This window comes from Pleurodeles waltl, chromosome 5 (genome assembly GCF_031143425.1).
Source record: "Pleurodeles waltl isolate 20211129_DDA chromosome 5, aPleWal1.hap1.20221129, whole genome shotgun sequence".
Lineage (NCBI taxonomy): Eukaryota > Metazoa > Chordata > Amphibia > Caudata > Salamandridae > Pleurodeles > Pleurodeles waltl.
The window spans coordinates 454349976-454494154 of NC_090444.1; the positions used below are offsets into that span (position 1 = coordinate 454349976).

Genomic DNA, 144179 nt, shown 5'->3' on the forward strand with positions numbered 1-144179 from the left:
CCTTCACTCCCACATTGCCTGTTGGATCATCGAAATAGGGGCCTCTACTCACTCCCAGACCCTTGCTGGGTGGTCAAATATCAAGGTTTTCCCCTCAAAAACAGTGGTCAAATATCATAGATAGCTTTTACTTTGACTGCATACAGTAGCATTTATTTAACTTCCATTGCAGAGAGGTTTTGCTTGAATGCTCCAAGGATTTTCTCTGCTTCTTTACTTGCCTAATGTAGTCCAGGAAGATTAGAATCCTGTGAGAGTTCCATTTACCTTCTCCAGTGTCACATGCAAAACAGTGGATGTAAGTGGGGCACCAGGTGGGGGCTTCTGGGGGAGAGGGTGGTGCACCCATTCAATCAAGAGACAAGAAGAAATCGAATCACCTGGAAGGATGAAATGAGGCTAAGTTTTTAGAAAAGTCTCCATTTGAGTCCCTTCATATCCCTCTGGGAAGCCAAGAAAGCACAAATTGTTTCACCAAGCACAGCATTCTGCATCTTCAATCCTAGTACAATTTCGTCCAAGTAGTACTGCCATTTTAGGGATGTGATTGAATCTTCCAGAGTGGTGCTACAGCTTTCTGGTTTTAACACTGGGCCAGTCATGTTGTGCAGATCTTGCCAGAGAAGTGCCACATCTGCAGTCAAGTGCAGAGCCCAGGGACCATATCGCCTTGAGAATTACATCTGTATTTGAGCAGAGACTCTCACTGGCAATGGTTCCACCCAGTGCTATCACTGCTCCTACTTGTTGCGAGTCACCTCCCTATGGAATAGGTTTGGTGAATTTGCCCAACTTCCCTTGTTTAGGGAGACCTTTATCCTTTGTCATGCTGGTGTGGAAGACTGCACAGGTGAGCCCTCTACCAAGACATGCATTATCTCTTTCAATGTGGTGAGCAGGGTGACCTGCCAGATGCTGCACAAGCAGGTGACACAGGCAGTCTGCAAAGATGACAGACCCACCGCCAATGGACCCCATATCCAGCACCTACCAGTCAGCACATGGCACAGAAAGCAGCTATTTATCGCTGGGCCAATCATCATGCCTGTTACTCCAACTAGTATGTGGCACAATCTTACAGAGCGAATTGCTAATAAAGTGGCCTCACTTCAATCTCCAGGAAGGTGAATTTGATTGCACATAGACGCTCCTGCTGCTGCTCCGAATCTCATTATTAGTGAGGATGGTTTTTGCCCATCTTGTACCCCTGGTTGAGTTGGATCAATACACTAACTAGCAGCTGCAGGCCTTAGCTTTCCATCGGGATCTGCCCATGCTGCAGCCACCAAGGGGAGGGAGAGTGCTGAAGGCCAAAGGAGCCGCCCCTTTGCTGCACTTCTTCAACCCAGGGAGCCAGCAACGGAGGGCACCAGTCAAGGTGCCATCAGGCATGACCAAGTCTTTCTAAAAAAAAGTGCACTATTGACCCTAAAAACAAAGAGATTTACATACTTCTATGTCTATCATCAGTCTCTGTATCACAAACTGAATTATGCTCTAAAAACATACATTAATGTATGTAGTAAATAATCACATTGTTGTCAACAACTTTTTATTGTTATTAATGGTGAATTCCAGTATTTCTACTGCATTGTAACGTTCTAACAGAAGGGAAAGATAGACTTTGTGCAGCTTGTTAAGATGGACTTCCAATCCCATGGTTAATAATTAGCATTAAATTACAGTGAAGTGTTGGAGTAACTTCATATATGCAAATGGGTTTTCAGTGCATGATCTCTGTGAATGAAATTAATGAAATCGCAGGATCCATTCTGCACTTTGCATAAAACCTTCATATTACACTGATTATTTGACAGTAGTACCACTCAAGTGGTCAACATCTTACTGACTCAGAAGTAATAGGCACCAGATGGCAACAGTCTGCAGTCTGTATACAATTAACCATATGTTACGGATCCATATTAGTATCCATTTCAAAGTCTTTTACCCATTCTTTTTGGATAAGCCATTACTGTCTCTGCAAAATAGTTATCAGTATGATTAAGGAACATATAACTTGTAGAAATGATTATCAGATACGTGCCCTTGTTAACCAAGAGATGTAAGGAATGCTATTTTTCCTGTTTGTAAAATAATTCTGATACATCTGAGGGCCATAAGGAATGTTGACTTGAATTACCCAGTCACAGGACATTATAGAGAGCACTATGAGAGTAATTCTGCGATGTTAATTTTTTGGGATTGATACAGTGATGAAAACTGAGCTAATAGCTTAAACTGCAGGTAACACATACCCCAAAGCACCACTAGTTGAGTCAGTTGTTAGAAGGCACTATACACTCAGGGCCGTATTTATACTTTTTGGCGCACAACTGCGCCAACGCAGTTGTGCATCAAAAAATTTAACGCCGGCTAACGCCATTCCAAAGCGCCATGCGGGCGCCGTATTTATGGAATGACGTTAGCCGGCGGAGCTGACTGGTGTGCGTAAAAAAAATGACCCACACCAGGCAGCGCCAGCGTAGGGGAAAATGGAGCTTGGGCGTCAAAGAATGGGGCAAGTCGGTCTGAGGCAAAAAATCTGCCTCAACCCGATTAGCGCCATTTTTTTTTACTCCCACCCTCCATTGACATGACTCCTGTCTTAGCAACGACAGGAGTCATGCCCCCTTGCCCAATGGCCATGCCCAGGGGACTTCTGTCCCCTGGGCATGGTCATTGGGCATAGTGGCATGTAGGGGGGCACAAATCAGGCCCCCCTATGCCACAAAAAAATAAAAATAAATACTTACCTGAACTTACCTTAAGTTCCCTGGGATGGGTCCCTCCATCCTTGGGGGTCCTCCTGGGGTGGGCAAGGGTGGCAGGGGGTGTCCCTGGGGGCATGGGAGGGCACCTCTGGGCTCCTTCCGAGCCCACAGGTCCCTTAACGCCTGCCCTGACCAGGCGTTAAGAAATGACGCAAAAGTGGCTGGACGTCATTTTTTTTGACCTGCCCACTCCCGGGCGTCATTTTTGCCCGGGAGTATAAATACGGCGCACATGCCTCTGAGTCATTTTTTAGAAGGGAACGCCTACCTTGCATGTCATTAACGCAAGGAAGGTGTCCACGCTAAAAAATGACGCAAACTCCAAGATCTTTGGCGCTAGACGGGTCTAACGGCAAAGTATAAATATGGAGTTAGTTTTGCGTCGGATTTGCGTTAAAAAAAACGACGCAAATCCGGCGCAAACAGAGTATAAATATGCCCCTCACTTTTTACTTTCAGTTCTCCAGTGAGTCTTGTACAATTCTCAACTACCTTCCCGATTTCCAGTGTACTTAGTCCTTTGGCATGCAAAGTACACCCAAATAATGAAATATGAGTTATATGTTTTCCAAATTAAAGCATTTAAAAAGAGTAAATACATTTTCCAATATGCATTTTATGTCATTTATTTCAGTTGGCAAAAGCTGTTTATATATTGCAATAATGATCTACTATTTCAGAATGCAAAAGCTGATCACTTATTTTCTTTCAACATTTGACATTTTGTACTGTGCCCTGATTAGGTCAAATACCTTCACCCTTTTGTACTTTCGTGGAGGAATTTCTTCCTTCCTTTTTTATGAAGGAAATGGATGCTGTCACTTTTCTGTGCAATTACATTTGTTTGTTTACTTTGTGTGGTGGTGTGACTCTCTTAAGTATCTTTCTCATACTTTTATGCAGAGGAATGTGTCCTGCAATAGGAAGCACTAAGGCTGACTCCAAGCTAGAACACCCACAACATGAGCACAATGAAATGTGAGATCCTTCTGAAGCAAACAACAGGAACAGACAAAGGACAGGTCTGGCCTAGAAACTCCCTCTCCCTGAAAAAGAGAAGCCGCTGTCCCACCCTGTACCCTGCCATTCACCAAATTTTAAGAAGACTAATCTGTATCTCCTTGTAAAACAAAAAAGCCCCTTGGTTTTTCTAACGGTAGCCTGGTCTCAGCCTCTTCACTGGGTTCTCCTCCCTCTAGCTACAGCAATGCAGTCAAATACACTTCCACTAACTGAGAAGCTATGCTCACCCCCCTTCTGTGCCATGCTAAACCAAAGGAGTCCACTTTGCTTTGGTAATTAATAATGTGACACAAACATTATGGGTAAACGTCAGAAGACATCTGCTCCAGCATTTGGAAAATCGAATTTTAAATGATTGCATACCTCACCCTAAATATTTTATGACATTGCCCTTAGCGTGAGGTTACTGCTTCATTCAAGTGCAGCCTAAAGCTCTTAATATTTCCCTTTGTTTGTGACCAGCCGTTGCTCTGTTCTTCCAACCCCTGAGCTGATTAATTGCTTAGGTAGCCATAAAAGAATTGTTACATTTTCAGGTATTGTGCACCTGAGTAATGTGAAAGTAAAATTAGTTTGATAGACATCTTTGTAGTGCAGGTTGCTGATGGATAGTAGCAAAAAGGAGTCTAGACCAGATTTTTTTGGTTAAGTCTGCTGTCAATAATTCTTTAGCACTGTGTTTCCAGCATCAGAATGACTACTCTACCCTTCAGAATGTGTTTCCAAATGAAATATTCCATCATCTGCATATCAACGTCCTAACACCACTTCCTTATAAATGTTCTAATCCTTGTCAGAGCTCTGCGCTATATAAAAGTGATAAATACATTTTAAAAATCCTGAATTCCCTACTGCAATCATCTCAAGATGTAAATGCATGTTTTTTTATTTATTCCTGCTATATTGCTTTTATTAGTTTTAAAATGTGTTTTACAAGTCTTTGTTGGGGACTGGGGTATGTAGAATTTCTGTGGGTAGAATATGTATATTATTGCCTTTTTAGTATGAGGGAAAATAGCATTTTTACATTTACTATATTTTTTTAATGTGACTAGATATGTATATTTTACCTTGGTTATTTTTAGTTTTGGGTTTGTTTTTTCCGAGAGGGTATGGTATAATTCATTGTTTATAAATGACCCAAGATTGTCATATTCCCAAACATTTGTGCTTTTCAATAAAGCATTCTGTGCATTTGTCTACTTTGTTTTAACATTCTGGGGTGCAGACTTTAGAAAGTTATTGCTTTTTGCATAATTCCTGGAAGCTTTATTCTTTTCAAATTATTTCAATAAAGTAATACATATTTTGCAATCGTTTCTGAGAAATAATTATGAGAGCCACCCGTGGAATTATTGTTTTTGCTTCTCTGTTTATTGTGCTTATGTAACAGTTCCACAAGGCTATTTGGAACTTGAATGTTCGCTTGTTCCCTCGGCACTGCATGTGACCCACCCAGATGTTTCCTCAAATAGTTTAACAATTGTATAAATGTGTCATCATTGTTTTTGTGGGTGGTTCAATCCATTAAAAGGTCGCAGTGGTTAATTACACCTTGAGTTGGCCAAAGCCCGATGCTAGAAGATTTTTATTTCAAACTGGCGTTTACTATTACTTGAGTTGCCTAGCACTAGAGATATATTTTACATTTCTTCGCACCGTTCCTGATTGAAATTGAAGCATCAACATTTTATTTGTAGGAGTGGGTATAACTTTTTTAAAGTGTTTAGCACAGGTAGCTCAAAAAACATTATATGGATCATTATGACCCTGGAGGTTGGAAATAAAGTGGCGGTAGTACCGCCAACAGGCTGGCGGTACTAACCGCCACATTATGACATTGCCGGGTTGGCTGAAGCCAACCCGCCCATGTACCACTTCGACCGCCATGGCGGTAGCAGCTGCCGGGCTGGAGATAACAATCTTCAGCCCAGCGGCCCCTATTGTACTGCCTGTTGTATCATGACTCTGCCTACTGCCATGGTTTCCACGGCGTTCATAACGCCATGAAAACCATGGCAGTAGGCCCTATTAGTGACAGGGAATTCCATCCCTGTCACTGATAGGAGGTCCCCTCACCCAACACTCCCCAGACACCCTCCACCCCCCCTTCATCAACGCTCCCCCTCCCTTTCAACCTCCCCCCATAAACACACACAGACACACACTCATTCACACAGACATACATTCATACACACACACATGCACACAAACTACACTACACACACACTCGCATTCACGCACACTCTCAAACACTTATGCACACACACCCCCACACTCACAACACCCCACACCCTGCCCCCCTGTCGGAAACCCAACTTACCTGAATCCAGGGGGTCTTCCGGCAGGGGACGGAACGGGAGCTGCTACCGCCAGTAGCGCCCACCAGCAGAACACCACCAGGTCATATTATTTTTCATAATACAGCTGGCTGCAGTCTACTGGTGTGGTGCTGCTGGTGGTAGCAGCACCACCATACCACCATCTGCCAGTATGGCCATAGCCGGATTTCCACACTTCTTGTGGCGGAAATCCAGCTGTGGGCATAATTTGGCGAATGGATGTTAGCCATGGCGACGGTCTTTTGGTGGCCGTCGCCACAGCAGTAGGTGTTTTTACCACCAAAGACATAATGAGGGCCTATATTTGGATGTTTGTTTATTTTGTTATGTTTAGATGTGATTGGCTTTGTGTATGTAGATGTCTGTGTATTTACTGGAAGTGTGTGCATTAGTACAATGCTGCTTTCAAGGATCTGTCCATGGATTGAATACTTTGTGTGTGTGAAAGGGTGGCTTGGTTTGAATGTTCATTCCTTCATCCAGATAGGAGAATTTTGGAGTATTGGACAGTGGGATTCCATGCTACCAAATGTCTGTTCTTTTTCACTGTGTTCATTGCCGTAGATGATAAATAATTACTTATTGTGTGACTGTGAGATGGATTTTTGTGCAGTTTTCTTTAATGGTCGATGGTTCATTCTAAATATGGGGAGTGTAGGCATTCGTCCAGCCAGTTGTATTGGCATGGTTACATAACAATCATTGGGTATTGTTCTGTCACTACCAGTGATATAGTGGCTATGGCTTTTATGTCCCTAATTGCATTGCATGCTTCAGTTTCTGAGATGAATGGAAGGTGGTTGTACTGTTTGTTTTTTTCAACACTTTGCGCAAAGCCTGTTACTCTCCTGTAACATTTATGGTAATGCTATTTGACATTTTTCGGGTGTTGTTTTGAGTGATTTATTTTGAATATGTGTATCTGGTGTTGATGGGTAATGGCTTTCCCTTTTGTGGCATTTTCATGAAGGAAGTATTTAGATGACTTTCTTCATGGATGAACGCAATAGGGATAAATAAAAATGTGTATTAATTGAAAAAACAGTTAAAAACTTAGGTATGGTTATGGTTCAAACACGAAAATCATTTAAGTTTGACAGTTGTGGTTACCTATGCACACAACACACACCATAACTCAGGCAGTCAGACATCTTATTTTATAGGAACTCTTTTCTATATTTCTGTACCACTGTTGAATTGTTTTTTGAGCGCGTAGATATTGTGTGCAGGGAGGTTGGCTGTAGGGCTTGCTGGCCGAACCCCACATGGGCAGTCAAACCCCACTTTTGAATGAATGGATCCTAGTTTGGGACTGTCAATCCCAGTGCAACCACTGTGTCCATCTTCTGTAAACCCAGGGTAAGCTTCACCAATTCCTGCTGCCGTGTTAGAGGTCATTGGCTCCAAATCCATATCAGTGTATACTCGATGGGTGATGCTTGGGCAGCTTAAGCTTGCCCTGAATTAGAGTACCTGAGCATGAAATTAATTCTAGATCCACAGTATATTTTCTTTATTTGAAGATCCCCAGCACCTAAAGTGGATCTTTTGGATCCAGAGTACCAACTCTGGAACCACAGATCCGAAAAGGACAGCAGGAGAAAAGGCTTCCTTGTCCAATCGGATTCCTTTATTTCTTTTGAATACCTGGTTTTGCAAGGAATCCCAACCCCAAATGGCACAGATATAAAAAAGTTTTAACCCTTCGAAGCTTACTCTGCATCTTTTTTAGATACTTATATCTCAAAACATGACTGCCCAGATTTACATCAAAACAGCAAAAGCTTTTTAAGTAAAGTTATACTTTCATGCCAAATTTGAGTGTACATCTGTTCGGTGGTTTGAGCTGTAGACCAGAGCAAAATTTTGTGTGAGGGATAAAATGGGAAAACATACCTTTTTTACCCTCCCCCTTTAACTATTTCCCTGTGCAAAGATTTCCACAACTTTGGATGCCAGCCCATAACTGGCTGTGCTTAAATTCGGTTGGAAATCTGTCTATGAAGTCAAATATTATGGGTAAATCAAAAAATCCTTATCAGTGGAAAGTGCATGCAACTGCAACATTGATAAGTTAACAAAGGTTTAAATTATTCCTTCAAATCTTTTAAAACTTTTTGGATTATATTTTGTATTGATTAGTAGGGGCGAGCAGAATGTGCTTTCCTTTACAACCTATGCATGTTATCCAATATTTATGAAAGTTGGTAGATGTTTCTGAGGTAGCTAGAGAACGATAAAAAGTGTTCTTAGTTGCTATTTTCTGTAATTATTCACAAATTGTTCTATTTATATATTTAGTTGTGTTTATGTTCTTAATTATTTTAAGTAGATTTTTTGGTTTCCGATATTTTGGTGTCTGATTAAAGAAGCACAATATCTTAGGAGTTAATATTTTGGTCGTGCTATCATTGTTGGGATGATAGTTTTGTTGATGCTCTTTGGTTTTCCATATTATGATGCTAACTAAATGAGATAAAGAGATGCAATATTTCGTACGTGGTGTTTTGGATACAATATAATTGCATTATATTATTGTATACGTTATTGTATCAAACAAGCATTTCCACATAGGTAATTTTATCTTTTGAAACATATTCATTAGGAATTGGCGAGCATACATAGAGGACTTGCTTTGGTTATGTATTCTACGCATTCATTAGTTGTTTATCTGTCACTGGCCATTTAACACCGTATTTCATTGAGTTTGTTAACGTTGAATTCCCGCAGTATGACTGTAATCTTCGATCTGTGAATGACAAAGGCACAAACAGAAGAGCAACACAAGGATTTAGACATTATCATTTAATTCGGAATCAAAACATGAGTCTGTCAAACACATCTAAAAAATATATCACTTTGTTAACATAACCAAAAGAGGAGTGCCTTTTCACACTTGCACACTTACTTCTTGATTATTGAGTAGAGCACCCACAATATTGCTCTGAGGGCTTTCTACAACAATCACTGTCGAAAAAACATGTCCTGATACTTATAATAGTTATTGTGATCCATTCAGACACTGTTGGGTGCCCAATGAAAACATTTTGACATCTGAGTATATTTTCTATAACTTGCAATCCACACTGATACCTTTCGTACTTTATGATGTGCACTGTGAAGGTATTCCTCATGGGGGGAGAGTGCACCGGACATTGTACAGATAAAAGCTCATATCCTTGAGTCCAAAGGTAATGTAGTTCCTGTTTTCAGTGGCATCGCTAGAGGAAGGCCAGATGGGATTTGTGCTTCAGGTCCATTTGTCCTGCCCCTCCACGCTCAACTCCCACAGCTGCTCAATTTGCTCGAGGCGACACAGAATGAACAGACACTGCTCTTTGCCACACAACATTTGTCCAACTATCTTTTAATACATGGCAGCAGTTATTAGAAGGTTTGAGGTATTATTTACACTCACATTTGCTTAAAATGTTTACATCTGACTTTGTATGTACCTATATATCTCTATACAGTTGTATACATGTGTATACAAAGTAAGATGTAAACACTTTAAGCAAAAATATATATATACATACTCCGGCCAGCTTGTCTCACTCTGCCTGGGTGCGGGCCATTGAATGTTCGATTGGATTTTCATACCACTGACAGGTAGAGGAGGAGGAACTGAACAGACCTTTCTGCGTATGGGTATTTGTTACATAGCACCCTGATCTAGGAAACCCCTGACAGAAGAATATCAAGGGAGCTATTGGTACATTTAATGACCCCATTAAGTTAAGTTAGGTGGACAACGGTGTCCTAAAGGTACCCCCTTAAATGAGTTGGGGTACTGGGTTACAACATGTGACACATGATATGGGTGTAGCCGAGGGTGTAGGCTTTCCCCATAGGATTGATATTGTAGTGGAGAACCAGTGGTGATCTCATAGTGTGTCATATATATTGTATTTTTATTCTTCTTCTTGCCTTTTATTGTGAGTTGTGTGCACACTTCATCATCTGCACTATCACTAATTCATACTTTTGCTGATATACAATGACCTATGTATGAGAATGTATCAAGGATAAAGATTGATAAATGTCAAGATTGTGTTCAGCGTCTTACATTAATATGGGAGATTCGTTAAACATGTTGTCAAATGAATTGAGTAGGAGTTACTGAAAATTACAAACAGAGGCTCGCACACCCCTGTGGGTGCCAGTGCGGAATTAATGAGTCCCACGTGACAACTGTTTTTCATATGGTTATATATTTACCCCTGTCCCGTGGGCATATTGGGTTGTTATTTTTTATATTTATGTGTTTCTTAAAGAACAATCTCAACGGTTGTGATAAACAGGCAATGTTGTAAATTAATTTTATGTCAAGACCGGAGGCTCCTATTATGCTATACTTTTCATGCTTTAATTTAACAACAATAAAACTACAAATCCCAGATGGCAAAAGAAAAGAGCCAATGGGAAGAGAAATGTAGTCCTTAAGATATAGCCAATCAGCAATGTATGCACCGTATAATGACCTCACTTGACTACTAACAGCCCTCTTTTCTTGCTGCTTACAGTCAAGGTAAGTACTTCACCTTGTATTTATGTAATATTTACTGGCATTAATGTTTGTTTATTGCATTGTTGGCATTTGGCAATATCTTACCCGTGGCACGCTACATGACGTCCTTTTATTGACTTTTTCTTTTATATAGACACCACATTACCGCATTGCCCTGAGTGCGCTTTCCCTCGTTCTCAATCGTTTGGTCCGTTTTAAGTTTGTTTCTCACATAGCGGTCGCCAATTTATGCCGCTTCTCAGGAACGACTATCATTTACTCACTGCGCTCATTAGGTTTTCACTTTCCTCCATCAGACACCTAATTAAACAGGTTTTTCTTTCATTCTTCTCGCCAAGCCTCCTGCTTTGATCTCGGCAGTGAGAGCTTGCTTGACACGCCTTTTCAACTTCCCCTTTTTTCTTTATACACCCCATAGGCAGAGCTTAGGTTTTCAAGTAAACTCCCTTGGGTTTCAACCATTTACTTACTAAATTTTTTATATATTTCAGCAACGTTTGGTTCTGTCATGGAAATTGATAGCTCTCCTCTGATTCAGGAGGCTCTAGAAGAGGAAAATAATATTAAAGAGAAATTTGATAATTTTATTTAAACCTCTGTACAATAGGCAGTTTCTGCCTCAATGAGTAAAATATCAAAAAATTTGAAAATTCTGTTTTCAACCTGATGTCAAAACCTATTTTGGTCCAATCTGTGGGGGATGGCAGAAAGCGCCCTTCAGTTAATTTACAATCTAAAAAACATAATATCTTGGCGCTATTGGTTGGTGAGGTTTCCTCATGGAAGGCAGAGGACATGGCTCCTCACAGGCCTCCTTCTAAAGAGGGACATTTTCATGAAAAACTGAAAATATGATCCAAAAGTACAACAAAATCAAAACACATTTCATCACCCATTTTAGTCTTCTCTATTCTGGATAAGGATGACAATTTGGCTGATGTGTATTCAGATGATGACTTATCAGATATTGATAATGGAGGATTGTTATCTCCACCTCCAGCAAAATAAACTAAAATATTGCATCAGGATGTTTCCAAACTTAAGGTTGTAATGGACTCTGATGGGGACCCTATGTTTGATCCCACTCATATCCACCATCTGAATTTAACAGAGTGGGTTACTGCCGATCAAGTTGGTGAATATGTATCTTCAGACTACGTTCTCCCAAACAAACCAGATCAAAGTTAAGTCTGAATGCTCCCGTCCTTTTCTCCCTCAGAAAATTTCCGTTACCCCTACCATTGACCCAGCTCTTTTAACTTTTTTTATTAAATTTGGCAATGGCATTCGCAAGGGTGTAGATAAAGCATGGTCCTCTTGTCAGGACAAACCTTTGGATGTGGTTGGTACACATACTCAAATTTTTGACCTGGCAGAGGCTGCTAGGTTGGAGAACATTGCCATCGATCCTGAAGAGCTTTCACTTTGTGTCCAACATGCTTTTTGTCTACTGGGCACTGTTAATTCTGCCCTAACACATGAATGCAGTAAGGGAGTCCTGCTCCAATTGGATCCCACATTGGTTAACCTTCTAACTGTGGATCCTGGTATCAAGGCGGGAGGGCTTTTTTTCAGCAACTCTTTTGTCAAAGAGTTGTGTAAATACGTTTCTACCATCGCTTCACTAGATAAAGCACCATAATCCCTGAATGAAATGTTTTCTCAACGGGGGTTTGCCAGGGCTGGTAGAGGAAAGAATTGCTTTGCCGGCTGTGGTTACAACAACCAAGGTTCCAGAGTATCTTACAATACCTTCTACCAGGTATACAAGCCTCACTTCTACCCACGAAGAGGCAGGGGTTTCCGTGGCTGACGCTCTAGAGGTTCCAGATACTCTAACCAAACAGATGAGAGTTCATTCTGGTCTTCATCCTTTAGGGGGTCGTCTTTGTTTTTTTTTCCTTCCAAAATGGATGTCAATCACAGCAGACCCTTGGGTCTTAACACGGTTCACGGTTATGCTATCAACCTCTTCTCAGAACCTTTTCAGTCTTCCCCTCCTCTTCTGCCAAAGTTTTCAACAGAAATGTTCGGTCTCATTTCTTTAGAAGTACAGTCCCTTTTCCAAAAACAAGCTTTTGCCCGTTGTCCACCTGACTTGTCAGGTTTTACCAGCTCCATCATCTTAGTTCAAAAGAAAAACAAAAAGATGTGGTTGGTAATCAACCTCAAATACTTCAACCAATTTGTAGTTTACCGCCATTACAAAATGGAAATGGTTCTTCACCTCAGGGACACCCTTCTTCAAAATGACTGGATGGTTTGTTTGGATTTGCAAGATGTATATCTCACTGTCCCTGTTCATACGAATTACAGAAAATGTCTTCAATTTTAGTGGTAAAATTAATACTTCCATTTTGCATCCCTTCCATTCACTCTTTCTTCACCTCCTTGGTGTTTTACCAAGTTAATGACGCCGGTGGTAGCTCTTCTCAGAGCTCAGGAAGTCAGACTCAAAACGTATCTGGATGAACTACTCATAGTGAACCAGCGTATTCTATCCCTTCAATCCCACATCTCCCTTATCTGCTCTGTTTTAGAGGATCTAGGCTTCATTCTCTACAAAGAAAAATCTTTTCTGTCTTAACCCAATGGATAGAATTTTTTTGTTCCGAAATAAATTTGGTTTCTGCCACTCTACATCTCCCTTTAGCAAAGGTAAAATCTATAAAATCAGAAATTCTTCAGATTCTACGCAGTTCTTTTACTTCTCACAGATCTCTCGCTCAAATAGTAGGTCTCCTCTCCTCCTCTTTCCAAGCTATCTTTCCAGCTCCTCTACATCACCAGACTCTTCAGAGATGAAAAATCCAACATTTAAGAAAGGGCCTCACGTATTCAGACTCCAGTTCACCGGATCAAGACTCTCGTGTGGAACTTCAATGGTGGATTCTCCATTTAGATGTCTGGAATGGCAGAACAATATTTGCATCAGCCCCAGATCTTGTATTAGAATCAGATGCAAGCCTCTCGGGTTGGGGGACACATTGTGGTCCAATATCGACTGGAGGTACGAGGTCACTAGAGGAGTCCAGATTGCATATAAATTGTTCAGAGATGCTTGCTGGCTCCTTTGCAATCAGAAGCCTTGCAAAGAACAGAGGGCCTGATTTATACTTTTTTTAGCGTCCCATGTGCAGCATTTTTTTACACAAAAGCGGCGCAACCTTACAAAATTCAATTATATTTTGTACCTTTGCGCCGATTTTACGTAAAAAATGAACGCAAATATTGCGCAAAAAAGTATATATCAGGCCCAGAGTTCACTGTGCTATCCTTCTGAGGATAGACAGCATTTCAGCAGTAAGGTATATAAACCATTTAGGGGGTATAAAATTCAAACCTATAGCGGAGCTAGCCAAAGCCTTCTGGGAATATTGCCCTTCAAACCAAGTTTCGGTTCGTGCAGAATATCCATTCAAGTGACTGGAAACTCTATTTCTCAATTTTCCATTCTATTCAGGACATATGTGGTCCGCTGATAATAGATCTTTTTCCCTCTCGTCTCAACTCCCAACTTCCTCAATTTGACAGTTGGCACCCAAATCCATTAGCGTTAGCCTCAGATGCCTTCTTACAGGATTGGTCTCTCTCCCTAATTTATGCCTTCCCTCCTTTTCTCATGATCAGCAAATTACTTGGACAGGTCAGGAGTCAAAAGGCAACAGTAGTGGTCATAGCTCCCTTTTGGCAGTGCCAGGCATGGTTTCCAACCCTCCTAGAGTTGTCCATAGATTTCCCGTTTCTCCTTCCTTCCCCCATCCCCTTATGGACCCCCTGAATTGACCTCACAACCTAATTTTAGACAATCTTCTTACCCTTTCAGCGTGGAAGATTTCCGGAGTACCCAACCTCTCCCTCTCATTTCATCAGAAGCTTCAAAATTGATCACACAGTCCTCGGCTCAAGGAACTACAAAAGCATACACGTCAACTTGGTCTTTATGGCACAGCTTGTGTCTTGGGAAAAGACATCAATCCCCTTTCAGCGGATGTAATCTTTTCGCACTATAAATCTGTAGAGGTCAGCAATTCCTTCAAATCATCCGTATATCAATGGAAAACCAGTGGGAAAACATCTTCTTTGCTGACTTGTGAAGGGAGTAAAATTCTCTAATCCCCCTCTTCCCAAATACAGTCAATTATGGGATGTCAATATTGTTTTGAATTTGTTTTTGTCATGGCCTGATAATTCTCTTCTTTCCCTAAAAATGCTTTCTGCAAAATTAACAATGTTGTTATGTCTCATTTTGATTAAAAGATTGTCTGATGTTAAAGCTTTAGACATGTCTTATCGTCAATTTACTCCAACAGGTGTGTTATTCACTGTGACTCGACGTACTAAAAAAAACCTCACATCAGTTTTTAACCCCTATCTTCTTAATCTTCCCAAACTGTGTGTTGGGCAATATTTAAAAATTTACGAACAAAAAGCTGTTGATCTAAGAACATCCTCTGTTTCTCAGGAAACCTTACAAACCAGTGTCTTCTCCTACTCTGGCTCGTTAGGTCAGATGGATCATGATCTATTGATACTAACACTTTTGGGGCCCATTCCGCCAGGGGAGCCATGGCCTCCAAGCCCTTCTGGGCTGGTTCCCATTCTTAGATCAGCTGATTGGTCTAATGACAATGTGTTTAGAGTATTTTATTGTAAATCTATTGACAATGCTTCTTCAACTGTTATTAATGTGCTTCAAAAAGCATAATAGGAGCCTCCGGTCTTAGCATAAAATGTAGATTTTCCTAGTCATTTATGAAGGAAAGTCTTCATTTTAGTAAAGACCCGGAGGCGAGTATTATCCCTCCACAATTTTTCAACTTTATTGCTTTTTCCCACCCTCACAGTGACTCCGACTTCATCTCAAACGGCCTCATAACGCTGATGATACTCTGGTTTATTATTCTTATGGAGCTGCCTCCTCTTCAAGTTGCCGTGTGAGTCCTGTTTGTTCCGTCCCTCTTGACATTTACCGTTTCCAGGATTGATGAGCTTTTGTGAGGAACTACTGTCTCTCATCGTAGCTCTAATGATTTTATTATCTAATTTAACTTTATATCATTCTTATTAACTTCTCGAGCAAGAAAAGAGGGCTGTTCGCAGTCAAGTGAGGTCATTATACGGTGCATACATTGCTGATTGGCTATATTTTAAGGACTACGTTTCTCTTCCCATTGGATTTTTTCTTTTGCCATCTGGGATTTGTAGTTTTATTGTTGTTGACTGCTGCTGTTAAATTAAAGCAAGAAGAGTATAGCATAATACTCGCCTATGTGACTTTAATAAAATTAAGGCTTTCCTTCATAAATTACTAGGAACATCTACATTTTGAACAATATTGAGGTAAATCAAAAAAGGAATGCACTTGGTCCTAATTTTCTGGTGGTGGTGACTCAGTTATGCTATTAGCCAAGTCTAACTCAGGGTTTCTCTATTCTGCTAACATCATATGTTCTGAATAAGTGCCAGATTTTACCCTTAGTTTACACTTTTCCTTTCAGAGTTGAAATTTCTGTGACCTGTTCAAGAACAATTTGAAAATCTCATCATACTCTCTCTTCTCAACTAGATACCAGTTTGTCTCCTTGGAAGAAAATAACTCTTGGTATATCTTCCAAAAGTTCTGTCCTAACCCTCTAGAAGCATGCGACTGTGGATGCAAGACCAAAAGGCATCCGGATAAACCTATATGCTCAGAGAGGTGTGGCAAAGGATGTCAAATGCCTGGATTCAACATTGAGGGGACTCTGATGGAAAGCTAAATACAAGATCATCACGCTAAACAGATTTTCATTTCCACTATACTGTAAGAGTTTCTGAAATATTGGGAAGTGGTTGCCTAACTACCTAAATCTGCCCATTAAGATCACGTAGGTAAACATACATCTTAATCTTGTTTCCTCATTCCTTCGGTGGTAAAAACAGTTGGGCAAGACAAGCTTATGACACATTTTCTTCCTTCAGGGATTGAGATCCAAATCTATTAAAAGGAGCACTTTTTCAGCATCATTAGGATTCAGGGTTATGCTATGTCACTTTGGTGATGCCACCCCAGTAGGTTGTCCCTTCCCTTGGAAACATTCATCTTGCCCAGGGTCCCTCTGTCACAGAATTGAATTTTCATTCCTATGTACCCAAGCACACCTATTTTGACAGAACAAACATCTCACTGGGTTGTTCTCAGGGGGCAAAGGAAAACCGATCACCTTCAAAGCAATTTCCCCAATTCTTATCCACAATCATGGTGAAGGGTGAGATCAAATCAGTCAACACCTTCACCTACTTCCCACACATGGTTCAATATCAACTCTAATACTAAATTGTTTTTGTTCATTTTCAGTGGAGGTTGCATATTGTACTTTAACACTTCTGCATACTCTTGCATAATGGCCCTTCCTGCCACATTTTATACATAACCTAGGCTGCAGCACTCGTTGATCTCATATCAATTGACAGTAGTACTACTAACGCTTTACTATAGTTTCAGATGCTGGTTAGCCATGCATAATGGTGTGACTAGAGAAAGGTACTAACAGTAAAGTTACTAGATCTCAAACTTTGACAAATAATACCAAGATTGACCCAAATATTCATTGAATACCTTCTATCATAACATCTATAAGATTACAGCAAAAATATATAATTCAAAAATTGTTTACTACACATTAAATCAAAGCAAAACTTGCAGCGAAATAACAACATATACATTTAATATTGTCTTTGGAAGTCTATATTTCAACATTAACTTACTGATGGTCCTGTCAGTGGAGGAAATACTGACAAGTTAAGTTATTATCTATCAGAGGTAAATATTGAATATGAAAGGTTTGTTGGGGTAGGGAGCTTTGACTATTAGAAAAATTACCCTCACTACCATGTTTTTTATTGCATGAAACAGTCTGTTTAAACTTTTACCTTGGATGTCTCCACTTTAAATCCTGTCTTCCGGAGGTGCTCAGACAAGTCCCATGACAACATTTATGCAAATTAAAACAGCTATTCTGCACATATACACTTTACAAACTATTTTGGTCCTTTTTGGACCAACTGAAAAAGGTGTGACTTCTAGGCGAGGCTACCTGCCAGGGAACATAAACTAATCTCAATTTTGGCACCATGGAACCCTCCAACAAAGTTGTGTGCACAAACCAAGGACAGCTGTGTGTTGTTTTCTAACATCATGAAGCAGTTTCTTAGGACTTTTTCATCCCATATATTTACACTCTAAACTAGGCTCTCAGAAGGCCTCTAGACAAATGTACTTTTTTATTACTGTTTTACTTATGAATCTTAGGGGGTCATTACAGGTTTGGCGGTCTGACCGCTAGACTGCCATGATGGCAGCCAGCAAAAGACCACCATGTTGGTGGTCTTACAGACCATAGTATTACGAGTTGAGCAGCCAGGACTGCGAAAACACAGGCAAATAAATGACACCGCCAACCTGTCAACTAACCACTGAACCTATTACGATTTACAAATCAGAATGGTGGTTCTTCCATGAAGACATCCAATGGCGGAGCGAACTGTGGTGGTCACTGCAGTAAAACACAACACCACAATGAATAGATTAAAAATCCACACAGCAAACACACATCCAACCAACACACCTACAAACTGCATGATAAAACACACCCCTTCACACACCCCAATCCTTTGTATCAACAACGCCACACATAGAAGCCAGAGCCCAAAATCATAAACAGTACCATAGATTATACTGCCCTCCAACTTTCATATAGCAACTACCCCACACCCATACAACACACCCACCACACAATTGCACCTCTACACATCATTTACAAACCGTCACCCCCTCACCACACAGCACATACATCCCATCATCCTTTTACAGTGTTGACCAGCACCACAATGTTACCACAAAAACATCCCCATTTCAAAGACGACGAGTTGTGAGTCATGGTGGATGAAAGTATGAGAGTAGAGCCACACTCCAGCAGACCACAATTGCGAGGAAAATGGAAATGTAGCAAAGAATAGTTGACAGGGTGAGTTCCCTAGGAAGCTACCCAAGTACAAGGGAGAATATCAGGAAGAGGTGGAACGACCTTAAGGGGAATGTGCATTCCATGTCAGCAAGGAAACAGCTGGCGATACTCAAGACTGGCGGTGGTCCCCCACCTCCACCCCTACAGTTCACATCATGGGAGGAGAAGGTCTTGGCCATTCGGCATCCTGAGGTCTTGGCAGGAATACCTGGGGAAGTGGAGTTGGGTAAGTCACTACACCAATAAAGCCACCAAAATATATTGTCATGCATGCTCACTGATCACCTTTTGCCACCTGAACAGTCAACCCACTTCCCACCCATGTGTCTAACTGTCCGAATGCCCCTGTCTGGCATCTCACATGTGAAGTTAACTCACCTGGGGGCACACTATCTGTGTATAATGCGGGTAGTACAGGGACTGATGACACTACAACTCCCAGCAGGCACTGTTGTACCATTAAGAAAACCAGAACAGTATGTCATGTTAAAAATAGCTTTGCATGTAAACTGTGCAATGGAGAATACTCACCTGAATGCTCCACAATTGTACAGTCTGTGGGAATGACGGCAATGTTATGGACATCTGCTAGTATAATAACACTAACACACAGCTACAACTGTGTCCTCTACTAAACTGACCCTTATACCTCCCATCACCTAGAGAACTGTTCTTACCTACGGGGGATAACAATAGTATAGTCTGTTGCCATAGGACAGCTATTGACAGGAAGGCCAAGGATAGCTGCCACTGACATACCCCACACACAGCAACAACTGTGTTCTCTGCTACTCTGTCCCTTCTACCTCCCATCACCTATTGGTCTCTCCTCATCTGGGGGTATCTCACATATATGCAGTGTGCTGTACTCTGTTTAACCCACCACATACGGCCAGATAGAATGGTTACTTTAAATCTGATGGACAGGTCAGTGTCCACATGACATTGTGCAGCTGCCTGTTAACTCAACAATGAAGTATAGCTAACTGGGAGGTCCCATGAAACATATAATTCTACACTGCTGCCAAGATATGAGTCTATGAACAGACACCCAAGTGCCAAGATACTCTGACATTCTGTAGCAAGATGACTTAAAAATGAATTGTCTATACCCTGTTTTGCTTTCACTTATCTTATGACCGAGCTGACAAAACTTCTCTGGAATGCACTTCTTAGTTTAAAGAAGACATTTATTATTATTACTTCACCACGAGGTTCCTGAGAGACGAGATTAGTAGGTTGGAAGCACATGTTTAAAAGTAGTCACAGCAATGAAAGGAAAATATATCAAAGTACTTCTCAATTGCAATGTACACAGCAAATACATGTGATTTTATTATAGCAAAGCTTCAAAGCAAAGAATAAAAGTCAAAATTAATCACCATAGGGCCTATCACTGCTCGTCATCTTTCTCATGCCTGCAAGTTGATGACTCCTGTTCAACTGCGAGAAAGAGATTTTCCACTCAAACGGGAGGTCAGGCAGCTGACGTCTGCTTCTGACTGAAGTCTTGGAAAATTAACCCTCGCTGCTGCCCAGGGACACCCCTTACAATGAAAAAGCCTGCTAACAGGCCCTTTCCCCTAATAGTCAAAACATGGTGGCTACTGTATCACAGTGGGAAAAGAACAAGCGTTGGAGAATGGCCAAGTCTCCAAGCTCGCTCCTTCCTAAGGCTGGGTAGAGAGGAAAACACAAAATATACGCTCTCTTATCACGCTAGGGTTTGGTGTAAACAAAATTTGAAAAACACAGCTTGGTCTACCATGTGGAAAAACACAGCTCATCTGCAATGTCTCAACTGCATAGTCTGACGCCACGATAAAGCCAATAGGCAGCTAACCTAAATACACAATGTAATGTCTAATGCCACGTTAAAGCCAATAGGCAGCTAAACTGAATACAACATGTACTGTGCTACTGGTGAACATTAAACAACTAATATGTGCAGTGGTGAAACACAAAGTCAGTGGTCAAACACAATTAATGGCATAATATATCCACCCTATGACCAATTACATTTGTTTACATTTCTCTTATTTCAAACAAACAAAAAAAACAAAAACATTATAAGCAAATCAGGTTTGAATGATAAAAGCAATCACTGTAAAGCAATGCAAGTGGATTAACATATTGATCTAATAACCTTTCAAATCAGATACATCTACAATGAAAAGACTGAAGCTTATATACTCTGATTGGGATAATAACTGATTGAATAGTGTCTCTAAAATAGCAAGTTGATATAGCATGAGTTCTACTCATGTAAAGGAACACGGTCCACCTGAAATGTTTGCTGGAATGTAAGTGAAAGTCAGGTTTCCACACGAAAAAACAGACAGTTAACTGGCAATGTTGCTTAGTTCCAGTGGAAAAATGTAATCAAACAAGTTGACAAACTTTATATTGATCCCATGTAGAACTTGAACAGAAGGCACCAGTTGCGCAAAATGGATCCATGGGGTTTGTACTTTAATAAATCAGGTTCAGGTTGGGGGTGCGGTCCCTCCCCCGACCCCACATGCAAACACCCGAAGGGAGACCACACAGCACACTCATGGTCAGTGGCGAGTCGTAGTAGGATGTGCAAAAGAAAAAAGTATGACTTTTCTTGCAAATAACATTTGTCATCTGAAATGTGCCTCCTTTCTTTTTTCCTTGTTTTATAATCAGCAGGACATCATTGGGGCCCTTTGTTATAATTTCTGCATGCTCTGGAGGGCCATTTGGGGATTCAACCCACACCTTAGCACTGAGATTTTTATCTGCTGTACCACAGCTTCCCTTTTCTTGCACTGTCAGAAGGGCTGGGGCAGACTCCTTCCTTACCAAACCTCCATTCACTCCAATTATGACAAGTTGGGCAATTCTATCTCCAATCTGTATGAATAAATCAGATTCTCTTCTAGTTATCAGAATAACTTTGATTTCGACTTGGTAATCTGCAGCAATCACTCCCCCTGAAACCTGAACAATTTGCCATATCTGTCCTGGTAACTTTCTTCTCTCCAACTGATCTTTGACTGTTTGTGGGACAGATCTCTGTTGTGTGTGTTGACAAATAGACATTGCAAAACCACAGTTTTTATCAAATCTAAGGGAATGTGTATCTCTCTAATCTCTGCCCACCTGTAAGTGGCTTTTTCTCCCAGATGTCCACATTTCTGGTGCACCCACTTAGCCATCGCCACCAAGTCAGAATTCTGGTTGACACTTCTGCCTTTGAACTTTTCTCTTTAACATCAGCAAGGGAATTGAACCAACGTTCTAATGAGTCAATGGGACAATTAGTATCCATGACTGTGCTCTGTTTTAACATCCACAACTCTTTGCTCCTCACCTCCTTTGAATAAATAAACCAGTTATGTACAAGCCATGTGGAAAACCAAATGGCTAATCCAACTGGCAGTGAACCAAGAATCAGTGTAAAAATGACACGTCTCAAGCACCTCTTGCTTTAAAGTCTGACATACATTGTACAGCTCTGCATATTGGTTACTTTTTCCTTCTCCTGTGGTAGACAACAACTTTTCAGTAACTGGATTGTATAACACTGCTTTCCATTGTCTTTTAGTATCCATGCATTTCAATGAATCATTAGTCAAACAAACACGCTTTCTATCCTCAGGGGACAAGAATTCAAATGGTGCACTCAATTTCACTGGTAACTCTTTTACCTGTGGTACTCCCTGCACCCTCTCCTCATCCTGTAAAGGGGCTTGTGACACATGTTCATGTAGGGCTGCAGTGACTCGAGCCCTGTTTTGTATGTACCAGATCCAGTGTATGATACTAGCCTCTTGTGCCTGTCCTATACTGTGAGATTTAGGTGAACTCATCTCCCACTGCATGATTGGTAGTTTAGGTTTCGGAATTACTTTATCATTTAATGTAATTTGCTTGGTATTCACTAGAGCCCAAAAACCAGTCAAAAGCTGTTTTTCAAAAGGAGTACAGCGCTCCACAAAGTCAGATAGTTTTCTAGTCCAAAGCCCCAGGGGCACTCTTGTCCTCCCCTGTCTTTGCCACATATTTAAGTTGGTATAGGGTCCCTGATTTACATCTGAATCAGTATTTCCCTCTTGCACTGCGCATAAATCTAAAGTCTGTTGAATTATTTCCTTTGCCAAAACAAAAGCACGCAGCTGCTTCTCACTCCCTTCAAACTCATGTTGTTTCCTAGTTACTTTGTACCAAAGTGTTAAGACTTTACTCAGATGAGGGCTATACTGTTTCCGAAAATCAAACAAGCTCATGAAACTCGGTGTGTCTTGCTTAGTGCAAATAGTGAGAAACTCGAAAATCTTTTGTTTTACCTGTGACAACATCTGTCTATTTTCTGGATTCCACTGAATTCCCAGAAACTGCACATTTTGCGAAAGTACCCCTGTCTTGTCTGAATTAATTTTACACATCATCCTTTGCAAAAGCGGTCTGAATATAACAACGTCAACTTCGTGCTCAGTGTAATCTTTTAAGGAATGCACTTAAAACTCCTGCCAAAAACTGTGGGCTGCTCTGCGCACAGAGATCTCCGCTCTGCTCATGAGCCCCCACCTTTTTTAACCTCCCCATTACTGGAAAGTGAAGAGCCAGATTCTCCTGCAACAGCTTTATAGATTTCAGTTTTATCTTGCAACAGTTTGTTCTGGCTAATTTGCTCACGTAAATTCTTATTTTCATGTTCTAACTGCCTACATCTTTCATGCATTTTTCTGTAAGCTGACAAAAGTATCCGAACCTTTCTGTGAAGAACAAAAGGGACATCATTTCTTTCAAAAAGCACATTTTCTAAATATGAAAACACTTTTGCTTTATCTAAGCACTCATCCCAAAACTCAGAAAGTCCTGATAAACAAGAAAACATGTTTATCACAGCACCATAAGGCAGTTTAACTTCACATGCATTTTCAAACATGGTCTGTTGTACTTCTTCAATTCTCTAAACAACAAAAACAAGTACACTTTTAAATCGTGCACCTCCAATCTCCAATTCGACTCCCAGACTGATGACTCACGCCAAAATGTTTTGCTTTCACTTATCTTATGACCGAGCTGACAAAACTTCTCTGGAATGCACTTCTTAGTTTAAAGAAGGCATTCATTATTATTACTTCACCACAAGGTTCCTGAGAGACAAGATTAGTAGGTTGGAAGCACACGTTTAAAAGTAGTCACAGCAATGAAAGGAAAATATATCAAAGTACTTCTCAATTGCAATGTACACAGCAAATACATGTGATTATATTATAGCATAACTTCAAAGCAAAGAATAAAAGTCAAATTTCATCACCGTAGGGCCTATCACTGCTCGTCATCTTTCTCATGCCTGCAAGTTGATGACTCCTGTTCAACTGCGAGAAAGAGATTTTCCACCTAAACGGGAGGTCAGGCAGCTGACGTCCGCTCCTGACTGAAGTCTTGGAAAATTCCCTCTCGCTGCTGCCCAGGGACACCCCTTATAATGAAAAAGCCTGCTAACCGGACCTTTCCTCTAATAGTCAAAACATGCTGGCTACTGTATCACAGTGGGAAAAGAACAAGCATTGGAGGGTGGCCAAGTCTCCAATCTCGCTCCTTCCCAAGGCTGGGTAGAGTGGAAAACACAAAATATATGCTCTCTTATCAAGCTAGGGTTCGGTGTGAACAAAATTTAAAAAACACAGCTTGGTCTACCATGTTCAAAAACACAGCTCATCTGCAATGTCTCAACTGCAATGTCTAACGCCACAATAAAGCCAATAGGCAGCTAACCTAAATACACAATGTAATGTCTAATGCCACGTTAAAGCCAATAGGCAGCTAAACTGAATACAACATGTAATGTGCTACTGGTGAACATTGAACAACTAATATGTGCAGTAGTGAAACACAAAGTCAGTGGTCAAACACAATTAATGGCATAACATATCCCAAAAGTCAGGTCTTAATAATTGAAAGCAGGTGTCACTGTCATATATGGGGATCAAGCAAAGCCAATCTGTACATGGCCCAAAACATATCTACCTGTCAAATGTGTTGCAACATGTCACATAACAAACTTACACTGTCTGTTTCCCATATTCAACAGGTGTAACTGCCAGTGGGACCATGGAAAGCACTCCTGAGACAGCCACTTCCCTGCTGGATAAAGCCCTCAGTGAGGAGAGCTCTCCTGGATGTGTGGCTATTGAGGACGGCGCTGGCCTATCAGAGTGGCCTGGTCAGACGACAACTGTCAGCCTCACACTGCCCACATCGACTCCTCCCAGCCCCGTTGCATCTACATCCCAGGCAACTAGTCACCCCCAAACCTGTGTCTCAAGGACAGTAACAGCGATCATCTCCCCCCCAGTCCAACTCAAAATCCCTGACAATGATGGACCCAGCAACAGTTGCTGTGGGCAAACTCCGCCAAGGATGCAGGCTCATGGGGGTAGGTTGCAGGGGAGGGATGGTGTGTGCCAGCGGCATCAGGCTACTAGGGATAATTCTGGCAGGATACCATCTGCCAAGTCTTGGGAGCCTACCAACAATACCAAGGCATGATGGACCAGGTACTTGCCATGATGGGGGAGATCAAGCAGCTGCAGAGGGACAACCACCAGGAAGTCATGCAACAGTGGGAGGCACAAAATGTCCTGCTGGCTATCATAACAGGGGTGCTGCGAGACATCAACACCATCCTGAGCAGGGAATTTCCACAACACCAGACCCTTTTCATTGGCCAAGTTCCACCAGCCCCTTCAATATCTGTGACAGCCAGTGGAATGGAAGCTCTGCCAGGGGAAAGACATGCGTCAGACACCCCTGCCTCTGTAGCTGAAGAACCTGTTGAGAAAAATATTTATATATATCCATATATAAGTACATATAGATATCAGACTTTAGTTCTAATTCTCTCTGGCATTTTATGAATCCTACAAAGCTATTTATCCATTTCTCTAACCAAGCTGCTTGTTCATGTGCTCCCCTCACATTCACATGGTTCCCCTCATCCACATTACTATTTTAGCGCTGCCCCAAGCTTTCCCTGCTGACCTCTCTGACACCTATGCCAGGTGTACAAACAAACCTCTCCAAGCCATGTTAAGTTTATCTCTCTCTCTTACACATTAAGGGGGTCATTCTGACCCCGGCGGTCAAGGACCGCCGGGGCCGGGGTTGGCGGTAGCACCGCCAACAGGCTGGCGGTGCTCCGCCGGGCATTCTGACCGCAGCGGTACAGCCGCGGGCAGAAACGGAAAGTCGGCGGTGTACCGCCGACTTTCCGCTGCCCATGGGAATCCGCCATGGCGGCGCAGCTTGCTGCGCCGCCATGGGGATTCCGACCCCCTCACCGCCATCCTGTTCCTGGCGGTTCCGCCCGCCAGGAACAGGATGGCGGTGAGGGGTGTTGTGGGGCCCCTGGGGGCCCCTGCAGTGCCCATGCCAACGGCATGGGCACTGCAGGGGCCCCCGTAAGAGGGCCCCACTTTGAATTTCAGTGTCTGCTCAGCAGACACTGAAATTCGCGACGGGTGCTACTGCACCCGTCGCACATCCTCCACTCCGCCGGCTCCATTCGGAGCCGGCATCCTCATGGAGGGGTGTTTCCCACTGGGCTGGCGGCGGCCTTTTGGCGGTCGCCCGCCAGCCCAGTGGGAAACCCAGAATACCCGCGGCGGTCTTTTGACTGCGCAGCGGTATTCTGACGGTTCCCTCCAGGCGGGCGGCTCCTGCCGCCCGCCGGGGTCAGAATGACCCCCTAAGTTCATCATGACAGGCCAACCTACAAGCAAGCTCATAGCTCTCTTCTGCCTGCAGTCAATCCACCTGTTGTCTGTTCACTGGTTTTTGCCCACACTGCTTTATGTATAATTTTACTCAGTGGTCTTGAAGTTTGTGTGTGTGCAGCATTTCTATTTTGTATATGCTTGCCCATGTTTGGACTATGTCCCCTTTTGGGGTTTTGCTGTGACAGCTCCTTCAAATATATATAACTGCCTGACTTAAATGTCTCAAGGAAGAAGATGCTTGCTTGTAAGACGTAACACTGGCATGTGTGTCTGCCTTGTACTGCCAATAAACCTTAGTACCTTAACAAACATTTAGGGGGTTATTCTAACTTTGGAGGAGTGTTAATCCGTCCCAAAAGTGACGGTAAAGTGACGGATATACCACCAGCCGTATTACGAGTTCCATAGGATATAATGGACTCGTAATACGGCTGGTGGTAAATCCGTCACTTTTCCGTCACTTTTGGGACGGATTAACCCCCTTAATCTGTTCCGGAGCCTTGCCTGGTGTTTTCTTTGCGTCACTCTGAGGACGGTTGGAAAAGTTGGATGATAAATGGCAGGCATCAGATCTGGCTCCAACTGACCACAGAGATCCTTGATTGTCTGCCTATCCAGCCAGTGCTGAATGACATGTCTATCCTCCATCTGCAAGTCTGCTAGTGGATGGTACACAGAAGGTTGTCTGACCTTTCTCATTCCAGGGTAACTATGTGAGAGAGAATAAGAAGATATGTCTATCACTCATTGTGTCCCTTGTAAGTGACACTACATATGTCACATATCAAATGTGACATGCCATTTGATACACTGAAAACATGATGCACAATGCATACCAATGGTAAATGTGGCACATTATTGACATGTCTTCCCCTTGCCTCAGTGAAAATATGTATATATAAATGGAGGTGTCAGCAAGACTATGTGATGGTGACATCAAATAATGTCTGTGGTTAAAAGCCCAAAGTACATTTTTGCCCATGGCCTCGAGGGTGGTGACTGTGCCACCAAAGATTTCTAAGTCTCAGCAGGACAACATGTTCCTTCAATCTGGACAAATATACATCTTTGGACAATGCCAGTACTGAAGATTATGTCTTAGAAATGTTCCCCACATTGTGACGCATCATAAATTTTACTTTTCCGACCATCGAAAGGCTTTAAAATGGCCACTGCCTGACCTACTGCGCTGGACAATAGGAAATGACCGTGACCGCCAGTGGAAGTCGTCATGGCAGTAAGCGGATGCTATTGCCATTGGAACACATTGCTGCCTGTGGCGGTTTTCGGCCAATGGGAGTTGGTGGTGATGGTCGTTTACGTGGCAGATGTGACCACCATCTCCTGATGAATCTCTCACTTGACTCCTGACACTGCTGCCAGCAAGACCTCCACAACCAGAGCTGCTGTGTACTATCTCTAGGTGCAATACTGCCATGCCTTACAGGTGATAGGACCCCTACCTTCTCACTAGAAGTGCTGGAGAAACTAGTGGATGAGGTCCTACCCTTGTATGGCCAGCTCTATGGTGCGCAGAGGAGCAGGTAAGAGTACAATGTTCACATATGTTTCTGTAGCTCAACTAAGCTTTGATTTGGTTAGCCTAGGCTTACATAGGCATTATGTTAGAATGTGTGCCCACTGTTGGAAGAGGTAGGAGTACTTGAGATGCTGGGCCCAGAAGATCGCAGAGGCCCAGCTGGGGCTGTCCTCCCAACCAGAACGGGGTGCCCATTGGACCACAACCCCCCTAATGGCCCACATTTTGGCGGTGGCCCACCCTGAGTTGGATGGGCATTTGAGGGCAGCATAGCAGCCACAACGGGGTAAGTACATACCAAACACATGTTTGCCTCTTTAACGTGCAATTGAGTGAGGCACAGGATGTTAGCTCTGACAATGTGGTAAGTGCAATGTGTCACAGCTCTTCTGTGATAACATTGATATACGCAAGTCAGGTATTGATAACAGGTAAGCACATTCATTTTAATGTGAGACATGGTACTCAACTATGGGGGCCCCTCGGTCTTATAGCATAGAATGGAGCATCTGACAGTGTTTTTGTGTTCCACTGATCTGCTTTTACTACCCTGGTGGGTGTTAGTTCCCACCAACAGATCACTCCTCCCTCATGTCACAGTAGAAAGGTGGGATGGTTCTTGTTCTCTGTCTTCTGCTATGTATCAGGGGCTATGTCTATGTGTGAATTGAAGTCAGGTAGGGGCAAGTCATCTTCAGTGTTTGCTGGTTCCTGATGTGTCACATCATTATGTGATGCAGTGGTGTCCATCAGACATGTCACATGACATACATAGCTCACATCTTCATACCTGTTGCAAAGTAATTCCCCTTTGTAAGTGAGGAACGTACAATGACATGTGTGATGTTCTATTAGAGTTGACAAAATGCATGTTGCTTACCAGTGTGCATTTGTTACATTTCCACAGGGGCACATATGTTGGTATCATATGTAAGAATGTGATTGACATGCTGATGTCCTGATGACAGAAACTTGACACAACTTTTGTCCATGGTATACTTGTATAGGTATCATACATAGGCTTGGGTCGTCCACTCACAGCTATGGCCCAGACAGTACTGTGTCAACATCATGTATATTTTAAAGACAAATTTTGTGCCTCACTTTTGGAATTTATCATGTGTACTTGCTATAGCTATGAAGGATATTAGAAATGAGGCCAGGGTGTTTGTAAACTTGCTGTTTGACAATGCAAGTATGTGGTGCATTTGTGGTAGTTCATAAACACCTGTGTGTAGGTTGGTGAGTGTGACCTGACTGTTGGATTGCATCATGGTTGTTGTACCAGTTATGTTAGCATAACTTATGCTTTGCCTGTGGGAATCCACCACATACAGATGCCAGGCTTGCCATATCTGATTTGTGGGCGGTGATGTTGCTTCTCATTCTGTGACAAATTGATTTACTCATGTTAGTGCTAGCAAGGTCTGTTTCCCTTCTTCCTTCACAGTACAGTAGTATATTTGATACATACACAATATAGTAAACTACTTGTTGTGTGGGGGACATCGGTGTTAGCTTACCTGGTCCTTACATGCCTATTATTGTTTGTCTTCTGGAGTGATTTTTCATAGATAGCTTGGACGTGAGTCCTTTGTCACTCCTTGCTACATCACAATTGGTATATGTGTGTGTGATATGTGTACTACCTCCTTGACCAACATTGAGCAGGTGTGACATGTTCATATGTCATATGATGGTATGTGTCCATAGTGATATGGTTGAATCTATGTCACTTGATGTAGGTATGGCTTGTTTGTACAAGGGTTGCCTGCCTTTACTTGGCAAAATATGTTATTGCCCTGTACACGGCATTAGGATAATATATTTGTGTGGTAAGGATTGTGTCTGTGTAATTGTTAAGCTACCTTATAATGTGAATCCTTTGCTTGTCCACTGGTTGACTATGTTGTTGTGATTAGGGTACCTGTATTAAGTGGAATAATCACCTAGCCATGGTATGCTCAGTGTGATTTGTCTACTTCTTTCATGTATGGTAGGTTTCTGTTAGCTCGCTTTGCTGGTGTGTGACAGTTGAGAAACTGAGGTACATGCATAGTATTGTGTTGTTACATGATGCTGGAACTTTATTGGAACATCTTGGGGGGGTCAGTTGACATGATGGTATAGGATTTCTGTCAGGTTTGTAATGGAAGTGTTATCATGTGTATGTGATGACCCTAATACACAATCTATTTTCAGCATCAGCAGCAGCAGTCGAAGGAGACAGGACACAGCAGAGAGGGGAAGCTTCTGGCCACTGCACCTCCAGTCACAACACCACAGACACCGATGGACTCAGCGGGCCAGAGGTTGAGGGCAGTGCCACGGGGGAGACTGGATCTGCAACATCTTCATCTGAGTCCTCCTCCAGTGGCCACTCCCTAGTGGTGGCAGTCCCATCAGGAACCACTCCTATACCATCACTGTCCACACCCCCATTTCCATCACTGCCTTCCCTGTAGCTCCCCACCCAGTTGGCTGTGACCGCTCACCCAAAATGGTGGGCGTCTCCTTTGCTGCAGGCCCCTCTGCCACAGCCTCTGTTCCTCCTGCTGCCCTCAGTGAGGAGGCTATTGACCTCCTGAGGTCTATCCCTGTGGGTCAGACGGCCATCGTGATTGCCACCCAGGGACTGGCAAGCCAGATCCAACAGAGCAATGTTTTTGTGTCGGCCATTCATGGTGCAATCTCTGGCCTACAGAGGTCATTTCAGGCTCTGGCTTCCACACTGACAGCAGCCAGTCAACCCTTGTTTATCGTCCCCCTCGAACCTTCCTCTTCCAAGCCCAAATCCCCCCTTCCCTGACTCAGCCAAAGCACACAAACAGATAGGCATGCATTCGGCTCAATATCCAAGGGAAGCACAGACAAACATAAGCACCACAAGATACACCATTGGCACATACACAAACAACATCCACATGCAGACACAGCAACAGTCACAACTTGCCCTATCACCCCCACCACCCCCAGCATCACAGATACAACACCTGGCACACCTGCTGATACCACACCAACATTCACTGATCTAGCCACCATACCTATCCTACCTGCAGACACCACCCCAGGAGACCCTCAGACATCCACCCCAGTTACCACACCCGCAGACAACAAAACTACTGCCTACATGCAGCACATCTACCATACCTGCAGTCACCACCCCAACAGACAGATACCCACCACCGCATCTCCCAGCACATTCACCCTCCAGCCCAAGAAACATAAAAGCCTTCACTCACCCACCCAACAGACACCCACCAGACACTAGCACACCTACCACAAACACTCTCCCAAGACATCCACACCTAAATGTTAGACAACCACTCCCTCACCCTCCACACCCAAAACCCCTTCTGATGACCCTTCTGATGTTCCTTTGGAACCTTTTCCCTACTCATTTCCCCCATGACACCCCCAAAAGATCTGTTTCCCTCCCCAAGGTCATCCCTTCCACCTCAAAGGCCTCCCCTACCCCGTAGCCAGCACCCATGCCCCTCATCCGCCATGAAAAGATCTAACCTTTTCAAAAGGGTTCCCCTATCCCAAACCTAAGCCAAAACCCACCCCTCCCAAGCCCATACTCCCCTAACCCCTCAATACTCCATGAGGTGCCTGCCTGCCCCCTTGATGCCCATACCTATGGAGGTTAAATGGTAGTCAGGAGTAAAGTTGGGGCATAATTTTTTGCCTTTGGTGCAAAACCGCTTTGGACTTAAGGACTGGACAATGACTTTGAACGTTCATATGGTCTGCAGTGGCTAAATATTGAAGCCAACCAGTTGTTTGTTTTCTGATTTAATATTTGTCCTGCTTTTCCTTTCCTAAGTTTGAATTGATCCTGGCTGATTAAAGAAAGGGAGCACACTGCCAACAAAGTCTGACCCCAAATCATCATGGTAAATGCAGTCAAATTTGAAGTCCATTCACAAAGCTATAAAGTCTTTCTCCTCCGTAGGTGCAGCAAGTGCTATATATCCCTGTAAACGTGTTTCTGGCTGAGATTGGTTGTGTGCCAGTATTTTGTTGTGTTTGCTGCTTGCTGTTTCATGTATTGTTTCTGCAGTATGTGAGGTTGTGTCCAGTGCTTTTGTCCCCCAGGGATGTGTGTTGTGTGATAGGTCTGTGTATGTAGCTGAAATGATGGTGTCATAGTATTGTGTTGTGTTTTTAGTGATATGTGTTTGTTGTAGTGATGTGTAATGTGGTCCTGTATGGTGTATGCCTTGTCCCCTGATGCTGCTATTGTGTTCATGTGGTGTGTGTTGTGGAGTTTGGTCATTGTAGACATTGCAGAGTTGTGCAAGTGTGCTTTGCTTTTGAGTGCATGTGACTATTTAGGTGTGTGTCCCTCAGAGCTGGCTGGTGTCTTGTCTGATGTTTGGAGTAGTGTATGCTTTGTATCCTTGCCCGTCACAAATATGTGTTCCTGTGCATTACATTTGTTGTTGGTATTGGATGTCCATTAGATCTGAATTGGGCCTGTTCGTGTGGGTATGTTTTTGTGGGCCTTGTTCAATATGATATGTGTCCCAGTACGCCCTCCTTCCATGTCTGGGTTTGCTGCTCCCATCACTGCTGTGCCGGTCTTATTGTGATCTGTCATTTTGTGTGTTTTGACTGTTTGTGTCTGCGTTCATTGTGCATGGCATGATAGGTTCGATGTGCTGTGTGTGTGTCGATTGCAGGATTGTATGATGGTGTTGTTGTGTGTGTTCCACTACACATGAATGTAAATGTGTGTTGTATGTGTGTTGTATGTGTGTCCAGTCCCTGGCCAGTGCTGGGTGTGAGTATGTGACATGTTTTTGTAGTTGTACCAGCATGCTAAGGGGTAATGGCACATGGATATGAGGCAGTGTGCTCCTACCTTCTCCTTTCCCTGTTAAAAGGCTCCCGTGAGCCAATAAGCTGACGAGCTTGGGAGCGCCTGCACGCCGGTAGTGGTATTGAAACCAGAGAAATTAGTGGCAGCATGCCCAAGCAACCGCAGAATTTTCTCTACTGATGACGGAATAATCCAGAAACACATGTGTCTAGTGATACAGCAATGACTGCACCAAATGAGGTGAATATTTTGATGAACTTTCAAACCAGTATGCTTAAAAGATACAATAATGACTGCTGAATATTTGCACTACGATAACCAGCATGCTAAGGGGTAATGATGCATGGATATGAGGCAGTGTGCTCCTACCCTCTCCTTTCAATGTTTTTGTAGTTGTGCAGTTGTTATGTTGTTGTTAAGAGTTTGTATGTTGTAGAGGAATCTGTGTGCCTGAGCCTGTGTTGTGTTGCCGTGAGTAAATGTGAGGTATTGACATGTGGTGTGGATTGACTAAAGTGTGAGTGTGTGAGGTGTATATGTGGGTGTCCTTGATGCAGTATGTGAGTGTGTGTGTCACTATGCTGTTACATGTGTGTGCAGCCCTTTTCACCCCCCTATGTTATTTTATGTAACTGTACAAATCTATACATGTCACATACGTAACAGGTGAGTGTGTGTACTTATGGTTGTTGTTGTCCTCATCGGTGATGATTCTGTTGTATTTCGGTGAGCAGGAGCAGTGAGATGACGTCTAGTTCTGGTTCCATGGCAGCTCAGGACGTGTAAAGCTTCCTGGAGGTGAGTGTTTCCTTTTGTACTGTTCGTTTCCACCTGGGTCTCCATAGTAGTGTTAACACGTCCTTCTATGTTAATTTATACACATCGGGACTCGTTTTAGGCCGATGAATCTTTGGACCCAGTGGTGAGACACCGTAAGATGAGATAACTGATCAATATATCAATCAATATATCAATAATATTGTCAACATATATCACCACAATATATTTCACTTTAGACATTAGTAAACCTTCGGCGCAACCATGACCTTTCAGTCATGAATAACCACACCTTACTGAAGTTTCGTGAATTTTATTTCCTATTGATTACAATCTAATAGCAAATGTATTAATCTCAAAACCAAGAAGCAAAAGAGCATAGTCACAATATGGTAATAATGCAAAGATCACAGTCATAAGATAGTAATATGAAGATGAACAAATCTAGACGCCTAAAACCTCATATATGTTTAGTTCAGCATAGCACCACGTCAGTCACGTCAGTCAAAATGAAATGCCTCATCTAACCACAATTAGCATCAGCATGTTGGACTTCATGCAAAACAATTTAGAACATCAATTTGGAAAACATCTAACTAAGGTCTCTAATCAAAAATACACAGCAGTTGGTACCTAGAAAGAAAAGGCAATAAATGAATTTCAATAGCAACAACATAATTTACCCTCCTCGGAATAGGTCAGCATACAGGATCAGTCTTCGTCTTCAGGACATCAGTTAGATCGCCGTCAATCTATCTAATCGAATGGCAGGGGACACTTCCCTCATAAGGAAGAAAGTGTAATGGGGCAGTCTATGGGTGAGGATGGTTTTGTCTAAGTCTCAAATCACCAAATAGAGTGACAGAGTTTCTGGATGCAATCAATATCATTCCCTACCTAATGCTCTTAGTCTCTTGTGTCATGAGTTTTTATCCCTTTTTCGTAATACATTCCCCCAAAATTCTATTGGATAGTCACTACACCCCACTATCTGTAACCTATAAAATTATACATTAAGTAATGCATTTGTCATTCTACAATAAATTATATTCTTCTGATTGGTCTTCATAATTGACGTCTTTCGTAGGTGGCATATCTGGGGTTACTTCATTTTCTGGCACGTTCTTCGGTCAAGAGTTCTCTTTTCCGTGGTTCAGTATCCTTGAAAGTGTCCATATTTGTTGCAAAGCGTGCAATTTTATCCCAAAGCAACTAGCATGCGGATGAGAGAATAACAGTCAATGATACAATAAGCGAAGAAAAGAACAAATGATGGGTCATGGCCTTTTGCAAGTCAGCACACTGGAAAAACAGAAAAATATGCTTTAATATGAGAGCTACACAGCTAGTTTTCGACTCACGCTAATTTAAGGCTTATGGATTCTAATAAAATGCAATTATCGTACATATTAATATATTCAATTAGTCATAATTCAAGCAATTATTCCTTACAGTCGACATTAGTTTATGCATGTGAAAAAACTCTCCACGTTTAAAATACGTTTCAATTAATAATATTAGCGTTGTTAATATAAGCATTTCACATCTAAAATAGGTAATGTTTAAACTACGCTCTCTCAGTCCCTCCTCTGATGACGGTCATCATCACACAATCTTTCTCTTTGATTTTAATTTTTCACCTTGCGCATAATACGCATTTCAACATCTTGCCCCTTATGTGAGCTTTCCCATATTTCATTGAACATTTTCTCTCTTTCACTTTCTTAATTTCTTCTGGTTCTTTTAGTCCAATTTCTTTTCACTTTGTCATTGATTTTACATGCCCCCCATAATCCTAATAGACAAATTAAAACAATTAATAGACCCATCATAATTTTTGCAAGTACCCCATTCCAAATATTGGTAAACCAGCTTCCCACTCGGGCAATTCCTTTTCCAAATTTCTCCCAAACACCAGGTTCTTTCAAATCCTTCAAATCTGTACTATCTCTGGTAAGGTTAGTAAGCATGCTTCTAATTTTCTTACTGTTATCTGGAATAAATGAGCAACAATGACGCTCATTAAGCATTTTGCAAACACCTCCACTCTTTGCTAAAAGAATGTCTAAAGCAAGCCGATTTTGAAGAGTCATAGCTCTTTCTGCAGCAAGTTCAGTATCCATCAGGAGTATAGCTCCTGTAAAATTTGTCAGCATGTTATCCACAATAGTAGACAACTTTTGAATTTTCATAGAATTTAAGATAACCCCCACTGATGGGATTATGGCTCCAAATATATCACCAATGACAGCCTCCACTGATTCTCGTTTTTGTCAAGGATGTTGTAATTCAGACGTTTTAGGTATTTGTTTCAGGTCATCAATCTGGTATATCTTTGGAAATACTATTCCCAAATAACATGTCCCACACCATCCCTTAGGGAGACGGTAATATGCATTCAGTCCACAAATATAATAGATTCCAGGGATTGCTGGATCTTGTCCATTAAACATAAAGGTCCATTTACTCTGAAACAAAAACACATGCCTACATTCACTCGTACCTACAAACAAATTGTCTTGATCAGATTTTGGTCTATATATACAGAGCATACCTACGTGTAATGCATCTATAACTAGTTTGCCTTGTGTTTTGATTGCAGTGTAAGCATAATCATTTGCATAAGTACGTTTTTCTAGTCCTTTTTCTAACCTTTCTATCAGTGCTTTGCGTCTATCATCTGTGTGATCTAAAAAGCTTTTCTCTACAGGAGATAATAAGCAAGTCAAATTATTGCGATGTGCATAAGCAGTTCCAAATGTAAGTGTTGGCTCAAAGAATCCTCTAACTATTTTAATATCATGCTCTTTAGATAATTTATTTAGGAATTCAATCACAGGCACAAAAGAAAACACAACATCTAAATTTGAATAAAAGTACTGCACATGCTCTTGATTATAGAATCTTGTTAATGGCAAACTGCAACTAATTCCATAAGTAAGAGGGAGGCTGTGATAAGTAACTCCGTCCTGGACAGATGAAGGGATTTTAGTACATACATAACAATCTTTCGCATCCATAGTTTCCACATACTCATTTAATAAGCGATAGAAGACATTAGTAGAAAGTTCCCCTTTTGCATTAGTTCCCTCATGCATATGTCTTGCGTCTTGCTCAAATCTCTCCCACGGTGATAGTTTAGTAGTGGTAGTTTCAGGTTTCAAAGTTGCATTAATAGTTTCTTTCTCTCTCCATGGCATTCCCACAATCACTCCCACAATCATTACTGCACATACAACACCTATTATAAGACCTAACCAACCACACACTTTACTTCCTTTGCTACTGTAAGCCATGTTTGTATAGAATCAGAATAGCAGTTCAACAATCAACTTGAGGAGAAAAAGAAAAGAAAAAAAATTATTTGCGTATATTACAGCGTCTTCACTCACTCCAGGACCCTTTTTCGTCAATTCCGGTTAGCAGCTTGTCGTAATCAGGTTTCTTTAAAGTCAAATCCGGTTTTAGTGTCACTTCCAGTAGTTTCTAAAGTCTTTTTCTCTTCTCTTTTCAGATTTCACAAATTCAATTTTAGTCGAGTTTTCGCTTTAAATATCTTCAGGTACCGTAATATTGGCCTGGTACTTCTCGATCAAAACAGAATGCTAAGAATTCTTGTTGCCATTCAGAGGTTGTAGCATATGCCCATTCAGGACCTGTATATCTTCTGTTTGCTATTCTTTTTCTTTTCAGCCTTCGTTCACCTTGTTGCTGTCCTTCACTCAGATCATCTGCTTGCGAAGTATCACTTTCTTCTATTATTGTGTCATTCGATACTTCTCTTATTTTAGGATGTGGCTTGTCTGGCCAATTATCCCCTCTATGTGTCTTGGTTCGATGTTTTCCTTCAGGACGTTGGACAGCGCCCTCCTCTTGTGATATGGTGTTTTCTCTTGACGGACCTGCAACTGGTTCAGGAGACTCTGACACGTTTCGATTTGTATTTACAATTTCCTCTTCTCTTTCGTCTTCTGGTTCTATGCTGAGTTCGGACTCTAACCCGTACTCGTCTACTTCTGGGAGAATCTCTCCTTGACTTAGGTCTCCTGCTGCCTCGACTGAGATAGGCACTCTGTCACCACTCTCGAACTCATTGACAGTTTGAGGGACAAGGCTGTTCTCAGTGGGCTCTCTAGTAGTCTCAGTTCCTTCTTGACTGATCTCTGACTCTGAGATTTCTCTTCCTGAAGTTGCTGTACCAGAAACTTCAAGTTCCTCTTCAACAGGACACGTTACCCTTTTTGTGTGACTGGCATGTATCCAGTTTGGAACCCCGGCACACTTCACAGCAGTGGTGGTCGTCAATATTACTTGATACGGCCCCTTCCAACGCGGCTCAAGACACAATTTTCTCACGTGCTTCTTGACAACCACCCATTCTCCAGCTTGCAGAGAGTGACCTGGTTCGCCAATTAGTGGCAACGCGTTAGCTTCCACCTGGTGAGAGAAAGAGCGAATCACGTCAGCTAAGCCTTTGCAGTAATCCAACACCATATCATCTGTAATATTCACTAGTGCATTTGCAGGTACCGCTGGTAATCTCATTGCTCTGCCCATGAGGATTTCATGGGGGGACAGTCCAGTTTTCTTATCTGGGGTGTTTCTCATAGACATCAGTACTAGAGGTAAAGCATCTGGCCATTTCATGTTTGTTGCAGCACACATTTTTGCTATTCTTGATTTTAAGGTACCATTCATCTGTTCAACTAGTCCTGATGCTTCAGGGCGATAGCTACAATGCAACTTTTGTTCAATGTTGAGTGCGGCACACAGAAGTTTAATCACCTCATTGTTGAAGTGTCTCCCCCTATCTGATTCTATAGAAACCGGAAACCCGAATCTTGGTATCAGTTCTCTGAGTAGTAGTTTTGCAACTGTAAGACTGTCATTCCTACGTGTGGGATATGCCTCAATCCAATGACTGAAAACACACACAATCACCAACACGTACTTCAATCCTCCACAAACAGGTATTTCGATAAAATCCATTTGCATTTTGTTGAATGGACCTCCAGCTCTCCCAATATGGCTCAAAGTTATCACAGTTCCTTTTCCAGCATTCATCTGTTGACAGATGACGCACCTGTGGCAAGTGATTTCTGCGGCATGTCTGAATTTTGGATTGAACCAATCAATCTTAAAGGATCTGATCATGGCGTCTCTTCATAGATGGTCCTGCCCATGGTATAGCCGGGCAAATTGTGACAAAAGACTATTTGGCAGAACCAGTTCTCCCTCTTCTTAAACCCATAGATCATCTGCCCTTTGCACACACTGCATTCTCTGCCAGGAACGTTTTTCTTCCTTGCTAGCACGACCCTGTAATGTTTTCAGTTCATCTAAGGTATCAACCACTCGTAATGCTAGACTTAAACTCGTGTCATTTTCAGGCTGTGGTAACAATTCCCACTGCTCTTTAAACGATATACAATTTAATGCACAAAATCTTGCAACCTGATCTGTATAACTGTTTCCCATGGACACAAAATCTTGTGATCTGGTATGACCACTGCATTTCACCACGGCAATTTCAAGAGGTAACTGAATCGCATGTAACAAATCTCTTATTTGTTCGCCATTTTTCAGAGGAGAACCAGAGGAGGTCATGAAACCCCTTTGTGACCAAAGTTGGCCAAAATCATGCACAATTCCAAATCCATATCTGCTGTCAGTATAGATAGTGACTTTTAAATTTACAGCTGCGTGGCATGCCTTTGTAAGAGCTATTAATTCTGCCACCTGTGCAGAAAACACTTTCTCGAGCCAGGAGGCTTCGACAATGCCAGTTATGATACATACTGCGTAACCGGCTCTCAATGTTCCTGCTGAATCTCTTAGACAGGACCCATCAACAAACATAATGCAATCGTTTTCTTTTAACTGGGTATCCTGTATGTCTGGGCGAGGTTTGGTACAGAGCTCAGTCACCTCAAGGCAATCATGCTCAAATTCTTCCCCATCTTTGATTTCTGTATTTTCATTGGGAAGTAAGGTTGCCGGGTTCAGCACAGTGCATCTCTTTAGTGTGACATTTGGTGACCCCAGTATAATCGTCTCATATCTAGTGAGTCGTGCATTTGTCATGTGTTGTGTCTTAGTTCGTGTCAACAGAATTTCAACTGAATGTGGAACCATTACTGTCAGAGGGTATCCCATGACTATGCCTTCACATTGTGAAAGGCTTTGACCAACTGCTGCAACTGCTCGCAAACAACCCGGTAAGGCTGCTGCAACAGGGTCCAAGGTAGCTGAAAAATATGCTTCAGGGAGATTTGCATCTCCGTGGACCTGTGTTAAAACAGACAAAGAACAAGCATCACGTTCATGACAGAACAACAGAAAAGGTTTTTCATAATCCGGCATTCCTAATGCTGGTGCCCTGCACATGCATTCCTTCAATTCTAGAAATGATTCAAGCTCCTCTTTTGTCAAGGTTATTGTGTATGGCTCGTCCTTGACTTCTTTTTCTGTCAATTTTATTAAAGGCTTTGAGATGATCGAGAAGTTGGGTATCCACTGACGACAGTAGCCCGCCATTCCCAAAAACATCCTAACGTCTCTTTTTGTTATTGGGGGATTCATCTGCAAAACAGCTGTTATTCTTTCCTTTGATATTCTTCGGGACCCCTTCTCAATCAAATGTCCCAAGTATTCCACTTCTTTTTGACAGTATTGCAACTTTCTGGGAGACACCTTGTGTCCATTCTTTCCCAGATGATTCAATAATGCAATGGTGTCATATTTACAACTGTCTCTGGTTTTGGATGCAATCAGCAAATCATCAATGTATTGCACAAGAGTCTAATTAAAAGGCAGCACAAGAGGTTCCAAGTCTTTCTTCAATATCTGGTTGAAGATGGATGGTGACTCAGAAAACCCCTGAGGAATTCTGCACCAACTGTACACCTTATCCAGGAATTTGAAACTGAACAAAAATTGGCTGTCTTCATGAAGAGGTATTGAGAAAAATGCTTGTGATAGGTCTACCACAGTAAACCATTCAGCATCACAAGGAACCTGGAACATTATTACTGCTGGGTTAGGTACCACAGGGCAGCATTTTATCACAATTTCGTTTATTTTTCTCAAATCCTGAACAATTCGAACTTTCCCACAGGGCTTCTTCAAACCCATAATGGGAGAGTTGCACGGACTGCTCAAAACTTCTTTCAGGACTCCCTGTCTGAGAAAATCTGCAATTATTTGTGACACCTCAATGAGGACATCCTGGGTCATGTGGTATTGCGGTACTTGTGGGATCACTGCATTCAGCTTTATCTGTACCTTGACTGGTTCTACTCCTTTTATCAACCCTACTTCTTTCCCAGTCAAATCCCACACTTTCTCTGTTACGGTCCCTTGTAAATCAACAGGTAGGTCGATCAAGGTATGCATTGGGAATAAAGTAATCAAAGGGTAGTCTTTATTTGTCTCTCCTCCTTTCTCTATGTATTGACTCTCATCTCCCTCATCGTCGCTGTTTGTTTGTACTTCTATTCCATCGTTGGAACAGGTAATTAAACATTTTGTCTTACATAGTAAGTCCCTTCCTAGTAAGGATACTGGGCTTGAATCGCATATAACAAATCTATGCAGGCATTGGAAATTACCAATTTCAATTGCACCGGATCAGTAATCGGATTAGTCAGGTACTGGTTTGCCACACCAACCACTCGTATAGTACGCCCTGAGAGAGGTAATCTCGGGACTTCTGCACTTCGAACTGTAGAGCGTGTAGCTCCTGTATTGACCAAAAATGAAACCTTATAGCCCATTACTTTTCCCTCTACATATGGGCCTCTCTGATCCACCTCTAAAGATGCTGCAAGCCTGCACTCTTCACTGTCTGAGCTATCATCTGACCAATCCTCATTCATGCCACTTTCACCTCGTAATGGGAATTGTTGCACAGTGTTATTTTGATTGGTTACCTGGCCTGTGACCTGCTGAGGAAGCATCACCTGTTGCTGTCCCATCGGAGCCATGGGTAATTGCATTTGCTGTCTAGGCACCATAGGAATCTGCTGCTGTACTGGTTGCATTGATACTGACTGAAAACGCGGCATTTGCATCTGCTGCATGGGCTGTACCCCTGACATTTGTACCAAATTATTCTGAAAATTCGGGTTTTGATGTCTCATTTTTGGACCTCGTGGATTTTGTAATGTACTGACATTAATGCTTTGCTGAACTGCACCATCCTGCACCATATTCGGACAATCCCGTTTCCAATGCCCCACGCCCCCGCACGCGTGACATGGTGACATCTTTTTCACTCCTTGACTGTTGTTTTGAATAACAACATTATTCATATCTGAACCACGGTTCACAAACCCTCGACCTCTGCCTCTCGGCTGTACCTGAAACACACCATTCATTAGCGGTTGTTGCTGTATCATTTGCTGAACTCCATTTCCCTGTATTCCAGCTTGTGCAGCCCTTATCTGCATCACCATCACTTTCTCCTTCAACTTTTTCTGCTTCAACTCAATCTCATCACTACAGTATTTCGCATACTGCAACACTTCATCAATCGGTTTAGCTTGCCAACAAATCAAATGATTCTTAATCATCTGGCTGACCTCCGGTCTTAGCCCTTCGATGAATCTAAACACAAGGTGATTCATGTCCTTCGGTTCGATAGTCTCAGTACCACTGTAATGTTTGAACGCTTTTAATAATCTCTCGTAGTACGCATGTATTGACTCTTTAACCTCTTGAGAGGTCCGGTCTATTTTCTGCCAATCGGTCACCTTCGGCGACACCTTTTGTTTCAAAAACTCAATTACTTTATGATAATATTTCATCACCTCTTCTGAAGGTGCTCCAGTCGCCTTATCTCTTGCCGGCTCCTTTGTGGGCCAATCTACCCCTCTCTTGCACTCTAGCCACAAATCCGGCGGAACAATAATCTCAAACAAAGTATTCAAGTCTTCCCAGAGACACTTTGCAAGCTTCACGAACCTGTCCGTCTGTTGATACCACTCGATCGGCTTCTCTCTTAGCCTAGGATAGTCATTCGTAAAGGATAAAATGTCTCCTCTAGTCCATGGCACATGCACTAAAACACCACCAGCTGTCTCTCTCATAGGCAAGATTTTTACTGAATCTAGATTAGGTGTGGTCCTAGCTTCATTGGACCCTGGACTATCTCCCTTTCCCTTATCTCTTTTCTTTGCCCATCGGCCTTCCCATTTCTCCAATGCACCCCAAATCTGTGCACTTTGCAACAGTTATCTCAGGTGTGCCTTCATGCCTGCAGATCTCATGTGTTCAAAATCTTTGGAGTCAAAATCTAATCTGTAACTTCTTTTCAAATGTTTAGTATTTCCGATATCGATGTTGTATTTGTCTGCCAGATTCGCTAATCTCTGATGTACTTTGCCTACCTCTTTGGTAATTTTGGGACATAAGTATCTCAATTCTGCCTCAGTGTATGATTCCAACCTATTTACTCCCATTGTTCCTTCCACTAACTCAGCAGCTTCTGTCCCTAATCGTACAATATTCAAGCATTCATCTTGTTTTTCTTTTTCAGGTTCAAGTGTGGTTACTGTAGTCTTTTGTGAAGTACAAGTTTTCTCTAACCATTCATTTAACTGTTGAACTGTAAAACCCTGCAGTGAAATGTTCCCTGCATGTATCATTGGAGGGTGTGAAGTATTTGTACTCATGGTTTGGGGAGTTAAAACTCCCAACCCTGCTTGACGCATTGCTTCGAGAGGTGCCCCTACTGGGCTAAGGTCCATCAAGGGTCTCAGTGGTTCATTAACTTGCTCTCCCGGGGTCATTATCTGTGGAGTTCTTATAGGCCCTTCTCTTATCGCTTCCTGAGTCATAACTCCCTGATTGCACGTCCCTGTTTTATCTTGCGCATATAATGGCACTGGGGGACCAACAGTAATAGGTAACGATATAGCGGCAGGTGTCTGACCTGAACTCAGACTTCTTGGAGCTGCAATACCATAGGTCTGCTCCAGTGTACCCGGTACAGGTACTAACGGTGGTCCCGCTACAGGGTTATACCCAGGTATCAGCTGTGGCGGTTGAGACACTAACTTCGGGTCGATTCAATCTGTATTAACTTTGGCTTTGTGTATATCGGGTCTGGCGGCACTATCAAGTTCGTAGTAGTCTCAAGCACTGGAACATCAGGGTAAATTCTTTTTATCTGCGGTGGAGGTTGCAACTGTATCGGCAAGTCTGGTGCAGTGGGTACACTGACACCATTCTGTATCAAAGCTGTATCGCTAGTCTGTACCGTATCAGTAACTCCCTTCTCCTGCGTCTGGTTCCCAGGATCCAAGCTAGTGCTTGGAGCGCTGTCGCTCACCGCATACGGTGGCGAACGATCATGTAACAATCTATCCATAAATTCCTCATCATCTGAATCATCTTCTTCTTCCCAGGACCTCTTATTTTCTTTAGTTTTGCCAGAATCTTTGTCGGTTTTACAAGAGGCTTTCTTTCCCTGTGTCTCTTCTCCCTGGGTTATTGCCGGAAATAACTTCAATCCATCTACGATTCCCCTTCTCCACATTTTGTTCTCGTTGTCCCACCTAGCTTCTGCATATGATTTTTCTGCCCTTCTCAGCCTTCTTTGAAACCTTTCTTGTCTGTGTCTAAGAGCCATTAAGTCCCAAATCGCTAAAGCCTCATATTGTGCCGGTCTCGGAGGTGGCTTCTGTGTACTTAACATCCACCTCAGGTTTTCTAATACCTTTGGATTAAACGTCCCATGCTCTGGAAACGCTAAACACCCTTCTTTTTCCGTTAATTTGCGCCACTGTTTCATCCATAAGCAAGGTGCGACACCTTTTTCTTCCATCACTATGTAAGCCGGAGTACCCTCAGGTGGTGTAGGTTCACCATCAGTTGCTACAATATATACATCTCCTTTTAGAGCGCTTTTGAATGCCTTGACAAAATTCATTTTTGCAATTCTTTATTTCGTATTTAATCAGAAATGGCTTAGTTCCCAGGACACTCTTCACCTGCCCTTTCTCAACCTATTGCCTCTCACGGACGGCAGCCAATCCGTGCGCGACCCCTCTTGGCATCTGACCTATCTCAGCGCGGCACCACTGACGTCACACTCACACACACTGCAGCTGACAAAGTCTTGCGGCTCGTCCACTCTTCACTGACCCCTACAATTCATACAAACTAATGCAAATTATTGCGAGCACCTTAAAATGACAACACAATCTGTCGGTTTACTACAGGGAGGGTAACACATTTGCTTCAGAACTTTACAGAGATTTCACTTGAAGCCTCGGCCGCTACTCTCTCCTTCTCAGTTCCCACATACGCAAGCAGAATTCGACCTACAAATCCTACTCTCGACTTGTCAATGACTCCTTCTAGTGCACTTTAGAATTTGTCAAATCTCCATCGAAGGTTTCACACATACATCATAACTCGAACTCGACTTGTCAACCACGCCCGATTGACCTATTAAACCGCACAGATTACAACATAAACCATATTTACTATCATACTCCGGAGTCTTAGACCTCAACAGGTCCGTACACGACAGTCAACCACGTGGATAATTTTTGAGCAACAAGCGCTACATTCACATGAAGTATGCCAACTTCCCTACTCTCATACTGTGGAGTACGCCTACTCCTGCTAAACAGCACTTAATTTGGCCTAAATACACCCAACATTTTTCACAACCACCTGCAAGATGTATAAGCTTAAGTAAGCGCAAAGACCCTAACCACACATACTATGGCGCAGAGAACATTCCCAACTCATTTAGGCAGGCTCCGAGATCCCGGGAAAGCCATGGCAAACTTAGCAACCCATCATCTCTCCAAATTGCATTATCACAGAAAAACAAATTAAACAATGAAACTCCATCCTAGGGCCCCCAAGGGCCAAACCGTCGCTCTGCTACCAGAACTGTTAACGCGTCCTTCTATGTTAATTTATACACATCGGGACTCGTTTTAGGCCGATGAATCTTTGGACCCAGTGGTGAGACACTGTAAGACGAGATAACTGATCAATATATCAATCAATATATCAATAATATTGTCAACATATATCACCACAATATATTTCACTTTAGACATTAGTAAACCTTCGGCGCAACCATGACCTTTCAGTCATGAATAACCACACCTTACTGAAGTTTTGTGAATTTGATTTCCTATTGATTACAATCTAATAGCAAATGTATTAATCTCAAAACCAAGAAGCAAAAGAGCATAGTCACAATATGGTAATAATGCAAAGATCACAGTCATAAGATACTAATATGAAGATGAACAAATCTAGACGCCTAAAACCTCATATATGTTTAGTTCAGCATAGCACCACGTCAGTCACGTCAGTCAAAATGAAATGCCTCATCTAACCACAATTAGCATCAGCATGTTGGACTTCATGCAAAACAATTTAGAACATCAATTTGGAAAACATCTAACTAAGGTCTCTAATCAAAAATACACAGCAGTTGGTACCTAGAAAGAAAAGGCAATAAATGAATTTCAATAGCAACAACATAATTTACCCTTCTCGGAATAGGTCAGCATACAGGATCAGTCTTCGTCTTCAGGACATCAGTTAGATCGCCGTCAATCTATCTAATCGAATGGCAGGGGACACTTCCCTCATAAGGAAGAAAGTGTAATGGGGCAGTCTATGGGTGAGGATGGTTTTGTCTAAGTCTCAAATCACCAAATAGAGTGACAGCGTTTCTGGATGCAATCGATATCATTCCCTACCTAATGCTCTTAGGGGGTCATTCCAACCCTGGCGGTCATCGACCGCCAGGGTGGATGACCACGGAAGCACCGCCAACAGGCTGGCGGTGCTTCCCTGCCCATTCTGACCGCGGCGGTAAAGCTGCGGTCAGAAAAGGGGATCCAGCGGTTTCCCGCCGGATTTCCCCTGTCTGGGCTGAATCTCCATGGCAGCGCTGCAAGCAGCGCCGCCATGGAGATTCCGACCTCCTTCCCGCCACCCTGTTTCTGGCGGTTTTTACCGCCAGGAACAGGATGGCGAGAACGGGTGTCGTGGGGCCCCTGGGGGCCCCTGCACTGCCCATGCCACTTGCATGGGCAGTACATGGGCCCCCTAACAGGGCCCCAGCATGATTTTCACTGTCTGCATAGCAGACAGTGAAAATCGCGACGGGTGCAACTGCACCCGTCGCACCCCTGCAACACCGCCGGCTCCATTCGGAGCCGGCTTCTATGTTGCAGGGCCTTTCCCGCTGGGCCGGCGGGCGCTCCTTTGGCGGGCGCCCGCCGGCCCAGCGGGAAAGCCAGAATGGCCTCCGCGGTCTTTTGACCGTGGAGCGGCCAAATGGCGGTGACCGCATGGCGGGCGGCTACCGCCGCCCGCCGCGGTCAGAATGACCGCCTTAGTCTCTTGTGTCATGAGTTTTTATCCCTTTTTCGTAATACATTCCCCCAAAATTCTATTGGATAGTCACTACACCCCACTATCTCTAACCTATCAAATTATACATTAAGTAATGCATTTGTCATTCTACGATAAATTATATTCTTCTGATTGGTCTTCATAATTGACGTCTTTCGTAGGTGGCATATCCGGGGTTACTTCATTTTCTGGCACGTTCTTCGGGTCAAGAGTTCTCTTTTCCGTGGTTCAGTATCCTTGAAAGTGTCCCTATTTGTTGCAAAGCGTGCAATTTTATCCTAAAGCAACTAGCATGCGGATGAGAGAATAACAGTCAATGATACAATAAGCGAAGAAAAGAACAAATGATGGGTCATGGCCTTTTGCAAGTCAGCACACTGGAGAAACAGAAAAATATGCCTTAATATGACAGCTACACAGCTAGTTTTCGACTCACGCTAATTTAAGGCTTATGGATTCTAATAAAATGCAATTATCGTACGTATTAATATATTCAATTAGTCATAATTCAAGCAATTATTCCTTACAGTCGACATTAGTTTATGCATGTGAAAAAACTCTCCACGTTTAAAATACGTTTCAATGAATAATATTAGCGTTGTTAATATAAGCATTTCACATCTAAAATAGGTAATGTTTAAACTACGCTCTCTCAGTAGTTAGACCTAGTAGGTCTAAAGGAAACATGGTTTCCGCCGGACTGTTTGTGCCTCCAGACGACGGCCGCGCTCTGTCCTGCCTGGCAGTGCTGGCAGACCACTGGCAGTCTTGTGTATGCACCACCACCAAACTCATGATTTTGCGGTCCGCTCCACCAGCCTGTTAGCAGTTGAAGCGCCACCACCAACATTGCGGTCACAGGACCACCAAACTCATAATGAGGACATTAATTATTGATGTTTTCTTATGTAAGACTGTAATTAATCATTATAAATATAGTTACAAAAACCCTTACTACCATATCTATAGCATCTGTTGCATGAATCCTTAATTCTTTATTTAAGGATTTGTTGTCTCTACTTACTAATTGTACACTCTTGTTTCATCATCTGCATTCCCATTTTTAATTTTCTATAGATTCTTGATTCTTTAATCTTTCTTTGCTGCACCCAATTGTATTGGTAGTATTTTCTATCCCTTCAATTATGGCAAAACATTTTAAGTCAGGTTTTTTCGATAATAGCTTCACTTGCTCTTTCCGACTACTGTTATAGTGCATGCCAAAGGATGCAACATAACTCCACAATTTCTCTGCTCTTTCAAACACTCTCAAAACACGTGTGTCTTTCCAAAACTACATTCATTTGTGTTCCAAAATACTTATCCAGCATCAAAACAGACATAGCACACAAATCATTGGGTTAACCCTCTGCATTACACACAGCCATCTAATCTAAACTCTCAGAAATGTTCTATCCCTCCACTCCAAATTATGAAGAAGTGCAGCTTGTTTATTCGTGGCTGAAAACGTTTCCCCACTGAAGCAATAAGTAAGGAATTTAGCAGTGTCTTTCGTTGTTTCCATTGTAGTAAAGGATCTCTATTTCCAGAGAGGACTGGGAAGGTTGGACCATGCATGGCAGCAGCCATCCCAAACCCCACGAGTTGAAAAATAAGAAGTGATGCAACAGAAATCATACATCAAGTAGAAACTATCAGGTCGAAAATGTCCTTAACAAAACACAAGCACGATTTGACACTGTCTTTTAACATGTTTAAAAAACACACCACCATCTGTTGGTATGAATTTCCAAAATTCTCAAATTAAGTGCGAGTACCAATAACACTCTGGCCTGTTTAAGTAACAGTTGATAGTTCCATTAGTAAATCCCTCCACCACCCTGGTTTTGTAGGGCACAGTCACATACCACTTTGGTCCAGACTCCAGTGAAGGGGTGTGAAGTTGTAGTGTACCCTGTGGTTCTCCTGATGCAGCAATATATTTCTGCCAATTTACTAAATTGTGACCCAAAATAAAATGGCCATCGGTCACTACACATATGTGAAATGCTTAACCCCTTCGCTGCCAGGCCTTTTCCCCCTCCTGTGCCAGGCCTTTTTTTGCCTATTTGGGGCAGTTCGCGCTTAGGCCCTCATAACTTTTTGTCCACATAAGCTAACCAAGCCAAATTTGCGTCCTTTTTTTCCAACATCCTAGGGATTCTAGAGGTACCCAGACTTTGTGGGTTCCCTTGAAGGAGGCCAAGAAATTGGCCAAAATACAGTGAAAATTTCGTTTTTTTTTAAAAAAAATGGAAAAAGTGGCTGCAGAAGAAGGCTTGTGGATTTCCCCCTGAAAATGGCATCAACAAAGGGTTTGTAGTGCTAAACTCAGCAGCTTCCTAGCTTTCAGGAACAGGCAGACTTGAATCAGAAAACCCAATTTTTCAACACAATTTTTGCATTTTACTGGGGCATACCCCATTTTTGCAATTTTTTGTGCTTTCAGCCTCCTTCCAGTCAGTGACAGGAATGGGCATGAAACCAATGCTGTATCCCAGAAACCTAACCATTTCTGAAAAGTAGACAAAATTCTGAATTCAGCAAGGGGTCATTTGTGTAGATCCTACAAGGGTTTCCTACAGAAAATAACACCTGAAAAAGAAAAATATTGAAATTGAGGTGAAAAAAACATAAATTTTTCTCTACGTTTTACTCTGTAACTTTTCCCTGCAATGTCAGATTATGGAAAGCAATATACCGTTACGTCTGCTGGACTCCTCCGGTTGCGGGGATATATAGGGCTTGTAGGTTTATCAAGAACCCGAGGAACCCAGAGCCAATAAATGAGCTGCACCCTGCAGTGCGTTTTCATTCTATACCGGGTATACAGCAATTCATTTGCTGAAATATAAAGAGTAAAAAATTGCTATCAAGAAATCCTTTGCATTTCCAAAAAGGGCACAAGATAAGGTGCTGAGGAGCAGTGGTTATTTGCACATCTCTGAATTCCGGGGTGACCATACAAGCATGTGAATTATAGGGAATTTCTCAAATAGATGTCTTTTTTACACACTCTCCTATATTTGGAAGGAAAAAATTTAGAGAAAGACAAGGGGCAATAGCACTTGTTTTGCTAATCTATGTTCCCCCAAGTCTCCCGATAAAAATGATACCTCACTTGTGTGGGTAGGCCTAGCGCCCGCGACAGGAAACGCCCCAAAGCGCAACGTGGACACATCCTAAATTTTGGAAAAAAACAGAGGTGTTTTTTGCGAAGTGCCTACCTGTAGATTTTGGCCTCTAGCTCAGCCGGCACGTAGGGAAACCTACTAAACCTGTGCATTTCTGAAACCTAGAGACCTAGGGGAATCCAAGGAGGGGTGATTTGCGGGGCTCGGACCAGGTTCTGTTACCCAGAATCCTTTGCAAACCTCAAAATTTGGCTAAAAAAACACATGTTCCTCACATTTCTGTGGCAGAAAGTTCTGGAATCTGAGAGGAGCTAAAAATTTCCTTCCACCCAGCGTTCCCCCAAGTCTCCCGATAAAAATGATACCTCACTTGCGTGGGTAGGCCTAGCGCCGGCGACAGGAAACACCCCAAAGCGCAACGTGGACACATCCGAAATTTTGGAAAAAAACAGAGGTTTTTTTTTGCGAAGTGCCTACCTGTAGATTTTGGCCTCTAGCTCAGCCGGCATCTAGGGAAACCTACCAAACCTGTGCATTTCTGAAAATTAGAGACCTAGGGGAATCCAAGGAGGGGTGACTTGCGGGGCTCGGACCAGGTTCTGTTACCCAGAATCCTTTGCAAACCTCAAAATTTGGCTAAAAAAACAAGTTTTCCTCACATTTCGGTGACAGAAAGTTCTGGAATCTGAGAGGAGCCACAAATTTCCTTTCACCCAGCGTTCCCCCAAGTCTCCCGATAAAAATGATACCTCACTTGTGTGGGTGGGCCAGGTGCCTGCAACAGAATAAGGCCCAAAACCTGAAGGGATAGAAGGGATAGTTGGGGGAGCCACGCAAGCCACACCTCCCTGGACTCCTTGGGGTGCCTATTTTTAAAAAATGTCTGGGTTTTGTAGGTTTCCCTACATGACAGCCACACCCTGGACCAAAAACATAGGTGGGCCCTCCCCCCCCAAACACAGGCATTTTTTAAATATATCACTTTGATGTGTGCACATACGTCCGTGATGTGCCAAACACTAAAATTGTGAAAAGAAACACACTTAGGTTATGTGAAGAAGACCCCTCACCCACCAACCAAGTTGGTGGCATGCTTCATCATCGGGGTCCCACCCGAGGCACCTAGCATGTCACAGGTGTGCTGCGACGCCTGATTACAGCGGAGCAGGTTTTGTCTTTTTTTACAACACATACTGGTTGGATTTGGCACGAGGGTGAGTGATGGTTCAGTGGATCAAATTTTATTAACAAGAGATTTCACAAAAATGAAATGCACTGCTAATAACTGAAAGGCAAAAAAGTGAACCAATGACTCACAGCTCGTGAGCTGTAAAGCCGCGACAAGGCACCAACCGCTTTACAGGCCATTCACACACCTTTCATACATGACACGCACAAGACCATTCACACCGCCAGCCACGGGCCCAGCACATTACAACACTCACATCGACAGACCGCGCCACTCAAGGGCCCATCACTTACATACGCCCACATGTCTGATACAAGAATCACACCAGCTGATGGGAGTGTGGACTGCCGTTCAGCTGGCACCGCCAGCCAAGCGCCACCCCACGCACACCGCCAGCCAAGCGCCACCCCCAGCACACCGCCAGCCAAGCGCCACCCCACGCACACCGCCAGCCAAGCGCCACCCCACGCACACCGCAATCACTTTTTTTATTTATAAACAACAAAGAAACTACTAATTATAAAATAAGCACAAAACTACAAACACAAAAGCTCTAACTAAATACACAACGGATGCCAACCGTGAAACATATGAAAATATAAAACAGACAGCTTACGCTCAAGGTATTTCCCAGAATTTTTTTTGGGTATGGTAACTTCTGTAACAGCCGGGAACACACAGGCCAGGCTTTGAAGGGCATTCGGGGCAGTACATCCGGCTCTCCCTCCGGATTAATCTCCGGGCACATACTCTACATTTCTTTGTGGGCATGTCTTTTTTGGGAGTGGGAGGAATGTGATCTGGAAAGTGCCGATCTTTCAATCTAGCCACATCCTCCACCACTTCTACTCTAGGAACTCTTGCCGGTTCCACCACAATAAGGCTTTCTATCACCGACTCCTGAAATTTAACAAATGTCATCCTTGACTCGGGTGAACAATCCTTGTATACAATAAAGGCATTAAAAGTTGCCAAATGAAATAAATGTAGGGCCAACTTTTTATACCACACATATGACTTACGAAGAGCAGTGTAAGGTTCTAACCTCTGATCTACTCTATCAACACCACCCATGTGCCTATTGTAGTCCAAAATGCACGCAGGTTTGCGCACTTCCGCAACCTGACCCCAAACAGCCACAGGGGAAGTACTCTCATCATGGATGGTCGATAGCATGTACACATCCCTCCTGTCTGAAAATTTCAGAGCTAGCAGCTCATTATTCCGCAAGGCACTGCACTGTCCCCTCTCAAGTTTTTTACAGACAAGCTCCCTTGGATACCCTTTCCGGTTAGAACGGATTGTGCCACAAGCAACAGTGTCCACCCTAAACAACTCCTTGAACAACTGCACTCCAGTGTAGAAATTATCTACGTACAAATGGTGACCTTTGTTAAACAGCCGTCTAGCAAGTTCCCACACAATTTTTTCGCTAACTCCAAAAGTGGCCGGACAACCAGGAGGGTCAATACTGGAATCCCTACCAGTGTAGACCCGGAATTATACACATATCCTGTACTGCTTTCTGACAGCAGATACAATTTAATCCCATACCGTGTCCTCTTAATAGGAATTTACTGCTTAAAAACTAAACGCCCCTTGAAAAGGACCAAAGACTCGTCCACACTCATCTCTTTGCCTGGGACATAGACCTCTGAAAACCGATCCACAAAATGATCAAGGACAGGCCTAATCTTAAAAAGGCGGTCACAATCAGGGTGATCTTGTGGCAAGGCTAAAGCATTGTCTACAAAATGCAGCATACGAAGAAGAAGCAAATACCGATTACGTGTCATAGTTGCTGGAAATATAGCAGTTGCCATCAAGGGACTAGTAGACCAATAAGAAGCCAGTGACGGCTTCCTGATCAACCCCATCAAAAAAGACAAACCTAAAAACCTTTTCATCTCTTCCAGATATGTGGGAACCCAATGAGTAGCTCTAGACTGAGGCTTAAGTCTGGCAGCGTTGTCCCGCAAATATTGCTCTGCATACACATTTGTCTGCTCCACAATCTCTTCCAAAAATACATCGTCCATAAACAAGTGAAAGAAATGGACAGGCAGAAAGTTTTCCGTATTAACTCTACACCCTGGGAGACCAGTAAATGCAGGTAACTGTGGCTGCTCCATGTTTGGGGCAATCCAGGTGTCAGGTCTTCCAATGGGAAACCCTGCAGCCCCAGGCTGCTGCACTCTTGGCACATCAATGTCCTCCTCTAACACAGGCCCTTCATCTGCACTGAGAGTAGCTTCCTCATCAGAAGAATACTCTTGGACAGAAAACTCACTTCCAGAATCTCCTGCTTCCTCCTCTGCCTCAGATGCAGAGTCAGTGTCGTAATCATGGTCTGAAGACGACTCAAAGAGCATGCGAACAACCTGCTGAGCGGTCACTTTGTGGCTAGCCATGATCCTAACAACAAATGGATTGCCAACAACAACTAGCACTAAAATAAGTAATAAGCAAAGTGTAGCTTTATCACAAAGAGTTATGTACTACAAAAAACTATACCACACAGTTGCCTGAAATAGCTACTCACCAAGCAACTACTCTGCAATCACCAATGATATCCCACTAAAAAGAAAAAAGAAAAAAGCAATTTAGACATATGACAACACAAACACCACTGTGCTCAAATCTAAGGACAATGTCAAACACACAATACTGCATTTAGTACACCACCTACAAACATGTCAACAATACTCCTTTGGAGTAAATTGCGTTCACTTACCTAAAACATGCAACTATGCAAACCACAGGACAACTACTGCCAAAACTGCAAAGATCCACAGCAAAGGAAGCAAAAGCGTTGAACTAGAAGAAAAAGAAGAAATAAATTGTTATAATCACAAATACAAATACTTTGCCAGTTGACAAACACCCCACCACCAAGAACTTAGAAGTTGTCCCTGGTACCTAAGTGGATCCTGCCCCCCTCGGGGTAGATGGGTGTAAAAGAATTGGCCAATCTGACCCCAAGGGGGGCAGAAATGGGCAACACCTCTGTGCCCCCTTTCAGGGGGCGACCCTTCCCCAAGGGGGCACCCCCAGCACAACACAAAACAAAAAAATCCCTGCCGTATTGGTGGTCTCTGCCCTCCTTGGGGGCAGATGGCCCTACAAAATTACGGGCAGAGATGGGCAATACAAATTTTCCCCACCTTAGGGGGGCGACCGTTGCCCAAGGGGTGCCCCCAAACACACACCAAACACAATCCCTGGCACCTAGTGTGCTTCCACCCCCCCCCCCCCCCGGGCCAGATCGTCCAAAAAATGGCTGGTCTGCCATCGGGGGGGGCGAAACAGAAAAAAAAAGCGACCCTTGCCACAGGAGTTGCCCCCAAAATAAACAATAAAAACAAAATCCCTGGTGTCTAGTGGTTTTCGCCCCCCCACCCCCCCCGGGGGCAGATCAGCCCAAAAATCGGCTGATCTGCCTCCGGGGGGGGGGCAAAATACAAATAAAAATTGCCCCTGGGGGGGGCGACCCTTGCCCAAGGGGTCGCCCCCAAAAACACACATAAACAAAGATATCCCTGGTGTCTAGTGGTTTTCGCCCCCCCCTGGGGGCAGATCCGCCGAAAAATCAGCAGATCTGCCCCCAGGGGGGGCGAAATACAAATAAAAATTGCCCCCGGGGGAGGGCGACCCTTGCCCAAGGGGTCGCCCCCAAAAACACACATAAAAAAAGATCTCCCAGGTGTCTAGTGGTTTTCGCCCCCCCCTGGGGGCAGATCCGCCGAAAAAACGGCCGATCTGCCCCCAGGGGGGGGGGGGGCGAAATACAAATAAAAATTGCCCCCGGGAGGGGGGCGACCCTTGCCCAAGGGGTCGCCCCCAAATTTAGGCACAAAGAAAATCCCTGGTGGCTAGTGGAGATTCCTGCTCCACGATCGCGGGCCCTTCAGCAGGAATCCTGAGAAAACAGACACAGGGGGAAAGGAAAAACCTTTCCTTTCCCCCCATGTCTGTTTTCTCAACCCCCCCATCACTGATAATACCACTTGATTTCTGCATATCTGAAGAGTTCTCAGGACTGCATTGATTCCACATTCCAATTGGAATCTTCACTCATGATGCTTTTTGAAAATCCACCAGTGTCAGCTTTGCAGCCACTGAGCAAACCTTCTTGTACTACCTGAGGAAGGCGGAAGCTGAAACGTTGTAGTAGACATATATTTTTGTTCTTTAGTGAGATCATCTGTTTGAGTCACTTCTTTCTTGGATATTACATTTTCTTGTGGCTCTTTGTATCCTTTGGGATCCAGATTTTTGCCCTGGCTGGCTGTTGTTTTCTTGTGAACCTGCATCTTCCAGTATATATATATATATATATATATATATATATATATATATATATATATACATATATACATATATACATATGTGTTACTTGGTGGTGGTCACCACTATGTAGTTATAGTTAGGACAATGTTTCAATAGAAAAAGCGCTTTTTACCTATATATTTGGTTCTGTTTGACCAAAACAAATGCACCCGGTGAATCTTGTTGCACATCAAAAGTTTTGGGGTGATTCGTCAAGCGGGAGCCGAGAAAAAGGGGGTATCAAAAAAGTTGTGTTTCCCCTGGTAATTACCATGGGATCTTTAGACATGACTACAGCCCGAACTTCTGGACAGAATTACACCAAATTTAGCAGAAAGCTAGCTTTCGGTACACAGATTGTGCTTTTGCTTATCTGGCGTAAATCCGTTCAGTGGTTTTCGAGACATTTAGAGAAATCCAAAATGGTATATCTCTGGCCACGGCAACTTTGAGAATATTTCACGAATGTGCGTGCGAAAAGAAGCACTGTAATTGGCTGCCGCAACCTGACTAGACAGTTGCAGCTGCCATTTTATTTCATGGGACACGGTCCCCTGGGGAGAAATCCTATTTGAAAGTGGCAAAAGGGGTCAGGGTGAAGGTACCCTGACCATAGGGGTGTAATATAGGTTAATTTGCATCACCATGCATGATATTCATGAAAATTCACAAATGTTTGCGAATTATTCACAAAATATTTGCAAATGTGAAAATCCTTGAAAGAAAAACACAGACTGATTGGTACACTAATTCATTCACTCATACACGCACTCAGAGACTCATGCGCGCACTCACACACCCACTCAGACACTCGTGCACTCACTCAGACCCACTCATGGACTCACACACCCACTTTCAGACCCACTCAGACACTCACGCACCCACTGACAGGTACACTGAGAGAGACAGGCCCTGTGGCCAACTTGTGCTGTGCATGACCAAAGGTTTTGGGTAGTTGGCTGTAGGCCAGGCTTTGTGACCAACCTTCAGCCATGCACTGTGGGGGTTGGAATAATGTATAGTAGTTAAAATTACTTTACAATAAAAAAAATAGAAATTTCATGAAAAAACCAAAGGTTACAGGGACGTAATAGTTAATTACTCATACAAAGCCATAGAAATTCAGCAGTTATAGTTAAAGTTCTTTCAAGTAACTATAACTCACATCATAAGGTAACCATAACTCATGCCTTTACCATGCACAGCTAATTACTCCTCATATTATATCATTGATGTGATATTGTATGTCATCTTTGATATTATCACTGCAACATCTGCAATACAATTATTGATAAGAAAACTGTGCATGGCAAAGGCACAAGTTATAGTTACCGTAGGGCTATAATGTCCCTGTAACCACTGTTTTTTTCAGTGCATATATATATATATATATATATATATATATATATATATATATATATATAGTGAGAGAGAGAGCGAAGAACTGCTGCTCGCGTTAGGAAGAAGTAGTTTGCATTTGTCCTGATTGAACTGTTTTCGTGCTTCTCACAGTACGATTTATTGAGAATGGGATTTTCACTACATGACATGGTGCCATGGCATAATCTCAGTAATTACGCGTACATTTGTTATATAAAATTACAAAAATTATGGCGTAATTAAAATTTTGCCACTGCCTAGTGAAGATCAAGCAGTGTGTCTAACACCATGTGTATGTATCAGGTTCTGTGAACACAGGCCCCAGCCCACAGCCAGTTCCTTCTCCATACCTTATGCCATACTCTATGCAATATCTGTGCTCAGCTTTTGACTTTGCAAATGAGGACAACCAGCTATGCATTTCAAAAGGTTGTGCATAGATGTTAGATGTGAACGTCTGCGGTTGGGTCTTTGACCTGGCTACTGGTCATGCCCTGTGACCCTCCCTGTTTCAGATTGTTGAAGGCTATGAGTAGGCAAGTTTGTATTTTTGTACAGGCCTAATGTGCACACTGCCTAGTCAGATAAATACGGTTTTGTGTTTTCTGGGTTAAACCGGATCCAAAAACAGCCTACTTTATTTTTCTTTTGTATGTGTTTTTTTAAAGAGACTAAGGGCCTCATTACATGTTTGGTGGTCCCGTGACCGCCATGTTGGCGGTGGTGGTCAGACCGCTAACAGTCTGGTGGTCATGTAAACAGAAGACCGCCAGCGGTCCACCAACACCGCCAGGCAGCACAGACTGCCACGGTCACAAGGAAGCACAAACAGTTCCACCACACACATTACGAGGATACACATTGCCAATGCGACCATGGCGGTCCAACCACCATGTACAAGCTGGTGGAAATGGACAGCATAAAGGCAAACACTCACCTGCAGGCATCTTCACATGTCCGGGGCCACCATGGAGCCATTCCCAAAAATCATGCCACTGCTGCTGCTCGTCAAAAGACAACAAAAGCATTGCTGACGTGGATGCCATCACCCTACCTGTATAATAAATATACAGACACCTACCTGTATAACAAACCTTTAAAATCAGTTTGTTGTGCAGGCAAACACATTATGCAGGGGTATGCAATGGGCAGCAGGCGCACGTCTCATACAACATGCATTCATTGACATACATCGACACAGACACGTACATACACACAATACGCACTTTGGCCAGCACACTCACTTTACACTGCAACACTACACAAATACACATGGCCACACAGATCAAGAACAGGAACACTGAAGGCTACACAACATTGTCACGCACAGCAACAACAACACACCTACAACACATCTACAAATGCAGCGCACACACTCACATTCCACACCGGCCAGGGACTGTCCACACATACAATACACATATCTATTGATGTGGCATGGAACACATACAACACGACCCGTAAACAGCCCAGCAATGAGCACCACATAACACACATCACAGCACATTGGAAGCACAATGGCATGCATAAAAAAGACAAATACACCAAGAGCAACATAGCAACTATACCTACACAATTTGGATGAGGCCATCTGGGTCACACAGGGAAGGAGACTGTATTGGGACATATAACACTTTCAATAGGGCCCTCAAACAGCATCTCCACAGGAAATGGCCCTACATGGGTCTCAGGTACAAACAATAGAAAAACTAAGGGGCAGATTTATAAAAAGTGATACTGTACCTAGTGCAGCGCCACTTTTCTAGCACCCCCCTAATCCACCATGGTATCTCCGCATTTAACATACGGAACACCATGGCGGTAGTTAGGGTGACTATGCTAGTCCAGCGCTTTGCAGGATTAGCATCAATAATTATGACGCTAATCCTGCAAAGCACCCAGAAGCCCATTTTAATTAATGGGAGCCTCTTTTTCATGCCTACACTTAGCAGACGTTAAAAAATGCTGATACAAATGGGGCCTTTGTCCCCCCATGTTACACCCCTCCTAGTGCCGGAACGCCACCCTTGCATACATTATGGCTGGCACAGACATAATGTGGTGCAAGGGGTTACAAAGTTGTGCAATGCAAGCATTGCTCCATTTTGTAAATATAGTATGGCATTTTTCCCCTTCCAACTCCACATTAGTATAAAACAATTACGCTAATGTGGCGTTGGTATGGCGAAAGGCCAGCATAAATCTGGCCCCAATTGTCATGCACATCTAAACAATGGGGAAGGGAAAGTTAACAAAGCACATACAATCCCTACTGCATGGGACATACTTCTACAGGAACCATCTGCAAGGGACATACACCTAAATGGACTCATGCCCAGGCAAATGCAAACAAAGCTAGCACAATTCAACACACTCCATGTCTGCACATACAAAACCAAGATGATACATATCACATGTATACATAAGCCAGATCAGGAGGAAAAGTCTAACACCATACATGCTCACATTGGACATTACAATAAGAAATACATACATACCAAACAGTACACAATGCCATGACACCACCATTGCATTTACACACACATACCTATACACACAACATATACTCTTCTTCTGGGGGACACCAGCACTGCACACAAACTCACATACTGCTAACAGCATCTACTGGAGCATTAAGCAGGCTCAAACACACACAACTGCAGGCCCACAACCAAAGTCACTCAGGGACAACAGAAAGCTGGAAAAGGAATTGCAGGACAAAGGTGTACCCAAAACAGAACAACTGTTGGGTCTATTAACTGGAACAACTATGATTGTCCAAAGGCCATTGGGCAGTCCATGAAAATTGCGAATAATGGCACACTCATGTGCCCAAAGCCCGAACTTGAATCCTGACTACCATGTAACCTCCGCAGTAATGGGAATCAAGGGGGCATGCAGGCAACTCGGGGATTTTCTGGGGGGATCAGATTTGGGAGGGGGTTTGGGCTGGGGAAGGGTAATCTTCTTGGGAGGGGTGGGCATTTTTATGGGGGGTGGGCTTCTTTCGGGGGGAGAGGAATGGCTACTTGCATGGAGCAGGTGAGACCTTGGTGGTGGAAAGGACAGACTGGGAGCTGGTTCAGGCCCTTCTGGATCTGGGATGAGAGACAGGGCAAAGGGTGAGGTAAAAAAAAAAAGGTTATGGGGGATACGCAGGGACAGTCATCAGAAGGAGGCGGGATTTGGAGGTTGAGGGAGTAGTTGTAGACTATGTAAGTGAGGATGCCTTGGGTGCGTGCCTATGGGAGGCATGCTTGTGTGTGATGTGTGTCTGTTGGGTGGGTGAGTGAGGGTATTTATGTGTCTTGGGCTTAGGGGGTGGAGGAGCTAGGGATGCCATGGTGGGTGGATGGGTGTCTGTTGGGGGGATGACAGCAGGTATGGTGGATGTGGCAGATGTAGGTGTGTCTGTAGTTGTGGTGACTGTGGGTGTGGTGCTTTGGTAGATGGCTGAGGTTCTGCTGGGGTGGTATGTCTGGGTAGGATGGGTGTGGTAGCTGTGTCAGTGGCATTTGCATTGGTGTCCGTAGGTAGGCTTGATGTTGTGTGTGTGATGCTGGGGGTGGTTGGGGCATCAGGGGCAGTTGTGAATGTTGCTGTGTCTGTGGGTGGATGTTGTTTGTGTGAATGCTGGTTTGTCTTGTGGAGCTTGCGATTGTGTGTGCTATGTTTGTCTGTTAAGGTGGTGCATGAGGATCTGATTGTGTGCTTTGGGTAGGTAGGGGAAGGGGGATTTGGATTGAGAAGAGAGAGGTGGAGGGGGGCAGTAGCTTCGGGGTGACTGGCTGCCATCAGTCTGGAGGCTAAAACCTGAAAAGATCTCTGTAGGTTGGACATTGCTCCATGAATGCCTTCCAGGAATGCATTTGTCTGTTGTAGCTGACTTGCCAATCCCTGGATGGCATTCACAATGGCAATCTGACCACCAGAGATCATTCTCAGGAGGTCAATAGCCTCCTCACTGAGGGCAGCAGGGGTAAGAGGGGCCCAGTTAGAGGTGCCTGCAGTAAAGGAGACGCCCACCCTCTTGGGTGAGCGGGCACAGCCAACTAGGTATGGAGCAACAGGGAGGGTGGTAATAGAATGGGGAGTTCAGACAATGATGGTACTGGAGGGGTCTCCAAGGGGTCCACCACCACTATGGAGTTGCCACTTAAGAAGGATTCCGATGATGAGGATGTAGATCCCGACCCACTGGGTCCCTCTATGTCGGTGGAATCTTGACCCGAGGTCCCACGACCAGATGCTTCCCCACTCAGCTATGCCCTGTCTCCTTTGCCTGCCTGTGCTGATGCTGCAACATTATTGAGAAATAGGGCCATAATATATACATGAAAACTCTTCAATCACAACTCTGAAACAATACCATCAAGTCAAGTAGGCTACATCAAAAGCTTTCACCAAAGTGTTATGTTATGTTATATGTTATGTTATATTATTTATAGAGCGCATGGCTACCGACCGGCTTCCCAGCGATAGAGGACTGTGGACCAGTAAAGTTTTTGAAGATTTCCGAAATTTAAGTTCATTGGTAGTCATACGAAGGCCAATGGGAAGAGAGTTCCAAAGTTTGGCCCCCTGGTAAGCAAGAGTTGCATCTCCCCATCTGGATTTCTTAATTCTGGGGAGGTTATCAAGGAACCCTGAGGCTGACCTCAACTCTCTCTTAGGTTTGTAAGGAGAAGAGATAGTTCTTAGAATATGGGGACCCCTGTTATGGAGGGATCTGTGTATATTGCATAAAACCTTAAACCTAATATGATGGTCTATGGGGAGCCAGTGAAGTAGATTCAGTCCTGCCTTTACAGAATTCCTTCTGGGTATTCCTAACAAAACACGTGCTGCCGCATTTTGAACTCTTTTTAGTTTATTCTTAGCATATAAAGGAGATCCGGCAAAGAGACTATTTCCATAGTCTAATCTGGAAATAATAAGAGCTTGGAGATTAAGCCTTTTGGCTACCGGCGGAAGAATATGCAAAACCTTTCTAAGAATTCTTAAGAGGCCAAAGCAGATACCGGATATATACTTGGTGTGTTGTTCCATCGAGAGAGATGGATCAAGCCATATCCCTAAGCTTTTGATATTCTCACTAGGGGCCGGTATCACTCCTCTGGAACCATCAATCTACAAAGTCTGAGGAGGGCCAGACTTATATCCCAGGATCAGCAACTCAGTTTTATCATCATTTAAGCGCATTCTGCTATTCGTCATCCATCCTGCAACCGCTTGCAGGCAGGAGGATAGCGAGGCCGTGTTTTCCCTAGAGTTGGAGTTGAGCGAAAGCACCAGTTGCGTGTCATCAGCATATGTGACAAGTGAGAATCCCCATGATTCCACCAACTCAGCCAGGGGAACCATGTATATATTAAAAAGCGTGGGGCTGAGTGATGAGCCTTGCGGTACCCAGCAGATGTTATGGAATTTGGCTGAGAGGTGGGATCTATCTAAGACCTGAAAGGATCTGTCTTTCAAAAAAGATCTCAGCCAGGCCAGCGGCAATCCTTCTACACCCAAATTTCTCATCCTCTGAGCCATCACCTCAGGATCCACTGTGTCGAAAGCTGCGCTCAGATCTAATAGTATGATTGCTGTAAACTTTCCTTGATCCATGCTCTTCCTGGCTTCTTCCAGGACAGCAATGAGCGCAGTTTCCGTGCTGTGCTGTGGCCTGAAACCTGTCTGGGTGGGGTGAAGACAATTGTTTGAATCCAGAAAGGAGGATGGTTGCTTGTTGATATGTTTGACTAGAATTTTTGTGGGACTAGGTAGAAGGGAAATAGGTCTGTAGTTCTTCAATTCTGTAGGATCTAAATTAGGTTTCTTAAGTAGGGGCTTCACTATGGCATGTTTCCATAATCCGGGGACTTCACCCATAGATATGGAATTATTCAGCATATTAGTTATTTCAGGAACGATCACCCTGGCACCTTGTGCAAGTATTTGCGGAGGGGCAGGATCTACAGGGGAGCCGGACTTGAGATTAGTTAAGTATGAGGATACTTCCTCTGGAGAAATAGGGGTAAAATAAGTGAGAGAGGCCCCGTCCTTTATAAAAGGAGAGGCCTGATCTTCTAGCCTAGAGGGAGATTTTGGAAAAGTTGGAATAAATATCCAGGATCTTTTGATGGAAGAATCCTGCTAGTTTGTTACTGTGTTCTACTGAGGCTTTAATGGGATTCTCCTCACCAGGTACTTGAATAATCTTTTTTAATATCTGTTATACTACTTTAGGAGATCCAGCCGATCCCTCAATCCTTTCTGCGTAGTCGGTCCTCTGTGCTAGTTTTATCTCCCAGTGGTAGGCTCTAATCTCCTTTCTATAGGCCTCCCTATCTGCTGATTCATATGATTTCCTCCATATTCTTTCTAACCTCTTACAGTTCTTTTTAAGTTGGTGGAGGTCCGAGGAAAATCAAGGGAAACTGGTGTTCTTACGTGACCCTGTTTTAGTCCGGCAAGGAAGAGTGCAGTCCAGACTATCTGTGATCCAGTCATTGAATTTCTCTGGCTCACAGTTAGTCCCACCAAGGGAGTTAGGTTTCCGGATCTCAAGTACCATATTCCACTCTTCAGCAGAGAGCTTGTGCCAGCTCCTGCCCTTTGCTTAACAGGCTGTATGTGGGAGCTTCTCAGTTTCATAGTGAGGTGCAAAGGAACGGAAAAATGGTCTGTCCAAGGTAAGGGAAAAGGGGGTTTCGGTATAAGTGCTGTCAAATTGCTGAACACTAAATCGATTGTATGCCCCCTTTCATGAGTGGGGCCCTTCACTAATTGTTCTAGCCCGAGGCTTCCAATTCACCTAGGAGTTTTTTTGTGGCGGGTAGGTCTAAATTCTCGCCGTGGATATTAAAATCCCCCAATATAGTGAAATTAGGTCTCTTGCAGATTAGGTCCGCCATGAGGTCAGGGAAGGAGTTGAGAAAATTTTCATATGACCCTGGAGGGCGATACAATAGTACTCCTGAGAAAGTAAATAGTGGGTCTAGAGCCAGGGAGAATGCCATACCTTCTCCTTCTAATACCTGGAGAGGTTGAGAAGTCATCTTAAAAGTGTCTTTGTAGATTATAGTGATACTCCCCCCATCTAGAGGTAGTTCTACCTACTCTAGCTATTGAGTAACCTTGGCGTAGGGCTAGCCGGATGTCCGGACCTGAAGCTTCATGAAGCAAGGTTTCAGTGAGAAACAGTGCTGAAGGCAATGTCTCATTTAAAAAGAGATTAATGTCCATTTTATGATGTGAAATGGACCGGCAATTAATAAGGAAGAAAGAAAAATGCATATTCAAGACTGGATGTAACTGTGCCTCGGCCAGGTGTGGGGTCAAGTGACAGGTAGGACATTTCCAGCTGCTGTCACCTGGGTCCAGGCATCCCTGACAATTTTTATGGACACTTCCTCTGAGGGAAAGCAGATGGTCTGCAGAATATGTAGGAGCCACAGAGATCGGCTCTGGGGCAGGATTTTGTCAGGGGGGCTGGGCCTACAGCCCGGTCGGGCGCGGACAGGCACAGAGGGGCTTGCCTTTGGCATGCCTTCGGCACATTCATGTGCCACAAGATATACATGCATGCCACCTGGCCTTACCAAAGGTACCCACAGACTAATCAGGATCCCAGACATCTACAATTGCATGGCTGAAGTCTTGCTACCACAATAACCATACAACTAGGTAACCTCTCCATCCTCACAGTTGTGCCACATGCAGCAGACCTCAGTTAACTTGTAGCCAACAATACTATCCCCTTGTAAAGTATCTTCCCATATTTCAAACACTAGTTTATGCACACTTCTATTTTGACCCTACATGATGTACCAACAGTTTGAGATGGTGCCACTGAAATCCAGCTATCTCAGATACAAAAGTGAAACATCCCAGAGTAGTTGACATGGAAATATCCATGTCACAATGGACACGTTTCAACAATGAACAGATCAAAAAGTGACACATGTCCCAGTAGAGTCAAGGAGGTACTATCCATTTTACTTAGATAGACCTCACATGCAACATTGAACAGAACAACGTTGATGTCAGGTACAATATGTCAGGGAGAGATGTCTCCAGAATACACACAACAATGAATCAGCCACGGGACAGTCACCACTAATGCCATTACAATGACATCATCTGAGTGTGTCTGTGGTACACAACTGTACCTTGCAGGTTGGAGGGACACAGAACTTGCAAGGGATAATAGAAAGACCCCAACCTGTTGTCCAATGAGTAGCAACATCACTGGTCACATCTTAGACATGCCAACCCTGGTATCTGTCTGTGGATGAATGCCTAAACACAAACACATATGATGTCAACATCACTGCAAGTCACTCCATGATGCAAGATAACAGTCAGGGAACAATTCTCAATTATTAAACATGTGCAGTGCACTTTTACACAAGATGACACCTTAATGGCATAGATATAAACAGAGTGGTTCCACAATCTGAGCCTACCTGTCATGTCCGTCATTGTTCCTGCACTCCTGAGTTTCAAATGACATACTATGATGCATGGAAGTATCTGCCTGACAATTAACAAGGGCACAACATGAAATGGAACAGCATTGTAAATGTGCTATTCCACTAACAGTTTTCCATGCACATATATGTGAGGAAATACAGGCATCATCTCATCAACATGGGTAGAACATGCATAAAATTGCAGAAATTGCAGAATAAGTATGTTTCCTAAAGAGAAAGGGACACATGCTGACATATAGGAACGAGGAATGTTGGCTACAGTCATGGGACATAATTCTACTCAATGGACATTCCCCACTTACCAAGGGAAAGAATTTTGCTACATCTGCAAACCATTATCCATGTAAGCTATGTCACATCTAGGCTGGGCTTAAAGACATCACAGACTACAGTACGGTACCAGCACACTTCATAAACTGAAGATAACTTGCTTCTGGGTGGCAGATGTCTACATACACAGATGCCCAGACACAGTGATCCATAACCCACTTACCTTTTGCTTGACTTTCAGCAGGTTCTGTGGGTCCGAAATTACACCCACTGCAACAACAAAAAGTACATGAAGACTCTCTGTACCTAGGTAAACAGCCATTTTTGATCCCTGCAGAGAAAGTTGTTTGAGGACCCCCCCCCCCAGGTTTGTACCAGATCCCAGGTTCAGAAGGCAGGTTACACCTGTCTGAAACACATGAAATGTCAACACAAACAATTTCCCATCTACTGTGTGATGTATGGCTCATCCCTAATTGTCAGGGGGAGCAGTCAATAACCCACTCAATCACTTGACAGTGGGACAGGCAGGATATTGCTGTGTACTCACCCCTTGTGGCTGCTGTGCTACCCTCAAATGCCCATCCAGCTCTGGGTAGGCCACTGCCAAAATGCGGGCCATTAGGGGGACATCGTCTGATGGGCACCCCACCCACGTTGGGAGGAAAGCACCAGCTGGGCCTCTGCAATCTTCCAGGCCCCGCATCTCAGGTCTTCCCACCTCTTTCTACAATGGGCACTCCGCCAGCTGTGGACCCCCAGGGTCTGCACCTTCTTGGTGATGTTGATGGCGTTCCCAATCTCTTTCTTCTGATAGGCGTAGACTTGCATGAATGCAAAAGACAAGTCAAGAAATTATGTCCACAAGTCCCATCCATAATGGCAGAGTCACATACGTGTCAGTACACACAGCTATGAACATTCTTTTTTTGCCCAAACTGCCCAAGTGTGCCACATACCAGCCACTGACTCCAGAGTCATGACTACAAACACTTCCCAATCAGCTGACCAACCCACCACCCTGCTCAGGACCCCACTGACTAAGTAGACCAACTGACATCTTGTGGGATATACTCTAGCAATATTACTGAGAGCTGAGGAACTATGCAACACATCACACCTCTGTGGCTTCTGAATGGTACAGCTCTTAGGCATGAATGCATTAATACACTCTGTGAGAATGATTCCCTACATTCAGTTCCTACAAGCTAAAACCAGAATACAAACTCAAACATAACACAAGGGTAATGATGAAGGGACTGACGTGGTGTCCATAGAAGGTGTCTAACCTGTCCATGTGTGGACATGTGTACTGACAAATGCATACTCATGCCACCTCAGGGGGTGGTGTTCTATATCATGTACCTATGCCACAAAACATGCTTCTAGACATATGTGTCGATCTTACAGAGATGGCATCAAACAAACAAATCTGACCAAAACAGAGAGAGGGACAGGGAGTTTGACTGGTCTGATGTACACTGTCCCTAATAGTTATATTGAAAAAATAAAGTACACTGTTCCAAAAGAAAAAGAAAAACACCAGTCTCTCAGGCACTTCCAAATATAGAAGCAAAAGCCCTCACACATCTGTACGATGTCATGCTTCATCATTGGACTTGCTCCACGTCAGACCGGCGCTGCAATGTCTGACGGGCCCCTCAAAGGGGCTCTTTGTCGGACATCTTTTGTGATAATCTGTGCCAAAATATGAAAAAATAGGAGTAAATGTAGACCTATAGGTTACAGAGAAAGAGAGCTGCAGAGAAAAAAATATATATAATAAAATTGGCTCGCCCACCTACTCGAAAAACAAATTTTATTGAGCGAGAAAGGAGCCGGTCAAGATTAAAAAAACCTGCAGAGTGAAAGGGAAATAATGATCTCACACTCTATGAAAAGAGAAGAAAAAGAAATGTTCTTTAACTGCTACAATAAGTCAACATGTTTCGCGCCTTAAAAAGAGCGAACGGATCACTTGGTGCTTCATCGGGGCTGTATACAATAACCTTCTCCTAAGCTTACAGTGCAAATTACACTCAATTCATCTACACTGAATATGCAAACGGAAAAAACAAAAATTGAGTGAAAGTTACTCATATCAGTTCTATGTCAAATAGATAAAAACTGAGAGGGACCTGTGAAAACACAAGACAGAGATGCCAAACAGTTGCACGTTCCATCTATATAATACACAATTTATATAGTCGTATGAACGTGACGTGGCACTCAGTGCTGATGTGTTGCCATGCTTAGTGATAAAAATCAAATCAAATTGATAATGCTTACCATCCTTGACTGAGGACAGGGATCCATGGGGAATAGCAAGCCTGTAGATTATCATTGTTTCTACAGAGGTATAGTAAAAGAAGAAATTCTGTAAAGCAATAAACACTCAGAACAAAAAGTGTTATAATATCTTTGTAAATACTGTTCAAAATGTAGGGTAAAAGATGTTAAAATTTGGCATATATTGGATGGTTCAAGTATAATGTAGAACAATCAGGACAATGAAAGGACCAATTAGGTATAAAGTAGCAAGTCAAAACATGGTACTAGTTAGGCACATTCATGACTGCAATCATATCAGAGTATGTTATGTACCAGAAAAGACCATAACTTCAAATAAACGAAACCGACACATCGGAATCAGGGCAATACCGCAGTGAAAAGTCACTCCCAGGGCCAATGGTGCAGTCAAATTAGTGTGGATATGATAATAACTCACATGTCCCATATTAAAAAGGAAAATCGTCCTTTCAAGGCGTAGGTATTTTAAGGACCACAAACTGTTAAAACACGGGCTAAATAAAGAAGAAACAATAAATTAAGATGCTCACCTAGAGTGGACGTACTCACATTGTCAACGACAGTCCATTGCCGGAAACCTACACCGGGGCCGTGTTCCCAAAAAGCAGGAAATGAACGCAGCTCCTGGGCCAAGTAGAATGGTCGGGGCACGGACAGCCAATCAGGATAAGAATTAATTAGTGTCCGTGCCCGCCCTTCATCGTTTGGTTCCAGAAATAGGAAAAGGAGAACATACTTCACTTGTGGACTGTGAAAGTATGAAAAGAGAAAATGTACTCATTTGTTATATAAATCCCAGATGAAAACAGCCTACTTAGTGAGTCACGGCACATCTATAGATAAAAACGGTTGCAACACAAGATGTAAAAACATCTGCAATAGTCAATACAAAATATTTGTCAAAAGATAAAAGGTGATTATGTTATATTAGCTCACATCAATGTGTCAAAAGGAGCATAATGGAATTTATGAACAACATATGGTAAATAGCTCAAACTAAAACATTTGGGTCATATATCTAAAATAATGTGTACATAGCTGTCCTCATTGAAAGAGAAGCCACTACTAAGAGTGGTGATAATGGAATATCAAAACCTCATCTAGTAGAAGTGGAAACACTCATCCATGGTATTTCATCATTTAGTCCATGTATATGGGTTCCCAATGTTGTTCTACTTCTAAGAAGTATTTCAAACAAACAAAGGCATGGATTGTCCATTGTCTGCTCTGTGACCAAACAAAGGAGTCACATCTCATGGGTTCTCAGGATTCATCACACTGTCTGCAATGTGGTCCCATCATTTATGCAAGAAGCCTGCACAGGACAATTATGACTCGTGTGATGATGTTAGCAGGGCTGTGGGAGTGAGGGGCAGATGTGGTTTGAAATCTCAGTGGCAGCATACACGTAGCTCACTTGACACACACCCAACACATACAACATGCATGCACAACTCATGCTGTCATGCAAATACATGTGGTCTCACATTGACAAGGTCCATGTGTCAAGTGATGTATGGAGATGGCTGTGATATCATCTCACCTAGTTTTGTGCTTCCAACATAAGGTATAATAGGGTACACATAGAACGGACACACACACCAAAGTCTAAGGACTCTATATCTAGCACGGAACACAGTTACATGCACATTGACTATTCCATTGATGCCACACCGACTCCACTTCCGTGGCCTTGACTTTACATTCTGGCACACATGTTCACAATCTAGCCTGTGAGGAGGCAAAATATGGTGAAGTACAGTGAAAAAGGTGAACATGAGGTACTTACCTGCTTCTCTAGTGCGCCATATAGCTGTTCATACAGGGGTAGGCCTTCCTCCACTAGCCTCTGTAGCTCGTCCGGGGAGAAGGCAGGAGCTGTATCACCGTTGGACATGGCATGTTTGCTTCTAAAGGCGGTACACAACAGCTGAGGTCGTGGAGGTCTTGCAGTGTCAGGAGTCAAGTGAGGGATTTTTCAGAACATGGCGGTAAGCTCTGCTACACACATTGCCGTCACCGGGGCCGGACACAGCCACTGGCCTGCAACCGCCACTTGCAACAACATTAGCCTATGGCTGTGTCCACTGTTGTAGCAACTGCCTACTGCCATGACAACTTATGCTGATAGTCACGGGCGGTTCCTAATGTCAAGTGGACTAGTTCAGGCAGTCACCATATAAAAAGGCAGGAAATGCAGTATATGGTTAAGAAAAATGTGTCACAACTCTGAAACTGTTGCTAATACCAATGGTAAGTGCTTGTCTTGTCCTGTCATGTGGGTCCTTTGACTTGGACACCATTTTTGTACATTGCTTGACACAAATGGCAACTTGCTATGTGGCACAGCCCTCTCTTCCTCCAGGTAATTTAAGTCCTGGGACATCAAGTCACAGTCTGAGTGGCAAGTATCATGCAGAAATTCTTGCTGTCCAGATAGATCATGTATACACATTTGTGGCGAAGCCAGGGGGAAACATGTTGATTTTGTGTCGACAGTGGCGATGTGAACTGTGTATCATGTCTTCAACTTATGACATGCCTTGTCACAGTTTGTCATTGACATGCATAATATATGTTGCAAGGGACAAATTGAGTGATGGCTAAACTCATTACTTGTCCTACATAGGTACCCAGGGAGGGGAAGGATTAGACATCCTCCTATCTAATATCCACTTCCAGACCTTCAGGCCATGGAAGAAAGGCACATTATCCAGATCTACCATCTCAATAGGCAAACAATAGTGGATCTCTGTCGTCAGTTGGAGCCAGATCTGATGGCTGCCATTCTTCATCCAAAAAGCATACCAATCATTACACAAGTCATAGCAGTGTTGCACTTCCTAACCACAGGGTCTTTAAAAAATACAGTGACCCTGTCTGCTGGGATGTCCCAGCCTATATTAAACCTTTTATTGAAGGATGTACTGTCAGCAATGTTAAAACACCTGTACAGCTACATTCAGTCTCCTCAACATGAGGATTTCGCTCATGTGAATGCTGACTTCTATGGTTTGGCACATTTACCACATGTTGTTGGGGCCATTGATGGTACACATGTTGCCTTGGTTTCACTGCATAGCAATGAAAAACTCTATCATAACAGGAAGAACTTCCATTCCATCAATGTCCAAGTTGCCTGTCTGGCGGACTTCTACATTTCACAGGTTTGGGTTCAGTCCATGATGCCTTCATCATGCAGAACAGCGCAATTCCAGAGCTGATGTCACCACTCTACCCAGAAAGGACCTTGCTGGCTGGTAAGTCAATTATGTCATTTTTGTTTGTATGCAATGCCTACAGCAAGCATTCAGATGAGAAGGACTCATGGTTGCATATATGTCCCATTCCATTACAGGGGACTCTGCATACCCAAACCGTCCATAGTTGTTGACACCGGTAAGGAACCCAACTATGCCAGGGGAAGTCACTTCAGTGATGCCCATGGAGTAACACAGTGTTTCATGTAGCGGGCTTTTGGGCTCCTGAAAGACAGATTTAGGTGTCTTGGCAAGGCAGGTAGAGCCCTCCTCTGCTCACCCGAAAAAGTATGTAAGATCATTGTGGCCTGCAGCATCCTCCACAACATTGCCCTGAGCAGATATATCCCATATATTCCAGATGAGGGGGAGCTGGCAGTACCACCGGGTGAGTATCCAGAGATACCAAGTGAGGATGACAGTGATGAAGAGGAAGGTAGAGACTTGCGGGCAGATATCATCAATCACTATTTCACTTGAGTGTAAGTATGTACTGTTATATGATTACTGTGACTGTACGGGGAACTGTAGGGGTCAGGATGTGTTGTGTAGGGTATTTTCATCCAATAGACAGGAGATCTCATGCTATGCAGTATACAGCCAAGGTTTGCTTGCCAAGGCAGACTTGCAAATGTTACTACCTTGATGATCTGCTTTGTTTGTGTCAGTCTCATTGCAATGTGAGTGGATCTACTGAAGTTTGATATGACGTTTGGGTCATATATATAATTCTTCTTGTCTAAACACCTTGTATTGTGTTTTATCCAGGTCTCATCACCATGACATCCTCATGTGAGCATTTCAAAGTTGTGACATTGCCAGGTAGCTGTTGCTGTTCAGACATATGTAGTGGACATGGATTGATTCAGGTAATGTTGGTCATGGGTATGGGGTGTATGAGTCCTGTGCCAAAGTAGCTTGGATAGTGGGTGGATGGAATTCTGAAGTACACAATACACTTGTTTGATATGGTGAGTTGGTCCAATTGTCTCATGTGTGTGATCACGTGGCCTTGAAACATGTCTTCAAGTGCAATCCATGCATTCTCCCTTCACATTGTGTTGACAATGATCCTGTATGAACTTTGTGTAGCTGTCGATTGTTTCCTCATTGCAGGCGAGAGTGCTTGTGCCACAACACTGACATAGGTTTGTGGCATGCCACCAGATGCTTGCTCGTTATAATAGGATGGACCTCTGATCAGGAACTGTTGTACTGCCCTTTGTCTGTGCCATGGCGTATGTTGAGTTGGCAGGCATATTTTTGGTAGGTGATAAGGCTCTAGCTAGTGATGTGATACACTAATTTGTTAGCCTATTTTATGGGACAAGGTCTGACAAAGCCCTTTCTTCTGTGGTCTGCAGGACGGTACCTTTGTAGTATCTAGCTTGACTCAAGATGGTTCTGCCATTCTTGGCTATGACAGCCCAGACATTTTGATAACCTACGTGCTGTACTGTGCAATAAAATGTTTGGTGTGACCAGACACTTGTATCATTGTGTTGCTAATTCTTCTCAGCATGACACTGCGTGAGACATTCCTCCTTCCATTACCCTCTTACGTCTTCCTCATTCGCATCTCATGGGTTTACAATTCAACCTTTCAAAATGTTGAAAAAGATGGTATAGGCAGTATTTTCATGATAGGTGTGCTTATTTACATATGTACAGGATATAATTGTGAGACTCAACAAAAAAGTAAAGTGAAGGATCAGTCATGGTGGATGAAATCAAATTAGTAGATGCCACAGCATTTAAAGTCCAAAGTCCAGTGTCCTACTGCCATGGAAAATGAAATGTAGTTAGAGAACAGTCAACAGAGAGAATCTGTGGTGCACAAATGAGTTGCTTCAGGAAGAGGTCACTTGCTGGCAGTGGTTGATGTCTTGCCATCCGCACCTCCTGGAGTCTTGGCATGTGTACCCCCATTTGCGGGGGATGTGAGGCAGGGGTGTCTGAGACAGGTCCTTCCCCTGACAGGGCCTCCCTTCCAGTGGCTACCACACATGTTGAAGGGGCTTGTGTTGCTTGGCCAAAGGAAGGGGTGTGGTGTTGCTCATGGTCCCTGATCAGGGCAATACTGATCTCCCTGTACACCCCTGTAAGGGAGGTCAGGATGTTGTTGGTGGCCTCCCACTTTTCCAGAGACTCACAATGGAAGTCCCTCTGTAGCTGCTTCATATCCCAGAGTTCGGCAAGTACCTGGCCTATCACACTTTGGGATTGTTGGTAGGCTCCCAAGACTTGGCTGATGGTATGCTGGCCACGACCATCTCTAGCAGCTTCAGGCTGCAGGCCCACACCATCCCTCCCAATCAACCTACTCCCATGTGCTTGTGCCCTTGGCACTGCATGCCCCTACCACTGGTTCCAGGACCATCATTGTCTGAGGTGTTCTGCTGTGACTCAGGATCCTGGACTGGGGGCACAAGATGGTTGCCACAGTCCTCAGGACACAGGTGTGGGGGCGACTGGCTGGCTGAGAAGTTGAAGCAACGGGGCTGGGAAGAGTCGATGTGATCATGGTGAGGCTCACTGGTGTTATCCAACAAGTTTGCTTGGATGGGCCAGAACATTCTTCAACACCCAGACACCCAGGAGTGGTGTCCTTACAGAGGGCTTTATCCATTGGGGGTAGTGGCAGTCTCTTCAGGGGTCTCAGTATTTGCAATGGCAGCTAGACTTGTTGATGTAAGAGATACAATGTTTAAGGTTGTATTGTGAAATCTACCTCCATTAGTAAACAGTGACATTTGGCTAAGGACATGTACACATTGTATTTGCAGATTTCCCTTATGTGACAGGTACACATGCTATCAGTTGTATGTACCTGACATTTGGGTAACAAACCAATTCCATTTCAGTCAACTAACTTCAGAATGTCTGAGTTTATTAGCACTTGGAAGGATGTCCATAGACTCATTTATTGCCAGCAGTGCAGGCTAAACAGTGGCTGGGCAGGATGTACTATAGGTAATTATAAGACCTAGTTGACTGTTATGTAGGCAGACCCTGAACCTTGTTGTCTATGTGATAGTTGTCATCTTATGGTCAGTGCATTGTGAATGTGTTGGCTGCCAATACCATTCATATGATGCATCTTGGGGCCTTTGATCATCCCTTGTATGTGGGATGGGCCCACAGCATTCACTCTGTTGACTATCCGTTTTCCAGGCGATAGCAGTGTGCTTGACCTGGGCTCCAAAGAGGTGATTTCATCCACCTTAACACAACTCATCTTCAGTGAAACAGGTATTTTTCTGGGGTGACTTGATGGTGATAACAAAAAAATTGATTGGTGGTAGGAATTAAACAGATGACAGGGAGTAAATGGAGTAGAAAGTTGCAAATGGATGTGAGAGGAGTGTGTTGAGGGTGTGGGATAAGTGCTTAGTGAAAGTTAGATGGGTGCCTATTCTATGGTTTTAACTTTTTTGATAATGCACTCTGGTTACAGTGTTTGGCATTGTGGATGCAAAGGACTGTGGTGTGTGAAGAGGTGTGTTTTATAGTGTGCTTTGCAGATGTGTCGTGTGTGGAAATGTGTGTCAGCTGTGTTGTTTTCAAATCCATCCAATGTGGTGTTGTGTATTACTTTGTTGACCGCAAACTGACATGGTTCGAACCTCCATTGGAAGACTGCCATTTCTGACCTCAACTGCGACTTTGTACTTGTAATAGTTTCTGTGGTTCGTTGACAAGCTGTCAGGGCTGGTGGTCGAACCGCCTATTACCCGCCCTCCAAAGTACTGGCAGTGTTCGTTTTTGGCTTGCTTTTGTCAGTCCTGCCTGTGTGACTCGTAATATGGCAGTCTGTATGACTATCAACATGGTGATCTTTTGGCGGCCGCCACTATGGCAGACTGGCGATCTGACAGCCAAACTCATAATCAGGCCTGAAATTACCCATTAATGTAAATAACTATTCTTACAAAAAAATATGTGGGGGGTCAATAACAATTCACAAACTGCATTTTGAAGTGCATAAAGTAGTACCACAGTAGTATAATCTATTAAAAAATGCAATTATCAAACCTATGAGTGGAAATCTTCACCTCCTTATCACTTGTATGGGCAGATATTCACACATATAAGTCTACTACTTAGTAGTAAATGTAGACAGAACCAGGGGGATTACTTATTACTAAATGGGAGGGAGTTAGAAAAGAGTAAGAAAAGGGTTAGCGAAGGCTATGGATGGATTTAAGGAAGGAGAGGCATCCACCCACTAAAGAGTAAGCCCATTGTTATTCACAAACTGCACTTCAAAATTACTACAGCCAGAAGAACCCAAAACAATAGTAAATGTACTCCACCTCAGCCCTAGATTAGGTTCAGTGCCACAAATGGCCAACCTCCAATATTGCAACATCCTCCTATTAAAATAATGGAAGGAGACACTTAAAATAGAATCCCATAGGAAATAGATGCTATCATTTAATTTGAGTTAAAAAATATATATATATATAAATGTAATGTTATGATAGACACGAGGATAGCTAGATAGCTAGACAGATAGCTAGATAGATAGCTAGACACATAGATAGATAGATAGATAGATAGATAGATAGATAGATAGATAGATAGATAGATAGATAGATAGATATTCAATGATACAATATTTTGATATTTTAACATGTTTAATTTGAAATTAAATGTAAGCTTATTTTTTTATAATTAAAGTAACCTACATTTATTATATATATATAAAACTTTTTGAAATGTTTAACACATAATAAGTATATATAAATATGCTACTTTATGAGGGATATGATTTAATTAATCTTAACAAAAACCTTTCAAATTAATGTAATATACTTAAATTAATTGAATGTTTAATTTAAAATTAAGATAATAATGGATGACTCTTTTTTATTTTGTTCTACATTTAAAATAAATAAATATCATTAATTTAGATAGATATTTTACATAGCAACATATATATTTAAAAGTTTAATAAACTTTTTATATATTTCCCATATTTTACCAGAGAGAGCTCTCCCCATCAGGTGCAGAGAAGTCTGCCTACAAGTGAAAAGTTAATAGCAGTAACCTTTCACAATTAACTTAATTTTGAATTACATATTTCATTCAATTAACTTCATTTTGAATTACACATTTCATCAATTAAATTAAATTGAATAAAAATGATTATTTACAAAATATTAAAAAAACTCCCACTAAAGTAAAATCTTTGTATTTATTTATTGTGCATTAAGATTGACAAAACAGTATGGTGGTCATTATTACAATGGTGGTTACTGTTAAAGTGGCGGTAACACTGTCAACAGGCTGGTGGCAATTACTGCCGAATTATGACCCTGCTGGTGATAACTCACATAGACAGCCAATGTACCACAACAACCACCAGGGTGTAAACACCACTGACCACGGATTCAAACATCAACATCCAGGCGGAAGATAAGATACCTCCCACCATATTATGACATAGCAAGCCACTATGATTTCCGGGCTGGTACCAATGCCATCAAAAGCCTGGCATAAACAAAACACAGAAGATGAAAGACTCGCGATCAGAGGCACAGAGAAGATCAACACCGCCATGGAACCGGAACTTCAAGTCTTCCCGATGCTCATTTATGCTATGCTCCACCTGGAACACCAACCTCGACGAAGACGACGGCGGTGAGTACAGCCGCCTAGCACACAAGGGAGGGGGAGAGGAAAAGGAGAGTGACACACACACGCACAACACACACCATACACACAACCAGCTGCAGAGGAAAATCAGTCTCACAGGACACGTCATAATAATGCAAGGATAACATTTAGCCAGAACTGATAGTGTAATGTGATGCCAACAGCCACCATATTGTCCATGTGACAAGAGATATTTGAGTCACTGTTCAGACAGGGCCAATGACCAGTCCAAAGTACAAAAGGCCCACATGGCCACAGGGCACAGCCCAAGCCCCAACTTGTTCCCTGACAAAATCCGCACTACACTGTGCAGGGGCATCATGTTGGGAATGGCCAGGCACCTCAGGGGGAGGAGGGTTGGGGGCACTTCAGCTGAACTGGGGAACTTGCCCACTGGTTCTGGAGGGGGCTCCATGCCCATTACTCTGTGTTGGGGAGTACAAGGTCACAGTCCCTGAGGTGGGGAACTTGCCCACAGGTTCCGGAGGGAGCTCCATGCCATTTCTCAGTGCTGGGGAGTGCAAGGTCACAGTCTCTGAGGGTGAGGGGGACTTGCCCACTGGTTCTGGAGGGGCTCCATGCCCATTTCTCTGTGCTGTGGAGTGCAAGGTCATAGTCTCTGAAGTGGTGAACTTGTCCACAGGTTCTGGAGGGGGCTCCATGCCCATTTCTCAGTGCTGGTGAGTGCAAGGTCACAGTCTCTGAGGTGGGGAACTTGCCCACTGGTTCTGGAGTGGGCTCCTTGTACAACAGCCCCTGGAGGGTGGCCTACATGCCCTCTGCTGGAGGTGAGGGCTGCTCTGTCCCAGCTGGAGGTGAGGGCTCCTTTCCCACTGCTGTTGGAGAGGGCCTCCTGCCTCTCTTAGTTGGTGGAGTGGGATCCTTCCCTTTCCTGGGTGGTGGAGTGGGACCCTTCCTTCTGTTGGGTGGTGGAGTGAGATCCTTCCCTTTTGTGGGTAGTGGAGTGGGTTCCTTCCATCTCTTGGGTGGTGGAGTGGGATCCTTCCCTCTCTAGGGGGCTGGATTTGGATTCTTTCCTCTCTTGGATGGTGGAGTGGGATCCTTCCCTCTCTTGGGTGGTGGAGTGGGATCCTTCCCTTTCTTGCCTCCGTGACTAGGAGGTGCCTCCACTGTCCCCGTGGACTGTTTGGCTGAGATGCTAGGCTGGGTCGTTGTGACCCTGCTCTTACAGGCAGGACAGGGGGGTAGAGGGGGAGGGAAGAGGTCAAGTTGGGCAAGGAAAAGCTTCTTAGGGATGGTGGGGCGGAATGAGGGAGGAGGGATGGGAGTGAAGGTTAAGGGAGTGATTGTTGGAGGAGTAGGTCTGCTGGACTTGCATGCAGGTGCAGCGGAAATGTGCTGATGTGAGGTGGATGGCTGTTGGGAGTCTAAGTGCGTGCGTTTGTGTCTCTTAGGAGGGGATCAAAAAGAGTGGGAGAGTACACAGGGGACCCATGGGTGGATGTTGTGGAGGTGTCTGAAAGTGAGGTGTGTGTGCTGCTCGGTTTGCTGATGGTGGGGGTGGCTGTTGATGCAGTACATGCAGGTGTGAGTGCAGCTGTGACAGTGAGTGAGGAGGAGGAAGAGGAGGAGGAAGAGGAGGAGGAGGAGGAGACAGTGGGGGCAGTGGATGTTGTATTGTGTGCAACTGTCTGTTGTTTGTGTGAATGTTTGTTGCCTGAAGTGTACTGCCTGTGTTTGTCTGTGCCACTCGTGTGATATTTTGTGTGCATGCTTCTCTGTATGTGTGCAATGGATGGGTTAGGTTGAGGAGATTGGGACTGGGAAGTGGTAGTTGGAGGGGGACGGTAGGAACAGGGACAATGGCTGACATGAGAGAGGAGGCCAGGGCCTGGAACGATCTCTGTTGGGCCGCCAATCCACTGTTAATGCCCTCCAGGAATGCATTGCATTGCTGTATCTAGGATGCCAGCCCCTGGATGGCATTCACAATGGTTGACTGCCCTACAGAGATGGATCTCAGGAGGTCATTATCCCCCTCACTGAGGGCAGCAGGGCTGACTGGGGCACCTTGGGCAAAATGCCTGGGGCCTGGGGCGAAGGAGATGCCCACCCTCCTGGTTGAGTCAGCACAGGCAACTCAGTGAGGGGCTACTGGCAGAGCAGTGCTGGTATGGAGGTGGTGGCTGTACCTGCAGCTGGGGTTGTCCCAGAGATGTCTGCCACCAGCAGGGAGCTTCCAACAGAGTCAGTGTTGTCACCTCCTGTCTCTGCTGTGGTGCTCCCCTCACCCTCTGTCCCTCTGGTTCCCTCTGTGTCAGTGGACTCTGCCTCTTGGGTCCTGTGGGATGCAGATCCCTCTGTCGCCAGTGCCCCTACTCCTCCACCAGATGATGCTAATGCAGACATGGACAGGATGACAGAAGAAAAAAGGGGGGAGAGAGAGAATGGGAGCACTGGGTCAATTACAGCACCAACACCACAGATGGCAAACACATTACCGTCACACACAGGGATCAGGATTAAGCACCATGCATCGCACTGGCATTCCATTTGCTAGGTACCACAGCAGGATGTAAGCCAACCCCTGTCAACTACACCCCTCCTGGGAGTCACTAAGCACTGTCTGACATGTAATGCAACCTAGCTAGGTTACAACATTGTGCAATGCAGCCATTACCCTTGAGATGGATCACGCTGCAATGTCTGACCTGGCATTAAGGGGCACCCACTAACTGACACCCACCACCAGGATCCCATGCCACCTACCAATTGTAGTTGTAACGCCCACTGTATTCACCCCCTTGTGGCTGCTGTGATGCCCTTGAGTGCCCATCCAGCTCTGGATAGGCCACCGCCAGTATGCGGGCCATTGTGGGGGTCAGGTTCCAATGAGCACCCCGCCCTCGTTGGGAAACCATCCCCAGCTGGGCCTTTGCAGTCTTCCGGGCCCAGCGTCTCAGGTCCTCCCACCTTTTCCTACAGTGTCTTTCCCCAGGGTCCGCATGTCCTTGGCGATGGCATACCACAATCCCTTCTTCTGATGGGCACTGACCTGCAGAGGAAACACAGACAGGAGGACACCATTACACATACAATCCAGCCTGTCACACATATGGCCCACAAATACCATTTCAAGCTCTATTGGCACACACATCGCCCAGCGCCCACCATGTACACTACCACCAAACATACCACCTCCCCAAATGACACAATGCTTGCACACACATCTCCATGCAACCTTGTCACATGCATTGTGCCCAAGGTGTAGTCACCTGTTGGTCTGAATGCCCATACAGCTGTCCCTACTGGGGTAGGACCCCATCTACCAAGCGCTCCAACTCCTCCGAAGTGAAGGTAGAGGCCTTTTACCAAGTCACACAGGCCATTGCAGGATCCAGACACTGGTCACAGTGCACACACAGTGTAGGTGTTGTCCTGTGGAAAGTCAGGAATGAAGTGAGGATTTAGATAGAAAATGGTGGTCACGTCCACGGCGGTGTACACCATCACCACCGCCGCTGATCCCCATTGTCCACTGTACTCCATAGAACCCCATATTAGCCAATGAGGATTTGCATGGCGGTGCAAGACCGCCTTCTGCCATGCCGCCCAACATTGGCGGAGTAACCACACTTCCACCTCTCCCTAGATACAGGACAGGTGGTTGTCATTTCATGGGGTGGATTACAGTCAGATAATCCATAACTGCGTCATTGCTACAATTTGCACATACATTGACATTCCCATTGTCCCATTACCTCAATGCTCAATGTGCACTGAAAAAGTGGTTCCATTGTTCAAATTGTGACACCCTACTCACTCGTGTGTCCCTTAGATACCAACCACTGTGGGTGAATAGGAGGAGGAGACAAGCCCCCGTGTACAGACCCCTTGGGGACTTGGCTACACTGGAGGACAGGCACATAATACTCACCTATAGACTGGACAGGGCCACAATCACAGAGCTGTGTGCTCAATTGGAGCCTGATCTGATATCAGCTATCCATCATCCCACTGGGATCCCCCCCTTGGGCAGGTTCTATCAGTGCTCCATGTCCTGGCAACTGGTTCTTTCCAAGTGACAGTGGGCTTGGCAGCAGGAATGTCACAGCCAATGTTCTCAATCGTGCTGGCAAGGGTTTTGTCTGCCTTGGTCAAACACATGTGCAGCTACATTGCTTTCCACCATATGGAAGATTTGGCCACTGTGAAGGCAGGATTCTATGCAATGGGACATTTACTCAATATTATTGGGGAGGTTGATGGTACAGATTTTGAGTTTGTCCCCCCGCCAGAATGAGCAGTTGAATCGGAAGAGTTTCCACTCACTCAATGTGCGAATAGTGTGCCTTGTGGACCAGTACATCTCCCACGTCACTGCCAAGTATCCTGGGTCGGTGAATGACGTCTTTGTCCTGCGGAATAGCAGCATCCCAAATGTGATGGTACAACTACAGAAGCACAGGGTGTGGCTAATTGGTGAGCCTGACTCCCCACCCAATATATGTCAGTGTATGCCTTCTAGTGTTAACCCCATACCATTGTGTAAGGCTAATGTTTGCCCCTCAATACATGCAGGTGACTCTGGCTACCCAAACCTATCATGGCTCCTAAGCCCTGTGAGGAATGCCAGGACAGGGGCTGAGAATGATGCACATGGGCGAACCAGATAGTAGTGGCATGCTGCATGTTGCACAACCTGGCCCTCAGAGACTGGAAATGCCCCTGTGGCAGCATTGGACCCTGAGGACAGTGAGGATGAGGAGGCAGAGGATGAGGATGTGGACAACAGAACATCAGGTATGCGTCAATACTTCCTATGACACACAGGTGAGACAGTGGAAATGACCTTTCCTCTGATTATTGATATTTTCTGTGTGGCTGTAGCAGGATGGCATTCACTTCCTTTGCATCTCTACTTACTGTCACCTGTGGCTTCTCATTTTGCAGATGTTGGTGATATAACAATTGTGTACCGATGTGATGACTACAGACAGCTACAGGTCATTAATTGTAGGCTATCACAGTGTTCAGATCATTTGCACATTATGTGATTGTTTCCGTAAATGCACATTTTCATCACATAAAACACTATCACTCAAGCTGTGTTCAAGGGTGTTTATTTTAGTGCAAATAATTGACAGAAAAGTGCAATGGAATAGGGTGATGGTTGAGAAAAGTCCAGGGTATTGTTCCAGTCTCTTTGTAGCATAGGTCTAGTGTCCAAGGGGACATAGGAAGGGGAGCAAAGGCAGTTTAAGTGGACGAGGTGACAGGGTGGGACACAAGGGGGACATTCAGGAGGGTCTCTTTTCCTGGAGGTGGTCTTGGTCTTGACAAGTATCTGTGGCTTCTGTCTGGGTCGCAGGGAATGTTTGCAGGGTGGTTCACCTTCTGTAGGGGGAGGGGTGCTGGTGGCCTGTGGGTCCTGTGGCAACGCCTTCTGCCCACTAACTGCAGCGGAAGTGGTGGGCTGGTCAGTAGACTGGCTGGTGGTAGGGGCACGCTGGTGTGCTGTCCATTCCCTCATGATGTTGGCCACATCTGCCAGCACCCCTGCTATGGACACCACTGTGGTGTTGAGCGCCTGCAAATCCTCCCTGATCTCCTGATGGTGCAGGCGCTTGTTCTCCAGTATGTTGGTAAGTATCTGGTACATCTTGTCCTGGGATTGTTAGTAAGCCCCCAGGACATTAGTGAGGGCCTCCTGGAGAGTTGGTTCCCTGGGCCTGTCCTCCCCGTGGTGCACAGCGGTCCTCCCAGTGTCCCTGTTCCCCTGTGCCTATGTCCCCTGAACAGTGTGCCCACTGCCACTGACTGCAGGTCTCTGATTGTCTTGGATTTGAGGTGTGGACTGGGGTCTCTGTGCAGGTGAGCACACAGCTGATTGACGTGTCCTGGGGACTGTGGTGTGGGGACGTTGGGTGGGTGCTGTGGTGTTGCATACTGATGGAGGAGGCTCTGTGGTGGACTGTGAGTTGGCTGGGGTGGCCCACGGACCAGTGGTCCCTGATGGGCCAGGTAGTTCATCCAGATCCTAAACTCCAGAGTTACTGTCATCACTGGGGGCATCTTCTGTTGGGGAACCGGATAGTCATGGCTCCTCCTCGACGCTGAGATTGGCTGAGGCACCTGTGGGGATGTAAGTGATGTAGTATGTTTCATGTCTGTGACATATTGTACATCCCTAGCTTCCCCTCTATTGTTGCTGTTGCCCTGCCACCCTTGTTTGTGTATGGTGATGTATTGTGGGATTGTTAGTTCTCCAATCTGTGCTTGCTTTGGTGATTGGTGTACATGCCGGGCCGGGAGGGCTGTTCATGCATTGGTATAGCATGCAGGGATTGGCATTGGAGTTAGTCATATGTGTAGGTGCAGTGTGTGGGATGGAGTGGAGTGATGGGAGTGAGGGTGAGGGGGTATGATGGCATGCAGCTATGGGGGTGATGAGTAGTAAATGTTGACTCACCAGTGTCCAGTCCTCTGGCTACTCCAGTGAGCCCCTTAGGATGCAGGATTACCAAGAGTTCTTTCTCCCATGCTGTGAGCTGTGGGGGAGGAGTTGGGGTCGACAGCCAGTCCTCTGGATGGCGAGCTGGTGCCTTGCTGCCATGGAACGTAACTTTACCCGTAGGTAGTTCCACCTCTTCCTGATGCCGTTCCTTAGTCTTGGATGCTGTCCCACGGCGTTCACCCTGTCCACGATTCTCCACCATAGCTCCATCTTCCTGGCAATGGATATCTGCTGTACCTGTGCTCCAAACAGCTGTGGCTCTTCCCTGACTATTTCCTCAACCATAACCCATACCTCCTCATCAGTGAAACGGGGGTGCCTTAGTGGGGACATGGGTGTTGTATGGTGTGAGTTGTGCAAAGGGTGTTGAGTGATGTGGTAGGGTGTGGGATGTGGGGTGCGTGACGGACGGATGGGTGTTTGTGGTGTGTGTGTGTGTAGTTATCTCAGTGGTCTTTGTGTTAGTCTTGTGGCGATTATTGGTGTTCATAAAGGATTGTGTGTAATGTGGGCAGGTGTTTTATAGTGCTATGGGTGGGTGTGTGTGGTGTGTGTCAGTGTCAGGTGGGTGATTTTCCTTTAGGCCAATGTTGCGTTGGTTTATATTGGGGTGGCTATTCTGAGCACGCCGGTGTGTACCGCCAATGGTTTACCGCCATTGATGGTTATTCGTGGGTCATAATGTGGTGGGCGTTGTTTTGTTAGCGTAACGGGATGGGTGTTCGTACCAACACTTTACCACTGTCCTTTGGGCTGGTGGATTTGTGTATGTGGCAGTATTCTGTTGGTGTTGTGTGTGTGTGTCATAATATGGCAAATGGATATTCGCCACCCCGGCGGTATGTTGGCGGCCTTCACTGCAGCAGTAAGCACCATTTACTGCCAATGTCATAATGAGGGCCTATGTGTAGAATTGCTTCAAATGAATTGAATTATTACTTTTATTAATTGTATTCTTTTATTCACAGTTACATTTATTTTTTTATTTAAAAAAGCTTATCAAAATATTTTATCATAAAATGATTTTCATTTTTGTATGTACTATTTTGAATTACGCTTATTTATAATTTAACAATGTCATGATCAATTCATTTATTTTAGCATTATTATATGTGGGGTTCTTTTTTCGTGCCCCAGCACCATTATTTTCAATGGGAGGGTTTTGCAGTACCATTGGTTGGCCATGTGTACTGCTGGACGTACTCCAGGTCTTTTTTGTCTTTAGTAACTATGCACTCATAGATCTGGCTCCACTGTTTATTTCAGGTGGTAAACGCATGTATGTCTACACTTTGTAGTAAAGTTACACTCAGATGTAATAAATAACCAAAGGTAGTATATTTATTACAAACATGGCTGTTCACAAAGGTAACTTACGCTTGTGAGTAAATCTACATGTGTAATTTACTCTTACATATTTGAGTAACTTTTCTACTTTTGGTTATTCACAAACTCAGATTGTGTAGTTACTCTAAAGTGTAAACTTCACATCTCCACCCCTTAAAAAAGGAGGTTGAACCAAATTTACAGGTGTAAGTTACTACTAAAGTGAACATTAATTTGTAAAAAAGTACATATTTTTTATTTAATTATAAAATACTTCAGTAACTTTATTTGCAATTAAACAGTAACTTTTATTAAAATGTAATTAAATTACATTTAAATAATTCTATCTACTATTTTTAATAATAAGTAATATATACATCAAAACATATTTTGTTACTTAAGATTGCAATTTATTTTTTTATGTAATTGTACCATTTTTCAATCATTATTTTCAAGTTTTATAAACTTTTTACATTTTTCCTATATTTTACCATACCGAGCTCCCCATATATACTGTGGAGTCACCCTATAGTAAAGCATCAGGAAGATACATTTAAATGTTTTTTTAAATGAAAACAAAAGGCTAAAGCACTATTAAATAATTTCTATTAGATCTGAGCTGGAGAAATATATTGCTGTTTTGGGTATAGTAACTACAGAAGTGCAGTTTTTGAATAGCTATAGGCTTGCTCTGTTGTTGGTGGGTTCATGCCCCTCACTGACCCTCACTGATAGTCTCTAAACCCATCCTTAGTCTTCCCTGATGCCCTCCACTTTATTCATAAGTATTCCCCATTTCCAGCCACTGACCTGTGTCCTTTTCATATGTGCTTCTAAAACATGTACTTACAAATACAAAGTTACTGTTTTCCCTTACTGTAAAGGAATAGTAGATGATTGGGTTCAAATGGTAATCAATGTGATTTCTCTTACAGCTGAAATATAAAAAATAAAACACTTTCATCAGCCACATATTTGTAATCCAAAGCCCCACTTAAAAACATCCTCAGCAGTGGTGAGATTTTCACTCTGAGTCCTGTGGAATTCCATAAATAAACTGTGCACTCCGGTCATACCAATTGGGACTTTTAGCACATATAAACTAATGTATTGTGACTTGTAATATGTGATTAAGGTATGCCTAGGTTCACTTAGGTGTTTTTTAGGGAACAGAGTGTTTTTGAAATAATGCTAAGAACTCATGCCTCATATGCAAAGTCCTGTCCTAAAGGGCCGTGGTAGAAGCAGGCCATGTCGTTTGGCGGCCGCAGACTTCAAGGATTAGTCATCAGACATCAGTGATTCAAAGAAGTGCTTTTACTAGAAATAAGCACATTTGTTGTGCCTAATAACAAATGATTGGGTGAATTCATGATGAACTGAGAGTTTTTAAAACCACACGAAGTTCACTTGCTCATCCCAGAAGTCCATTAGCCTCCAACTGGATGCCCCGCTACCACATCCAATTGAAAATGCAATTGTGTCAACATAGCTTCCTGTTTGGGACACTGACTGACACCCAGCCTGGGCTTGCGCCTTTTTGCAAAGTTTGAAGGAAATTGATTCTTTTCACTGGATGAAACATATACCTTTACGTATGATATAAATGCAACTTTCATAAAAAGTCCCTTCACTAGCACATCATTTTGTGAAGGACATGATATATTAGCACTTGTCACTTAAGGCCTCATATAGAATATGGCAGGTGGTCTGACATCAATCACGGTGGTAAAGGTAATTACCTCCTCCATCATGGTTTGAGACTACCTCCCACACTGTTTAGAGATCTGCACTGGCTCTGGGGAGTTCTCTGTGCCTTCAGAGAAGCTGCCGCCATGTTTCAAGTGCCACTCAGCAAATGTTTTTATGCATTTCAAAACCAAACTTACAATGTTTGTTTTAAAAAAACAAAACACTGGAGTTTTCTCCCTCGAAGTAGGGGGCTTTTTAAAAAAAATTCTCTTTGGGACAGCCAGGGTTTCCCCGACAGTCCTGAGCTAGAAGAAAAGTTCAGCAGACTGTCTGCTGTATATAGGGCCGATGGTCTGATACACCTACACGGATAGCTTCTGATCCATTGGACATTAGAGTAGGATGTCCACTTGCAGAGCCAGCAGGGCACTGCTGTCAGCAGAATGAAGTTTCATCAATTTCTGAATAGAGCTGGCAGACCATCAGGTTGGGAAATAAGGTACTCTGACCCACTTGAGACAGAGGACCCTGTCCAGAAAACTATAAATCAGGCCCTTAGTCTCACAGAGATACTTTGTTGACCACTGATAATTAAGAGTATGGGGGACCATCACAAGGTCCTACAAACAAAGAAGTGGATAAAATGTAATTTACACTGAAAAAAACATAAAATGAAGGGAAAACGCACCCCCCTCGGGGCTCAAACATCTGGAAGCTTTTTATTCAGTGGAAGAGAAGTGAATGCCAGGAAGGTTGCTAAAAAGCTGTTTGATTAGATGGTGGACTGGGAACACGTAGGCTTGTATTTTCTAATATGTGCTAAGTAGAGACACCTGAAAGTGAAGCCTGAAAATGAGTTTGCAGGGTTTGAACTTGATAAGCATGTAAAGACTGAGTACATCAGTAGAAGACAGCTAGTTTGGGAAAGGAAAGCATCTGAAAATATTCTACTGAAGGTGCTGCAAGAGATATAGGACTAGAATTACCCCAAAGTCTGCATAGTTGCATTACACTGCATACAATGTGAAACACATGTATGGGGAAGAGAGCAGAATTAGAAGATTGGGTCACAGAGGGTGGAAGAGTACCACATGAAATGCCACCAATAATTTGCCAGCCATAATTTCGAGGGAAGAGTAATAGTTTGGTTCCTGTTCAAAAGTACAGTTTGCTGCTAAGGTTATGGCAAGTACATATAGAAAAAATAGTAAACAGAAAAAGGAAAGAAAAATACAAACAAGCAACCAAAACTTCTCCACAAAATTGTTGTTATGACAATTACATTTTACTCCAAAAAGTAACTATACATTCCTTTCTTCATTCTTTTTTCTTTAATTTAAAAAAAAAAAATAGCATCGTATCTTGATTATCAATGTAATCATTTCTAAAACTGACTGTTAAAATATCATGGAAACAATGTGTGTGACTCTACCAAAAGCAAAATATGTATATTCACTGAAAGAACCCAAAGTGAAAGGGACATTTTCATTAGGTGAAATTAAAACAAACAAAACCACTGAAAACCACAAGTTATGCTATTGCAAATAACTGTGATTTATGGCCTAAAGAAACTATAACTTGTGCCCCTTCCATCCATCGTATTGTTATCTTTTATGTCAGTGATGTTCTCAATGATGTCATACAAAGTCATGAGTGGTGTAATATGTGAGATAATTAGCTGTGCTTGGCGAGTTATAGTTACTTTAGGGCACGAGTTACAGTTACTTGAGATAACTATAACTGTGAAATGTCAATGGTTTTGTTCATTTAAATTGCACCTAACAATAACGTGCTTTTTATCTTTGATTTTTTTCAGTAAATTTATAGTTTTTTTAATGTATGTTACTGTAAATTTACTAAAGACATGCCTTATGGTTTTGTCAATAAATATTTCAATAAAGCATTTATAATAATAATAAAATATCTGACAGTCTTTTATTTTTACACTCCTCGGGCCACATACTGTAGTCATAAACTTAAGCACCAGAGGTCTCTACATTCCCAAACTGAAGAGTAAAAGCACCAGCTCTTCGAATGCTTAAAAATATCAATATATTTCCCTCGGGTCATATTCAATAGACCCCAGGAATCATAGGTTTAATGTTTTTAAGGATTTGTGAGTAAGGGGGTTGCTGCACTCCCTGAAGCTCCCACAATACTTAAAAAAACATGCTGGTGGAGGTATCACCAGCAGTAAAATATATGGAAACAATCCCATGAAAGGCATTATAGGGTGCTCCTTGTGAGGAGCAGTGAATAATGAATGAGCTGATCCAGGTGCTCATTTATTTGTCTTTTTTTATGGGTGTCCCAGGGCCAAAGATTTAGTTTTGCTGGCAGTTGTGGGGGAGCCCCAGGTCCCCCACAGTATGCCAGCTCCCTGCAAGCAGCCCCCTTCAACAGGGCTGCACAGGAGCAGGTAGCATTTTTATGTTTTTGGTTTCAAAATGTGAGGTGCCCTGATGTACACCTGGGGCACCCACAACAGTTTCTATTTTTGGGGCTGCCAGGAGAGCCCCAGGCCTCCCACAGCATTCCAGCTCCCTGCAAGCAGCACCATGGGCCACACAGGAGCTGGCAAAATGTTTTGGGGCTTATTTAGAACTGGGGTGCCCTAGTGCCCACCTGGGTCACCCACAGCAGTTTGTAATAGTGGGGGGTGTTGGGGAGCCTCACAGCTCCCACGACCCCACCAGCTCCCCTAACATCACCAATCCCGGAGATGGTGTCCCTGGGGACAACATGAATGAGCCTGCCATAGGGGGTGAGTTCCCCAGGACCATGACCTCCCCCACCAAAGCTAGGGGGACAGTGTATCCCTACCCTGCCCCCTTATGTGATTTTGTTTACACTTTTCTTAAGGACAAGGGAGTCCTGACATGGCGGCCATCACATTTTTGTTGCTGTGGTGGCAGCCAATCAGATCTTATGTCTAGATATTCTAGATATGTCTGCTCTGCGGTTCCTCTATGGCATGAAATATTCATTATTTTTTAACATTATTTTCCTAACCTATACTAAATGGAATGAGACCAAATCACACAACTGCACGTTCTAAACCAAGAGCTTACTTTCTTAAAAATTCGGTGCAATTCTGTAACAGTGTCTAAGGGCCTAATTATGAGTTTGGCGGTCCCCAACCACCATGGTGGAGGTGGTGGTCTGACTGCCATCAGGTTGGCCTTTATTATGACACCGCTGTGGTTCCGTGTGCACCGCCAGAGAGCACAGACCGCCAAGGTAACGAGGCCTGCACCAGCAGTCCCGCGGAGCCTGTGTTTCTGTCCGATCCATTATGAGGTTGCACACTGTCAATGTGACCATTGCATGCCAACCAGCATGTCTCAGAAGGCGGAAATAGACAGTATAAAGGGAGACACCCACCTGTAGACAGCCTCACTCATCCAATTCTGCCATGGAACCCATCGCACATGTCCTGCTACTTCTGATGGTCCTTGAAGGTGCACGAAACCAACTCCACGTGGACGCCACTGAACGTAAGTACACACACACACCTTCCTGAATCAGAATGCTTAAGGCCTCATTACGAATTTGGCGGTCTGCTAAGTAGTAAGCTTATATGTGTGAGTGTCTGCCCATACAAGACTTAAGGAGGGAAGGATTTCCACTCATAGGTTTGATAATTGCATTTTTAAATAAATTATACTACTGAGGTACTACTTTATGCACTACAAAATGCAGTTTGTGAATCGTTATTGAGCCCCTCATTTTTCTATTTAAGTATAGTTGTTTACATTAATGGGCCATTTAGGTCCTGATTACGAGTTTGGCTGACCGCCAGACAGCAATAGTGGCAGCCGCCAAAAGATTGCCATGTTGGAGGTCATACAGACTGTCGTATTATGAGTCAAACAGCCAGGCCCACCAAAAGACAGCCAAAATCTCGACACCGCCAGGACTCTGAAGGGCAGGAAAGAGGCAATCCGACCACCGGCACCGCCAGCCTGACAACCAACCACCTAACCTATTACAAGCTGAAAATCGCCATGGCAGTCTTGCCATTGCGGTCTTCCAATGGCGGTGCAAACTGCAGAAGCCAAAACTCCCCTCAGTAATACACAACACCACATTTGAAAGATTTGAAAACAACAAAACTGGCACACATTCACACACTAGACAAACCCAGCAATCACATTATAAAGACACCCTTTCACAAACCACAATCCTTTGCATCCCCTACGCCAAACACAGAAGACAGAGCAACATCAGAGCAAATCAAACAACAGATTAGGCTCCACACCATCTCATACAAAGCACACATCACACATCCTCACACCACACCCAACACACATATTTATATCTTATCACACTATTCACCGCATAGACCCCTCATCACACAGCACCTAGAAATTATTTTCCTCATCACTTCTTAACCACCACCATGTCACCACAAAAAACATCCATGTTTCACAGATGATGAGTTAAGAGTCATTGTGGATGAAATCATTAGAGTAGAGCCACATATCTTTGGAGCCCAAGTCTAGCAGTTCACTATCGCTAGGAAAATGGTAATGTGGCAAACAATAGTCAACAGAGTGAACTCTGTAGGCAGCTTCCTGTGCACAAGGGACAACATCAGGAAGAGGTGGAATGACCTCAGTGGAAATGTACATTCCATATCCACCAGGCACCAGCTGGTGGTCCACAAGACTGGCGGTGGCCCCCAAACTCCTCTCCCACAGTTCACATCATGGAGGGATTAGGTATTGCCCATTCCTGAGGGCTTGACAGGAATACCTGGGGGAGTTGAGTCGGGTAAGTGACATGAACAAAATTTGCCCACCAAAATGTATTGGCATAAATGTTCACTGATCAACTTTCCCCACCTACAATGTCACACCCCACAACAGTCCAGTATCCACCTATCAATAAACCCCTTTCTGGCCTCCTACATGCCAAAAACACACATTTGGAGGACCAACATCTCTGTCTCATCTCTGTATAGTGGGTGTAAAACAGGATTGACAGCACTACAACTCATAGCAGGCACTGTTCCACCACCACTAAGACCAGAACACTGTAGCCCAGTCCAAATCACTAACTTTGTCAACTCCACATTGGAGTGTACCCAACTGAGAGGATACAAACTGTACAGTGTGTGGCTAGTGCAGGCCAAGACAGCAATGCCAAGGTCAGCAGGCACTGGTAATGTCAATCCACTCAGCCAATAGTGCGTGCAGTGTTACTAGGAGCATTCCCCCGCTACTCAGCCTTTGCCATGTACTCACCCATGGGAATATTAATTGCATAGGGCATGCCTAGGACGGGTCAAGAAAGCAATGCCAAGGTCAGCAGGAACTAGTAATGTCAATCCACTCAGCCAATACTGTGTGCACTGGTACTGGGCCAGTCCCCCTCTATTCAGCCTTTGCCATGTACTTACCAATGGGTGATATCAATTGGATAAGGTGTGGCTTGGTGTGGCTAGGACAGGCCAAGACAGCAATGCCATGGTCAGCAGGCACTGGTAATGTCAATCCACTCAGCCAATGCTGTGTACACTGCTACTAGGACCATTACCATTCCCCTTCTACTCAGCCTCTGCCATGTACTCACCTAACTGGATACGGTGTGGCTAGGACAGGCCAGAACAGCAATGCCAAGGGCATAAGACAAGGGAATGTTAATCCACTCAGCCTATACTGTGTCCACTGTTAATAGCACCATTCCTCCCCTACTCAGCCTTTGCCATGTACTCACCTATGGAGATATCAACTGGATTTGATGTGGCTAGGACAGGCCAAGACAGCAATGCCAAGGTCAGCAGGTACTGGTTATGTAAATCCAATCAGCCAATACTGTGTGCACTGCTACGAGGGTCATTCCCCCTCTACTCAGCTTTTGCCATGTACTCACCTATGGGGATATTAACTAGATAAGATGTGGCTAGGACAGGCCAAGACAGCAATTCCAAAGTCAGCAGGCACTGTCTACTCAATGCACAAAACATGCTAACCGTGCAGCTCACCTAACAGCCATTTACATCAATTTGCTAAGAAAGTGTAGCTACCTGAGTGGAAGACTTATGTATGCTGTGTATAGAACGTGGTGTAACATGACTGTAGATACCAGAAGGAACAGTACCTCTAACTCCAATAACCAGGACACTGCCTACAATGACATAGTGCTTGTAGCAGGGTTGACGATGCCCTGACTCCTTACAATACCCCAGGGAACTCGGAACAGTTCCCCAGGTGCACCTTCGATTGCTGGATTTGATGTCATCCTGCGTCAACCCGGATCAAGAAGAGAAAATTGAACACGGAAGAGGGCGAGGCGCGCGCGCTGGAAGCTTTGAAGGAAGAGAGGACGGAAGAGTTGGATGAACAGGAGAAGGTGAAGGGTAGAATAACAGCAGACGACGGGCTGCAGGTTGCAGCGTCCGAGACACTACGATGCGAGCTGACAGCCCAAGTAGCCCGGACTGCCACTGGAACCAGCCACGTCCCTGGAGGGATGTGGCTCATGCAGGCACATGCCTGCTTACTGAGCCCCTCGGGGTACTGCTGGTAAAAAGCATAATTGTAGATAGCTGGATCTCGAATTTTTTTTTTTTTTTTTTTTTGTATACTCTCTTTTACAATTTCACAAACAACGGGTTTCACCTAGAAGGACAGGACGCCCTGTTGAATGCTCTGCTCAAATTATTTACCGGATTTGACCCCTCAACAGAACGTTTGCTTTCGCACTGAGAACACTTGTTCTTTCCTATAAGGAGAGTCCCTAACTTGTCACATACACTAGCGGGTTGGTGTCCCTGCACTCCTTACCTTATAAAAGATTTGAATAAAAGAAAGAGATGGTCACTTACCTTTGGTTTCAGTTTTGTTTTCCTTTCGTGCATTCCACAACAGCACGATGCTCAAAACTGGAACCCCTGTAAAGAAAGAAAAAGAGAGACATTACAAAGGAATATATATACCAAGAAAGAGGATGGGAAAGGAATAGAATACCAACTACAGAAAGAAGAAGGAAGAAGAACCAGAAGGAAAAAAAGGAAGAACCTATGAAACAATTTAAAGTGATCAATAGAGACTAAAAGAGGAAAGTATAAATAAAAAAACCATATCACAAAGGATCACCAAGCTTGAGCATTTTCTTTCCATTTCTGGGGCAAGGGACCCCTACAATGGTGTCAGAAGTGGGATATTTTGACGTATAAACCCCGGAAGGAACACCATGGAAAGAAAACCAACACTCAAAGAGATGATACAGAGTTTGGCGGAAGGACAATGCCATCTCCAGATAGTCTGGGAAGAGCAACAAAGGGAGGCCAAAAGTGATAGGGAAACCCCACAGAATGTCCTCAAGAGCCAGGCTACGATAATAGCCAACAATCAACTAGTACATGAGACTGCGTTACAGAAGTTAACAGATACTAATGCAACAACTCAGGTACACCCCAATGTGCCAAGTTCAGTCCAACAAAAATTTCAAGATGGTGAAGATCCCGACACGTTCTTCACAAATTTTGAGCGTGTCGCCACTTCTGCCACGGTGGGGCCAATACGTGGCTCCTCTCCTGACCGGGACCTTACAAGTCGCTTACCAGGCTATAAACCCTCGCGGCACTACTCCATACCCCGAAATCAAGAAAGGAATTCTGGAGAGAACCGGACATGACACAGAGTATTACTGGATTAGGTTCTGCAAAACCAAGTAGACCCCCTATGGAGAATCCACAAGCTCTTTATTTTCGGAATTCAAGACCTGGGCTTAAAATGGTTAACACCTAATAACCCAGACAGAGATGACATAATTAAAATGATTCTATTAGAACAAGTCCTGGAAGCATTACCATCATCTACTCAAAACTGGAATGAGCAACATCCCAAACTAAACACCCCTACAGCAATAGATCTTGCCTGTGCCTATCACCGGGCCCCTGAGTTGAAGGCAGGAACACAAAAAGGACTCTCCATGGGCCAGCGGCCCCCTCTGCCCCCTCTTCAACCAAAAGTGACTACGAATTCTGACGACTTCTTGACCCCAAAAAGTATAGAGAAAAACCTGAACCAACCACCTCAATGCTACAATTGAGCAGAATGGGGCACTTCACGCGCAATTGTCCACATAAAGGTGACCACCCAGAACCCATGGAAGTTGGGGTCACATGGGGAAGAGTGTTTTATACTGGGAAAGACACCCCACAGTATACGAAAGACATTCTTATCAATGAACAATCCACTCATGTATTAATCGACTCTGGGTGTGGCCAGTCGGTCAATAGGGCCAGTTTAGTGGATAGCCCGATATTATCCTCGGATGAATAGATGTCTATCTGTTGTATTCACGGGGACCTCAAAGAATACCCATTATTCCTGGTATCAATTGATTGGAATGGCCAGACGGATACCATTAGGATGGGGGTTATTCCACATCTCGTGGAAGAAGTCATAATAGGAACAGACTAAGACAAGTTTCCCAAACTATTAGATAGCATCAAAAGTACAGATAAAATGAGAGCATGGTGGCAGGAAGCTCCCTTTTCTCACAAAGACATTTCCCCTGGAAAAGAGAGACCCAAATTAAGTAGAGCAGAAAAACGTGAAGGAAGAAAGACACATCACCACCAACACTTATCTTTTACTCCCACTGGCAGAAAAAGCAGTATTAGCCTCTGTACCTCTGTTTCAAACCACTCAAAGGGAAAACCCCACACTACGCTATGGCTGGGAAAGCGTGGTGACAGAGAAAATCGGACAGGGAAATCTGTATTTCCTGGTAAAAAAGGGTTTGTTATATCGAGTGACCCAACACCATAACATGGAACAACTACAGTTAGTAGTACCGCAAGCATTCCGGTATTACATTTGTCTCACAATCAGATGGGGGGGGGTCCATTTCAGGAGAGAAAAGACAGAATAATACCTCCTACGGTGGTCTTACTGGCCAGGGGTCTTCTCAGAGATACGACGATTTTGCCAACAATGTCCACAATGTCAACTTGTAAACCCCGGACCCCAGAAAAAAGGCACCTTTATTTCCATTACCGATTATTGATGTACCATTCTCTAGGGTTGGGATAGACTTGGTAGGTCCTCTTATGCCTTCTTCCCGGGGTTATATGTATATATTGGTCTTAGTAGATTACATGGCAAGATATCCGGAACCCATACTCCTTACAAGTATGAATACCAAAAACATCGCACATGCTATGATAGGCTTCTTCTCTAGAGTTGGTTTTCCCAAAGAGTTACTTACTGACCAGGGCACTCCATTCATGCCCCGCCCAATGTCCCAGATCTGTCAAATATTAGGGGTAAGCCAAATCCCTACATCTGTGCATCATCCACAAACGGATGGACCCGTGGAAAGGTACAACTGCACACTCAAAACCTTATTAAAGAAAACTATCAACGATTCAGGGAAGGATTGGGACCAGAAACTGCCCCTGGTCCTTTATACAATAAGAACACACGTGCAATCCTCTACACAGTCCATTCGAGCTGGTCTTTGGTCGGCAACCCCGGACTTTACTCGATATGGCCACAGAGAAATGGGAGGGGGAGGAAAACGAGGGCAAAGATCTCTTAGAATATAGCCAACAACTAAAAGAACAACAACATACATTGTGGGAGGACATTAGGATACACCTAGAAAAAGCACAATAAAGACAAAAAAGAACCTATGATAAAAACCCTGTTCTTAGACAACTACAACCAGGTGATAAAGTCTTAAGCCCTCATTACAGCATTGGCGGTAAATGCCACTTACTGCCGTGCAGAAGACCGCCAACACACCGCTGCGGCGGCGGAATTCCGCTACATGTATCACGACCCACAGCTCTGAATCCGCCATAATACAGACACCCACACAAGTCCGCCACACCAAAGGTCAGTGGTAAACTGGAGATAACAAAACCTCCACCGTCACGCCAACAGGAATACGCCCACACTATCAAAACCCACGAATCCACGCGGCGGTCTTTCAACCGCGGTTTTCCATTGGCGGTACACACTGCCGCGCTCAAAATACACACACATTTACAAAACACAACCACATTGGACAAATCGAAATACACACACCTGATACACATACACACACCACTCCCACACACCCAATCCAATGTAAAACACACACCCACATCACCCACAAACCCTTATTACCAAAAATTCTGAAAGAAGGTCAGAGAGAGACACCACCAGAAACAACACTAGCATCCACAGACACACAACATCATCACTCACACAACGTCCACGCACCTCAAACATCACACAACAACACATCCCCTCACACATCACAACACACACCACCTCACACATCACCCATACAACATCATGGCACCACAACGACACCCCAGGTTCTCTGAGTAGAAGCTCAGGGTCATGGTGGAGGAAATCGTCCGGGTATAGCCACAGCTATTCGGATCACAGGTGCAGCACACCTCCATTGCTAGGAAGATGGAGCTATGGGGCAGAATCGTCAACAGGGTCAACACAGTGGGACAGCATCCAAGAACACGGGATGACATCAGGAATAGGTGGAAGGACCTACCGGGAAAGGTGCGTTCCGTGGTCTCAAGACACCAGATTGCAGTACAGAGGACTGGCGGTGGACCACTACCTCCTCCCCCACAACTAACAACATGGGAGGAGCAAGTCTTGGCAATACTGCATCCTGAGGGCCTCGCAGGAGTAGCAGGAGGAATGGACTCTGGTAAGTCAACTCTTAACTATTTTATCCCCCACCCTACCTGCATGCCATCACATACCTCCACCCTCACCCCTATCACTCCAACACCTCACATATGTCCCACTATCACAACTCACCCATCCCAACACCAAGCCCTGCATGCAACACAAAAGCAGGGACACCCATCACCAAAGCATGTCCACTACAGATACCCACACAGACCCCAAACCAAATATCACACAAGGACCTGGACAAGAATGTAAGCACTGGAGTACAGGGTCACTCACCCATTGCACATGATGACACACACAGATGCAATAATCATGCCTTTACACCCCTGTAGGACCCCTACCCAACGTCACCGGACAGGAGGTTCCAGACATATCCAGTCCCCCAACAGAAGATGCCCACAGTGATGACAGCATCTCTGCACAACTGGATCAAGATGACCAGCCCGGCCCATCTGGGACCTCAGGACAGTCGGTTCCCCTGACACTGGCACAATCCACCATAGAGCCTCCCCCCTCAGGAAACACCAGCACAGCACCCACCCACCGGGCCCATCCCTCTGTCCCCAGGACACGTCAAGCAGCAGTGTGTCCACCACTACAGGGAACCCAGGCAAACCCACCACCCCAAGAAAATCAGGGACCTGGGGGCAGTGGCAGTGGGCACACGGTTCAGGGGACAGAGGAACAGGAAAACAGGGAAACTGGGAGGACAGCTGTGCGACAGGGGGAGGACAGGCCCAGGGAACCCACTCTCCACGAGGCCCTCTCCAACATCATGGGAGCGTACCATCATTCCCAGGAGAAAATGGCAGCGGTACTGGCCAACTTTCAGGAGACCTAGCGGCTGCAGGAGAAACACTATCTAGGGATCAGGGAGAGACTGAAGTCCATTAACACCACCCTGGTCACCATTGTAGGGGTGCTGAAGGACCTTGTCAACACCAGGAGGGACACTGTGGCACAACAAGGGGCCTCTGACAGCTAGCCTGGATGATGAACAGCCCTCCACCTCCGCCGGCGCTAGTGGACAGGAGGCACCACCACAGGACCATGACACCGGCAGCCCACCCCCTGCAGATAGAGAGCCACCCCGCAAACGGTCCCTGAGATCCAGGAACAAGACAGAGAACATTGCCAAGACCCCCGCCAGGAAATGAGACCCCCATGAATGTCACCCTTCTGTCCCACTTTGTCACCCTGTCCATCCTGCAACTGCCCTTGCTCCACTTCCTATGCCCCTTTGGCCAATGCACCTGTGAAACAAATAGACTGGACTCTGCCATGGATATTCCTCCACCATCACCCCTGAACATTTTACAACCCCCTCCACTTATTTGCACAGAAATAAACACACATCAATCACAAAACAATCTGGAGTCAGTGTGTGCTTTCACTAATGTGTAATTGCAAAAACTATGGAATATAGCAATATCAATTTAATTGTCCACATACCGATGAAACACAGCTGTAGGGCTGGAGGAAATATAGCAGAGGGCACAAAGTGTGACCCACATCTGTTAAATGGAAAGTCAAAGTGACAAGTCAGGGTCCATACACTGGGTGAAAATGACAGACTTCTGATAGCTCAAACAATAGTGTGAGATGTGTGAGGCAGTAACATCTTCTTACCTGTGTCTCACTGGAAGTACTGCTGGATAACGTTGTTTCTGTTGTCGATATCCTCTTCTTCTGCCTCCTCTTCTTCTGCCTCCTCTTCTTCACTGTCCACAGGCTCCACAGCTGCCACAATACCTCCAGCTGGACCATCCTCCTGCAGAAAAGGCACCTGTTGTCGCAAAGCCAGGTTGTGCAGCATACAGCAGGCCACGATGATCTGGCACACCTTCTTTGGTGAGTAGTAGAGAGAACCACATGTCATATGGAGGCACCGGAACCTGGCCTTCACACACTAACCCGTAGGGACACCCCCAGACACCTATTCACACTGTATAGGGTCCTTGTCCTCACCTACTAGCCACACACGGTGCCTCTGGAGTTGCCCCATCACATAAGGGATGCTGCTATTCCTCAGAGTGTAAGCGCCATGCACTGAGCCAGGAAGTTTGGCATTCCCATGGGAGATGCACTGGTCGGCCAAACACACCATCTGCACATTCATCAAATGATAGCTTTTCCAGTTTCTGTACACCTGTTCACTGCTGCGTGGGGTTACCAAGGCCACATGTGTCCCATCAATGGCACCTATGATGTTGGGGATATGTCCCAGGGCATAGAAGTCACCTTTCACTGTAGGCAAATCCTCCACCTGAGGGAAAATGCTGCAGCTGCGCATGTGTTTCAGCAGGGCAGACAACACTCTGGACAGCACGTTAGAGAACATTGGCTGGGACATCCATGATGCAATGGCCACTGTTGTTTGAAAAGACTCACTTGCCAGGAAATGGAGTACTGACAGGACCTGCACTAGAGGGGGTATCCCTGTGGGATGGCAGATAGCTGACATCAGGTCTGGCTCCAACTGAGCACACAGTTCATGGATTGTTGCACGATCAAGTCTGTAGGTGACTATTACGTGTCTCTCTTCCATTTTTGACAGGTCCACCAGCGGTCTGTACACCGTAGGATGCCGCCATATCATCACCTGTCCCAGCGGACGTGCCCTATGGAGGAGAACAGCGAGCAGAGAGTCAGCCTACACTGAGGTATCACAAAATGTCATTTGCACACATTTATTAATCCGCAATGTGCCTGTTACTGTGTGTATGCAAGGCCTAGATAGGTGTGACGCAGTTATTATTGATGCCATGTGGCCCCCTGAAATGGCGGCTGCCTGACCTGTAAGGTGGGCCAAGGAGATATGAGGTAACTGTGCTGCCGTTCTACACTGTCGTGGTAGGTGGTCGAAGACCGCGGCGCAATCTTGCATTGGTTAACATTGGACCCTATGGGTCCGAGGAGCCAATGACGATGTACGCCAGCAGTGACGGTATGCACCGCCGCAGACGTGACCGCCATTTTCTGTCTGTTCACTCACTTGATACCTGACCTTCAACAGTAGAAGACCTATACTGCAAGTGCAGCTGTGACCTCAGCCTGGAAGCGACGATGGCTCATGTGTCTGGGGAAAGGGCCCCTGCCTTCACTTCGGAGGAGTTGGAGAAATTAGTGGATGGGGTCCTCCCCCAGTACACACAACTGTACGGTCCTCCAGACAAACAGGTGAGTACACTGTGAGCATGCTGCATGGGCAATGCCTGTTTGGAGTGGTGTGGATGGAAGATACATGGGGGGGGGACTGAGGCCTGCATGAGAGAACGGTGAGTGTATGTGTGTCAGGGCAAGGGTGGGAACATGGGCCAATGTTTATGACGGTCCGGACGGGTAAAGATCTTCCTTTTCCCCTGTACTATTCCTCTAGGTCAGCGTCCACTAGAAGAAGGATATTTGGAGTGCCATTGCCAAGGACGTCCGGACCCTGGGGGTCCACCACAGACGGAGCACCCACTGCCAGAAAAGATGGGAGGACATTCACCGCTGGAGCAAGAAGACGGCGGAGGCCCAGCTGGGGATGGCCTCCCAACGTGGGAGGGGTGCCCGTCGCACCATAACCCCCCTGATGTTCCGGATCCAGGCGGTGGTCTATCCGGAGTTGGAGGGGCGCTTGAGTGCATCACAGCAGCCACAAGGGGGAGAGTACAGTCACATTCACCTGACTCTGCGCGCATTACGAGGTGTCTTGGTGGGGAGGTGGGCAGTGGGTTCCCCTAGGCGAGGACGAGCTTGGTAGGCAAGGTCCCTTGAGAGGCCGGGTCAGTGGAACCCCAACCCCACTAGTGGCTAGTGCCATCTACACCTAGTCAGGCTCCTGTGACTTCCTGTCTCAGCAATTGGGCTTAGGCCTTGTACCCCATGGGCATGTGAATAATCTAGGAAAAATAAGTGCATGGCGTAGTGCAGAGGGCTGCTTTGTCTGTAGTGTCCGCCAACGGTAGTGGTGTTGCATGCACTGAACATGTCTTTCTTCTGTCTTCCCCCCCCTTTTTGTGGTCTCCCTGTTCTTGTGTGCAATAGCATCATCAGGCGGAGGAGCAGTGGCACCGGAGCAGGAGGGAGCTGCATCCCACTTGGCCCTGGAGGACCAAACAACGGAGTCAGAAACCACCAGTGGGACGGAGGGCGAGGGGAGCTCCACGACAAGGTGACAGCAGTGACAGCGACTCCTCCTCTGATGGGAGCTCCCTTGCGGTGGCGGGCCCCTCTGTGCCCCGCATCAACAGGTACAGCTGCCACCCCCCCTACCAGCACCGCCCTCCCAGCAGCCCCGCAGCGTGTGTCCCGTGCCCACTCACCCAGGAGGGTGGGCATCTCCTTTGCCCCAGGCACCTCAGGCCCTGCCCCCGTCAGCCCTGCTGTCCTCAGTGAGGAGACTATTGACCGCCTGAGATCCCTCACTGTTGGGCAGTCTACCATTTTGAATGCCATCCAGGGTGTTGAGAGGCATTTGCAACAAACAAATGCATACCTGCAGGGCATTCATTCTGGCCAGGCAGCCCAACAGAGAGCATTTCAGGCTCTGGCCTCAGCACTGATGGCATCCATTGTCCCTGTGTCCAGCCTCCCCCCTCCAACTTCCTCCACCCAGACCCAATCCCCTGTACATCAGCTTATCCCAAGCACACCATCAGACCAGCATGCACACACCTCAACACACAAAGGTGGCTCAGGCAAACATAAGCACCACACATCCCACAGGCACTCACACAAGCATCATACCCATGCACACATATCAACATCTACTGCCTCCACTGTGTCCCCCTCCTCCACGTCTCCCTCCTACCTCCCAGTCTCGTCTCCACTCACACCTGCATGCACTACATCTTCAGCCACTCCCTCCATCACCAGCACGCCCATCACCACACACCGCTCATGTGCACTCACCACCCCCTCTACCATTCACACATCCTCTGTGTCCTCTCCCAGTGTGTCAGTGAGCCCTCCTCCCAAAGTACACAAATGCAGGCACACACCCACCCAACAGCCAACCACCTCACAACAGCCTCCAGCCCATGCATCTTCACCCAAATTCAGCAGACGTACACCTCCTACAATCACTACCTCTTCCTTCACTCCCAAACCCCCTCCATCTACACGTCCCAATGTGTCTAAAAAACTATTCCCTTGCTAATATTGACCTCTTCCCTACACCTGCCCCCGTTCGTCCCTAGGGCCTGGCTTTCCAGGTCCCAACCCAGCACCTCAGCCACCACATCCCCAGGCACAGTGGTGCCAGCAACTGCGGGCTATTGGAGTGCGCCAACCATCAGGGCTGCCAGTGTGCCACGGAGCGAGGGCAAGGACATTCCGCCACCCTCCAAGCTAAAAAAGTTGCCCACATCCCAGAGGGAGAAGCAGAAAACACCTGCCACCAAGGGGTCAGAGAAAGGGGATAGTGGCAATACAGCTGCGCCATCATCAAAGGTGGGGAAGGGTCTGAAACTGAAGGGCAGGTCAGGACAGGGCATGGTGGCACCGACTGAGGGACCAGTGTCACAACTTCTTTCCACGTCTACGCCAACCTGTATGGCAGAGAAGACCGCCACCTGACCGCCACCTGCACCGCCACCACAGAGTCCGCCAGCAGCACTGCTGCCACAGAGCCCGCCGCCAGCACTGCTGCCACAGAGCCCGCCACCAGCACCGCCGCCACAGAGCCGGCAACCAGCACCGCCGCCACAGAGCCCGCAACCAGCACCGCCGCCACAGAGCCCGCAACCAGCACCGCCGCCACAGAGCCCGCAACCAGCACCGCAGCCACAGAGCCCGCAACCAGCACCGCCTCCACAGAGCCCACCGCAAGCACCGCTGACACAAAGCCCGCCGCCAGCACCGCTGCCACAAAGCCTGCCGCCAGCACTGCTCCCACAGAGCCCGCTGTCAGCCTCGCTGCCACAAAGCCCGCCGCCAGCACCAGTGCCACAGAGCCCGCTGCAAGCACCGCTGCCACAGAGCCCGCCGCAAGCACCGCCGTGACTGACACCGCTGCAAGCACCGCCAGCGGCCCGCAACATCCTGAGCCGGTGGCACCACCGCAGACATGGCTGCCATCCCCAGTGGTCAGTCGTCCGAGGCAGGTGGTGAGCTCCAGGAGCCTGGGCAGCTTCCATGAAGCATCACTTTCAGTGGAGAAAGGCATCCACTACCTCAGTCCTTGGCAGGATGAAGCACTCTGGGCACAAAGCCCCCTCCAGAACCAGTGGAGTGATACATCCACTAGCTCTGTCCTTGGCAGGATGAAGCACTCTGGGCAAAAAGCCCCCTCCAGAACCAGTGGAGAGATACATCCACTACCTCAGTGCTTGGCCGGATGAAGCACTCTGGGCACAAACCGCCCTCCAGAACCAGTGGAGAGATACATCCACTACCTCAGTGCTTGGCAGGATGAAGCACTCTGGGCACAAGGCCCCCTCCAGAACCAGTGGAGAAGTACATCCACTACCACTGTTTTTGGCAGGATGAAGCACTCTGGGCACAAAGCCCCCTCCCGAACCAGTGGAGAGATACATCCACTACCTCAGTCCTTGGCAGGATGAAGCACTCTGGGCACAAAGCCCCCTCCAGAACCAGTGGAAACTGTTATCCACTTGAGAGACTGTGGCTTTGCACTCTCCAGGATGAAGCAGTGGGCAACCCACCCACTGAAAAGACTTAAGAGACTGTGGCGGTCATTCTGACTTTGGCGGGCGGCGGAGGCCGCCCGCCAAAGTCCCGCCGTCAGAATACCGCTGCGCGGTCAGAAGACCGCCGCAGTAATTCTGAGTTTCCCGCTGGGCTGGCGGGCGACCGCCAGAAGGCCGCCCGCCAGCCCAGCGGGAAACCCCCTTCCATGAGGATGCCGGCTCCGAATGGAGCCGGCGGAGTGGAAGGGGTGCGACGGGTGCAGTTGCACCCGTCGCGATTTTCAGTGTCTGCTTGGCAGACACTGAAAATCTTGGTGGGGCCCTGTTAGGGGGCCCCTCGACACCCGTTACCGCCAGCCAGGTTCTGGCGGTCAAAACCGCCAGAACCAGGCTGGCGGTAAGGGGGTCGGAATCCCCATGGCGGCGCTGCCTGCAGCGCCGCCATGGAGGATTCCCATGGGCAGCGGGAAACCGGCGGGACACCGCCGGTTTCCCGTTTCTGACCGCGGCTGTACCGCTGCGGTCAGAATGCCCATGGATGCACCGCCAGCCTGTTGGCGGTGCATCCGCGGTCCCCGACCCTGGCGGTAGGCAACCGCCAAGGTCGGAATGACCCCCTGTGGCTTTGCTCTCCCAGGATGAAGTAGTGGGCAACCCACCCACTGAAAAGACTTGTGAGACTGTGGCTTTGCACTCCCCAGGATGAAGCAGTGGGCAACCCACCCACTGAGGAGACTTGAGAGACTGTGGCTTTGCACTCCACAGGATGAAGCAGTGGGCAACCCACCCACTGAAAAGACTTGAGAGACTGTGGCTTTGCACTCCCCAGGATGAAGCAGTAGGCAACCCACCCACTGAAAAGACTTGTGAGACTGTGGCTTTGCACTCCCCATGATGAAGCAGTGGGCAACCCACCCACTTGAGAGACTTGAGAGACTGTGGCTTTGCACTCCCCAGGATAAAGCAGTGGGCAACCCACCCACTTGAGAGACTTGAGAGACTGTGGCTTTGCACTCCCCAGAATACATCAATGGGCATGGAGCCTCCTCGTGGAGCAGTGGCATTGTCCGTTCATCAGGCTGAGGTGCTCGCCCTCCCCCTCCCCCTGAGGTGCCTGTATGTTTTCGGTCTGATGCCCCAGCAGTGTTCTCTCCGTTTCCAGTCAGGTTTCTAGTGTGGGCCTCGCCCATGCATTTTGGGCTCAGTGGTCCACGGACAATGATTGGTGCACTATCCGGACTTGTGTAGTTGGTGTACATAATTGTATATACTGGATTTGGAGTTTTGACTACTGGATTTGTATTGGTTACAATCGTTCAAATAATTTCCTTTCATCCTTGCATTATTCATGGGGGGCTGGGTGGAAGTAAATGTAATGTTGCAGCATGTATTTGTGTGTATGGTGTTGTGGGTGAGGGTGGGGGTGTTGCGTGTTGCGTGTGTTTGTCACTCTCTTTTCCCTCCCCTGTGTTGTAGGTGCAGTACACACTGTGGTCGCCACCACCTTCGTTGGAGCTCCTGATAGAGGAGCAGGAAGACCATCTCCGGCAGGATCTGCAGTTCTGGCTCCATGGCGTCCTGGTTCCTCATTGGGTGTGGAGTGATTTTCGATTCTGTGTACTGTTTCCGCCGTGTTTTTATTCGCATTGGTTCCGCCCTGGAAAAGGTGGCAGATTGCCGGGTTGGATTAGGGTGGGTGGTACATTGTCTTCCGCCTGTCTGTTGGCAGTTACCACTGTGCTGTTTGTTTGTACCGCCGTGGCGGTCGGAGTGTTAAAGTGGCTGTCTATGTTGCGGGTTCCGCCGTGGTCGTGATTCCATTTTTTTTCTGCCGGCCTGTTGGCAGCATTACCAACGCTTTAACACCGACTGCCAGGGTTGTAATGAAGGCGTTAAGCCTTTTACCAAGCTCAGAGAACAAATTATTAGCTAAGTGGCAAGGCCCATTTAAGGTTATCCAGAACGTGGGTCCTGTCACATATAAAATACAATTATCTGAAAATCCAACAAAGACCCATATTTATCACATCAACCTGTTAAAAAAATGGGAAGAGGTGGACGAAATACCAGGACCTCCAAAAAAGGGGTTCCTTATTAACAATATAAAAGGCTTAGATATTATTCTATATCCACAACCTAACGACTCATCCCCACCACTTCCTTCCATGAAAACCAGTCTTCTCCCCACCCAACAAAAACAACTGGCAGAATTAATATACCAACACAGGACCCTCTCTTTTCGATTATCCTGGGAAAAAAAAAACCTAATCCAACACCATATTAGAACCCAAGAGGTCAAGATTGTCCACCTCCGACCTTATAGAATTCCAGAAACAAGAGGTCCAGAATATGTTAGATCTAGGAATCATTGAACCCTCAGTTAGCCCTTGGTGCTCCCCAAATGTCTTGGTCCCTAAACCCAATGGGTCGGTCCGATTTTGTATCGACTTTCATCAAGTCAACAAGATATCACAGTTTGACACATACCCCATTCCCCGAGTTGATGAATTGTTAGAAAAGTTAGGGAAAGCAAAGTACATGACTACCTTGGATCTTACCAAAGGTTATTGGCAGATTCCCTTATGTCCCTCGGATAAAGAAAAAACTGCATTTTCTACTCCCTCAGGGTTGTACCATTTCTCTGTCCTTCCTTTTGGATTACACGGGGCCCCAGCCATGTTTCAGAGACTGATGGATAAGCTGCTAAGAGCACATAACCCTTATGCAACCTCATCCCTTGATGACATTGTGATCTTAAGCGAATCCTGGGAGGAACACCTATGATACTTAGATAAGGGGTTTCATACCTTAAGAGAAGCAGGTCTCACTGCAAATCCTGAAAAGTGTAAAATGTCAGGTGATTATATCGCCTACCTCGGATATCACATAGGAAACGGCCAAATTAAACCACAATTGAATAAAGTGGAGGCTATCTTAAAAGTACCCACCCCAACTACGAAAAAAGGGATCTGTTCCTTCTTAGGTCTTGTAGGCTATTACAGACATTTTATTCACAATTTTCCTACGCTAACCACCCCATTAACAGACCTCCTTAGAAAGGGAAAACCCACACAGATAAAACAGCTAAATTATGAGCAACAGCATAGTCTTGATACTCTCAAACATTACCTTACCATTGAACCCGTATTACACTGTCCTGATTTCGAAAGACATTTTATTTGCAAACTGATGCCTCTGATATCGGAATAGGAGGTGTCCTGTATCAAAAGGATGAATGTGAGAACAACCATCCTATTGTGTTCATTAGTAAAAAGCAATTACCAAGAGAACAGCGATATCCGATTATTGAGAGTTTCTAGCCATTAAATGGGCGATAGAAACTCTGCAATATTATCTTTTGGGGCACTCTTATATTACAGACTGATCATGCACACCTCACTTAGCTGCCATGTCACAAATATACTAATCCATGGATCTTAAGATGGTTTATGGAACTACAACCATTTGTATTCCAGGTCCAACACAACTACGGCCACCAGTTAGTCACTGCCGACTACCTATCACGACATCCAATTGGTCAAAGACTCGAACAGCCTTCTTCAAGGGGGAGGATATGTAGCAGGATTGACGATGCCCTGACTCCTTACAATACCATAGGGAACTTGGAACAGTCCCCCAGGGGCACCTTTCGATTGCCGGATGTGACGTCATCCAGAGTCAACCCGGATCAAGAAGAGAAAACTGAAGACGGAAGAGGGAGAGGCGCGCGTGCGCTGGGAACTTTGAAGGAAGAGAGGATGGAAGAGTTGGACGAACAGGAGAAGGTGAAGGGCAGAATAACAGCGGATGACGGGACGCAGGCGGCAGCGTCCGAGACGCTACGACACGAGCTGACAGCCCAGGAAGCCCGGGCCGCCACTAAAACCAACCACGTCCCTGGTGGGACATGGCTCACGCATGTACGTGCCTGCTTACTGAGCCCCTCGGGGTTCTGCTGGTAAAGAGCATAATTGTAGATTTTTTTTAAATATTCACTCTCTTTTACAATTTCACGAAAGAAGGGTTTCACCTAGAAGGACAGAACGCCTTGTTGAATTGTCTGCTCAAATTATATACTGGATTTGACCGCTCAACAGAACGTTTGCTTTCACACTAAGAACTCTTGTCCTCTTCAATAAGGAGAGTCCCTAACTTGTCACATGCACTAGCAGGTTGGTGTCCCTGCACTCCTTACCCTATAAAAGATTTGAATGAAAGACAGACAAGTCCACTTACCTTTGTTTTCGGTTTTGTTTTCCTTTCGGGCATTCCATGACGGCACGATGCTCCAAACTGGAACCCCTGTAAAGAAAGAAAAAGAGAGACATTACAAAGGAATATATATATGTACCAAGAAAGAGGAAGGGAAAGGGACAGAATACCTACTACAGAAAGAAAGAGGAATTAAAACCAGAAGGAAAAAAAATGAAGAACCTATAAAAAAACTTAAAGTGAACAATAGAGACTAAAAGAAGAAAGTATAAATAAAAAACTCATATCACAAAGGATCACCAAGCTTGAGCATTTTCTTTCCATTTCTGGGGCAAGGGACCCCTACAGTGCTGCTGTCTGTTAAATCACAAATGCAGTTTACTTACCTGAGAGGGACCACCAAACAGATTATGGTATATTATGTGATCATCCTAATCAACTAGCTACATCTTGAGCAGATAAATCAAGATGTCAATAATGTGGACAGGAAGGAAAGCCCAACATATGTGCCCAATCAATGTAGGACAACTCAAAGATACCAAGATGCTCCATCTAAATGTTTGTGGCAGTACATATATTCACAGTGCACTGACCACATGATGACAACTAAGATATGCAACAAGGATCCAAGTCTGCCTGCATAACAGTCCACTAGGTATTGTTATAAGCTAAGCCACATCATGCACATCCACTGCTTTACCTGCACTGCTGGAAGGATAGGAGACCATGAACAGACATCCAAGTGGCAAGACACTCAGACATCCTATAGCAAGGTGACTTGAAATGGAATTTGACTGTTCCTCAAATGTCAGGTCTATACATTTGATAGCAGGTGTGCCTTTTACATGAGGGGGAAATGCAATGTCAGTATGTACATGTCACTGTAAACTGTTGTTGGTACAAGTCACAATACAAACTTAAATATACTGTCTCTCACTCCAAAAGGTCTACCTTCCACTGGGTGACCAGACACCTATCAAGACACTGCTGCTCTTTCCATGGATCAACCCCTCAGTGAAGATATCACTCCTGAACCTGTGGACATTGAGGACGGTGCTAGCCCATCTGGGGAACCTAGTCAGATGACACAAGTCAGCCTCACCCTGACCACATAGACTCCTCCCAGCCGTTACGTCAACATCTCTAGCAACTAGTGGCCCCCGAACCAGGGTTCAGAGGACTGATTCAACAATCTTGTACATTTAGACAGCTTAGATAATGAGGGACCTAGACCCAGTGCTGGGGGCCAGACTGTGCCAAGGGCACAGGCAAATGGGGTACATGGGGATAGGGTGCATGGGAGGGGTGGTGTGGGCCAGTGGAATAGGCTGCTGGGGATGGGTCTGGCTAGGACACCATCACCCAAGTTTTGGAATCCTACCAACAATCCTAAGGCGTGATGGGCAGGGAATCACTAAACACAGGTGGATCAAGCAGCTGCGGAGGGATTACCACCATCAAATATTGCAACAGTAGGAGACCAACAATGCCACCTTGGCCTCCCTAACAGGGTTGCTGAGGGACATGAACACTGCCATAAGCAGGGAACGAGGACAACACCAGACCCCTCACATTGGCCTAGTAACATCTGCCCCTTCGACCTCGGTAGCAGCCAGTGGAAGGTAGGCCCTGCCAGTGGAAGGACCTGCCTCAGTCACCCCTGCCTCTGTAGCTGAAGAACCCCTCCCCCCCTCCTGCAAGTGGGGATGTCCACCCAAACAACCAGAAAGTACAGATGCCAAAACCTCAACCGCTGCCAGGAAGTGACTCCTTACTGATGGAGCCTCTTTTTGTGCCATAGAAGCATTCTCTTGACTGTTCTTCACACACTATCCATTTTCCAGGATAGTAGGATACTAGACTTTGGACTTTAAATGTAGTGGCAGCTATTCCAATGATTACAAGCACTATGACTCATTCACTATTTGTTTTTTGGTTTAATCAAAATCCACCTCTATGTTCAGTGGACATGTGAATAAACTCAACTAGCACACAATCAATGCCTAATGGTGATTTGTCATTATTGTGGGATGTACAATGTGAAATTCATGTGATGCAAATGAGGGACTTGTAAGTGTCAATGTAATGAGGGATATGGCACAGGCAGTGTCAGGCTAAGGATTACTAGCAATACAGCAACACAATACACACACCAAGATGTTTATTTAACCTGTACAGCCAATAGGCCGCTAATATGTCTGGGCTGTCATTGTCAAGAATGAGTAAACATTGTTGCCTCTGGCTACATATCTCAAAGTGCCATCCCCCTGTCCTTAGAAGAAAGGGCTATATCAGACCCTGTTCTGTAGTAGTCTGTAGTATGGGCAAATATATTGGTGGATGTTGTCACCAGCTTGACCCTTATCACATACCAAACCAGTTCTATTCAAATTAACACATCCCATGACACAGACAAAGGACAGTACAACAGTTCCTAGTCAGTGGCCCATTCCATGACAGTGGTTAGGCATCTAGTGGCATGTTACACACCTATGTCAGTGTTGTGGCACAGGCACTATTGCCTGCAATGAGGAAACACATTGACTTCTATGTACCAGGCATACAGGATCATTATCAATGCAATGTGGAGGGAGAATGGATGGATTGCACAGGATGACATGTTACAAGGCCACATGATCACACACATTAAACCAATGGACCAACATACCAGGGCAAACAGGTATATTCTGCAGCTCGGATAACTGCCCTCCCACTGTGCAGGCAGTTTGGGCATGGAACTCACACAACCCAAACATGCGACAAACAGTACCTGGACCAATTCCATGTCAACTTCACATATCAGACCAGCTACAGCCACCTGCCTGACTACCCCAGACAAAGGAGATCCTCAAGAGAGGCACATCATCAAGTCTGATGTGCCCAATAAATCTGGCCTGTGTTATACATAAAATGAGATGCCCTGCCTCATGGTGACAGAGTTACCCTTCTCCACAAATCTTGACCCCTACAGTATCCCATGCAGTCTCAGTAATCATAGAATATCACATACACTCATGTGAAGTACTGATTTATGAGCTCTGCCTGCATGTCTCTACCTTCATCCTCATCACTGGCATTCTCACTTGGCATTTCAGGAGGCTCACCCAGTGGCATAGCCAGCTCCCCGTCATCAGGGATGTATAGAGTGTTTCTCCTCAGGGCAATGTTGTGGAGAACGCAGCAGGCCACAATTATCTTACAATTTTTTGGGGGTGAGTAGAGGAGGGCTCCACTGGATCTGTTCATGCTGTGGAGTCTTGCCTTCAGCAGCCGAAAAGCCCACTCCACAATATGGCGTGTTCTTCCATGTGCCTCGTTGTAGCTGGCTTCCCCTGGCGTAGTTGGGTCCCTCACTTGTGTCAACAATCACGGATGGTTTAGATAGGCAGAATCCCCTGTAAGGAAATGCAACATGTGTGCAACCATCAGTCCAGAGCAATGTCTTAGTACCAGCAGACATAGCACATATACACACATGACATATGTGACTTACCAACCAGCAAGGCCCTCTCTGGGTACAGCTGTGACATCAGCTGGGGAATAGTGCTGTTCCTCATGCTAAAGGCATCATGGACTGCGCTCAGGTACCCGGCACACACTTGAGAAATGTAGAGGTCCATCAAATGCACTACTTGGACATTGATGGAATGGTAGTTCTTCCTGTTCCACTAGACCTTTTCATTTCCATGTGGTGGAACCAGGACTACAGGGGTACCATCAAAGGCTCCTACAACATGTGAGATGTGTGCCAACTCATAGAACACTGCTTTATCATGGACAGAATCCTCATGTTGAGGGAAACAGATGTAGCTGTCCAGGTGTTTCAACACTGCTGAGAGAGCATCCTTCAACACAGAACTGAACAAAGGCTGGGACATCCCCGCAGATAGGGCCACCGTGTTTTGGAAGGACCCTGTGGCCAGAAAGTGCAGCACTTACATGACTTGTACTATTGGTGGTATGCTATTTGGATGACATATGGCTGGCATCAGATCTGGCTCCAACTGACGACAGAGATCCATGATTGTCTGCCTACCCAGGTGGTTCAACTGTATGACATGTCTATTCTCCATAGTCTGCAAGTCTGCTAGTGGATGTACACAGGAGGGTGTATGATCCTTCTTCTCCGAGGGTAACTATGTGGGCCAAGAATAAAAAAAAGGCAGTCACTCAATGTGTCCCAAGCAATTTACATTATACATGTCAGACATGAAATATGTCATGTCATGTGAGTCACTGAAAGCATGATACACAACAAACAACAGGGATGACGCTTGTCCGTTTGTGAAACATTGACACCTTGCTTATCAAAATATGTGTACAAAAACCACTACATGGTCAGCTTACCTCACATCTAAATAGCTCCATTATCTGCCTGTGAGTCAGTCCCCCAAATCATGGCTTACATGTGTGGGAGAGGGTGGTGGCTGTACCCCTAATAGTGGTGTCCCATCTGCAGGACCATATACCTACATTGAAACAGAAACAATTGACCTACATGACAGGACTAGTCCAGCACGCACTATACTCAAGCACATCATCTTTATCTTTGTGACACATCAAAATATGGATTGTAATTGCATTGAATACCTCTAAAATGGCTGCTGCCTGACCTACTCCACTGGACATATGGAACTTTCTGCTACCGCCGGCGGAAGTCGTCATTGTGGTAGGCGGATGCCACTGCGACGGACACTGCTATATGATAACATTGCTTCCTGTGGCAGTCTTGGTCAAATGGCAGCGTCTGACGGTGATGATTGTTGCGAACATGGCGGACGTGACCACCTTTTTCTACTGATTCTCTCACTTGACGTCTGACACTGCGGCCAGCAAGACCTCTATGACCTGAGCTGCTGTGTACTGCCTCTGGGAGCAATCATACCACATCCTACAGATGATAGGGCCTCTGCCTTCTCCCCGAAGAGCTGGAGAAGCTTGTGGAGGAGGTTCTAGACCTGTATGGACAGCTCTATGGTGCACTAGAAAAGCAGGTAAGTGCACCATGTGCACACTTTTCTCTATATCCCTACATAGTTCATCTTTCATCATCCTAGGCTTAAGCCCAGTTTGCATGATTGTGTCTGCAAATCCCTGCAGGTGCTATCAGTGTGCATACATGGTTGAGTCAATGGGAATGTATCTATTTCAATTGACAGGTTAGTAGTTCAGAGACAATGTGGTGAGTGTTCATTGAGTGTTCCCTTAACCAAATTACATTTGATGAACATGTCTAGGTGAGATGTTCTGACAGCCATCCCCAGCCTAATCTTGCCACTGGATGTCTGTAATATGTAGTCACAAGTGGTTGCATGACAGCTGTGTCGTTGAATGCATGTGGTATGTGTTGGTTGGCCACCATTAGTGCTCCTTCTGTGTTTGCACAGCAATCTCTGGCCACATATGGCCTTGTTGGACTGTTGTTCTGAAGCCAAGTAATGACTCACTCTGCCTCTCAGCTCTGCACATAGGCAGCTAATGTAAATTGGCCATGGGCTAGATGATGTTCTGTGGTGCTTGTGATGTTTTTGGACATGGTGCATTATGTAGGACTGCACACCCAGCAGAGAAGAGGCCTGTGTATTGTCAGTCACTCAATAACTGGACATATGGGCTGGTATTTATTCCCATTTCCACAACAAGTGTGACAGTGCCCACTCCCTGTATCCCTAGACAGCATGTGATGGGGCCAAATCATGCCCCACAGCCACTATAAAGCTTCTTGAGGCCATTTTCACTGATTACTATGCGATTTGCATTGGGGGCAGGGTCATAATCTGTGACTGATGTGCTCATACCATATCTGACAATATGTGTCACATGGTCTTGACCTATCCATTGATACCACTGACCTGTCATCTCTTTCATCTAGCTCCGATGTGTCCAGTGCATTCACAAAATATTCTGTACATTGCACATCTGCATGCAGTGTGCCATAGAGTGATGTGCCATGAAATTGGGCTCTGCTGGTATGGTTATGAGGCTGACCGTGTACAATGCAGGGCCAGGTTTCTCCTTCAGTACCATAGGTTTTGTGAACACACATGTGAGGATGTTTGTCCCTAAATCTGGATGTGACACACAGATCACCACCACCAGACCTATCAGGTCTCTGCATCTGTATCTGCACATGTTGACACAAGGACAGGCTTGCCTCTTTGTGTGTTCAACATGTCACACCCTTAAATGTGGTCCGATCACAATAGGTCTGTATGTAGGTTTGCTGTGACATGTCAGGACTGTATGCAGCAGGTGAGATGTAGTGATAGTGGATGTATTTGTGCATTATTTGAAGTGTGCTTTACCTGTTAACTGCCACATTGTGACATGTGTTCCATTGTGCTATTGGTTAATATCATGTGATTAGCTCATGTCCCATCCAAGTCACTGATTTTCTACCTGGTCAGTGCAGGCCTTAAGCTGGAGAGTAGGTATACTGTTCCCTAATTTGAAGTATTTGCAGTCATGTCCCTAAGTCCAGTGCATGCTGTGTGCCACAGGTGGACAGGATGGTCAGGACAGGATGTAATTAACTAGATGCACTGACATGTATGTGACTCAGCCATTTTGTACGGGACTTGTGGACATAATATTCTGTCTTGTCATTTGCATTCATACAGGTAAACTCCCATCAGAAGAAGGGGATCTGGCATGCCGTTGTCATGAAAGTGTGGACCCTGGGAGACCACCACCAGCAGAGCACCCACTGTCAGAAGAGGTGGGAGGACCTGAGACACTGGGCCCGGAAGACGGTTGCGGCCCAGCTGGGGATGTCCTTCCAATGAAGACGGACTGTCCGTTGGACCATGACCCCCCTAACAGCCCACATTTTGGCAGTGGACTTCAATGGGAGTTTGCAGTCAGCACAGCAACCGCAAGGGGATGAGTACATAGAATGATCATGATTTAACCTTTTGCAGGAGATTGAGTGAGGGACAGACTGCTTCTCCTGTCAATGTAGCATGTGTTATGTGTCACATATCTTCTGGGATCAAATTGGTGTGGATGTGCCATGTGTTTCAAACTGGTGGGCCCATCCATTTTGTAGCTGGGACCTAGGAATAAACTATGTGAATCCTCAGTTGAAATGCCCAGCATGGAGCATATATGACTGTGTTTATTGTTCAAATATCCTGTTTTGACCGCCCTTATGTTTGTTACTTACCAAAAACAGATCACTCTAGACAAATGTTACAGTCCAAAGGTAAGTAGTATATTGGTCATTGTCCTATGTCATGTATCTGGGGATATGTGTAGATTGACATTTCAAACAAGCTGCAAGTTTTCTCTATTGTATAATGGGTGCTGGTGTCTCCAAGCAGTCTGTGATGCATCATACATGTGACATGGCTTACATGTTAAATGTTGGCAGCTGTAGCATACTACTTGCCCTTGGTAAGTGAGGAATGTGCATTGCCAGGATTGATGTGTCATCAGAGTAGCACACATACCTTGTGCCAAAGTGTCTGCATGTACTCCATTCCCACTAGGATACATATATGTGCAGCAGATGTATGGCATGTGCTAGCCATGCATATGGGATGATGTTGCAAAAGTCTTACATGTATGTTCATTGGGTGATGTTGTCGTTATGACAGATCTGCAAAGATAGTCCAATTACTGTGATGCCCCAAACAGGACCGTGTAACCATGATATGTAGTCAGACAGTAACATTAATGTATCATAGCATGTCTTAAGTCATGAGAAACTGTAGTAGCTAGGATATACATGACAGGTAGGGGCAGGTGGGTGATCCACATGATGATGATTTGTACCCGTGATGTGGTTTAATGGTTGTCGGTTCACAGCACCAGTGTGTTGTTTGGAATTTGTGCCCTGACTGTATGATGCATCATTAATTGACTTCCAATGATGTTGGCATGACATGTGTTAGGGCTCAGAGAATCATCCACATACAGATGCGATGTCTGATATGTGGGTAGTGATGCAGATTGCCATTATACAATGATTTGGTTTCCTCCTTATAGTGATTGCTATGTCTGTGCCCCTCCTTCCTAAACGGTCCAGTTATCTACTAACCAACACTGAGAAGCAAACATGGAAATGGGTGTGAGGCATTGGTGGGGGATATCCTTGGCCTAACAGGGCCATTCGTGTGTGTATTCTGGAGACATATTTCCATGAGTTTTGGGACCTGCCTTCATTGTTGTTCCATGCAGGTTCACATTTGATGCACATCTGGGTGACCTTGCTACTACCTCCTTGAAGAAATTTTGAATGGTATGACTTGTGGAGCTGTACATTGGTGTGAGGTGTCCATTGTGACATGGCTGATTCCATGTCATGTAATCCTGGAATGGCATGTTAGTACCAGCGTTGTCTGTCTTTCCTTACTAACATCACTTATTATTTAGACATCATATTGGGGGAAGTTAGATGTGTGCATAGGCTTGTGTGAGTGTAATTGGTAAGTTACCTAACAGTGGTATTCAATTGTTGGCTACTGGTTCCATGTGGAGGGCTGCATGTGTCACAAATGTGATGCGGAGTGGTCATCCAGTTGTGTAATGGTTAATGTGGTAGCTACACCTCATCAATGGTATTGTAGTAATGTGTGACCAAGATTAGGTCAGATGTCACCTTTGTGATTCCAGATGTGATGCATGGTCTTGTATTGGCACATGATGGTGCCACTTTGCTGTCACTTTATGTGGGGGCCACTTGATATGATGATATGTTTTGCCTCCCAGAGTTGTGATTGCTGTGTCATGAAATACATGTTATGAACTTACATCACCTTCTTTTCTGCAGCATTAGTACTGGCAGGTGAAGGAGACGGGGCCGAGCCAAGAGGGGAAGCAACTGGCCATGGGACCTTAGGTCATAAGTCCACCAACAACCTGGGACCCAGTGGCCCAGAGGGTGAGGGGAGTACCACGGGGGAAACCGGATTTGGCTCAACATCATCGGATTCCTCCTCTAGTGGCCACTTCCTAGTGGCGGCGACCCATCAGGAACCACCTCAGCAGCATCTTTGTCCGCCAACCCCATTCTATCACTGCCCTCCATGTAGCACCCCCCAGTTGGCTGTGCCTGCCCACCCAAGAGGGTGGGCGTCTCCTTTGCTGCAGGCACATCTGCCCCAGCCCCTGTTAGCCCTGCTGCCCTCTGTGGGTTAGACGGCCATCATGAAAGCCATCCAGGGACTGACATGCCAGATCCAGCAAGGAGGGTATTCACGGTGCAATCTCTGGCCTACACAGATCGTTCCAGGCTCTGGCCTTCACACTAACGGCACCCCTTCTCTTCCGTCCCTTCTCCACCTTCCTCTTCCCAGTCCAAATAACCCTTCTCCAACCCACCCAAAGCACACAGACAGACTTGCGTGCATCCACCTCAACAGACAAGGCTAGCGCACACAAACATAAGCACCAAAAGACAAACCACCGGCACGCACACAAACAACATCCAACTACAGACACAACAACAGTCATGACTTCCCCTGACACCGACCCAGCATCACACACACAACACCTGGCACACCTACAGATACCGCATAATTAGTCACTGATCCTGCCACCACACCTATCATACCCGCAGACAGCACCACAGCAGACCCTCAGCCATCCACCCCAGTCACCACACCCACAGACACCACAACCACAGACACACCTACATGTAGCACATCTACCATACCTGCAGTCACCACCCCAACAGACACCACCCACCCACACACTTCAGCATCCCTCAACACCCCCACTCCCTCAGCCACAGACACATAAACACCCTCATTCACTGACCCATCAGACATACACAAGCACACCTCCCACAAACATGCACCCAAAACAGCCACACCTACACGTCAGACAACCACACCCTCAAACTCCAAATTCTGACCCCCTACTGATGACCGTGTCTGTGTGTCAAAGAAACTTGTCCTATGTGAGCTTGGCCTTACCCCTGTTCTGCCCAGCCCATACCACCCACAAAATGTCAGTTTCCCTTACCAAGGCCATCCCTTCCACCTTCAGGGTCTCACCTGCCCCCTCGCGAATACCTATGCCCCTCCCCCACCAAATAGTCACCCCCTCCCAAGAAGGCCACCTCCTCACAAGCCCAAAGCCAACTCCCACAATCCCAAACCAAATACTCTCCCAAGCCCAAATCCCCCCCCTACACCCACTGCTGATAATCCCTGAGGTGCCTGCCTGCCCCCTTGATGCCCCTACCTGTGGAGGTTACATGGCAGTCAGGAGTCAAATAGGGGCCCAACACTGTGCCTTTTTGGCAGAAATGTTTAGACTGGCCTATGGCCTTGGACTACAAGAAAATTGCCTTAATAAACCAGTTGTTGGTGTTTTGGATACATCTGTGTCCTGCTTTTCCTTCCTAGGTTTCTGTTCTTTCTGGCTGACATTGGCTGTGTGCCCGTAGTTATGTGTGTTTGGGCTGCTTGCTGCTCCATGTGGTGTTTTTTTGCAGTATGTGAGTTTGTGTGCAGTGCTGTGTCCCCCAAGGGAAGCGTGTGTGTTGTAGGATGGGTATGTGTATGTTGCTGCAATGTTAGTGTCATGGCAGTGTGTTGTATGTGTGCTGGTATGTGGATCTTTTTGTGTTGTGAGGTGTAGGTATGTATGTTGGATGACTTGTCCCCTGATATGGCTAATGTCTACTTGTAGTGTGTATGTTCTTAGGTTTTGTCAGTGCAGACCTGGAGTGTGTTGAGTTGTGATATGTTGCTTTGCATTTGAGTGCATATGTGTCCATATAGGTGCGTGTCCCTTGCAGCTGGTTGGTGTAGGGGTATGTCCCATAGAGTGTGAATTGTGTGTGCTTTGTTGCTGTGCCCTTCCCCCATTGTGTCACTGTGCAAGTGAATTGATATTAGTATTGACTGCTCGTCACTGATATTCAATTGTGTGCAACTGCTGTGTGCATGTTGTTTTGTGCCTTATTCAACATGATATGTGTCCCAATGCAGCCTTCTTCCAGGTATGGTTCTGCTGCTCCCATCGCAGCTGTGCTGGTGTTGTTGTGGTGGTGCGATGTGTGTCTTTTTTCCAATTGTCTCGGTGAGAATTGTGCATGGCATTGTTGGTCCATTGTTGTATGTGTGTGTGATGTGTGTTTCGATAGCATGGTTGTTTGATGGTGGTGTTGTGTGTGTGCCATGGAAGATGGATGTATTTGTGTGTTGTATATGTGGGCAGTCCCTGGCCAGTGTTGGGTATGAGTTTGTGGAATTATATTGTATTTGTACATTTGTTGTGTTGTTGTTGTTGTCTGTGTATGGTCTTCTATGTCCCTGAGCCTGTGTTGTGTATCAGTGCATATATGTGTGATATAGCCGTGCACTGTGTGTGTGTGTTCTGGCTGAAGTGTGCGTTTTATGAATGTGTGTGTGTTTGAGTTGCACTTTGCAAGTGTGTGTGTGTGTGTGTGTGTGTGTGTGTGTGTGTGTGTGTGTGTGTCGGGAAACAGAGATATGGCTGCTGGCCTTGGCATCCCCTCCATAATAAGTTTGGTAGCGGTAAAAATATATTATACATGTTATTAATACAGGTAGGTATTGTCTTTCGGTGAGCAGGAGCAGCGGCATGACGTTTAGGAATGGCTCCATGGTAGCTCCGGATGTGCGTTGCTGTCTGGAGGTGAGTGTCTTCTTTTAAACTGCTCATTTCTGCCTCTGGCACGTGGTGGTTGGACTGTGGCAGTCACATTAGTGGTGTGCAACCTCTTAATAGGTCCAGCAGAAACATGGTCTCCGCTGACCTGTTTATGCCTCCAGAAGACTGAGGCAGTCTGTGTTGCCTGGTGGTGGTGGCGGTGCGCTGGCGGTTTTCTATTTCCTTGGACGCCAAACTCATAATACGGCGGTCTAATCCACCCGTCTGCTGGCAGTCACACCGCCAACATGGTAGCCACGGGACCACCAAACTCATAATCAGCCCCTTAACAACAGATCGTAGTGCTGTCGTACACATAATGATAGTGGGGGCATGCCACAGGCACCAAGTACACGTCACATCCAGTACACTGTCCGAAGTATACATCAAGATGGACACATTCACAGTCACAATATACCCCCTTTGGGCAGCTCAATCACACTGCACCACAAACCTACACAAAAACACATGACCACACACCTGTGCCACAGGGACAGTGAGGTCTACACAAATTCACCCACACATCACAATCAACACAAAAACGTCACTTATACAAAGACAGCTCACATTCCACACAAGGCAGGGACTGTCGTCACATATAACACACATAGGAATCAGTGTGTCATGGAACACAAACAACACCACTATTGAACAGCCCTGCAATTGACACACACACATCACAGCACAATGGCATGCACAATACACAGAGAGACAAATAGACAAAGAGTAATATGCACACAATACTTGCACAATTGAAATGGGGACACTGAGAACACTCAGGAAAGGAGGCTGCATGGGACACCTATTACCTTGCAATTCTCCATGAAACAACATTTACACAGGACATGACCCTACATGTGTCTCAAGGACAAAAAGTACTAGACACAAATGGCTTGCCAATCTGCACAATGTGGAAGTGCAAATCAACAAACACATACAACTCCAACTACATGAGACATACCTCCACAGGAACTAGCCACAAGGGACACACCCCTAAGTGGGCACACGCACACTCAAATGCAAACAAAGCTACCACAACTGAACACACTCCATGTATGCACTAACAAAACTCAAGCTGAAACACAACAGATTGATACATAAGCCATATCAAGGGACAAGTCTAACATCATACATGCTCACATTGAATAACACAAGATGAATTACTTACCATAACAAACAGTACACAATCCCATGACATCGCCATTGCATTTACACACACATATATGTACACTCAACATATACCCTTGTCTTGGGGGACAACAACACTGCCCACAAAGTCACAGACCACAAATAACAGCAAATGCAGCTGCAAGCAAGCACAAACACATGCACCCATAGCCACACAACACAAGTAACTTAGGAACCACAGTAAGGTAGAAAAGGAATTGCAGGACAAATGTATATGCAAAAAAGCTTATTGTTTGGGGTTATTCAACAGGAAATATCAAAGTCCAAAGGCCATTGGCTTGGCCAGTCCCTAGAGATTTGGCCCAAAGTAGCAAAGTGTTGTGCCAAACATGACTCCCAACTGCCATTGAACCGCCACAGGAAGGGGAATCAAGGGGCATGAAAGCACTTCAGGGATTATATTGGGGGCGGATTTGGGAGGGAGGGTAAGATTGGGCTTGGGAGGGATGGTCTTCTTCTTGGCAGGGATGGTCTTCTTCTTGGGAGGAATGGACTTCTTCTTGGGAGGGGTGGGCTTCTTCTTGGGGGGAGAGGTATGGGTACTTGCAGGGGGGCAGGGGAGGCATTAGAGGTAGAAGGGACAGACATGTAGGTTGTCTGGGGCCTCTTGTGTTTGGTACAGGGGTGGAGGGAACAGGGCTAAGGTCAAGGTCCTACGAAAAAGATTTTTAGAGACACAGGGACGGTCATCAGGAGGAGGTCAGGATTTGGAGGTTGAGGGAGTGGTTGTATGATGTGTAGGTGTGGATGTTGTGGGTGCGTACTCTTGGGAGGTCTACTTGTGTTTGGTGGGTATCTGTTGGGTGGGTGAGTGTGGTTGCTTATGTGTCCTGTGGGGCTGGGAGACAGAAGTGCTGCGGAATGCAGTGGTGGGTGGGTGTGTGGCTGTTGAGGTGGTGACTCCAGGTATGGTGGTGTCTCTGGGTGCAGTACTTGTGGTAGATGTCTGCGGGTCTGCTGGGGTGGTGCCTGTGGGTTTGATGGGTGTGGTGGGTGTGTCCCTGACTGTTGGTGTGGTCCCTGTGAGTATGATGGATGTGTGATGCAGGGCGTGGTGGGGGTGTAAAGGGAAGTTGTGACTGTTGCTGTGTCTGTGGGTGGATGTTGTTTGTGTACATACCGGTGTGTTTTGTGCCTCTTGTGTTTGTGAGTGCTCTTCTTGGCTGTTGAGGTGGATGTCTGTGACTCGGTCTGTGTGCTTTGGGGAGGAAGGGGTAGGGGGATTTGAAGTAGGAAAAGGGAGATGGTTGGAGTGACTGGCTGCCATCAGTGAGGAGGCCAGAGACTGTAAAGATTTCTGTAGGCCTGACATTGCACCATGAATGCCTCCCAGAAATGTGTTGGTTTGCTGCAGTTGTGTCCCCAATCCCTGGATGGCATTCACAATGGCTGTCTGACCCACAGAGATACTTCTCAGGAGGTCAATAGCCTCCTCACTGAGGGCAGTAGGGCTAATAGGAGCTGGTGCTGAGGTGCCTGCAGCAAAGGAGATGCCCAGCCTCTGAGGTGAGCGGGTAAGGCCAACTGGGTGGGGAGCAACAGAGAGGGCAGTGATAATACAGGGGCTGGCAGACAAGGATGATACTGGAGGATTCCCAGATGGGTCTGCCACAACTAAGAAGTGGCCACTAGAGAGGAATCCGATGATGAGGATGTTCTGGGATCCCCTGTGCACTCCCCTTGACCTCCGGGCCACTGGGTCCCTCTGTATCCGTGGTGTCTTGACCAGAGGTCCCATGGCCAGATGCTTCCACACTTGCCTCTGCCCCGTCTTCTTGACTTGCCTGTGCTGGTGCTACAAAGATAAAGAGGAATAGGGACATCACATGTTCATGAACACACTTGAACAACAGCTCTGATTAGATAACATGGTCATGATGTCAAGCAGGCCCCAGCAACAAACTCCACCTAAGTGGCTAATACATGGGCCATACCATATGCATGCATGCCATCTGAACTGCCAACAGTTGCCCACAGTAAAATAGGATCTCACAATCGTACAACTGCATGGCTGAAGTTTTGCAATCACCATAACCAGTCAACCATTCGGAGACAAAATCACCCACAAACCGTTGCACCATAGAGCAGACCTCAGTTACCTGTTGGCATACAAATGTAGGACAATGCAAAGTCCATTCCCACAGATCCCTCACAAGGTTATATACACACACATTTGTCACATACATCATGACCCTACAATGAGTATTGATGCTCCAAACTTCAGCCATGTTGATGGCAAAAGTACAACAGCCTGTGGGAAATACCCATGTTACACTGGGAAAACAGCAAGATTTTACACTTCACCAAATGATTTATGTCCCAATAGAGTGAAGGAGATAGTATCAATGTCATACAGATAGGCCACACATGTGGCATGGAAATGAACACTCTAGACATCATGCCCAATATTTCAGGAAGAGATGTCCCCAAAACACAACACAATGGATCGGCAAGCCCCAGGGTAATCACCAATAATGTCTGGCATCCCTTACAATGAAATACTCTGAGTGCATCAGTAGAAGCTATCAGTCCTTTGCATGTTGGAAAAACACAGAAGTAGCAAGGACTTGTAGGAGGCCCAAAATATGTTGCCCAATGGGAAGTTACATCATCATCTCCATCATGGTCTTGCAGACCCAAATGTCTGTTTGTGGATGTATGCCTGCACCTAAACACATGTGTCTAAAATATAACTGCAAGTCACTCCTTGATGCATGCCAACAGTCAGAGCACATACCTTATCCTTTACACATGAGCAGACATTTTTTCTACATGATGCCACATTAAGCTCAAAGATATTCCCATTGTGGCTCTGAACTCTAGGCCTACGTGCCACGTCCCTCATTGCTACTGCAGTAGCACATGCCAAATAACATGCTATGACATGAGAGAATGTGCCAGCCAATAACCAATCATGATACACTCCTGTATGTGGCACAACCTGAAACGTACCCCCCATTTGTAAATGTATTATTCCACAAACAGTTTGCCATGCAAAGATAGGTGAGGGAATACAGACATCATCTCATTAACATAGGTTGACCATCCATGAAACTGCAGCTCACAAATGGTTCCTAAAGAGGAAGTTACACATGTTGACATGTAGGCACAAGAAATGTTGGAAGCAGTGATGGCACATAATTCATGCCAAATTACATTCCCCACTTCCCAAGGGAAAGTGGTGATGTGTAGCTGTACACAATGAACAATGTAGCCCTGTCACATGTATGTTGGACACCTTCACATTGCAGATTGCAGTGAGGCACTAGCAACCATTATACACTGAGAAAACAAGCTTCTACGTGGCACATGCCAACATACACATTTACACATACACATGGCTGGGGCAGTGATCCACCACCTACTTACCTGTGGTCTGAAACTCTGAGGAGTAATGGTCTGTTACTTAGAAATTACCCACTTCAGCAACAAACAGTATATGATTGTTAACTGTACACAGCCATATGTGGTCTTCTCAGGGAAAGTGGTGTGAGGATTCCACCCATTTTTTCCTAGGTCCCGGGTCCAATAGGCAAAGCACATCAGTACACAATACATGACACGTCAACACGAGTCATATCAACAAATCTCTCCTCCACTGTGTGACACATGCCTCATCCATAATAGTCAGGGGGAGCAGTCAGAACGTCACTCAATCACTTGGTAATGGGACAGGTTGGAATATGCCATATACTCACCCCCTTGTGGCTGCTGTGCTACCTTCAAATGCACATCAAGCTCCAGGTAGGCCACAGCCAGAATGTGGGCCATTAGGAGAGTCATGGTCTGATGGGCACCTCACCCATGTTGGAAGAACAGCCACAAATGAGCCTCCATGATCTTCCGGGCCCAGTAGTTCAGGACCTACCACCTCTTTCTGCAGTGAGCACTCCACCAGCTGTGGACCCCCATGGTAACACCTTCTTGGCAACGCCTCTCCATATCGCTTTCTTTTGATGGCCATTAACCTGCATGGATGCAAAAGACAAATCAAGAGATCATGAACACAAATATCATCACAAATGGTTCTGTCACATGCATGTCAGTTACATCAAGATATATCTTTCCCATATTGTCAATACGCCCCAATTGTGACACATACAAAACAAGAGTACAGGGACATGACTCACGACATACATTTCCCAATCTGCAGACCAACCCACCACCCTGCTCAGGCCCTACAATGACTAGGCAGGCTTACTGACAACTTGTGGGCCAGGCCCTAGCAACCTGACTGAGATGCGAAACACTGTGAGACACATCACACCTCTGTGGCTTCTGGACAGTAGACTCCTTAGGCATGAATGGACCACTCTCTGATGATGACTCTCTACATACAGTCCCTAAAGGGTACTGCCAGAGTACAAACTCCAAAATCACGCATGGTTACCACTTAAAGGAATGGCAGGGTGGGCACAGAAAGTGTTTACCCTGTCCATGTGTGGACATTTGCAATAATCATTGCAGACTCATGCTACTTCACGGGGTGGGGTTCTTTGGTATCTACCTGTACCAGAAAACACTTTTGGACATTTGTGTCCATTCTACAGAGATGGCATCCAAAAAACAAAGGCATGCATTGACCAGTTTCTGCTATGTGACCAAGCTACTAAGTCACATATCATGGTCTCCCAGGAATCAACACTGTGGGACTATAATTTATGCAATAAGCCTGCACAGGACAAATATGACCTGTGTGATAACAGGGTTGTGGGAGTAAGGGACCTGTCAGGAGTCAGAGGCACACTTTGATAATGATGCTAAGTGCACATCTGTCACAGTTCAGTAACTTGCCTCTGTGCCAATTCCCAATCTAGTCAAAGGAATGAGGCATTCTGGGCAGCATTTTACAAAAGAGCCTCATATTTGCCACATGACAGGATCTGCTGGTGAGCAGGGAGTGGGCACAGTGCCAATGTTGCATAGCCACAGAGACTCCACCCCTAGCCTAGACAATGACCTATACTGGGAAATACATGTGACAGGCCCTGGGCTTTGCAGGCTGAGCAGACAGAACCTACATGACGTCCTATTTCAATCACCCCCATGCATAACAGTACATCATGTAACCACCAGCAAATTGCATGTGGTGTGTGTGGCAACCTGGAGGGCAGAGAGAGTGACGACATGCCTTACAAACAACAGTCTAGCAATGGCAGATGTGCTAAGAAGTATCTGTGGCAACATGCACATAGCTCAGATTACTCACAACTGACACATACAAGATGCATACTGAGCTCATGCTGTCATGCACATACATGTAGTCTCACATATGCAACATTCATGAGGAAAGTGATGTCAGTAGATGGCTATAATGTTACCTTACCTAGTTATGTGTATCCAGCACAAGGTGGATCATGGAACACAATGAACATACACACCACAATGTGACTGAAATCAACATATGGCAGTGGCCACCAATACATGCACATTGACTCCCCCATTGATGCCACACACACACCATACATAGAGGCACATGGGTATTCGATCTGCCACACACAAGAACATTCTAATCTGTGAGGAGGGAAAGGTTGGTTGAGTACAGATAAAAATGTGCACATGAGATACTTACCTGCTCCTCTGGTGCACTATGGAGCTGTTCATACGGGGGTAGGACCTCAGTCACCAGCCTCTCCAGCGTCTCTGGTGAGAGGACAGAGACCCTATCACTTGCTGGATGTGGCATGTTTGCTCCCAGAGGAGGTACACAGCAGCATGGTAGTGGAGGTCTTGCTGGCAGCAGTGTCAGGAGTCAAGTGAGGGATTTAGAAGGACATGGGGGTCACATTCGCCATGTTCGTGGTCGTCACTACCGGTGCACACAGGCATTGGCCTGCAACCACCACTGGCAACAACGTTAGCCTATGGCTGTGTCCACCATGGTTGTAACCACCTACCGCCATGAAGACTTCTGCCTGTGGTCTCAGGCAGTTACGAAGGTCCAGTGGAGTACATCAGGCAGCTGCCATTTAAGTGGCATGAAATGCGGGATTGGGTTATTTAACTGTGCTTCACAACTCAGAAAATGTTGTTTTTTGCATGAATACCTACTTGTCATGTAGGTCCTACTACTATTATGTATGATACAGGACACAGATGGCAATTCACAGTGGGGCACAGTCTACACCTGTTAATCGTAATTTTTGTGCCCGGGACATCCAGTCACATTCCAAGGGATATTTGTAATGCACATTTTGGATTTAGGCCCAGATACATGTTATGTGCACATGTGTGGCAAACCAAGCGGGTAACATGTGAACCTTGTGTCATTAACAGCTGTGATGTGTACTGTTTGCCATGTGCATTCTTTATAAAATGTCTTTTCATATGTCAACCTTGACATGCATCATGTATATTGCTGTAGACACTATGACTAATGTCAGAACTCATTTCCTATCATATTTAAGTATCAAGGTAGAGGGAGGATGTGACAACCACCAGTCTACTGTTCCCTAACAGACCTTCAGGTAATGGAAGAAAGACATACTCCTATAGCGTCTGAATCAGCAAAAAATAGTGGATCTATGATGTCAGTTGCAGCCAGATCGGATGCCAGCTATTCGTCTTCCAAACAGCATACCACCCCATTGTACAAGTCAAGATGGTGTTGCACTTCCTAGCCACAGGGTCTTTCCAACATACAGTGGCCCAAACTGGTGGTATGTCCCAACCTATGTACAGTCTGGTGTTGAAGGATGTCCTCTCAGCAATGTTGAAACACCTGGACTGCTACATCCAATTTCTCCAAAGTGGGAATTTAGCCCATGTGAAGGCTGACTTTGAGAGCTTTGCACGCATCCCGTATGTAGTGGGGTGCTAGTGATGGCACACATGTTGGCTTGGTTGCACCGGATGCCAATGAACAAGTATACCACAACCTAAAGAACTTCCATTCTGTTAAAGTCCAAGTTGTATGTTTGGCGAACCTCTACATTTCAGAAGTCTGTGCCCATTTCCCAGATTCAGTCAATGCTGCCTTCATTATGTGGAACAGCACAATCCACCAGCTGATGTCACAACTGTACCCAGAGAGGGTCTGGCTGGTTGGTAAGTCACATCTGTCCTGTTTGTGTGTGTGCAATGTCTGATGGCACAATTCTGATAAGAGGGACTAATTGTTGCACATATGTGGCATTCCTTAACAGGAGGCTCAACATATCCAACTGTCCTTGGTTGTTGATGCTGTTGAGGAATCCAAATATGCCAGGGGAAGTCTGCTTCAACATGGCCGTTGTAAGATCAAGTTGGGTAGTGGAGCGGGCTTTTGGGCTCCTGAAGGCTAGAATTAGGTGTCTGGACAGCATGGGTGGAGCTCTACTCTGCTCACCCAAAAAAGTGTGTAAGATCATTGTGGCCTGCTGCATGCTCCACAACATTGCTCTGAGAGGAACATCCCATACAACCCGGGTTGGGGAAGCCTGCAGTGCCACCGGGTGAGCCTCCTGAAATGCCAAGTGAGGATGACAGTGGTGAAGAGGAAGAAGCTGACTTGCAGATTGATCTCATCAATAACTACTTTTCTTGAGAATAGGAATGTCATGTGATGTAATGACTGTGACTGTATGAAAGACTGTAGTTGTCAGAATGTATGGAGTTGAGTGTCTTGCCATTACACTGGGGAGCTATTGTTCAGCAATTTTGAGCCAAAGGGTGCTCGAAGAGTTAGCCTCTGACATATCCCCACCTTGACGCAGTTGCTTTGTTGTGTCAGTCTCATTGCAATGTAACTTCATTTTCAGATGTTTGCGATGTGATTTGTGTAATAGGTATATTTTTAAATCTATTCTCCTTGTTTTGTCTTTGTACAGGTACCTTCACACTGACATCCTCATATTGGCATTTCAGAGTTATGACATTGGCAGGTATCTGATGTTGTTCCGACACAGGAAGCGGACATGGATTGTTCCAGGTAATGTGGGTCACAGGTTTGGGTTGTCTGAGACCTGTGCCAAGCCAGCTTGGACAGTGTGAGGGTAGAAGGACTGAAGTACACATTGTACTTGTCTAATGTGCAGTGGCGGGCCCATTGCTTCATGTGTGTGATCGTATTGCCATGAAATGTATTGTCTGCAAGTGCAAGCAAGACATTCACCCTTTACTTAGGCTATACATCATTCTTGTATGACCTGCATGTAGCCGTAGATGTGTTTCATTGTTGCAGGTCGCAGTGCCTGTGCCACAAAAATGACATATGTGTGTATCATACCAACAGATGTATAGGCATTAACTTATGATGGACCTGTGATCAGGGACTGTTCTGTCTCTGTCTGTACCTTAGATTATGTGATGTTGGATTACTTGGTTTTGATAAGAGATAACGCTCAAGCTGGTGACACCATTTACTTCTCTGTTTGCCTATTTAACAGGACAATGTCTCTGAAGGTCCTTCCTGTCTGTGGTCTGGGGGACTATACCTCAAATTATCTACCCTGACACAATATGAGTCAGCCATTATTGGCTCTGATAGTCCAGACATATGGGCGGCCCATGTGCTGTATGGTGCAATTAAATGTTTGGTGTGACCAGACACTTTTAGCAATGTGTTTTTGTGTGTTGGTTGTAATCCTTAGCAGGACACCCTACCTGAACACATTCCTCCTTGCAATACTATCTTGTGTCATCATAATTTGCTTCACTTGCTCTTACATCTCTACATAGCAACAATTAAAACAGAAGCAAACAGACACAAACTTTGTGATAGGTTGATTTACTGAACATTTGAGTATAAACTGGTTTTGGGGAATCATAGAGAAGGACAGTGTAGGGTTCCGTCATGGTGGATAAAATCATTGGAGTACATGCCACAGCACTGTAACTCCAAAGTCCAGTGTACTCCTCTTATAGTAAAGGGAAGGTGGTTGAAGAACAACAGCCGAGTGAATATGTGGCACACAAAGGGGTTTCTTCAGGAATAGGTCACTTGCTGGCAGTGGTTGGTGTCTGGCCTTCTGCACCTCCTGAATTATTTGCTGGATGTTCCCGCTTGCATGGGGAGGGAGCTGCAGCTACGAATGCATGGGTGTCTGTGGTGGGTTCTTCCCCTGACAGGGACTTCCTTGTCTGGCACCAATGATGGAGAGCCTGGTGTTGCTGCACCAGTGAAAGGGGTACAGTGTTGCTGACTGTCCCTGATGAGGGTACTGCTTAAGTCCCTCAATACCCCTGTTAAGGAGGCCAGGTTGGTATTTGTGGCCTCCCACTGCTCACACATATGCCTATGGATATCCCTCTTCAGCTGCTTGATCTCCCTGAGTTCGGTAAGTGCCTAGCCCATCATGCCTTGGGACTCTTGTTAGACCCCCAAGACTTGACTGATGGAGTCCTGGCCAGGAGCATCCCAGTGGCCTCACCTCTGTGGCCAACAGCAACCCTCCCATTTACCCTGCCCACATAGGCCTGTAACCTTGCCACAGGGTGCCCCCTCCCACTGGTTCTAGGACCATCATTGTCCGAGGTGTTATGCTGTGACTTAGGATCCTGGACTGTATGGCACAAGATGGTAGGCACCGTCCTAGGGACACAGGTTGGGGGGCAAATGGCTGCCTGTGAAGTCGAGGCAACTGGGCCGAGAAGTCTTGCTGTGGCCACAGTGAGACTTACAGTATGGGTCTGTCTAGGTTGCCCAGATGGCCTAGAACCAGCCTTCATGTCCAGATGTTCAGGAGTATCGTGATCAGTGAGGGCTTCATCCTGGTGGGTGGTGAGAGTCTCATCTGTGACCTCTGTGTGCCCAGTGGCAGGTCGACCTGTTGATGTGAAAGATACAATGCTACTGGTGGTATTGTGACATCTACCTCCAAAAGTTAACAGTGACATTTTGCACAGCCAGTGTACATAGTTGATTTGCAGGTGACCCTGTTGTGAACAGTACCCATGCTATTGGCTGTATTGAGCTGATAATTGTGAAGCATGTCAATTTTATTAAAGTCCAGCAGTTGCTTAATTTAACAGAACATTAGCACTTGGGAAGATGGGCAGAGACTTACATCTTGCCAGCAGTGCAGGAACAACAGTCGCTGGGCAGGATGTGGCTTTGACCATTTTGTGGCCTATTTGAATGCTATGCAGGCCGAAGCAGGAGTTTTGTATATATGTGACTGGAGTTATCCTGTGGTCAGTGCATTGTGAATGTGTATGCAGGCACTACCATTCTGGTGATGCATCTTCAGGCTTTGTTGATGATTAATGTTGCACACTGTGTGAGCTGTCCTTCCTGTCCTTAATAGTTTCAACTTGGGTTAGCAGGTCAAGACAGAGCCAGTGGCCAGCCACATCTCTGAGTTGCATCTCTGTATCATGGTCCTTCCCAAGTGAGTAAACATGATTTGAGAGTGATCAAACTAGGATGTTTGGACCAGTGACCACTGTTCTGCTATTTGGAGTCACTTCAACAATGCCTCCTGGCAGTTGCATTCAGGTCACTCCCATAGTTCCCAACACTAGACAAATGTTATCCTCCCAGGTGAGTAAACATTTTTTGAGAGTTCACTAACAGATGCATTGCAATTGTACACTGGGCTGGTGATTGGAGTTAGCAAAACAGGGCCCATTGTGCTTTACATTCAGGTCAACCCAATAAGTTCCCAACACTAGACAAATGTGCTCCTCCCAGGAGATTGAATTCCATTGTGATTTAATGAACAGGGGTATTTTGGCAGGTGTACACTGGGCTTGGGTTTGGAGTTGGAAAGACAGAACTTCATGGCCTTAGCAGCCATATTACTCCCTCTACTTCATACGCTTGAGAAATGTCATTCCCCCATGTGTGTACACTTATTTTGTGATTTCCTAAACAAGAGTCTTTGGGGAAGAGGACACTGGCCTGGTGATTGGAGTGACAGTAGGAGATCCCACTGTGAGTTGTAGTCATGTCAGTCGCTGTACTACACCCAGTATAGAAATATTATCCTCCCAGGTGAGTACACTTCAATTGGGAGTTGACAAACAGGGGCCTTTGTTGCAGAGGACACTGAGCTGTCTGAGTGAGGTAACAGTGTCAGTGCCTCCTGGCCTAAGCAGTTATGTCAGTCCCTGTACTACACCTAGTGTAGAACTGTTATCCTCCTAAGTGAATACACTTAAAATGGGAGTTGACAAACAGGGATCTTTGTTGCAGAGGACACTGGGCTGGCTGGGTGGGGTAACAACGACGGAGCCCCCTAGCCTTAGCACTCATGCCAGTCCCTATACTACACCCAATCTAGAAATGTTATCCTCCCAAGTGAGTACACTTCAATTGGGAGTTGACAAACAGGAGCCTTTATTGAAGAGGACACTGAGCTGACTGAGTGGAATAACAGTGACAGAGCCTCCTGGCCTTAGCAATCATGTCAGTCCCTGTACGTCACATTCTATACAAATGTTATCCCCCCAGGTGAGTACACTTCAACAGATAATTGATACACAGGGGTCCTTGGACAAGAGAACACTGTGTTGGTGTTTGGTTTTCTAGGAACAGTGCCTGCTGCGAGTTGTAGTCTTGTCAGCCCCTGTACTACACAAAGTATAGAAATGTTGTCCTCCCTGGTGAGTACACTTCAATTGGATGTTGACAAACAGGGGTCTTTGTTGCAGAGATCACTGGGCTGGCTGAGTGGGGTAACAGTGACAGAGCCTTTTTGCCTTAGCAGTCATGTCAGTCCCTGTACTATACCTAGTATGGAAACGTTAACCTCCTAGGTGAGTATACTTCAATTGGGAGTTGACAAACAGGGGTCTTTGTTGCAAAGGACACTAAGCTGGCTACGAGGGGTAACAGTGGCAGAGCCTCCTGGCCTTAGCAGTCAAGTCAGGTCAGTCCCTCTACCACACCAAGTATAGAATTGTTATTCCCCCAGGTGAGTACCCTTCAACAAAGAGTTGAGACACAGGGGTCCTTGGACAAGAGAACACAGTGTTGGTGTTTGGTTTTCTAGGCACAGTGCCTGCTGGGAGTTGTAGTAATGTCAGTCCCTGTACTACACCCAGTATAGAAATGGTATCCTCCCAGGTGAGGGCACTTCAATTGGGAGTTGACAAACAGGGGTCTTTGTTGCAGAGGACACTGGGCTGGTGAGTAGAGAAATAGTGAAAGTGGCACAAGGTCGGAAGGGAGCATATGTGACATTACATTTCAGTGACATGTTTCTTGTTGTGACTTACCAGACTCAACTCTCCCAGGTATTTCTGTCAAGCCCTCAGGATGCAGGATGGCCAAGACCTTCTCCTCCCAAGGAAAGAGTTGTAATGGGGCAGTGGGAGGGCCATAGCCAGTCTTTTTGACCTGCAGCTGGTGCCTGGAGGCCAGGGATTGGACCTTGACCCTGAGGTCATTCCACCTCTTCCTGATGTCGTGCTTTGTGAGCAGGGTGTTGCCTACAGCATTTACTCTGTTGACAATCCTGTCCCACATTTCTATTTTACTACTGAGAGGAGTGTGCTGGGCTCCAAATAATCATGGCTCTACTCTTATGATTTCATCCACTGTGACTCTTAACTCTTCATCTAATAAATGGGGATTTTTGGAATGTGACATGGTGGAAAAAATATATAGGTGAGTGACAGTGACTTACTAAAGAAGGGCAGTGCAAAAGGGTGTGACTTGACAAAAGTGTGTGCAGGGTGTTGTATGGGATGGTAAAAAAAAGTGGTGCCTAGTTTCTGTCCTGTGTGGTAAATATGTTGCTCTTCCTTGTGTGTTTTGCATTATAAATGCAAAGGATTGTGGTGTGTGAAGGTGTGTGTTTTAGAATGTGCTTTGAAGGTGTGTTGAGTGTGGCTATGTGTGTCAGCTGTGTTGTTCTGAAATTCATCCAATGTGCTGTTGTGTAGTACTTTGGTGACCACAGACCATAAGAGCTTCAAACTGCCATTGGCTGACCACCATGGGTTCCCACCAGTGTGACTGTGTGCTTGGAATAAGGTCAGTAGTGTGTCGCAGGGCTGTCGGTGATGGTTCGAACCGCCTGTTTCAGGGCCTCCGCACCGCTGCTGGCCTGCCTTTTTTGGTTGGCGGTCCTGCCTTTTTAACTCATAATAAGGCGGTCTGAGAGACCGCCAACATGGTGGTCTTTTCTGGACTGCCAACATGGCGGTCTGATGGTCTGACCGCCAAACTCGTAATGATGTCCTAATTTTCTTATGGTACAATAAATGGGGAAATGCATTTTAGGACCAATCCTTTTTCCTCCGATCACCCTGAAGCTTTCCAGGAAGGCGCTGAGGTGGACAAGACTTTTTGTGGAAAGTTTCATGAAGATTCTTCAAACAGCACCAAAGTTATAAGAAAACCAAGAAATGCTTTGCTAACTATAACTACCATGTGCTAACTGCCACTGGGTCTATATATTTGTGGGGGGGTGGAATTTTGTGAAGATTCGTCAAACAGTTCCAAAGATATAGGCAAGTCAAAAATGGAAACATGGTACTACCAATAACTACCTGGTGGCCACTGCCACTAGGTGTTACATATATATCTATATCTATGTGTATGTGTATATATATATATATATATATATATATATACATACAACACCCTTTCAGGGTTAGAGTGATGCATACATTATGTAAAACAAAAGAGAGAACTCTGGGTAGTTCTCAAGTTTAGGTGGAGAGCAGCACAAGTAAGGAGCACCCTGCAACACCAGCGACACTCTAGATTTGCTCACCTTAAATGTCTGTTTTCTAGAAATGTGTTTAAGCATAGGATTGGCACAGTGCCATTAACGCCGAGCTAGAATGCAACAACGTCTTTTGCCATTTGCACAGCAAAATCTTTAAGCATAGGATTGTCCCAGTGCCATGCTTGCCGAGCTGTAAAATGACAAAAGCCTTTCACCACTCCAGGCACTGTATTATAGCTTTGGACTGGTAAGATACCATCCAAGTCAACCTGGAATGAGCAAAAGCAACCCCCTACACATATTTCAATATCATTACATCTCATTACATTTCATCAGAGAGGTTTTGCATTGACCATACACAAGGGAGCAGCCAGCATAAGTCAAAACAACACCCTTTCAGGGTTAGAGTGATGCATTAAGTATGCAAAACAAAAGAGAGAACTCTGGGTATTTCCTAAGTTTAGGTGGATAGCATCTCCAGTAATCCTGCATCCTGGGGACCAACACCTCCCCCGGGCGTTTATGTAATATGGTGCGGGGTGCTCAGCACCCCCCTGGGACCTGGGGACCACCAGCTCCTTAGGGCAAAATTATTTTTTATGTGGGGAAGCCCAACAGCCTTCCCACAACTCCGGGGACCACCACCTCTCCAGGGCATTTATGTATTATGGTGCAAGGGCAGTGCGGCCCCCCCCCAACCATGGGGACCACCAACTCCCTGGGGCAAATAGTGAAAAAGATGAAATGGGGGTCTGTTTTGGACCCCCAAAGCCTGGGGACCACCACCGCTCCGGGGCTACTTCCACGTTGGAGGGGGGCCATGCAGCCCCCCTCAAGGAGCCACTGACGGTTCTGGGGACTGCTACCCACCAGAGACAACTCCTGCTATGTCCTATGGTGCCTACTCCTGGGACATAGCTGTTTGCTGAGGCTCGGCTGCAGCTTTGACAGTTGCAGCCAGGTCACACAAACAAAGTCAGTTTTCTGACGGCGGAAGCTGTCAAACAGGTCCCGCTGTCACAAAGCAGAGTTTTCATCTGTCTTCCCTGCATGCAGATATGCGTGCAGGGAAGACAGATGAAAACATTGCTCCAGCAACCAGAGTGCTGCTACCTAAAGCAGCTTGTTAGTTGCTGAAGCAATGGCAACTCCCGCAGGAGGGGGGAGCCAGCTGGGTCCACATGGGGGCCTTGGGGCTCCCCCTGCCATCCCAGGCAGCCCATAAAGGGCAAAAAATTTAAATAAAAAACAATCTGGTGGGACTGCGGGGGAGGCCTTGAGGCTCTCCTCATGGTCCCAGGTGGCCAATAAAAGGAAAAAAGAAAATGAAAATAAAAGAAAATGGTGTGGGACCCTGGGGGGACCTTGAGGCACCCCATGGTCCCAGATAGCCCCTAAAGGGCAAACAAATTGTTATTAAAAAAAAAGTGTAGCATAACGGTGAAGGTGAAAGACCTTTACAATTAGAGTTTGAGGGTTCAACTCCAGGTGTATTCCCTCCTTTAATTTCTTTACAACTGCAAATGTTTACGGCTTATACTGAAAGCTGATCTTACTCTTTCTAATTGACAAATACATTTTTCTTTTCAATTTGTGCAGAAATATCCCATTCTAAGTAAACCATCCATATAAGCCTAAAAAAGTCTGTATCTCCACTCTATTTCAATCTCCTTCTTCCACTCACAGACCCACTCAGACCCTTGTGCACCTACTCACAGTCCCAGTCAGACCCTCACTCACCCACCCAGACATTCATGCACCCACTAACAGACCCACTCAGAGTCTCACACATCCACTCACAGACCCACTGACACCCTCATGCACCCATTCACAGACCTGCGCAGACACTGACACACCCACTAAGACAATGATGCATGCACTCTCACACCCAGAGACTCTCACAGCCACTCTCACCCCCAGATACACCCTCTAACACCTATTCTCACACCTGTTGAGATAGGCTGCAGCCAAGTCCCACTGCGCATGGCCAAAGGGCCAAAGGGAGAGTAGGAATGGGTGGTTAGGGGGGTTGGCTGCAGGGACTAGCCGCAGATAACTCTTGCAGTGCACTGGTGACGGACGTGCACGGTGCAAGGTTGGGTGCTTATAGGGGGTTGGTCTCAGGGCAGACCAAAGGCAGTGCATGTCTATGGTTGGATTAACATATAATAATGAAAATTACTATATGTTAGAAAAAACATAGAAATTCACTGAAAAAAACAAAGGTGACAGGGACGTTATAGTTAGAAAACAGAATTTAAAAAACCATAGGCATTCACTGAAAAAAACAAAGGTTACAGGGACGTTATAGTTAGGCTCACATTTTAAATGTACAAAACCACAGAAATTCACCTTTTATAGTTAGAGTTATCTCACGTAGCTATTACTTGTGCCCTAAGGTAACTATAGCAAGCGCCATCTCCATGCACTACTAATTGCCCCACAAATTACAGCACTTGTGACATCTCTGATAACATCAATGGTAATCTCAATGTAATATTTGCAGTACAATTTATGATGAGAAAACTGTGCATGTCGAGGGATGAGTTATAATTACCTTAGGGCATGACTTATAGGTACTAGAGATAACTATAACTATAACAGGTGAACTTCTGTGGTTTTGTATGTTTAAAATGTGAGCCTGACCATAACATTCCTGTAACCTTTGTTTTTTTCACTGAAATTATATATATATACATATATATATATATATATATATATACATATATATATATATATACACACACACACACACACACGTACACACACAAACACAAACATATATCCCTTGTTTCTTCCCAATGTGGGGGTATATTCAGGGTTCAAGCAAATTTATGGGCTATAGCCACAGAGTGACTGGGCAAAATAGCTGGCTCTAGGTGAGGCCTTGTCTCTAACTCCTGATAAATACAACCAATTCCTGTGAACTGGAAGCTGTATCCATTTGGTGTGTTGGCTATAGGATCAGGCTGAATGTTATTATTTATGGTTAAACCCACTTTATATTTAGTGGGTTATATTCCCATGAGGGTTGGTCTTATCCGCTGGCATTCAATTAGGCACTGCACCCATCCTGTTATGTGCAGATAAGCCAGAGTGAGTTTCCTTAGGCTATATAGCCATAATATGCACCAAATTGTCATGAACTAAAATGTACCAAATTGAGACTTAATCAATAGACCATGCTTTAAAGGTAATAGACTAAAGGATCGTGGATAGAAGAAACATACAGAAATGTAGCCTACATAATGGACAATGTAATACCATCAAACGTTCTTTTTCTAACAGAATCAATGGCTCTGAATTTTTTTGGGGTCATTTTAGAATTTCTGTTCTTTTGTGTTTTGTGTTTTGTAGGATTTTGTACATCTACCTGTGGTAACATCCATGACTTACAAACTTTACATTACATACAGTTCACTACTATGTCATTCATGCTTGGGTCATTTAATTTTGTGCATTAATCACCTCTTGTGTGCAAGGGTCTTCCTGCCATTTTTCTTGATCTAACTTACAAAAGTAACTTCTCTTCAATTTATTTGTTTATAACTTCCCGTGTATATGTGTATTTTGAAGTAAAATGTGTTCCAAAGTTAGAAGCTTTGGGAAAGTTTTACCTCAATGAACTTGGCTCTGTTCTTAGTCACTAAAATTTACGAGTGACCTTTGGGGCATTAAGTTTGTTCATCCCTGCAAGGTTGTTGTTCTTCTTCTGCATAACCAGAAAGAGTCTTCTACAGTTCAAGCAAAGGAAACAAAGGGCCTGATTCACAATGGTAAATGTATGTGTAAGTTTACGATTTTTTGCAATTCACAAAGGAATCCTAGCAGTAGGATCCTTATGACTGCTTACCTTTTCATGTGCAGAGTCTGTGTCATGATTGCGTAGACTCTGCAGCTGTAAATATACTACTCATAGAGTTCCTCTGTGAATTGCAAAAAACCATTAACTTACACAAAAGTATATGTTTACCTTTGTGAATTAGCCGATACAAGTTTTCTCGCAGTTCAAAATTGAACAAAATGTTCACAGAAATAGTACTTGTTTCTAAAGAGGAAATGTGAATTATGTCCATTCTGCAGGTTTATTTTGAGTGTTACTTCCTATCTTGGACCCGTGGACTTCTGGTTTAGATTGTCAGGTGTCTTAAAAAGGTTACAAATTCTTAATTCACAATATAATTTAAACTAAATACAAGTTGGAACCCACACATCTACTCCACAGAAATTAACAGAGAATGTGTTTAAATGCTTAAAAACCATTTTATAGGTTAAAAGTCTGACTTAGTTTGGAGGACAGGTTACTAAATTCCTCAGAGTGCTGTGCCCACCACACCCTCGGACCTTAAAAATTATATCAGTGGGATACTTACTATAATGGCCCAACTGAGTGGAGGCCGTAGAAGAAAGGACATTAAACCACCTGCCCTATTTAGGTTGGATGGTGTAATGTCTTTTTTTCCTGTCTATCACCACTGAAAAAACCTGGTGGTGAGGGTCAGGAAAAAATAATATTCCCCAAAACTCCAAGGGTGTGTGGGTTATTAGTTTTTTTGTTTTTCACTTTGTGTACTCTGAAAGGAACTGCTATGACAGCTGTGCTTTTCAACATACAGAAATTACCAAAACTTGTCAGATGGTAGTCCATGAAGGTGGTGAAGGTAACGTTCTCCGCCACCCTGACAGACTCTGCCCCATTCCTTAAATCAGTCCCTAAGTTTCACAAATTCTCTCATGACAACCCCTGTTCAGAAAACGGAATCCCTTCTACAATGTCCTATTATATTGTTACCTGCTGAGGATACACAATTTCTGCATATTCATTTTGGGAAATTCATTGGTTCTCAAATACATACTGTTTCACTTCTAAAAGTAGCTCTGTATGTTAACCACCTAATACATTCATTCTGCATTTATTACACTAATGGTGACTATAGAAGGACTAGTACATCATATTTCATTTTGACAATTACCATGCTGTGTCCTATTTTGGAATGATAAATTCTTTTGAAGATTCTGCCAGAGTAGAAACCGGCATTCCTCGTCAACAAATTCACATTTTTGAAAATGAGGATGAATTGTTAATCAGAAGAAAGAAGATCTCGTAAAAGCTAACAATTGTTTCAGATTTCTTCACCATAATTTAGCATAACTAAATATGAAGGGCTTCTTTTGTCACTTGTATAATTTGTGACCAAACTATACAAACCTAGTCTCTATTATTTTGAGACATCAACCATGCAGAAGCATCTGGCCTGCAAACAAGGGACTGCATTACCAAAACATCTGAAGAGAGAGAGAGAAAAGACAATGTGGATCAGCCTTCACCATCCTGCTTTTCTTCAAGCCTCTACTTGGTGCTACCATAATTTCTCCCTGCTGAAGGGTACCTTGTAGAAAAAGGGTACAAACATACTTCTGTTTCATGCATGGACTGTAACTGATTCTTTGCTAGTGAGAGAAAAGGAGACATTCAGACCACAAGTTCCTCTTGTGTATTTAGAAAAAATCTGTTGTGGGCTACTTCTATTAATTTGGTTTTAGAAAATGTTACAAATGCTGCTTGTTACTTGGTACACAACTCAAAACATGCACAGCACTCCAGAACATAAAATTTGAAAAACAAAATCCAACTTAAAAAACACACAAAACAAATAAGACACAAAACCTAAAAGAAGGTTCTTCTCTGATCCACATTTATTGAGTAAAAACTAAAAGACTTTCCTTCTGCTTTCTTTTGAGCATTTACTAACATGCATTTGCAAAGCCAATAGGATTAGTCTATGTGAGTGCTACTGGGTTTTCCAATGTCTTTTAGCCACGTTGTACAGCAACGTGGATGCTGCTCAGCATGGTTAAAAGATAGTAGTGTGACATAGAGTAGAGTTGCGTAGAGGAGAGTGGTGTGGGAAAGTGAAGTAGAGTGGAGTGGCATAGGGTAGATTTGCATAGGGTAGAGTGGCATGGAGTAGAGTTACATTGAGTAGAGTGGCTTTGAGTAGAGAGGATTGGCATAGACAGGAGTGGCATTACATATTGTGGTATAGAATAGAGTGGCATAGAGAGGAGTGGCATAGAGTGGAATGAGGCAAAGTAGAGTGGCATAGAGTAGAGTGGCGTAGAGTCTCATAGAGTGACGTAGAGTGGGATGGGGTGGAATAAAGTGTCATAGATTTGAGTGGCACAGAGTGGAGTGGCATAGAGTAGAGTGGCATCGAGTAGAGTGGCGTAGAGTGGAGTGGCATAGAGTAGGAGGCCGTAGAGTGAAGTGGTGTAGAGTAGAGTGGTATTGAGTAGAGTGGCATAGAGTAGAGTGATATAGACTGTAGTGAAGTGACATAGAGTGGGGGAGACTAGAGTAGTGTAGAGTAGCGTGGCATAGATTAGATTGGTATGAGGTGTTGTGGCACAGCGTGGAGTGGCAAGGAGTGGCATAGAGTGGTATGGAGTGGCGGGGCATGGCTTACAGTGGTGTGGTATAGAGTAGAATAGCATATATTATATTAGAATAGAGTAAAGGGGCATAGAGTGGAGCCGCACAGAGTGGTGTAGAGTACAGTAATGTAGAGTGGTGTGGAGTATAGTGTAGTATGAAGTAGAGTGGAGTGGCATAAAGTAGCAGGGCATAGGGTGAATAGAGAGGAGTGGTGTAGAGTAGAGTGACATATAGTGGAGTGCCATAGAATGGCATAAAAAAGAGAGGCATAAAGTTGAGTAGAGTGGGGTAGAGTGGAGTAGGAGAGAGTAGAGTGACGTAGAGTGGGGTGGCGTGGAGTGGCATTGAATAGAGTGGAGCGGTATAGAGTGGAGTGCCATAAAGTAGAGTGGTGTAGAATAAAGTGGAGTAGAGTGGCATAGGGTAGAGTGGCTTTTAGTAGAAAGTTGCAGAGTAGAGTGGCGTAGAGTAGAAAGGGATAGAATAGACTGGCATAGAGTAGAGGGACACAGAGTGGGTGGTATAAAAAGGGGTAGAGTGGAGTAGAGTGGCATGATGTAGAGTGGCACAGGGTGGCCTAGCATGGAGTGGTGTGGCATAGAGTGTCATGGCGTAGAGGGATGTAGCATAGAATAGAGTGGCATGAGTGGATTGAAGTGACATAGAGCACTATAGAGCAGAGTGGTGAATAGTGAAGTGGCGTACAGTGCTGCAGAGCAGCACTGTGTAGAGTGGAGTGGCACGGAGTGGCATAGACTGGCATATTATAGATTGCTGTAGAGTGGAGTGGAAAGGCACATAGTGACACAAAGTGGATTAGAGTGTCAGAGAGTGGAATGGAGTAACATAAATAAGGGTGGTGTAGCGTGGAGTGGGGTAAACTAGTGTAGAGTGACACAGAGTGGTACAAAGTAAAGTGGCAAATAGTGGGGTGGAATACAGTGGAGTGGAGTGGAATGGCAGGGCTTAGAGAGGGGTGGTGTGGTGTGAAGTGGCATAGAGTGGAGTGGAATGGAGTGGAGTAGAGTGGCATAGAGTGATGTGCCATATGGTAGAGTGGAGTGGCATACAGTAGAGTGGCATACAGTGAAATGATATATAGAGTGGATTTGCTCAGAGTAGAGTAGCATAGAGTTGTGTAAAGTGGCAGAGGGTTTAGTGGTGTAGAGTTGTATAGAGTGGAGTGGTGTGGAGTGGAGTAGCATAGATTAGAGTGCCATAGTGTAGCACATTTCTGGGTGAAACTAACTAAAGCTTCAATAGAGATGGCAGATAGGGTGAAAGCAACATAAATAAAAAGCGGTATGCCTGTGTTAAAAGTAGGAAAGCACATTGCCCATCCAGGAATAATACCAAAACAAATATAAATAAAAATAGTGTAATGCAAAAATATAAGGAAGATCAAAGATGACGAAAAACACAAGCACTTGGTCCATGTTCCAGGGAAGACCTAAAACAAAAAAGGAAGGGAAGTCGATGGGAGCTAAACAATAGAAAGATTGCAACCAAGAGTGACAATGGAAACAACTAATGGCATGCTGTTGGTGAGTTGTAGCCCACTAAATTGTAAACAATAAATCTTGCAGCACAGTGTACAGTTGTGTGTGATAGAAAGAAGATCTAGGGACTGGCTTTCACCAGTGCTGTTCACACACCCATATCTTACTACGATCACTGTGAACAAAAGTGAATGATCACTGATTATGGGGGTCATTCCGACCCTGGCAGTAAATACCGCCAGGGCCGGGGACCGCGGGAGCACCGCCAACAGGCTGGCGGTGCTCCCTTGGGCATTCTGACCGCGGCGATTCGGCCGCAGTCAGAACAGGAAAACGGGCGGTCTCCCGCCGGTTTTCCGCTGCCCTGGGAATCCCCCATGGCGGCGTAACTTGCTGCGCCGCCATGGGGGATTCCGACCCCCTCACCGCCATCCTGTTCCTGGCGGTTCCGCCCGCCAGGAACAGGATGGCGGTGAGGGGTGTCGTGGGGCCCCTGGGGGCCCCTGCAGTGCCCATGCCAATGGCATGGGCACTGCAGGGGCCCCCGTAAGAGGGCCCCACTTTGTATTTCAGTGTCTGCATTGCAGACACTGAAATACGCGATGGGTGCCACTGCACCCGTCGCACATCCTCGACTCCGCCGGCTCCATTCGGAGCCGGCATCCTCATGGAGGGCTGTTTCCCACTGGGCTGGCGGGCGGCCTTTTGGCGGTCGCCCGCCAGCCCAGTTGGAAACCCAGAATGACCGCCGCGGTCTTTTGAGCGCGGTACGGTCTTCTGGCGGTTCCCTCCAGGCGGGCGGCTCCCGCCGCCCGCCGGGGTCAGAATGACCCCCTATATCTTTCAGCTAGAGACTGTGACTGTGCCCCTCAACATGTAGAAATAAATGACTGCACATATATTTTTACTAAGTGCAGTGGATTGTGCACCCAACAGATCTGCAAACAAGACCTAGACCAGTGCCCAACTCCTGTGCTGGCATTACCTATTGTATAGGCCATTTAACCATGTATAAATAAATATGTCCTCATGTTGGTTCACTGCAATAACTGCTTGATACAGAATTGACTTTATTGATCCAAGGTTTGGCTGCATGGTGTGGTCTCTGCTGTGAGTTATGTACACATAGGGTTGGGTTGGACTCAGGCACCTGATAGTGTTGTGTGGACTATATCTAAATAATTGTAAATTTCAAGGGCCTACCCTGTGCACAAAAGCACATGTTAGATTCCCATAGGAAACTATGTAAAGCAATGTCTTAGGTGTTGTATACATATCTTGGTCAAACAATCTATAGCAGAGATAGAATCTAAACCTAGCACCAAGTTATGGCACATACAGTCAAATTGTCATAAACAGTCAACAATTGTGAAGTGTTCCATTGAACGTAATGAACATTAACTTTCAAACTTATTTTCATTTTTAAAATACAAGGGCTTGTTTACTGCTTACGTTCAGTATACTACTTTTAATATCATACTGTTATGATAACTGTGGCAGGTGTTCATTTTACTACAGGAAAAAAACAAAATAATTATTAAAGAACAATCTACTGTAACATGTATATTATAAAATAGTGTTTTTTCTTGAAATGCAGTAGCATTTTTGGTTCTTATGCACTGTTTTTATCACTAATATTTTTCTTGTTAACCACTAGTGTCAGGCAGTGAAGGCAGCTCCAAGTGATTCCAGAGGTAAAACTTAGCAATAAGACAAGGCAAGGTAATACCAGGCTAGGCGGTTTAGGGAAAGCCCTGTCGACCGACACCAGCAGATTGCTTTTAACAATAGTTCTATAGAGAATTCATAGTGGGGCCTGCTA

The 144179-nt window shown here is 45.0% G+C and overlaps 1 long non-coding RNA gene across 1 annotated transcript; it reads right to left on the reverse strand.

The window, feature by feature from the left end:
• Positions 1–47244: 47244 nt before the first annotated feature.
• Positions 47245–108188, reverse strand: LOC138297267 (uncharacterized). Its single transcript, XR_011203986.1, has 3 exons — positions 108030–108188; positions 93321–93386; positions 47245–47350 (listed from the first exon to the last, which is right to left on the reverse strand). It is a non-coding gene; the product is annotated as an uncharacterized lncRNA (long non-coding RNA).
• Positions 108189–144179: the final 35991 nt, after the last annotated feature.